Source organism: Rattus norvegicus, chromosome X (genome assembly GCF_036323735.1).
Source record: "Rattus norvegicus strain BN/NHsdMcwi chromosome X, GRCr8, whole genome shotgun sequence".
In the NCBI taxonomy this organism is placed as follows: Eukaryota; Metazoa; Chordata; class Mammalia; order Rodentia; family Muridae; genus Rattus; species Rattus norvegicus.
This window is the reverse complement of record NC_086039.1, coordinates 62,697,676-62,841,854: the sequence shown is the minus strand read 5'-3', so window position 1 is coordinate 62,841,854 and position 144,179 is coordinate 62,697,676. Positions and strand designations below refer to the sequence as shown.

At 42.2% G+C, this 144,179-nt stretch overlaps 3 protein-coding genes and 2 pseudogenes across 12 annotated transcripts in view; 4 read left to right on the top strand and 1 right to left on the bottom strand.

Annotated features, from left to right (window-relative positions):
* The window catches only part of Zfx (zinc finger protein X-linked), a 48,586-nt gene extending 5,214 nt beyond the window's left edge, over positions 1 to 43,372 (top strand). For 2 of the 10 annotated variants that reach the window (XM_006257030.5, XM_006257032.5), the window contains exons 2-9: positions 4,269 to 4,336; positions 17,456 to 17,545; positions 21,084 to 21,653; positions 35,648 to 35,797; positions 35,979 to 36,122; positions 36,466 to 36,615; positions 37,128 to 37,268; positions 38,016 to 43,372. In XM_006257030.5, the coding sequence (XP_006257092.1) occupies positions 17,485 to 17,545; positions 21,084 to 21,653; positions 35,648 to 35,797; positions 35,979 to 36,122; positions 36,466 to 36,615; positions 37,128 to 37,268; positions 38,016 to 39,199 (2,400 nt within the window). In that variant the 5' untranslated portion in view covers positions 4,269 to 4,336; positions 17,456 to 17,484 and the 3' untranslated portion in view covers positions 39,200 to 43,372. Of the gene's footprint in view, positions 1 to 4,268; positions 4,370 to 17,455; positions 17,546 to 21,083; positions 21,654 to 35,647; positions 35,798 to 35,978; positions 36,123 to 36,465; positions 36,616 to 37,127; positions 37,269 to 38,015 lie in introns of all 10 variants that reach the window. The other 8 variants (XM_039099945.2, XM_008773265.4, XM_063280179.1 and 5 more) reach the window with 6 other exon arrangements.
* A 45,720-nt stretch (positions 43,373 to 89,092) lies between these two features.
* Positions 89,093 to 139,544, bottom strand: Supt20hl1 (Supt20h like 1). Its single transcript, NM_001037211.1, has 4 exons — positions 139,458 to 139,544; positions 138,086 to 139,153; positions 94,648 to 94,714; positions 89,093 to 89,276 (listed from the first exon to the last, which is right to left on the bottom strand). Exons 2-3 carry the CDS (start codon positions 139,127 to 139,129, stop codon positions 94,694 to 94,696), a joined length of 1,065 nt encoding a protein of 354 aa, NP_001032288.1. The 5' UTR covers positions 139,130 to 139,153; positions 139,458 to 139,544; the 3' UTR covers positions 89,093 to 89,276; positions 94,648 to 94,693.
* On the top strand, positions 90,674 to 91,646 carry Snrpf-ps2 (small nuclear ribonucleoprotein polypeptide F, pseudogene 2; annotated as a pseudogene).
* On the top strand, positions 96,300 to 96,800 carry LOC134484109 (ubiquitin-conjugating enzyme E2 variant 1-like; annotated as a pseudogene).
* On the top strand, positions 98,048 to 102,338 carry LOC103690862 (14-3-3 protein sigma-like). The gene is made up of 2 exons (XM_008773315.3): positions 98,048 to 98,090; positions 101,865 to 102,338. Exons 1-2 carry the CDS (start codon positions 98,048 to 98,050, stop codon positions 102,236 to 102,238), a joined length of 417 nt encoding a protein of 138 aa, XP_008771537.3. The 3' UTR covers positions 102,239 to 102,338.
* Positions 139,545 to 144,179: the final 4,635 nt, after the last annotated feature.

Below are 144,179 nucleotides of genomic sequence, written 5' to 3'. Positions count from 1 at the left end.
CTTGCTAGGCAAGCGCTCTACCACTGAGCTAAATCCCCAACCCCCAAAACTTTGGTTTTTTTGCTCCGCAGGAAGTACACTTTAAAGAAACTAAATGGCCTTAATGTATATAGCTGTTTGTTTAAAGTTTTAATTATGAAGTTTTTCAGAATTGTTAAAGAGTAAATATTGAGTTGACAAATTTTAGTTTGTTGCGATGTTTGAAATGCTCTCACAGCTTACAACTTCAAGGATGCATCCCCTTTAGCCACATTCCTCTTTTCTACATGCAACCATTGTTCAATATGTATGTAACTAAAGTAATATCAGGTATTGCCTTATGCGTCTTAACTTTATTTATAGTGCATTGTTGTATATATTTAACATGCTTTGTTTGCTGGTTTGTTTGTTTATTTATGCATGCTTTTTGAGAGGGTTTATCTGTGTAGCCCTGGTTGTCCTGGAACTTGATCTGTGGACTAGGCTGGCCTCAAATTCAGAGATCTGCCTGCTTCTGCCTCCCGAGTGCTGGGATTAAAAGGGATGTGCCATCACCTCCTGAGAGTACCAAACATAGTTTTAAAGATCCAATTTATTGGTTTCCAATGTGCTACAGGGATTCTTCCAGGTCCCTAATGGTCTTAGAGGAGGCTGATGAGGTCAGAATTAGCTTCATAATGCTGTCACTTGCCCTTTTTATCCACATTCACCTGTATATTATTCAGGCATTAGAGAGTACATGATTTATGATGTCATAATTGAGTAAGTGCAGAAACAGTTGGAATTTATCTTTCCTCTGTGAAGTGAGTCATTAGATTTGCAGAAATAAAACAAGTTTCAATTTTAAAAAACTTAACATAGTAAAATGTTATTCATGCTTAAAATTTTTAATGAATTAATATTTTTAAATGTTTAAAAACAAAAGACAAGATCTTGCCCCAGTTCCAGAGGGGCCTGAAACTTGGTAATCAAGCTTTTAACCTCTCAAGTCCTGAGGTGGCAGGCATGTGCCATTATACTGTACTCTTAGTTTAAATTTCTCTGAGTGACATAAAAAACATCTTATGGTTCTGTCATTTTGAAAGCTTAAGAGTCCTGAAACCAAAAAGTTTGAAAACTACTGTTGTAGTTCATTCATACTTTTGGGGGACAAGCAGTACTGGGTATCAGAGCAAGGTCCTTTTGGGTGCTAAGGAAGCTCTTACTAATACTGTATTTCAATATATAAAAATGCCGATCTATTTATTTTTATGGGGGACACATTAGGCTGTTGGCAGTTTTGAGCAATTTCCAGCAGTGCTGTCGTGAGCATCCTCAAACAGTTGTTCCCCTTGTAGTAGAAGTGCAGTTGCTGTATTGAGGAAGTCTGTGCATTGTCAGTTTTACTGGGAATTGCCAAAACACCAAATTGCATTTCATTTGACACTCTCACCAGCTGTTTCTGAGCTTAGTTCACCAGAACATTGCCAAAAGATTAGATTTTGCTGTTTTCCTAATCTGTTGGGTATAAATGCGATCTCCTTGCTAAAAGATTAGATTTTGCTGTTTTCCTAATCTGTTGGGTATAAATGCGATCTCCTTGCTGTGTTTATTTTCCATTTCTTTGGTTACTATTAGAGTTGGCTGAATTGCTTCTCCAGATTTACTGGCCATTTGAGTTTTCTGGGAATTGTTTATGCATACGTCCTTGATCAACTTTTGTGTTGGACTGTTGCCTTTTTCTTATGGTTTATGGATATTTTTATATTGTGGATCTTAAAGATTTGTGATTATATATGCTAAAAGTATCTTCCTACTCTGTGGCTTTTCTCGTAGCTTTGTTTACTTTTTGTGTTGGAGTTCTTAATGTGAAGGTAGCTGGTTTTTGGGCTGTGCGCTCTCTCTCTCTCTCTCTCTCTCTCTCTCTCTCTCTCTCTGTGTGTGTGTGTGTGTGTGTGTGTGTGTGTGTGCGTGTGGTATTCTAGAAATTCTTAAAGGTAATCATACCTTGCTCTCCTTTTCTTTTTGTTTTTTTCTTGAGACAGGTTTTCTCTGTGCAGCTCTGGCTGTCCTGGAATTCACTCTGTAGACCAGGCTGGCCTAGAACTCAGAGATCTGTCTGCCTCTGCCTCTCAAGTTCTGGGATTAACAATGTGTGCTACCACTGCCTGGCTGTGTGCTTTTTCATATACAGTTTATCTGGAAAATTTTCTCTGGTGATGATGCAGGGATCTCATTTATTTTTGCATTTCTCAGTTCAGTCTGTCTCCCCTGAGGTATTACTGCATTACATACATCTGTACATGTTTTCATTTAATTTTGTTTAAACTTTCATTGCATCATTTATTTCTGTGTATATTCGCGGGGCTGTGTCTGGAGGTTAGACGAGGACCTGCAGGGATCATTTCTCTCACCATGTGGGTCCTGGCGATTGAATTCAGGTCTCAGGCTTGATGGCAAGTGCCTTCTACCACTGAGCCACCTCATTGGCCCCACATCTGCTTTTAGTTTCTGTTTCTATTGACCTGTTGGGCTAGTTCTATCACTGCCACCTTGATTTCATGATGCTAGCTTTATAATTAAATCTTAACTTGTTCATTTTTTAAAGGATTATTTTATTGGATTTTTATTGTGTTTGCCTTTAACTCTATTGGAAACACTAATCTCAGTTTGTTATCTTTGTTGCCATTGTAAACCCAGTTTTCTTTTCATTTGTTCTCTGTCCCTCCACCCTGAACCTGCTTTGGTGCTGTCAGGGATTAAATTTAGTGATTAACACATGCTAGACCAGCGTTCTTCCGCCAAGCTGTCTGTCTCTTTACTCTCTCCCTCCTTTTCTCCCCTTCATGTGTCCTAGGCTGTTGCCAAACTAGCTGTATATAACCAAGAATAACTCTTGCCTTCTGATCCTCCAGCCTCTGTATCCAGAATGCTAAGATTATAGACATATTCCGTTATGCCAAGTTCTTTGATAGTCTTAGATAGCACTATGGATGTGATACTTGGGATCGAACCTAGGACTTCATATGTGCTAGGCCAACAAATTGACTACATCTATCCTCAGCCTCTTCAGTCCTTATTTTAAAAGATTATTTATTATATATGAGTATACTGTAGCTGTCTTCAGACACACCAGTATAGGGCATTGGATCCCATTACAGATGGTTTTGAGCTACCATGTGGTTGCTGGGAATTGAGCTCAGGACCTCTGGAAGAACAGTGAGTCCTCTTAACCACCAAGCCATCTCCAGCCCCCAGTCCTGGTTTTTTAATTGCTAATTTTTTTCCACATAGTTGCCCATGTTGGCCTTGAATTCACTCTAGCCCAGACTGTCCGAGATTTTGAGATTCTTCTTCCTTCAGCCTCTGCAATTGTAAGCCAATTGGGTGCTACCAGCCACCTCTCCCGCAAATGGTGCTGAGGACTGAATGCACAACCTTGTGCATGCTAGCCAGACAAGCGCTCTGCAGCTGTATAAAAGACCTATACCAATCTTTAAATTTCTATTTTATCTTTTATAAACAGCATGGTGCATTCATTTTACAACATTGCTAAGCTCTTGTGATCATATGTTATAGATTCTGAAATATACTTCCTACATTTTAACATCTTTGAAATAGAGCCCCAATTGATAGTATCATATAATTACTTTCCCAGGCAGGTGCTATTATATAGTTACAATTTTTTTAAGGGGGTTTCTCTGTTAATTTGGCTATCCTGAAATTGACTCTGTAGACCAGGCCGGCCTAGAATTCACAGAGATCTGCCTGCCTCTGCCTCCTAAGTGCTAGGATTAAGAATGCGTGCCACCACTGCCTGGCACATAACTATATTTTGCTATCACTTTAAAGAATATGTGCACTGTTGCATGTTATTTCTTGCCAAACAGTGCAACAGAACACAGAATTGCTAAATGGTTATCTGCCTTGAAAGAATGCTATAGATAATAGTAAAGCTTACTAAGAAATGCTACAATATAAGCACTTGCTGACAAAATAGTTTTGTTAGAAACAGTTGACCAGGTTTGAGTTAGAAGAGCAACTTACAGTGGAACCCTGAATGTAAATTGGGAATACCTACCCTACTAGTTCTTTTACACATATGCGTGCGTGTGTGCGTGCGTGCTTGAGTGTGTGCGTGAGTGTGTGCGTGTGTGTGTGTGTGTGTGTGTGCGCGTGCGCATAACACTATAAAAACCCTACCCAAAATAATTCCAAAAGTTATTTTGCTAAGTCTAAATGAAAGTTCAAGATAATGACATAGGATATCCTATTAATTGGGTTTTTTTTCTCTTTCTGTCTTTCTACAGGTGCGTATAACTGTGCCCAGCTAACCTTGTAAGATGAATTGGGGAGCATTCCCTCTTTTTTGAAACAGGTCTGTTGCATAGAGGTATCTGATCACTGAAAGGTAGACAGACTCCATTTGTAAAACTGTACTTGGTTTCTTCTTTTTTTGTAGATTGTGGATTTGAATTACTAATAGCCCCCTTTCTCCTGTGGTTATATCCATTTTGCTTTTGAGGTTTTTTTTTTGGGGGGGGATAATTTATACAAAATAAAGTATAAATTTTCAAATATTATGATATAATACAGTTTCCTTGATGATTAAAAAATTAACTTTAATTTCCATTTTTATTATGCATTGTCAATAACTAGCCTGTGCTAATCAGATTTTTCAAACTGTTCATTTTACGGATGTTTTGTGTTTCTATTCTTGGCACTATTATTCCTTTCTATTTTGTTTCTGTATGATTTGACATTTAAAAAGAGCTAAGTTGGAGGCTGCTTACTAGTACTTAACCGATTTTTAAACTACATGGATTGAAATTTGGAATTTTTCCTCTGATAACTGGATCTTATGATTTTGATACTTTATTTTTATTATTAAGTGGTTCTGAATGCATTGTGCTTTTCATAATTTTTCTGTTAAAGACAGGGTCTCATGTAGCACTAGCTGGCCTCAAACTCACTGCTAGCCATAATTCTTGATCCTTTTGCCTCTGTCTCCCATGTGCTGGGTTTACAGACATGTACACTGTGCCTGTGTTCTGACTTTTCTTTTCCAACTTTATTGTATCATGGTTGGAGAACATTGACTACTAAACAAAACTCAGTTGTAGTTATACCAACAGCAAGCAACTTGAAAATCAAATTTAGGAACAAGGATAATTTATAATAAGATCAAACAGCATATATTTTAGTAAATCCAAAACATACTGTAACTTTTATTTTGGTTTTTGCTTTGTTTTGGTTTGTTTTTCCAAGACAGAGTTTTTCTGTGTATCCCTGGCTATCTTGGAACTTGCTCTGTAGAACAGACTGGCCTTGAACATTTATCCCGCCTCCCAAGTCCTGGGATAAAAGGCAAGCTCCACTGCACTTGGCCTTCTTCCCGTTTTGAATGATTAGTCTTAACCATTGTCTGGCTCCTTCCTTTAACACTGTGGTGATTATGTTGTGTTAATGTCTCTCTGTATGTGGAGATAGAGTCCCACTAGGTAGCTCTGGCTGTCCTGCAACTCACTGTGCAGACCAGGCTGGCTTTGAACTGAGAAATCACCTGCCTCTTCCTACCCAGTGCTGAGGTTAAAGGCGTGCACCATCAAGCACAGCACTATTATTCTTTTTACATGATGGGTCTTATTTACAAATATTTGACTTGAAGTTCAAAATAGCCAAGTTTCTATTTTGGTTAAATTGCTTCATGGTTTTGTTTTAAATGGGGAATTTTATTTGATAAAGCTTTGTGTTCTGGCATAGTTTATTCCAGTTTGGAAAAAATGTGATTTTTTTTATTTGAATTTTAGATTTATTTATTTTATGTATGTGAGTACACTGTGGCTGTCTTCAGACACACCAGAAGAGGGTATCGGATTCCTTTACAGATGGTCATGAGCCACCATGTGGTTGCTGGGAATTGAACTCAGGACCTCTGGAAGAGCAGTCAGTGCTCTTAACCACTGAGCCACCTCTCCAGCCTGTGATTTTTTTTGAAAGGGTTATATCTAACAATTTTGTTTTTTTAAAAATTTTGTCGTAATTAGATTAATTTTTCCTTCCTCTTCCTCCTTTCTTTTTTCCCCAATATTAGGGATTGAGTATTAGGTACTAGGGTCCTACACATGATAGGCAAGCACATTACCATAGAGCTGCCCCTCTGTGTATAACAAAGTGCTGGTAATTTACATGTTCCTCATTGATTTACAGTTTTCTTAGAAGTTTTCCCCCCTTTTTTGTATCAGTTCTCCATATTTCAATTATATTTTTTATATCTTATTTAATTATATTTTTATGTTAGTAGTTATTGTCTTCATACTTCTTAGGGAAAAAAACCCTTAGATAATTCCCTCCTTAAAATAGTTGATTAGTTTAAAAGCACTTGTTGATAGTCAGCTTGGAGTATGTTTATTGCTGGTCTTGTATGCCAAATCCAGCCCGTTCTTTTGTTTGATGACTCAAGGATTTATTAAATTATATATGCAAAGCCTATTGCTATTAATACAACATCAGTATAGAAACACACTCTACAGTTCTGCAACTGCCAATTAGAAAATGTTGTTCTAGTTATACAAAGGCCCAATATTATATTCTTACCAATGTTTATGATGCATGGAGACCATTACTGGTGTTAGTATAATGTATTTAGGAATAGCAGTAATAGAAATCTTATGTTTATGTAGGTTAGGAATAGCGTGGAGTCACTATTAGTTACTTTTATTTAGTATTAGTGGGTAGGACGGTGATATTAACAGTGTTTATAGTTAGTTTGACACGATGGCACATGACTTTAACCTTAGCACTAGAGAGGCAGAAGCAGGTAGATCTCTAGTTCAAGGCCAATCTGGTCTATATAGTAGTTCTAGAACAATTAGGACCAATAGAGATATTGTTTCTCAAAAATTCAATTAAAAATAATAGATAGAAACATAAATGAATGTTCATAGTTTATATTTGTGATATCTGGTGTAGAACCCAGTTTCAAACAAGCCAGGCAATCACTCTACCACTGAACTATACCCCTAACTCTTCATAGTTATAAATATCTTGAATGTTTTAAAAATATCTTGAATGTTTTAAAAAGTACAAAGTGATAATATATGAATTTAAAAACTAGTTACCAGACAATTAAGAAAAGAATTAGTTTGAATAAAGTAATTGAAAGTTAGACCACATTAAACTAAAGGTGTAGGGCAATTACAGTAGTTAGCACTTGTAATTTCAGTACACAGGAAGCCAAGACAGGAGGATTGCTGTTAGTTCAAGGGCAGCTTAGGCTTTTGAATTGTTAGACCCTATTTCAAAAAGTCAAAACCCAGCAGTGGTAAATGACTTGTCTGGTGAGGGTGGCTGCTGCTAGGCTAGACTACCTGGGTTCAGTTCCTGGAGATCACATGGTACAAATAGAGGGTTAACTCATAGGCTGTGCTCTGACTTTCACAAGAATGTGGGTCTTGAATGCACACTCACATGCATGTACTCATAAACACTAAATAAATAATTGTAATGAAAAATTTAAAAAACAAAACCAACAAACAACTCAAAGTCCTTTTAAGTTTTAATGTATTAGAAAGAGTTTTGTTTTGAGAAAGAGGTCCTGGCTGTCCTTGAACTCTCTCTGTAGACCAAACTCACAGAGATCCTCCTACGTCTGCCTCTCTAGTGGTAAGTTTAAAGGCATGTACTATCACCCAGCTTAAGTTGTTATTGTTGGTTTCTTTCTGTTTGTTTTTTCGAGACAGTTTCTTTGTATAGCCCTTACTGTCCAAGTTGGCTTCAAACTCACAGAGCTCTGCCTGCCTCTTCCTCCTCGTTGGGATTAAAGACAGTTTACACCACTACTAGGCTTTTTTTTTTTTTAAATGCCAGGGTATATGTCACTCATTGAGAAAAAGAAGAGAAAAAAAAAACATATCGAGAAAGGGAATCCATAAGAAAGGTACCCAACAACTACTAAAATGACTAGGCCAGAGATAAATTAAATACTTAGTTTGGGAAGCTCGATTGGCAGAAATTATAGGAACAAAACAAATGTGTAAGGGAACCCTTTTTAAATAACACAAGGGGTTGGGGATTTAGCTCAGTGGTAGAGCAGCAAGGCCCTGGGTTCCGTCCTCAGCTCCAAAAAAAAAACAAAAAAAACAAAAAAACCAAAAAACAAAAAAAGAGAAAACCAAATATTTCTTTACCCTGCATTGTATTTGATGGAAATCGACTTCTTAAAAATTTCACCTGTAATGGTTGTATTTTGCATATTCTTGTCTAATGTAATGTAAATTAATCTCCACTCTATATTATGTTTACATACTGTCTTTATCCTAGTTTTACACACTCCACTCTAGTACACCTACAGCTAAAAACAGGATACATTCAGGAGACATGTGAGTAGGATTTCTGTTGAAAATTCCAGCAAAAGTTACAAAGCAACTTATAATTAGTCACTATGAAGTCAAAAAGGGGGAAACAAAGAGTCGTTATATTCATCCCATCATGATAAACAGTAGAATGTTATGGTAAGTGGATTGGTCAACTACTGCATGCCTTTAAAGGGTAATGCTTTTATAAAGGGGGCTCTATTGCTCTACATATGTGAAAACAAGTGCCAAGCCTGTACTGTTCCTACCATCAGGCTAATCTTAAAAGCATTTAACATAGTGTGCTATTGTTAGCTTACAAATATAGCTAAATTCAGAGGATATTTTTGGCAGTTCTTAATCTGAGCAGGAATAGGGGCTTTGGAAAAATAAGGGTTTTAGGTTTTTCGTTTTAGGGCCAATTTTTAATAGATTGTGAAAGTTCAGGCTCTTTAAGCAAACAGAACCTTGCAATTACCAATTGGCACAGGATGATTTTATGGAAAAGCTAGTCTGTAACAAAAACTTGGACTTAATTCGTGAGTGAAGCGTGCAAAGGTTCCAAGTGGGGCAGGGCAAGGAAGGAGGACAAGGTTCTTCCATTCACAACTGCAGGCATTTTCTCTTCCCTTTGACAGAGGAGGTGAACAGGATTGTTTGAAAGTAAAGTAATCTGGTATAATCTGTTCTAATGGACTAGGGTTTGAATTGATTGGTTACTTATGTCTAAGAATATTTGTTCTGTTAAGTGTTGTTTATAATGTGTTACTAGTGATTCATTTTTTAAAAATTTTTGTCTCATGGATATTTTGTTTTATTTACACATTTCCAGGCTATTTTCTATGGTACGTTAAAAATCATGACTTTAAATTTAACGTAGAATAAATATCAAATACCTTTGCTCTTTTTTCCTCCAAAATCATGTTGAGGAAAAGAAGTAAAAATCCAGAGCCGAGGAACCTTGAAACATACTTTTCATAAGAATACTTTGTCCTTGTATAAATCAATTTAGAATCTGTCAGGGGAAAAAAACAAGAGAGTTAGTGAATCTGTGGTCATATACCAGAAACTGGCATCCTATAAATACACTAATGTCCAAAGCAAAAAGGTCCTAGGAGAAAGAACAAAGTCATGGCCATAGTCAAGTGATTAAAGCTGAGCCAGTTCTCTGTCCATGTAGGTAGGTCTACCTCTGGTGGTCTTGCAGCAGGAAGTGCATTAAGTTAGCTGAGTTATACATGGATTTATAAAATGGGTGCCCTGGCAAGAAAAGTTGGGGAGTGTTTGTTTAATTTTGTGATACTGTAGATTGAATGTAAGATCTTCTGCATGCTAGTCGAAGTACTCCACTTCTAAGCTATTTTCCAAGACCTCTTTTTATTTTGTTTTATTTCATCTTGGTTTTTTTTTCCAGGTAGTGTTTTCCTGTGTAGCCCAGGCTGTCCTGGAACTCACTCTGTAGACCAGGCTAGCCTCAAACTCACAGAGATCCATTTGACTCTGCCTCCTGGGTGCTGGGATTAAAGATGTGCATCACCCTCTTCGTGTTTTCATTTTTTGAGGCTGGATTTGCTTTGTAGTGTAGTCAGGCCTCAATGTCCCAAGTAGGTAGGATTAGGCTTGTGGCACCAGACCTAGCTAAGGGATAGTGTTTTAATTGGCTTATAGTAATTCTACAGGCTATGAGACTTGGCCTGGAAAGTGTAATACTTTTCTACCATTAAAGGAAAGCCTGACTGATTATATATTTTGTCTTCTGTACGCATATAAAGGATGCTTGTGACTGGTAGAATACAACTTCACTCCTTGGCAAAGCAGAGATTTTTCACTGGGACTGAGGAAAGTTTCCCAGTTGTCAGTGTAACTAATTTAGCAACTTGTCTGTAAATGTGGACAACCAAAAGGAACAATGCTTTTGAGGAAAAGCAGCAGTTTAGAAGAGGCATCCAAAGCATCCAACTGAGAAATGAAACACTAGGGAAGACAGTGTAATGTTTGCTATAGGATAACCATTGGGATTTCAGAAGTGTCTGGGAAAACATTTTCGTCCACCACATAATTGAAAGATGGCTATGGAAAAACCCTCAGTTATTTAGGAACCAAAACAGGATCTCTCGCTGGGTGTGATGTCCTGTGCCTTTAATGTAGGTGGATCTCTAGTTCGAGGACAGTCAGAGAGCATAATAGAGAGAGACCTCGTCTCCAAAACAAAAGAAAAGATCTGGTTTGTGATGATCAAGTTAGCCAGTATAGAAGTTAGTAGAAAGGTAAATAGAATAAGAGGGAAGTCGGGTTGGAGAGATAGCTCAATGGTTAAGAACACATATGACTGACAGGACTGGAATTGAGTTCCCACGTTAGGCAGATCATTACCACCTGTAAGTTCAGCTCCAGAAGATCTCACAGCTGGCCTCAGTGGGTATCTGCACTCATGTGCTCATACCTACATATGTAAATACATAATTAAAAGCAAGTAAGAGGAAAGTTACTGATAATAGAGGACAGATTTAGGAGTACTTACCCTGTAATAGAAATTCTAATGAGTGATAGAGAAGCCAGCAGAGTGCACTTAGGAGTTTGAGGCAGGGGGCTGGGGATTTAGCTCAGTGGTAGAGCGCTTACCTAGGAAGCGCAAGGCCCTGGGTTCGGTCCCCAGCTCCGGAAAAAAAAGAACCAAAAAAAAAAAAAAGAGTTTGAGGCAGGAGAATTGTCACCAGTTTGAGGCCAGCCTGGCCTGTATGAGTTACAAGCCAGCCCTGTCTCAAAGCCAAAAAAAGATGAACTACAGAAAATAGAAGGAGCTGGAGTCTAAGCACTTAACCGTTCATGGACTAGGTCTAGCTAGAATCAGTTTAGTTTTGAAAAAATAAAGTACATTAGGAATATCTGTGTCTGGAGGTAAGAAAATCCCTAAGTTGAAAGAACTTAGCTGGACCTTATGACATGGATATGTGTCTTAGGTTTTACTGCTGTGAACAGACACCATGAGCAAGGCAACTCTTATAAGGACAACATTTAACTGGGGCTGGCTTACAGGTTCAGAGGTTCAGTCCATTATCATCAAGGTGGGAACATGGCAGCATCCAGGCAGGCACAGAGCAGGAAGAGCTGAGAGTTCTACAGCTTCATCTGAGGGCTGCTAGTAGAAGACTGGCTTCCAGGCATCTAGGATGAGTCTTAAAGCCTACACCCACAGTGACACACCTACTCCAATAGGGCTGCACCTTCTAATAGTGCCACTCCCTGGGCCAAGCATATACAAACCATCACGATACATAATCCCAGCAACTAGGAAGACTGAGAGGCAAGAGGATAGAAAGTTAAAGGCCTGCTTGGCATGATAGGGTACGTTAAAGGCCAGTTTGAACAACTTAGTGAAATTGCTTCAAAAGTGAAAGAATGACTGAGATTCAATCAGTGGTAGATAGAACATATTTGCTCTCTGTTGAAGGCCCTTGAAGTTTCTTGTGCCAAAAATCCTCCAAGAAAATGTTCATTGTTTAAGCAAAATTTGATTGAAGGGCCGACTAAGTGTACATATGATTTGAAAAGTGCTTGTTAGAGTGATCACAATGAAAACAAATACAAAACTAATGACAACTGACAGTAAAAACTGATGATTACTGGTGAGTAAAAACTCAGTGAGAGCAGTGAAAATAAATTAAAAACGGACACAGTTTTAATCTCAGCACTCAGGAGGCAGAGGCAGGCGAGTTTGAGGCCAGCCTGGTCTACAGAGTTCCAGGACAACCAGGGCTATATATAGTTCACTGTCTTAAAAAATAAAAAGAATAGCTGACTTGAAGGGTTAACCTAATAGAAGTGAGAATACTTGGAGAAATGATGGCTAGCATTGAACAGCACGGCAACATTTGGGAACAAAGTCTAACTAAAGAGGGATATTAATTATTATTAATTAATAATGTTAATTACATTTTAATAGCTGCAAATTTTCACCAGTTTCAATTTCTGAAAAAAATTCTAGATAGGTTTGCTCTTCATGAAGTTTGAAACATTTCCTCTAACATATATAATACAATTTAGTTCTCAGGGTGTGGCAGGGAAAAGACTGGTCAGCCATAATATTTTATTACATCAAGGTTTTTGGAGGACCACAAGCAAAAAGTGATTTTGCATATTAGTAATGTGAATATTTAAGAATCCTGTTAATTTGTCCAAGAGTAGACAGGGAGGTGTGTAGGTATACGAAAATAGAACACAGCCATGTGTTTGAGTCTAGCCTGGACTGTATTGCAAGACCCTGTCTTTCTCTCTTTCCAGGGAGAAAATTAAAGAAATATAAAATAAGTAAATTATCTCACATTCCTAATCTAAGAGATGGTACCAGTGCATTTCCTATTGACTTAGTGGGGGTATTTATGTTGCTGTGTTTTAAAGGTTGGAAGAAAAGAAGTTTGGGTTTGATATTCAATATTTCCCTTAATACTTAATTTTTCCATTCTGAATTGTTTCAGAATCATGACTTTTGTATTGGGAGGGGATATTTTTCCAAATTGGGTTGACAGTCTCAGAGGTGTTTCAGAAAAGCAGTAGCAGTGATACTTTTCCTCTGTATTTCATTGTGGTGCTCTGATGCATTCTGTTTGCCTAGTTTTTTTGGGGGGGGGTGTTGGTTCCTGCTCCCCAGTGCACACACTTCTGTGTCATTGTTGGCCTGGCCCTTTTCTTGATCACATTTTCTAAGTAGTTTCCATTCTAACAGCACAGTTTCCTTGTTATTGTCAGAGGGAATTAACAAGTCTAACCTCAGAAGGGTTACAAAGCCCTAGGTATATATATTCTTTCTACTCGTAAGTACAAATTTTGTTTTTTCCAAACTTGATTGAGCTTTGTAATGACTTCTTCCATGTTTGCTAGAATATGTTAGATTATGATAAGAAGATGAAAATAACAACAGATAATTCTGTCATGGCATATTGGGTTCATATTGTAGAGCCTCTGAGTGTTGGAGAGCTGCTGAAGTATTCTGACCCCAGGGGAGTGCCCTGATCAAAGCAGTGGTTGGAGGATTAGTTTCCCACAGATATACATAGCTGTAATACCTCAGACCTTGGCACTAACTCTTGTTCAGGGTTCCTAGTCATTTGTTATGGGAGTGGCAAAAAGAGCAAGGCCACTTAAGAGGCTATTTTCATGCCTCAGGGATCAGGAAGTTTAAAGGACAATAAGACTGGAGATAATAAAGGACTGAGATGGATTAACTGCTGAGGAGTCCTGTGGAGAAGTAGTTGACAAGATATGAGTATGAGTGGGGAAGAAGGAAGAGAGGAGAGTGGCCAAAAGAGTCCTAAGTCTGTCGGAAGCATAGCATGGTGCTCTGAGCATGTAGATTTTGGTGGTCTGTACCAGGGGAGTAGAGAGAAAACAGTAAGAGGAAGGAGTAAGTGTACCACACTGAGGTCTGGCTCTGTTGTAATGTGAGGGGAATCAGGGTAGCTACTGTACCGAGAAGGGGGAAGGGAGCTAAGGTGGCACTTTGAAAAAATAGGCTGCAATGAACTTCAGAATCAGTGGAATTGCTTATCTGTCAGAGTGTCGTAGAAAAGCCAAGGAAGATTAGAGCTGAGTTAAGTAGTTGCTTTACAGGTTGAGGAGTTTTAGAATTGATGGGAATTAGTCTTATATAGAGAGACTTGGCAGATGTACCTTAATGCATGTATCCCTTTTTTAAATCTTAGTTGGCTTAATTTCACCTAACATTTTATTATGCTTAGAAGGTTAACATACATTTATCACTTTGCAGTTGCATTTTTTTTTAGAAAGCAAAAAGAATTATACCCAAAGGTGACTTTAAGGTGTATGTAGTAGTGACAGCTTAGAACATATACACCTTGATTTTCATGGTTAAACCATTTTTTGTTTATTAATCTAGCCATCATTTGTTTTCATTTCAAATAGTTCTTACCACAAACATAGCTATTTCTTGAAAATGATAGAACCATTTATTATGTACGTTTTGGGTTTCTCATGATATTTATGTGGAATTTAACATATAAAAATAAGATATATAGGGGCCAGATTCTTGGTAAGATGACTCTTTGCATAAGCATGAGGACCTGAATTTGGATTCTCAACACTGCCATAAAATCTGGTATGAGGTGGTGACAGACCCGGCACTGGACTTCATTATTAGCCAGCCAGCCTAGCCAAGCCAGGAAAGGTTCAGTAAGAAACCTTGCCTCAAAAAATAAGGTCGGGGTTGGGGATTTGGCTCAGTGGCAGAGTGCTTGCCTAGGAAGCACAAGGCCCTGGGTTCGGTCCCCAGCTCCGAAAAAAAGAACCAAAAAAAAAAAAATAAGGTGATGTATGGGTCCTAGAATCATATCTTAACAGTTCTGTGTATAACCTGAAGTAACCATAGAAGCCAAGGTAGTAGACAACTGATGGGAAATTGGAAACTTTAGCTGCACATGGGGGAAGAGGGGGCTGGGGGTAAATACAGAAAGGATATTTGTAAAAGCCTTGGGGAAACCTAAAGAATTTAGAAAACAAAAGCAAGGTGGAGAGTAATCAAGAAAGACTATGGAGATGACCTCTGTATGCATACCAAAGCCCACCTACGTATATGACCATGCATGAATTCAGTACCTACAAGTACAATTCAATACATTAAGCTAGACATAAAATAGCCATGGTTAAAAAGGATACTAAGAAAGAAAACATGCTGTGGAAGTTCTGGTAGGGAGGGTACATTTCTAGTATATTATGTATTTGTTGGAGTTGTAGGGGAGAACATTTGCAAGGAAAGAGGTCTACAGAGGTTAGGTCTGTGTTTTTGTTTGTTTGTTTGTTTGTTTGTTTTTCTAACAGTCTTCCTGTATAGCCAGGTTAGTTTAGACTTTGGCAATCCTCCTGTCTGTCTCTGAGTACTAGAATTACCGAGGGGCCCTAGTGTACTGGGGAAGGGATGTTCTGGCATTTTTATTTTTTGGAGAGTGTATGCATGTGTGAGAGGTACTTGGGATAAAGTTGGGAGAGCCAGTGATGGAAAGGTAATTTGGAGTTAGCATTTAAGATAGTATGGGCTTGAATCTTCTTTGAGTAGAGAAACGATGCTTTAGAGAAATTACATTTGTGTTAAAATTTTCACAAGCATATAGTATTTACTAATAAAGAATTAAAAGCCAGGGCTGGAGAGATGGTTCAGTGGTTAAGAGCACTGACTGCTCCTCCAGAGGTCCTGAGTTCAAGCCCCAGCAACCACATGGTGGCTCACAACCATCTGTAATGGGATCTGATACCCTCTTCTGGTGTGTCTGAAGACAGCTACAATGTACTCATATAAATAAAGTAAATAAATGCTTCTTTAAAAAAATTACAAGCCAAAGAAAGATGTGTCTAATAGTTCCATTTAGTTTGGATTAGAAAGTAGAGACTAGGAAACCAATGAGGAAGTTTCTGCAGTATTTAGAACATGGGCAAATAAAATCTGTGATGTCTGATCTTTTGAAATAGTAATCAAGTAATATTAGTTGATATGTTAAGGGTTGGTTTGTTTTTGGCTAAAGTAGAAAAAGGAGAATTAAGGTCATTGGGATGTCTTATAAGATCCCAAGGGAGTAGGATAAAGTGGGTCCTTAGGAAGTTCTGTATTCAGGATCCAAAAATCTGTTGGTAAGCCACCTCTTCCTGCTTTATCTATTTTCTCAGGACATTAAATTGATTGTTTTTGTTTGTTTGTAAACTTTATTTTACTGGTCTAAGCCAGAGTGGGAAAATGACCTTCCTCAGTTCCGTGTTAGCGGCCTAGACTGAGAGATGCAGGCGGGCAGAGAGTGGAAGAAAGGGCTACATGAAAGGAGCAGATAACTGATTTCTGCTCACAGTTTTAGGTTTTTGGGGGTAGAAATTTTATTTTATTGGGCTAAAGTGGACTTAACTGTTTTTTTAAACCATTTCATAGCTAGTGCTAATCACTTTTGGCCAAAATAGTTAAATACACTGTGAAAATTGTATGTGCATAAATCAGGAGGTTAAGAAAGGTGCTTCTACAGTTGTGTTTACTATAATTATGTACTTTGTGATTCTATGATTATTCAATATAGTGTTTGAAACACTGCATAAGTTTAGAGAAGTAATGAAAAAACTTTTGTGCAGAAATTTTCCATGACAGAATGCATTTAGTTGAACCTTTAAAAAGTCAGTTGCTGCTGAGCAGTGGTCACTTATCCCTTTAATCTCAGCACTAGAAAGGTAGAGCAAGTGGATCTCTGAGTTCAAGGCTGGCCTGATCTACAGAGTGCGTTCCAGGATAACCAGAGCTACATAAATAACAACAACAACGAAACAAAAAAGTAGTTAAGTAATCCTGTGAGAGGATGATGTCACTTAGTCAGATGATAGTGCTAGGGTTCTGAAAATACTCTTTATCTTGGTTCTAGGTGGTGCTAAAGGCTTTGGGGGAAGGGGAGGGAAACACATAAAATCCTGTTAAGTAGCCCAGTTTGGCCTTGGATATTTAGGAATCCTCCTGAATTCTGGGATGAAGGTTTTCCGTATATGTGAACATTTACCAATATGTGTTTATTTAGATCTGGAGCAGTGACTCAGTAAAGATTATTGATTATTTTTTCTTTTTTTTTTTTTTTCGGAGCTGGGGACCGAACCCAGGGCCTTGCGCTTCCTAGGTACCACTGAGCTAAATCCCCAGCCCCGATTATTTTTTCAAGACAGGGTTTCTTTAATTAGCCCTGACTATCTTAGAACTCAACTTTGTAGACCAGGCTGGCCTCGAATGCAGAAATCTGCCTACCTCTGCCTGCAGAGCACTAGGTTTAAAGTACCATCACTATCTAGCCCTGAATTTATTTTTTATTTTATTTATTTAAGATAGGGCCTCACTGGACATGGTCTTATCATATAGCTGAGACTGATTTGGAACCCTCTGTGTAGCCCATATTGGTCTTGAACTTGTGAGTCTCCTGCCTCGCCTCCTGAATACCATGATTATAGGTGTGTACTTGGCATGTGTCTCAATTTATAATGAGCCTGGATAAAGGTGACCCTCTAGATTTATATGTTTATGTCAGATGTTCATCTGTTGTATAACTTGAGTCCTTCAGAAATGAAAATGTGACATTAAAAAAGGATACTAAAATTAATACTGGTGTCTCTTGATTTAGGTGTTCTGGCTGATGAGAATTTAAAGGCCATGGATGAAGATGGACTTGAATTACAACCACAAGCACCAAACTCATTTTTTGATGCAACAGGTATAGTGACTTGGATTGCTGCTGTACTTTTCATCTGCCAAACTGGGAGGTTGTTATGGCTCATTGCTAAACTCTCACATCGTTAGTTATGTTTGGATTTCAGAATCTACAAATAAAAAAATGAGCACATTATCATCCCTTTCTTAAAAATTGGGCCTTTTCATAAGGAGCTTTAATATTCTTGTCAGTATAAGTTGAGTATCCTTAATCTGAAAATCCCAAATGCTCCAAAACCCCAAACTTAAGAGTACTGCCATGACAACACAAGTCGTGTCATGGGTTAAGTAAAGGTACATGCATATGAACAAGCATTGTAGAAAATGACCCCTGGGCTATTTATGTAAAGCGTGTATGAAAGAAATAAATTTTACATTTCTACTCGGATCTCTACCAATGATACATTGTGTATGTATGACTATTTTAAAAGGTGAAAAGTCTGCTATGCTAAGCACCCCTGTTCTCAAGCATTTTGTTTTAGTTTTTTGAGATAGTCTCTAAAATCCAGGTTGAGCCTTGAATTCTTTATCCTTCTACCTTAGCCTCCTGAGTTCTAAGACTGCAGGTGTGTGCCACTTTCCCAGCCTGGCCTGGTCTCAAGAGCAAACTGTCTCTTGGACAACAGTAATATCAGCCTCTTAGTGTTTCTTTAGTTACTATCTTCTTGCTCAGTTATCCACTGAATTCTGTTCTTTGTCCCTTTGAAAAAATATTCCTTGACTACATCCACACCACTGTCACATAGTCTCTTGTGTTGTTCTTAGTTGACAGTGACATTTATTCCTTACCCTGAATTTATTTAATCCATCCCACTAGTCAGAATACATACCACAACTGTAGATTATATGATCTACGTGCTTTCTATCACCCAACCGGTAAAGTACAAACCAAGGTCTTCCACATCCAGACACTGGCCCACTTTCACAGCCTTCTCATAGGTTCCCTCAAAGACTCTTCCTTCAGGAAGACAGTTTTGCTTCACTACCCAGGGTACAGAAGGGGAATTTATAACATTGAAGTGGGTACAACTGAGTTGTCTTTATTAGAAAATTAACTAATTTTTCATTGGTTTCTCAATGATCAGGTTGTAATATATTAAATAACAAGTTGATCAGAAGGTTAAATATTTAATAAGGGAGGATATCATTTTTCATAGAATAATCATTCAAGTTTGGTGATTTCCTTTTGATAATGATAACTACATAGTTTATTAGAACATGAAGCATAATTATTGTTTTTGGAAGAGAAACTGAGGAAAATAAAGTGTGTATTTGCTCTTACTTGTGACAAGGAAACCTAGCTAATGCCCTGAGTGGTAGAGTGAAAGACTGTTTCATTGTGGTCCTGATTAACACTTAAGCAAACTCTTTGCAAGTCACTAAATCTGTCAGGGCCTCCGTTTCTATGTCATGATAATAATGAAACGTCTCATTACGTTTTTCAGAACATTTCCCATATACTCTGATTTGATGGTCACAATCTTGTGACGTATGCAGGGCACATACTATTCTCATTTCCCTGATGAGGCAATGGAAACTCAAGTTCAGTGACTTGCTCAAAGTCATAAAATTATTAAGTTTTGTCTAATCCTCATCTGTGAATTACATTTCTTGCTTGTTTGGTTGGTTTTGGTTTTTTGAGACAGGGTTTCTTTTTGTGTTCTAGGATAGTTTTGGCCACAGATCCACCTGCCTCTGCCTCTTGAGTGCTGGTAATAAAGGTGTGGGCCTCCTTTGCAGCCAGGCTAGTTTTGTTTGTTGATTTTTCTTGCTGTTTTGTTTTGTTATAGAGTGTTTGAGTAGGGATATAGTGATTGAATTAGGTACCTACTTGGATCTAACTTGTTCTGAAAACCAAACAGAAGCATTGATCTATTGAAGAGGTTGTTTTTGTTTGTTTTTTGAGACTTGTAAAACTTTCTTTGTTGTTCTCTGGACTGGCAGCCAAGATACTAGATTTGTTTTATTTTATTTTGTATTTCTCATAAAGATGTATAATTTGCTCCATTTGCAGCATTTGTTGCTAGCAATATTAATTGCACACCATATACTATGCAAGCGATGATCTTGGTTAAATCATTAATCTCTTTACATAACAATTGATTTTTATCTCCTATCACTCTTTCAACTAAGATGTACTCAAGTAGAGTTTCTTGTACTGTGAGGAGCTGCTTTGGGGAGTGAGGGCAGGGAAGCAGCTAGAAAGAATCCAGTGCTCTGGGGGTTGGGAATTTAGCTCAGTGGTAGAGCGCTTGCCTAGGAAGCGCAAGGCCCTGGGTTCGGGTTCGGTCCCCAGCTCTGAAAAAAAGAACCCAAAAAAAAGAATCCAGTGCTCTGCTGAAGTGGGGAGGTTCCTTCTGTTGCCACTTTCCTTTATCCCACTGTCTCCTGCAGAGACAGGCCAAACTTTCTGAGCCTTCTTTTTGTTTATGCCCTTGTCTTTTTTTTTTTTTGGTTCCCCCCCCACCCCACCCGGAGCTGGGGACCGAACCCAGGGCCTTGCGCTTCCTAGGTAAGCGCTTTACCACTGAGCTAAATCCCCAGCCCCTGCCCTTGTCTTTTTATGTCCCAGAATAGAAGTCAAATTCTAAAATTCTATAGTCCTAGGTAGAGGATGTTTGTGATACCAGAGCAAAAGAAGGAAGTGAAGGAGGAAAAAAAAGGAGTCATGGGAAAGATAGAAATAAGAAAAAATTAAGTTCAAGGAAGGAAGGTAGAACAAGGAGGAAAAATGCATGAAAAACACATATAATAAAGAAAACTGACCCATCTGCCTGCCACCTATAGGTACATTATTTTTTATAGCAATGCCTTAAGTAACTGAGTTTTAGCATGCCTAGAGTTTTACTGTCGAGAAAATTTTTCTTTGTCTCAACTGTATTATTATCATAGTTTTTCCTTACTTATTGATTTGGGATAGATACGTAAGAGTGTCCTAAAAAGTGTCTTTCTAATTTTATTTAAAAATAGGTTCAGGGGAATCTAAGAGAAAACTGAGAAGCTAACTGTAGTATCTTGGGAGAAATTGAATGATAATTTTGCTGGTTGGAATATTTATTTAGTGCTCAAATTCATGATTTTGTTTACTTACTGTCTTAGCTACTGTTTTGTTGCTGGGAAGAGACATCATGACCAAGGCAGCTCTTATAAGAGAAAGCATTTAAATTGGGGACTTACTGATAGTTACAGAGGTTCAGTCTGTTCTCATCATGGTGACAGGTATGGAAGTAGAACCAAGAGCTACATCCTGATCCGTAGGCAGAGACCTTTACATTTTGATCTACAGGCCAGAAGGTTAGGCAGGAGAGAGACACACACACATGTGCACACACGAGTGCACACTAGGCCTGGCACTTGGCATGGGCTTTTGAAACCTCAGAGACCACCCCTAGTGACACACACCCTCCAACAAGTCTACAACCTCTTAATCCTTATAATCTGTTCAAACACTTCCTGGTGACTAAACATTCAAATATATGAGCTTATAGAGGCCATTCTTATTCAAACTACCACACTTATTTATGAGTTCATTTATTTTTTAGGAGCTGGTGCTACACACATGGATGGAAATCAAATTGTTGTGGAAGTACAAGAAACGGTTTATGTGTCAGATGTTGTGGATTCAGACATAACCGTTCATAACTACGTTCCCGATGACCCAGACTCAGTTGTAATCCAAGATGTTATTGAGGATGTTGTTATAGAAGATGTCCAATGTACAGATATCATGGACGAAGCAGATGTGTCCGAAACAGTCATCATCCCTGAACAAGTCCTGGATTCAGATGTAACCGAAGAAGTTTCTTTAACGCATTGCACAGTTCCAGATGATGTTTTAGCTTCCGATATTACTTCAGCCTCAATATCTATGCCTGAACATGTCTTGACAAGTGAATCTATACATGTGTCTGACGTTAGTCACGTTGAACATGTGGTTCATGATAGTGTAGTAGAAGCAGAAATCGTCACAGATCCTCTGACCGCTGATGTTGTTTCGGAAGAAGTGCTGGTAGCAGACTGTGCCTCTGAAGCAGTCATAGATGCCAACGGGGTCCCTGTGAACCAGCAGGATGAAGACAAAGCCAACTGTGAGGACTACCTTATGATCTCTTGTAAGTCTGGGGTAGAGTGTTTCTCACAGGTACTTCTGAAGGCTCTTTATCTATCTTACTCCAGGGGTGAAACTTTCTTAACTAAATGTCCATCACACAAAGTGTATAAAGATACCTTGTCTAGGTGTGGTGGTGCACACCTTTAATCCATCACTTGGGAAGCAGAGGCAGGCAGATCTTTGAGTTTGAGGCCAGCCCGGCTTATATAGTGAATTCCAGGACAGCTAAAGCTACACATAGTGAGACCCTGTCTCAGACAAAACAACATGACCAAACCAGTCATATTCTTGTATGCTTATAGGTACAGGAAACAAACATGGTCAGAGAAAGCCTGAAGTATGAACTTATGTTCTTGAGTGTACATTAATACTTAATGTACTTCGTATGAAACGTATTGTTTATGGAACAGAATGGGAAAGAACATAGTACTGCAACATGATTTCAAGCATGATGGATTTATTAGAGCACTGAAGCAAACTAAGGTGTTTTGGGGACATACCTCCAAATGCTTTAAGTTGGCATCTGGGAGAATAGCTGTCTTCTTGGTGCTACTTTCAGATGTCAAGTTATCAAGTTCTAGGTTTGGTAGACTAGAGTTCTAACCCAGTATATATTCTTACTCCTTAAGGCACTAAACTCCCATAAATAAGGACTGGTAAATTATTTATAAACTTGCCTGGTTTTTATACATGAAATTGGTATGCCATATAAAGGAGTCCACCCGCATTTTATAGTAAACCATCTTTTTAAAGCTATTGAGATATTCTCACCCTGGAGTGGTGGTACATGTGTACCTGTAGTCTCAGCACTCAACAGGCTGAGGAAAGAGGACTTCTGTATGTTTGAAGTAAGCCTGGGCTACAAAATAAAATTCCATCTCAGTAAGTTATGATAGAACTTTTGAAACGAATGGTCTTTGTAAAAAGGAAACCTTCATTCTGCAAGTATTTATAGGACTTGTATGTGTTTACATTGTTGTAGGTGCTACAGTTATTGATAAGTCCTAAATAAATAAAGTACAGAAAGCCATTGATTCTAGGGGGAAAGGCTTATAATCTACTGTAGGAGGGAGCTGACAGAGTGATGTAGAGTTGTGACTGAATTCTTGTGGAGAGTGGAGTAGCCCACCTGGTTTACAAAGGGTTGGGGACGGTTAAAGGGATGGCTCATTGGATTAATGTTTGCCATTTAAGTGTGGGGAATGGAGTTTGGAGCCTCAGGACCATGTAAAATCCAGGCAAGCATAGTGGCCAACAGTGATCTTAGACAAGAGGCAAAGAAGCAGGTTCCTTAGGGGCAAGCTGGCTTGGTAGAGTAGTGGGAATGAATAAGCTCCAGGTTCAGCAAGACCCCTCCTCAGTAAAGTAGACAGCAATCAGAGGAACATACCTGATACCAACTTTGGGTCTCCACGTGCATGTGCATATCCATCTGCACGCACACACATGGCACAGACACATACACGCTCACATACATGCACTTATGTACATCACATGCATTATAAAAAAGGTAGCTATGTTTCTTTGTGTGCCTGTGTTTGTTCATGTGTGGTTTCTATCTTGGCCTTTCCTAGAAACTTAAGATGTGCTGACATCTCTGTGCTTTATTCCTTGTAATGAATTTTCAAAAATAGAATGACTGGGTTACAAGGTATACACATTTAGGACCAGTGAGATGGCTCAGCAGGCAAAAGTATTCGTGTGTTGCTGTATAATCCTGACGGTGAACTGAGTTTAGTCCCTGGAACCCACAGTGGAAGGAGAGAACTGAGTTCCCAAAATTTTCCTGTCTTCCACACGTGTGCTCCCTACACATAAATACACAGACATACATACAATAATAAAAATTTAAAAAAAATTATCCATACTTACAAGTTTGATTATATTACCTCAATGTTTTGTTTAAATAAGTTCTCCTGTGTTATGAGATTATTATTTTTTTATATTCTAACCAATACAAGGTAGTTTTCTGTTTAAGTTTTTGCTGATCTTCAAGGGAGTATGTGATGTGGCTTATTTCAATTTTAAATTTATTTTGTAAGATAATCCTTGTAGCAGTAGAGATTAAGAATACAAGAACAAGAGGCTGGGGATAAACAGTAGTTGAAGTGGTTCATGTATAAGAAAGAGTACTTCAAGTTGGGGAGTGGTAGTGTAGTTCTGTAATTCCAGCACTGAGGAAGATTGAGTTCCAGGGCCAGGAAGACCTCCTTTCTCAACAAAACAATATATCCCAAAGACCTTGATAGTAAAGAAGATCGAGGAGAGCTGAACTCGAGATTAGAAAAGAAAACGGATGAGATTTAGCCTCAGATGAGGTAGGTGGGACTGGTGGATGGAGAAAGATAATACAAAGGTAACTGGTTTTTAACCCTAAGATTTCTAGCTTGGAAGATTGGGTCATAATAATTATTCAAGAAAAGGGAGTAAGTTTGGTGAGTAAGAATGATTTAGGATTTGCTAAAAATATGAGGTGCTTCCTTGTTGGAGACAGTTTCCTGCTTGTTTTCTTGGCAGTTGAAAATATAAATTTGACATTTTGGAGAGAGGAGAAATGGGTGAGGTAACAGAAAGATAGGAAGTATCTCATGGAAGTGGTTGGTGGTTTCCAGAGAGTTCTTGCAGAAAAAGTATTAAAGTATGTAATGAAGTTACTATGGATTTGTGAGTGTGTGTGTGTGTGTGTGTGTGTGTGTGTGTGTGTGTGTGTGTGTGCGTGAGAGAGAGAGAGAGAGAGAGAGAGAGAGAGAGAGAGAGAGAGAGAGAGAGATGTGTGTGTAATGTTTATATTCATTCATTCATTCCTGGGTATCTACCTGAAGGAAGGACTTTTGAGTCAGTGTACCACAGAAACCTACAGGCAAAGTTTACTGCTACACCACAGTAGCTAAGAAATAAAACCAGCTAGATGTCCACCAGCAGATGAGTGGATTAAAAAAATGGTAGATACATAGTGATAGATACTCAGCTGAGAGAAAAGTAAAAGAATTGCGGGGAAATGTGTGGAACTAGAGATTATCTTGTTAAGAGAACTATGTCAGAGTCAGAGAAGTAACTACATGTTTTCTCTCATGCTGACATTACAGATTGAAGTTGTGTATGGAGTAGGTTGTAAGTCATAAAAGTAGAAAGGGAAAGGGCTGGAGAGATGGCTCAGTGGTTAAGAGCACTGGTTGCTCTTCCAGAGGTCCTGAGTTCAAATCCCAGCAACCACTTGGTGGCTCACAACCATCTGTAATGGGATCTGATGCCCTCTTCTGGCATGCAGGTGTACATGCAGACAGAGCACTCCTCAATAAAAAAGTAGAAAGGGACCGTGAGAAGGGAGGAAGAACTTTTTGTGTGCTGTTCTGAAGCTGAAACTGTTCAGAATGGACTTAAACTCAGAGATCTGCCTCTGCCTCTTAAGTGCCTGAATGAACCTCCACACTGACGGGGAGGAAGAACACCTTTTTAAAAAAAGATTTATGTGTATGAATGTTTTTTCCTACATGCATGCATATATGTGTAACACATGTCCATAGAAGTCAGAAGAAGGTATATTGGCTCAGATGATTGTGAGCCACTGTGTGGTTGCTGAGAATAGAACTTGGTTCTACTTTAAGAACATCCAGTGCTCTTCTCTTAACTGGTGACCCATCTTTCCGGCCCCAAGGAAGAATTCTTTAGGGAAGGGGAAAGGAGAGAAAAAACGGAATACATGTGACATGAATGCAGAAATGGGGGCTAGACTACTTGGTGAGAGGAAGGCAACTAGCAATAGTGGGTCATGAGGGAGTGGGGCGAGTAACAGTATTATACACATGTATTTCCATGCTATAAGGAAACCCATTAGTTTATGTGCTAACTGAAAACAAAGTGTCAGAATAGATCTTTTGGGTAAAATGATGTGGGCATTTGAAATTAGCTTAGGCTGCAAGGTGAGACGAGGTCTCATTAGAAGGAAGAGGAGAGGTGAAATGAAAATTGAAGGTTTGCAGGAGACAAGGTAACAGTCTTTTCAACCCTTTTGAGGGATACAGAGAATGCCTTAAATGTGTCGCCACTGAGAAGAAAGACTCTTGGTGGGCAATAAGGATGAATGGATAAAAATGGATTAGTTTCAATAAAACATGAGTGAATGGATAGGAGATAGAAGAATTGAACTACAATGGGTTGAGAAATCAGTGAAAATAATATAGGGGGAAACACTTTGTATAAGACATTATGGTTAGTCAAGGGACAGGAGGCTATAGTATGGCTTTTGCTGGTTAGCAAAATGGTGAATATATCTCAGACATGCTTATGGGTAGAGGGACAAACCAATGGACAGGGCCAGTTTGACAATAGAGAAAGGAAGGCAAATAGGTGGAATAAGATGTGCAAAGAGGAAGGGACTGGTGTTTAGGGTCACAGTAGATAGCTGTTAGTTGTGTCTTAGGCAGAGAGATAAAATGTTAGGAGGAATGAGAATCTTCTCTGAAGACAGAAGATTAGAGGAAATGTTTGAATGTCACATGTTTTCTCTGTGGAGGAGCATCATCTACTGTCTTAGGTTTTACTGCTGTAAGCAGACACATGACCAAGGCAACTCTTATAAGGACAGCATTTAATAGGGACTGCCTTACAGGTTCAGAGGTTCTGTCCATTTTCATCAAGGCAGGAACATGGCAGCACCTAGGCAGCTATGGTGCAGGAGGAGCTGAGAGTTCTACATCTTCGTCTGAAGGCTGCTAGAATCCTGACTTCCAGGCAGCTAGGAAGAGGGTCTTAAAGTCCACGCCCACAGTGACACACCTACTCCAACAAGGCCACACCTTCTAATAGTGCCGCTCCCTGGGCTGAGCATATATAAACCATCACATCTACCAATACAGAATAAGAAAAAGCACAAGGTTGGGTGGATAGCCAAAGGCTAGTGGTAAAAGGTTGATGGACATGGGCTAGTTTAAGAAGCTCAGATAAATGTCTAAGATGGATGGAAGTGAATTGAGCAGCCTGCTGAGGACTGAAGACTTAAGTTCATTAAGAAGATATCTTAGTACAAAAATAATGTTATTTTATTTAAAAAGTTTAGATTTATTTTTATTTTATGAGTATTTTGCCTGCGTGTACATATACCTATGCCAGGTGTGTGCTTGGTACCGGCTTCGGGTCAGAAGAAGGTATCAGTCTTCTGGAGCTGGGGCTATAGGTGACTGTTAGTATGCTGAGAGCTGAACATGAATTCTCTTGAGAGCAAGAAGTACTCTCTCCAGCCCCTTTATTTTAGCTTTTTTGTTTTGTTTTATTTTTTAAAGATTTTATTTATGTATGTGAGTACATTGAAGCTGTCTTCAGACACACCAGAAGAAGGTATTAGATCCCGGTTACAGATGGTTGTGAGCCACCATGTGGTTGCTGGGGCTTGAACTCAGGACCTCTGGAAGAGCAGTCAGTGCTCTTAACCCCTGAGCCATCTCTCCAGCCCTTATTTTAGTTTTAAAAATACATTTTATTTGTGTGTGTATGTGTGTGTGTGTGTGTGTGTGTGTGTGTGTGTGTGTGTGTGTGTGTGTGTGCGCGCGTGCCATGGCATCTGTGTAGAGGTCAGAGGACATCTTGTGGAAGTCTGTTCTTTTTTGTAAGAGTATCTTTTCAATTTTTTTTTTTTCGGAGCTGAGGACCAAACCCAGGGCCTTCCAGCGCTCTACCACTGAGCTAAATCCCCAACCCCGTAAGAGTATCTTTTATTTGGCTGGTTTATTTGTCATCTGGGAGGCTTACTGCTTCTGTCGGCTAACCTAGTCCTGAAAGCTCCTGGCCTCCATACATTATCTAGGCCTAGAATGTTTTCAGCCTCTGAGACTCACCCTTTCTAGTTCTTCCTGAGCTCTAGCTGGTTAGTCAACTCAGCTGTTGTGGCTCAAACTCCTTTCTAAGCTGATTCAGTCGGGCCTCCCTCTCTTGTCCTGAATGGCTCCAGTCAGCCTCATACTAACTTTAGCAGTATGTTCTAATCTTCTGGCTCTTCATGCTCTGGTTCGTTCCATTTTTTTACCTGTGTCTAGCTTGTTCTTTTTTCAGACTGTCTCTGTAAAACTCTCCAGTAAAACTGCCTCCCTCTTCCTCTCTGGCCTGCTCTACTCTTCAACTATTCTCCATGAACTCTACTGTATTCTCCGAACTATTCCTTCCTGTACTGTCCATCTCTCTCTTAAATAGCTTCTCTTTCCTTTCTCTTTTCTTGAGTGTGGGGCATATCCTATTCTGTCAAATCTTTCTCTGATTTGTAGCTTTTTCTGTCACTCAAGTATAGACATTGTTTTTAAACATGGGTGCTTCCTTCTATAAACTAACTTTACCTTCAGTGTTTGGGATTAAAGTGTGTATTAAGGGTGTGTCTGTATTCCAGACAGAGGGATTTAAAGGTGTGTGCTAAGGGCTGAGCCACATCCTAACAAGAAACAGGTTCAAATATCCTGTAACAACTCCTATTGTGCAGGTTCCAAGCATAGAACGTGGATTGTTAGCCTTGATAGTGGCCTTTGCCCACTAAGCCATCTTAGCCCAAGACACTGTTTTAAAATACCAATGCCAGATTTTCTATAACAAGACTAGACAACCCAGTACCAAGGTTAGAGGAAATAGTTGGCTTTCTCCCAGATTGTGAAGGAGACAGCACTCTGCCTTCCTTCTGCTTTCTGCCCTTCTGGCTTTCACCCTTCTAGTCTTCTAAGGGTTTACTAAGGAGTAAGGATTGACCTTTATTGCTCTTTCAGAAGAACATCTTTAGAAGACAAATTTTAAAATAGATAAGTTTACTAGTGATTGAGACCAACATACCAAGTGTAGTATTGCAGAATCCAGACTTTTAAAAAATGTTATTTATATTTACTTGTCTTTTAGGTCCTAGGATTCTGATTGAAGTCAGTATTGATGGTTCTGAAAAAGGCAGAAATAAACTTGTTTTAGTCTATTTTGGCATATTTTAATTTGTTATGTATATTAAATATATTTAATATTGTATTCACTCTATTCTTGTTAAAAGATACAAGTTCAAAGAAAGCAAAGGTACATTTAATTTAAACAGGTATCTAGGCTCATGTTCCTGTCCTATTGCTATAATGGTAGTTAGGTTGTTTTAAATTAGATTTAGAGATAGTGGCTTTGGTTGTATCTTTTGTGTTTTCTATTGTACAGGCAATTTTGAACTTTTGTCCCCTCTTCTCATCATCATCTCTTCTCTTCAAAGTAAAGAAAGATAAACTCAATCCACTTTTGGAACCAAACCATTATAATGTCTTGGGAATTGTTAGTTTTTTTTTTTCTTGGTTTCTACCTTATAGCAAAGATTAAAGCTGGATTGTAACATAAAATCTATCTTGACTTAAGACCTTTAAGAATGGCAAAGGTTTTGTAGTGAGTGACTAGAGGAACTTCGGGGGGTTGCATTGAACAGTAAAGTTGCATTGCTCTTCATAGTTATTTTCTTTGTCTTGATAAAAAAAATCTATTTCTTTAGTGATTTTCAAGTATACAGAACATTGTTATTATAATCACCTTAAACGTTCATCTTTAAAGCTTGTTCAGATATTTTTTTCCTCTATTCAAAATTGTTTTTATAGGTGAAATTCACGGGTAGAGTTGGTCCTAAGTTGCATCTCTATAAAGAAATAGACACACATTCATTTTCTTTCTCTTTCTGAGAAGGAGGGAGGGGGAATATTGTTGTGTAAGCATTCTAAATTAGGCATTCACAATAAATTAATGGGTTACAGACCTTAGATGCCACAGTATCCACTGTTATTGCGAGTGATCATTTCCTAGTTTTCAATCTTCAGATGGGTTTACTGAGGCTTCCTTGGACCTGTATAAAGCATGGTTATACTTGCTAGAGTTTTGTTATTAGTAATGAGATTGTTCACCAAAATTTCTTTTCAGTTTTTGGGTCAAATGCTGGGCAAAATGGGAAGATGATTTGCTAGATTCAGTTTTTTTTTTCTTTTTTTCGGAGCTGGGGACCGAACCCAGGGCCTTGCGCTTGCTAGGCAAGCGCTCTACCACTGAGCTAAAATCCCCAACCCCAGATTCAGTTTTTAGAATAGAAAAAAAAATACAAAAAATAAAGTGAGAGAATTCCTGGGTGGCTTGGGATTATTGATCATTTTTTTAAATACTGAGTTTCAGACAAACTAAACATTTTTCTGTAACTACTAGGAAATGAAAATAAAGGCCTGAGTTTGAAAGACAGGCATGTTCCTGCACTTTCCTCAATCTTTCTCTAGCTAACTGACTTGACCAGTTATAGACCATCTCAGAGCCTTTGTTTCTTTCTCTGGAAAATGAAGCAAAAAACTTCATAGAAACATGAAAGAAATAGCAAGATGCAATGCAAATGGTAGTTATTATTAGAAGTAATGTTAATTTAAAAAATTATGCACTTCTATTTTGGAGAAGCCTTATTCTGAAGTACTAGTTCTCATGACTGGTAAAGAAGACAGGCAGAAATCAGACACAGGATGACTCAACTTCATTGAAGCTTTCTTTGTTTTTAGAAATTTCATTTTTAATAGTAGCTTTAGAATTACAGTGAAATTCTTTTTTTTTTTTTTTTTTTTTTTTTTTTTTTTTGGTTCTTTTTTTCGGAGCTGGGGACCGAACCCAGGGCCTTGCGCTTCCTAGGTAAGCGCTCTACCACTGAGCTAAATCCCCAGCTACAGTGAAATTCTTAACAGGATCATCAGTGTTCTTTAAAAAACTGAATATTTTATATTCAGAAGAATTTCACAGGTTGAGTAGGTAGGGCGATTTCTCAAGGTGAAAATCTGAAGGTAAATTTTACTTTTGTATAAGAATAGAAATTGCCGTTATCAGGGAAGTCAGTGTATTTGAAATGCATCTTCCCATCTTTCCTGAAAGCAAACAAATTTTTTAAACTCTGAATTATAAGTGAACATTTTGCATGTTCTAAGATGATTGAAGGTTTTATAAGGGTCCTGACAGACAAGCTAACATGTCAAAACAGCAAGTCCAGCCTTGCTCTTTGGAACCAGAAGGACATCTGACGTTTTAGTACCAGTTAAAATTAGGTGGGATTTTTGTTATTACTTGTTTTTTTATTGACTTTATTTAACTTTTCAAAATGTGTGTATGTCTGGGTGCATGTTACCTATGTGCTCAGAGGATAGAAGAGAGTGTTGGATCCTCTGGAGCTAGAGTTACAGGCAGTTGTGAGCTAGCTGATGTAGGTGCTAGGAATCGAACTTGTCTCTTGTGGAAGAGCTGCAATCACTCTTAACTACTGGGCTGTTTCTCCAGCCAATTTTTTTGTTGTTTTGATTTTCATTTTTGAGACAGTTTTGCATTACGTAGTTTCAGCTTTTTGAGTGCCTTGCCTAGTATTGGTTTTTGAAACTTTGCTCAAAGTTTAGGTCAACTTCATCAATCTTGAACTGTTTAAAGTAAGTGCCCTGTATTCTGGACTCCTCTACACAGATTGGTGAGATTTCTGGGGCTACCACTGTTTGAAAGTTGAAAATGACCATTGGTTCAGTTATCTAGATTGTGAGAATATTTAAAATCCTCTCTCTCTCCCTCCCCTCCCTCCCTACCTCCCTCCCCCTCCCACCCCCCTCTCTCTGCTTGTTTTTTTTTTTTTTCCTCGTTTTGAGACAAGAGTTTCTCCGGTAGCTCCTCGAAGTTGTCCTCTGACTCACTCTGTAGACCAGGCTGGGCTCATACTCAGAGACCTATCTGCCTCTGCCTCCCAAGTGCTGAGATTAAAGGTGTCTACCACCACCCTGCAAGACTATTTAAATTCCTACTACTTTAAAGGAATTACACTATTCATTGTTGAGTATGTTGGCACATGTTTTTATTGACTTTTTAAAATTCTATTTCTTTGTGTGTGATTGGGTCTGGGTGCGTGTGTATATCATGTACCACAATATGAGGACAACTTGCAGGAGTTGGTTTTCTCCTTCCAGGGATCAAAATCAGGCTTGGTGACAAGCACCTTTACCTGCTGAGCCATCTTAATAGCCTAGCACAGGACTTTTAATGCCAGTACTACATTTTGAGGATGAGGCAGGAGGGATGCCTCAAATTCAAGGCCAGCTTGGGCCATATCGAGATTTCCATACCTGGCTGGACTACAGAGTAAGAACCTGTCTTAAACAAATAAATAAAAGAGAGGTCCTCCCTTTTCTTCTTTTCTGTTATATTCTCACCTACTTATAATCAAACCCCTGACTTGGTTCCTTTTGTTCTTCTTGAAGTAGCGTACTAGACAAATCCCCAAGTCCTGTGTATCCCAAGTTGGTGTCCAACCTAGCCTTCTTTCTTCTTCCTACCATTTGTTGTTTTTATTGAAGGCCTTGTCTGTCATCTACTATAGTAGACTTATAAGTGCTCTCCCTGCTTTGTGTCTTAATGGAGTTTAGCCCATCCATGTTTTCAAGGCCAGCAAGATGATATAGCAATAGGCCTCTGCTCTCATTGCTTAAAGATTCCTCATCACTTAACAGCAGATGCTCCCACCCCTCTGGACAGGATTAGGGCTTTAGGGTCCTTCTAAATCAATCTCCCCCCTTTTCACTTTCTAGGCCCCATGTTCCCTACATTTAGATTATATAGAGTTGCTTGGCTAGAGACTCATCTTTGCCCTCAAGTTTCCCAAGAGATTTTGATGTCTGACCTGATTGAAAAACTTCCAGCTTTCCAGGATCAAGTCTGAGCCTCTCTGTCTGCCATGTGCAGGAGACCCTTTGTGATCTGACTTCAGTTTAGCAGTTGGTTGTGTTCCCCACCATGCCTTTGCCCTCGGTCCTTCCCTACCATTTCTTGTCTTTGTACCTGTGTTCATAGTTTGTCCTTTACCTGAATGAAGTGCCCTTCTCATTCTTCCAGTCTGAGTGAGATATCCTTCCTTTGTCTACATAGCACCTCTTAGTGTACAGGGAAGCACTATCATTTTGGATGCCGATCCTCTTTCATGTTCTATATGAACTTCTTAGTAAAGGTTGCATCAGAGAGCTTAGTGCCTGTTTCCTCCTATAGTGTGAGTTAACAGGTGGTTTGCCTTTTCTCTGTAAGGTACCTTCATTTTCAGTTACTTTAAATGACACAAGGAAAAGCAAAATAATTATCAACAAAAAAGATACACGTAAACATGTATTTTAGTCATTTTTGAGACAGAATCTCACATATAACTCTGGCTGTCTTTGATTTTCTTTTAAAGGTAGTTTTTCTTTGTGTAGCCTTGGCTGTCCTGGATCTAGCTTTGTAGACCAGGCTGGCACTTGCCTCTGCCTCTGCTTCCTGAGTACTGGGACTCAAGTAAAAGCATGCGCCAACATGCCAGGCCTTTGTATTTGGTTTTGTTAAAGAGATCATTTTAAAGTATTTTTTTTAAATTGGTCTTAATTCTAGGTAAGTCAGAAATCAGGTTGACAAAGTTGTCAGTATATTGCCTTTTTAAAAAAATTTTTTTGCTGTTTTGTTGTGTGTGTCTGTTTATAAGAACTTTGTTTAGGTAAATGCAGGTTTTGAGAACATGACAGGACTTTATGGCACCACAGTCATGAGCTGTGTCTTGCTTTAATTAATATTGGTTGTAAACAACTAAAAGATGATCCTGGGGGTTGGGGATTTAGCTCAGTGGTAGAGCGCTTGCCTAGGAAGCGCAAGGCCCTGGGTTCGGTCCCCAGCTCCGAAAAAAAGAACCAAAAAAAAAAAAAAAAAAAAAGATGATCCTGAATTTAAAGTGTTACAAGTGATCAGAACCAGTGCCATTTAGCCTTGCTTGCAATACCAACTGCCCAAAGAGTCATAAATATGTAAATCTCATTTCTGGTGAAAGCCATCTTTAGGTATTTACATCATTCACTAGTTTTTGATATAATGTAATTCTTTTGCCCGTATCCATCTCAAACTCTAGAGACCAAAAGTTAACAGACACAGACCATGACTCATGTGGTTTGAGATTTAAATTCTGTGTAACTACAAATGGTCAACCTTTCTGGACTTTGTTTGCTCTGTTGTAAAATGTCAACAGTACTTTATCTGCTTCACAAGGTTGTTGTAAGTAGTACTTAGTCAGTAAACAGTAGTTACATTTATTATTGCTCCAGTTAAAATAGTCGTCTGACTACTTGTCTGCTCTCCCACTGGAGTGCAGTCTTACTCTGTTGTATTAGTATTTCCCAATACCTATCCTAAGGTCTTAATAATATACAATTACAATTCCCCATTTGATGAATTGAGTAAAACATAAATGTCCAGCCAGAAAGAAAACAAATATATGTGGGAGATCATCAGGAAGAGAACTAAAAAGAGAAAGGAAAAGACTTGTTGGTACCAGAAAAGTCTCTGTTTCTAGGCCTTGGACCATTTTAAGGCAACTAGGCCACTAGTGCTAGCAGAAAGAACGGTGTTCTCTCTCTCTCTCTCTCTCTCTCTCTCTCTCTCTCTCCCTCTCCCTCTCTCCCTCTCTCCCTCTCTCCCTCTCTCCCTCTCTCCCTCTCTCCCTCTCTCCCTCTCTCCATCTTTCTCCCTCCTTCCCTCCCTCCTTCCCTCCCCTCCCCTCCCTCCCTCCTTCCTTCTTTTTTTTTTTCTTTTTGTGAGACAGGGTTTCTCTGTACAGCCCCTTGGCTGTCCTGGAACTTGCTCTGGATCATGTTGGCCTTGAACTCACAGAGTCTCTGTCTCTGTCTCCCAAGTACTGGGATTAAAGGCTTGTGCCACCACATCCAAGTCATGACTTAACATTGATAAGTCTAACTTTTTAGGATAAGTTGTCCTAGGTGCTGAGTTTTTATTAACCTTTACCACACTTTCTGTGTTGCCAGAGATGCCCCTAAATAATGTGTGTGATAAAAGGCTACTTAAAATGGCAATTACATTTTTGGTCTTTTTTTTTTTTTTTTTTTTTTGAGATCTAGAGTCTGTTTGACATCATTTTTCTTGTGTTTTATTTTCCAAATCATACATAACACTGATTTCTTTTGGTGACTTCTATAAAGCCTTTAAAAGCGTAGTTTGCTGTTTAAGACTTTCCTATCTTTTACCTTCTTTTGTTTTGTTTCTCTTCTTTTTCTTTTCTTTTTTTTTTTTTTTTTGGTTCTTTTTTTCGGAGCTGGGGATCGAACCCAGGGCCTTGCGCTTCCTAGGCAAGCGCTCTACCACTGAGCTAAATCCCCAACCCCTCTCTTCTTTTTCTTATGGCCCCTCTTATTTTGTCTTTCAAGAGGGCAGATAGGTATATCAGAGTGTGTTTGAATTTATACATTGCAGTATTTACTACCAAGGACTTTGACTTAAAGTCATAAGTTAAAGTTGTATATATGTGTTACTTAACATAAAAGATGTGTTACAAGGTTTTTGCTTGTTTAGGTTTTTGTTTTGTTTTTTGTTTTTGTTTTCTTTTGGGGGACAAGGTTTCCCTGTGCAGACCAAGTTGGCCTTGGAACTCATAGAGATCTGCCTGCCTTTGACTCCTGAATGCTAGGGTTAAAGGCATGTGTCATTGAGCCCAGCATTTTATAAGTTTTAAGTAGATTGAATTAGAATTTCCATTCTCCAGCCTTTCTGCCAGTCATGATTACTTTATTTTTAAACATATTATTCTGGTGAAAATAGATAACATCAAATAATATTTAAGAATAGTAACCATAAAGTAGAGTTTATGAAATATTCATATGAAGACCATGCTTTTTCATTTTACTACTAGAATATTATTTAAAGGTTTTCATCTTAAATATTAAAAGATGTGTTTAGCAAAGGCTAAATACATCCTTTTACTTATAGTTTTTAGGCTCCCAGGCATTTTTTTCTGTAATACTTTTTTTAATATCTGATCTCAGTTTTAAAAGTCTTTAGAAAGGCATTTTATTGAACCTTCTACTTGTCTAGATTAAAATCATCCAATTTTATGTAACTCAAGTGAAAGAGAATGTTTGTTAGCAGAACTCAAACAGTAACTTTCTGTTTAAGCATTTTCTATTATTACTTGAGATGTATTTTCTGCTTGCTTAGTGGATGATGCTGGTAAAATAGAACATGATGGTTCATCTGGACTGACTATGGACAACGAAACAGAAATTGATCCTTGTAAAGTGGATGGCACTTGCCCTGAAGTCATCAAGGTGTACATTTTTAAAGCTGATCCTGGAGAAGATGACTTAGGTGAGCAGTGCTGAGCAGTGCTTCAGTCTAATTATTTTTGGGTTATTTAGACTGAGAAAATACGAAGTCTTTTCTGAAGATAAATAAGTTTAGTATAGTATCAGAGAAATGTGTTTGAAAAAGGAAGACGTGGAAATGAAATTTTAAAATAAATTCTTAGAGCTGCTGTTTTCCTTGATAGGTGGAACCGTAGACATTGTGGAAAGCGAGCCTGAGAACGAGCATGGGGTTGAACTGCTTGATCCAAACAACAGTATGCGTGTTCCCAGAGAAAAGATGGTTTATATGGCTGTTAATGACACTCAGCAAGAAGAGGAAGAATTGAGTAAGTAGACGGTCTTTCTGGGGAGAAAATGTGTTTTTAAGTGTTTACTCTCTTTAATGGTCAGTATTTGAAGGAAATAAGTAGCGTCACTTTAGAAATTATTACGCTGTCATGTTCTCAGGGAGGCATTGACGCGTATGTTTACAATGTTTGCTACTTTAAAACTAAATTATGGTGAAAACCAAGGAAAGAGTCATTGAGCAAGCGTTTATTTTACAAAAGCTGTATTCCAGGTGATGTTTAGATTTCTTCCCATTTGCATATTAGCTGAATTCAAATAAAAGTATCTTTCCTATGAGCTCTGAGAACCTGATCAGAAAAGTTCATACAATTTTCTACTTAGATGTTGCTGAAATTGCTGATGAAGTTTATATGGAAGTGATTGTTGGAGAGGAGGATGCTGCAGCCGCAGCTGCAGCCGCAGTGCATGAACAGCAAGTGGAGGACAACGAAATGAAAACCTTCATGCCGATTGCGTGGGCAGCTGCTTACGGTAAGTCATAGAGCCGCTCTTTGGACATAAATTTGTGATTGAAAAATAGCTTTTGTGGTTTTAGTTTTTAGAAATCTAAAATGTTAATACTATTGTATAAGGATTATTTGATTGAAACAACAGTAGGGGGGAGGATTATAAAGCCTGTTTTTTGTCCTGACTTTAAACAGGCATTTCCTCCTGTCTACATGATATAGAAAGAATATACCGTATGAAGTATACAGGCTTCCAAGCTGGAATGTTTCAGCTTAACTGTATCAGGTCCATGGCTTTAAAATTTTAGGACATAGCCTGGGACCCTTGGGGGAAAATTCTGACACATGTTTTAGTTTTGGAAGGTAGGCATTTTCAGTGGTCTTACTATAATGAGTGTGCTCATAAAACTCTAGAGTGGGGTATATCTGTCATTCATGAGTATCATGGCTTTTCATTGTTGTAGTTAATAAACAATTCCTAATTCTTTATAATTTATAATACTGTATGATTTTGTTTTTTTTAATACACATTGTTAGGTAATAATTCTGATGGAATTGAAAACCGGAATGGCACTGCAAGTGCCCTCTTGCACATAGATGAGTCTGCTGGCCTCGGCAGACTGGCTAAACAAAAACCAAAGAAAAGGAGAAGACCTGATTCCAGGCAGTACCAAACAGGTGAGGGCGCGCGTTCACGGTGCAGCGTGCTCGCTCCGCAAGCTCTCAGGAAGTGCTAGTGTGCATCCACAGGGGGATCGCGATGGCATTTTAGTGGCTAGACCATATGTTGCTTTTGTGTATTGAATTTCAGAATTCAGTGATATTCATGAATGATTTTATTGACTAAAAAGGAGTGGGAATGGATCAAACAAGGATGAAAAATGTACAAAACTTGAATTATATGAAAATGAAAAGGAGTCCTTTCATCCATGTTGGCAGTTCAGTTTTGAAAAAATAAAGAATGATTATTTAATATGGAATGGGCCTAATTGATATAGCAACATAAGTATGTGAGTTTGTATGATGTTGCTTACTTCTTATATACCAGTTTGCGTATTAAGACTTATTGGTATATTTAACTTTTATTATTAAGTTGACATAGATTAATGTTTTCTAATAAAGCAGGAATTATAACTAAAAAACTTTATATGAATAATTCCCACAGGTTTCTAAATTACGGCTTACTCACTTTGCAATAGAAATTACATATTTATTAATTTTGTTAAAGCGGCAAAGGCTAGTTGTGTAGTCCAAGTTCTTAGGGCCAGGTTGTTGTGTATCTTAGATTGAAAATGAGAGAAGAATGTATAGCATGTAGGCAGATGAGGAGCCCTTGACAGTAGTGTTCAGAGCACGCATGCATTCAGACTTTTGAAGAAAGTAAATCAGCATGTTTTGATCACTTATGCTCCTTTCCTTTCTTAGCAATAATTATTGGCCCAGATGGACATCCTCTCACTGTCTACCCTTGCATGATTTGTGGCAAGAAGTTTAAATCGAGAGGTTTCTTAAAAAGACACATGAAAAACCATCCTGAACACCTTGCCAAGAAAAAGTACCGCTGTACTGACTGTGATTACACTACCAACAAGAAGATAAGTTTACACAATCACCTGGAGAGCCACAAGCTAACCAGCAAGGCAGAGAAAGCCATAGAATGCGATGAGTGTGGAAAGCATTTCTCTCATGCTGGGGCTTTGTTTACTCATAAAATGGTGCATAAGGAAAAAGGAGCCAACAAGATGCACAAGTGTAAGTTCTGTGAATATGAAACAGCTGAACAAGGCCTATTGAATCGCCACCTTTTGGCAGTCCACAGCAAGAATTTTCCTCATATTTGTGTAGAGTGTGGCAAAGGTTTCCGTCATCCATCAGAGCTCAAAAAGCACATGCGAATCCATACTGGAGAAAAGCCCTATGAATGCCAGTACTGCGAATACAGGTCCGCAGATTCTTCTAACTTGAAAACACATGTAAAAACTAAGCATAGTAAAGAGATGCCATTCAAGTGTGACATTTGTCTTCTGACTTTCTCAGATACCAAAGAGGTGCAACAACATGCTCTTATCCATCAAGAGAGCAAAACTCACCAGTGTTTGCATTGTGACCACAAGAGTTCAAACTCAAGTGATTTGAAGCGACACATAATTTCAGTTCATACTAAGGACTATCCTCATAAGTGTGACATGTGCGATAAAGGCTTTCACAGGCCTTCAGAACTCAAGAAACATGTGGCTGCCCACAAGGGTAAAAAAATGCACCAGTGTAGACATTGTGACTTTAAGATTGCAGATCCGTTTGTACTAAGTCGCCATATTCTCTCGGTTCATACAAAGGACCTTCCATTTAGGTGTAAGAGATGTAGAAAGGGATTTCGGCAACAAAGTGAGCTTAAAAAGCATATGAAGACCCACAGTGGCCGGAAGGTATATCAGTGTGAGTACTGTGAATATAGCACTACAGATGCGTCAGGCTTTAAGCGGCACGTTATCTCCATTCATACGAAAGACTATCCTCACCGCTGTGAGTACTGCAAGAAAGGATTCCGAAGACCCTCGGAAAAGAACCAGCACATAATGCGACATCATAAAGAAGTTGGCCTGCCCTAACCGTACTCTTCACAGCTGTTTGTAGAGAAACTGGCCTTGAAACAGAAAATTCATTTAAAAGCCAATCAGTCTTGTTCACTTACAATACTGTATATTGATTTATGCTGTGTACAAATAGGATTATTGCTTCTAGTTGACTTTGTTTTTACGTTTTGTTCAATAGTGTGTTCTGAATTCTATTCAGTTTGTTTAATACATGGGAAAAAGCAGCAACAAGTTAGTTGCTTTTACTAAAGTAATCCCTGATTCTATACTGAAGTTTTCTATCTTAGAAGTTTTATATTTATTTTAAAATATTTACCTTGCTTACCTTGATGGTACTCTTGTAAGACCAGTTAACTCATGGTAACTCTGCAGTGGTAACTGAAAGGATTCATGTGGACTTTTTGTCTCACAAATTTCTCACAATTAAATCGTCAGAGACATCTAATGGAATGGGAGATTTTTGTATGGTGAGGTCTCATGATAGTAACATGGAAGTCATTTATTTGTCTTGTTTAGTATTGTAGACTGTATGACAATGAAAGTTTTCATATGAACTTTTGTGTCCCCAGCATCGCTGCGTAAAAGAGCAGTGGCTGGGTTTGTGTTTACTTTTCTTTTTGATTTTTTTTTTCCTTTTTAGTGGAGAAAATATACTTTTTTTTTCCTTTAGACTCTTTACATCTTTTGTCAGTGTAGTAAACTTTTAGAAAACCTTGTTGGAAATTTTTGCTTGATCTTGTTGTATTTTGATTATTTTATCTGTGCTGCTTTGTCTTGGAATGGTTGTGTGCTCCAAATGAAATTTAACTGAAGACTGCATTTTGGAATCTCCTAGGGGTAACTTGTGGCTCATAGGATCTTTTGCAACTTTATATATGTAAATGTACCCTGAATTATATATATCTATCTATATATACACATATATATGTAACATGTATCTGTGTGTATTGCTTATTTTACATACTTATACACACAACCCCCAGTAGTAGTTCTTTAAAATCTATAATGAAAAGTATTAAATTTACAGAAACGTGAAAGATCCAGGGATGCATGAGAGAGCATTTTGTAAGTCTTGCTCTTCAGAGAGACTACTCAGGTGAAGAATTAGAAGGAAAATAAGGACACTAGTATTTTTAAAGAGTAAAGGTATTTTCTTTTAAATATCTTTGGTAATTGAAAAATAATTGAAAAATAGAGGTTAAGATGTTTATAGATACAATGTTTTCATACAGTTTCAACTCCATGCCTTTATATTTTTCTGAAAAGCTAATGGGTATCCAGACATGAATCCCCCAGTTCTCTCTGATAAGCCGGAGAGAGAGCTCTTGTCTGACCAAGCGAGGGAGACAGAAAGGGAGTGATGGCTCCATGGACCAGAGAACGGGTGCTAATAAGGACTTAGACTTGGCTAATTGAGCCTGCTCTGTTAGTTCTTAGTTAACTTGAAAAACTTAACACTCGCTTGTCTTGGATTACATGATAGAGGTGTAGTCCAAGTGTGTGAACAGTCTGAGGCCTCACTCGGATCCTCACTAAGTCTTTCACAGTTTTGCTTTTGAGAGCTGGCAATTCGTAACATACAGGTCTGATCGCTGATGAAATTTGTAAAAATAAGTTGGACATTAAGAGTTTTGTTAAGATGTCTTTTTGGAAAACAGTTTCTAGAGTCCCTGGAATTGGCTGTTGGCACACGGGTCTGGCACATCACGGGAAACTTAGAAGTTTCTTCCCACTCGATAGCTGCCTTGCTGCCTCATTATGGTGCTCCATCCCTTTCGTGCCGTTAGTTTTTACCTTCCACCCTTCTCTTTGTCATCAAGATTTGTATTCAAAAGTTATATTTTTGGGGTTAGATGTCTTGAGTATTTGGTGTTTGGCAAACCTCTGAAGTGCTAGATTGATTTAGTCTAGTTCTAAATCAAATTCTTAAGGCTGGTATGAACTCCATTCTCAATGCCAGTCAATGCCAAGGCATGGATTCCCTAGACTTTCCATCTGATAAGGGAATCATTTTGCCTTTGTAGCCTCCGCAATGTGCTTTAAAAAATACATCATAACTATGATTTGTTTTATTGCCCTGTTATTCTTGAAAGCTGTCCTTTTTTTGTGAGAACTTTTAAAATCTACTTTATTATTTTCCCCAGAAGTAACGTAAAACACCTAACATTGAAATTTATGAAATTTAAAAATCATCTACAATCAGTACAGAACAAATGATTGGACTATTTAACATATATTTTTTTAAATAAACTGAAAAATAAGGAACACAACACTTTACATACTTTATATTTCTCTTTACATAATCTGGAACCACACGCAGTTCTTTTCTTTTTAAAGCACAATATTGAAGCCTTTAAAAGGTATTTAAGGGTTTGGTCAAGTGAATAGAAAATGTGTCTGTATAAAAAGAAAATGAAGTAGTCACTGTTATGTACTGACATTAGTTACAACCTAGTTTTAATTCTTAAAACAATTTTGATTAGCAAAGCTAAAAAAGGATGTTTCAGTTAAATGTTTTAAAGAGGTACAGATTTTTACAAGGACATAATATAAGTTATTGTTCTGTAGAAATATCCTATTAAATATTGTATGTCCCTCCCTCTGTATACTTTGTAAAAAAAGTAAAATACATAAAAAGGAAATCATATAGGGGATGTGTGACATTATTGTAATTGTGTACTTGAGAATAACGTGCAAAAATAAAAATCAGAATATTTTCCTGTTAACGAATGTTCAGTCTATTTGATACCAGTACTAAGTTAAAGCTTTTTCTTAAGAAAGAAAATGTACAGTTTTTGTAAACCTAATAAACATCAAAAGCAGTGGATTATTTTCATCCCCTATTTCTTAATTCCTTTTATGCAGCAGTGGAATGCAAAGTGCTTGGTTGCTTTGAATTTTGTGACTTGGATGCAAATACTGATATTTCAGTCCTGTGAATTTGCAAGTAACATTGAGAAGTTAAGAGGTGATTGGTGAGTCCTTTGATGAGCATGTCCTTGAAATTCATTTTTTCCTTTATCTCTGTAAATGGTTCGTTTTATTAGCATCTGATTCCTGTTATAAATTGCCCATCCATAAAGTGGGTTTTGAAAGCACTTAAGATTTGTTTTATTATCAATTCATAACAAATTTAGTCTGAGGTCCTACCTTAAGTTCCCCATTTGTGCCCAGGTTAGATGCCTCTAGTAGACTCAAATCTTGGAGGATGGTCACTGTGGTAGTGAAAGTCAGGAATCCTGAGAGATGTGCAGCACTTCGATTTTAACAATGAGATTCTGTAATCCAGAAACTAGTGTTGGTCTAAGAGAGCTGAGATGACAAGTAGCCAAAACTTGAGGTACATGTCTATGAGAATGTGGTGGACGTCAGTCAAGTCAGTCAGTCACGAGTCTGAGAAAACCTGATCTCACTCATTCTGCTAAAATGTGCTGCCCTATTGTCGCTGGGGATCTCTGTATTAATTTCCTGCAAAATCTTACGTTTGTGTAAGGAAACGCAAGATCAGTCAGCATCTTAAAGAGAATCCATGACAGAATAATGCCTGTCAGCAAGGTAGTCTGCCCTCTTAGTCCAGTCCTCAGGGAAGTGGGACAAGGCATGAGCCCCGGCAGCCTTTAATTCTGCTGCCTGCTCAACTTCAGTGATAGTGATCTTAGAGCACTTGAGGAGCCTAAAGATTACTTAGGTGATGGTTCGTGTAGTAGTCAAGAAGCTCACCAAAAGCAGCTAGTGATGGCACAGTGAGAGTAAGTTAGAATCCAGAGACTTTTTGGCTTTACCGTTTTTGTAAAAGTCTTGAGTCCTATCAGTCACTAAGTACATCCTTCAGTGCACATCTGAACAGCTTGTACCTCCTACTCTTACGTAGCCCCCAATGTTGCATTCCTCAAACACAGGAAGACTTGATAAGTAAAGAGAAGGACTGAAAATTGTGTGTTCTCGTGTGTGTTTAATTGGCCCAGAGTTACTAAGGTAATTCATATTAAAAAGGACATTTTGCTGCATTTTACAACTTTTTAGGAGGTCAAAGTTAAGTTTGCCCTATGAATTTTGTTTTTATCTTTTGTTTCATGTATATATTGTTTGCCTTTTTCATAAAAATAATTCTTGGATTTGTTATATATTGTTCCTGTTATTTTTGACATCTTTGCTATTGTAAATAAATTCCTATTTTGTTTTAAGTTACCCTAGTGGAGTGTTGGCTATAGACAAGGCATACGTGAACACTTGAGCACAAATCACATACATGCACACAGAAATGACTTGGGTCACAAACCAATCCCTACCCTCTTACAAGCCCGGTGTGCTGTGACCCCTTCAGTTCAGCACTTCTCACCGTCAAGGGGACCACTGATGCCTTAGGTACAGGACCTGTACCGACTTGCATTTTATTTGGCTAGATTGACTGGCCAGCAAACCCCAGGGATGCTCCTGACTCCGCCTCTCCCATACTGACATCACAAGCATGTGGCATTGTGGGATTTTTACATAGGTGCTGGTGATTGGGCGCCTGGCTTCACAAGCGCACAGCAGCACTTTACTGGCGGCCCTCTCCCCATCCATATTTGGGTTTTAAAATAGTTTTCAGACCTCTGATGGAAATATTTGGTCAAATTGAGGGTACAAATCAAGAATTATTTTCTTTTGCTTGGTTTTCCCTTCCTATTTTATTTGTCTTGCTGGTTTTGGAAAAGACCAAGGATTTGCCACTAATGACCTTCTGAGACTGTAAGGCCACTAGGGTTCCTTTGTTCCCAAGACCCTTTGCATGAGTTCTAGAAGACATAGAGCTATGTGGCTTCCACAGAAATCTCTGAACTTTGGCAAAGATTACACAGTAGTGTGGTACTAGGCTTGTGTGAATTCACTTTCTAGAAGGAGGCAGTTTCATTGCTTCATGTTTGACTTAATGCAGAGCCCATTTCTTTTACCTGAGGTTCTTGGTAATAGAGATCTATGTTGAGGTTTTGGAAGTTCTGTTACATCTGTCCTCCCTTCTTAAGTTCTAATTGTGTTGGGAACATGCACAAGAAATCACATGTTGGGGCTGGAGAACGGGATGCAGTGGTTAAGCACACTAGGAGTGCTTTAGATGACCTGAGTTCAGGTCCCCATGTCCAGCAGCTGTAACTGGCTCCCAGGGATCTGATACCTGTTTCTGGCCTCCAAGGGCTCTTAACACATACATTACATCTACTCACACAGATATACATACATATACATACATAAAAATAAAAGATACAGTGTAGTGATGCTGAGTTGGGAGACTCAGAGCTTTTCTACCCATTGGAAACCCTAATTTCGGCCAGTCACTTGGAGGCATGGAACCCACCCTCCACACTGAGTCAAAGACTGGCTGTCACCTCCTGTAGAAACAGCATGCTCTAGCCACCTTGACTAAGACAGAAAGATGGAGAGGGTTCCCTTGTGCCATCCCAATATTCTAGTTCTTCCCCTGGCATTAGCATATGAATAGCTGCAGGGTTTTCCCTTTTGGCCAACTGTGTTTGTGTCTACTCTTAGTGGTTGTGGTGGGTTAAAAGGTTTAGTTCCTATTTCTTGTAAGCAGCATATTTTGATAGTTCATCAGATATTTTGTTTTTTTAATCATTGACAGAGGGATTTATATAATATATCACGTAGGTTGGCTTCAATTTAAATACAAACTTATTTCGTTTTATTGGTGGCCATGTATGTGCATAACACGTTGTATATGTGGAGATCATATACTTTTAGGAATTGGCTCTTTCACACCTGGTAGGTCCTAGGGATCAAACTCAACGTCAGATCTAGCAGCAAATGCCTTATCCATTGAGCCCAAGGTTGGCTTCAAATTTAAGAACACATTGTCTCTGCTTGCTAAGCACTGGGATTACAGACATACAGTTGGCAGAAAAATAACCACAAAGAGCAAATTTAGGGCTGGGGACTTATCCTAGCAGTAAAACACACACACACACACACACACACACACACACACACACACACACACACACACACACTCGTGCATAAAATAAGACAGACCTAAATGTTCACACCTTTAACATTTGGAGGCTGGAGTAGGATTGCCTGAGTTAAGGCCAGCCTGGTCTACATAGCCAGTGTATATTCTCCCCCCTCTTCCTCCTTCCCCTCTCTCCCCGTCTCTTAAGACTGGTCTCAGATTCATTCACTGTCCAGTTGAGGATGACACTGAATTGATTCACCTGTCTCTACTCCCTGAGTGCTGAAATTACTGATATGGACCACTGTAACTTTTCTTGTAACCCACCACCCTCCAGAGATAGAAAAGATACGGAGAAGTGGACCTGTTTTAAAAGGTTCTTTAGAACACTTATGTCTGCTTTGTCTTGAAATCATCAGTTCAGTTCATAGGTTAGCGGCAGCGGCAGCTCGATCCACTCACAAACGCTTCATGGACACACTAGCAGTTCAGTTTGATAGAGTCGGGGTTAGCAACAGTGGTGACATGACCTAGCAGACACAGCCCGGCCTCAGCCTCAGTTCAAATCAATAAGAGAGACTAACAACACCAGGCAAACTTCTCAGCTCTGCCTCTGCCAGGAAGGTGAAGATCAACAAAGGACTCAAAACAAGCCAAACACCATCTCTGTGAGGTCTTATTTATACCCTCCACACGTCGCATGTCCTCCACGTGCCTTGCCGCAGCACGTGTCTTGTCTCAGCACATGTATCCAGTCAGTCTGAGAAAGTGACAACAAGCTATAGTGCACCAGCAAAAGCCTCTTGGTATGTTTTTCTCTGTAGTGTCCTGACAAGTGTAATACAACCACATAATATAAGGCACACCAATACATGCTTGTCAGTAACAGAATCTTTCATCATGTGTCCTTTCACATGAAGCTGTATCTGCTTCAGCCAAACCTTCCTTAGCCTTTCATGTCTGTGTCTACCTTAACGAAATGTTCCTTCAGGTGTTTGCCACAGCAAAACACCATCCAACTGACTTTCCAAAAAAACCCTCCAGTTTCCACTTCAGACCACCACTTCCAGCTTTATGCAGTGCTGGGGGTCAAACAGAGCTCCATTTCCACACGTGCTAAGCAAATATTCTCCTGTCTAGACCTGTCAGCCCAGCCACCTTCCCATCTTAGACCGTGACATAAATCTCCTGTCCAACTTCTCATGACAGCCTTGGTTCTGTTTTATGTTCAGGAACTTCTTCCCTTCCCCCTTCCTGTTTTTCCCTTTCCTTCTTTTCTCTTCCCCTCCCTTCTCCCCTCCCGTTTTTCCTTTCCTTCATCCCCTCCCCTTCGTTTCCTCTTCCCTTCCCCCCTTTTCATGCCCCCTTTCCCCTTCCCATCCCTGCTTCCTTATTTTCTGAGGTGGGGATTGAATTTAAGGCCTCAAACTTATGGTCCTCCACCACCACTACCACCACCACAGTTTGTTTAACCATGTGAGCCTGAGCATAATGGCTGACTCCTTATTTTTCTGTTTTGACCTTCAAGCACTTGCCATGAGCTGAGGGTCTTGCCCATGCTCACTGAAAGTGCCATCACTGAATTACATCCTTAAGATCTTGAACCCAGACTAGCCTTCAAACCACTGTAGTTCAAACTTGCCTCAAACTCGACCCTAAAGTGGGCGGTGACAGCACATGCCTTCAGTTCCAGCACTTGAGAGTCAGAGACAGATGGATCTCTTGAGTTCAAGGCCAGCCCGGTCCACAGAGCAAATACAGGGCAGACAGAGCTACACAGAGAAACCCTGTCTTGAAAAACCAAACAACAACAGAAACCTCCTCATTCTCACCTCAGTCCCCCAAATGTCGGGATTATGCACTAGTGTGACCTTTCCTGACTCAGTGATTTTTTTTTCATCAAACATTGTCTTTCTACAACCATTGATTGCCTTTAGACACTTACAAAATGCACATACTTTTGGAGAAAATATGGAAAATAACAGAAGGGTGCAACAACACAACAGAACAACAACAACTTTGTCCCCTCAGTGCCAGTTCCACCGAGAACACAATTGTCCTTTACGAAGTCTCTGTTGTTCTGGGCAGATGGCTCAGCAGGTAAAAGCACATGCTGTGTAAACCTAGCAGCCTGAGTTTGACCCCCTGGACCCACATTTTGAAAATCTGGACACAGTGACATGTACCTGTAATCCCAGCTCTTAAAGCAAAATGAGAATGGAGACAGGAGAAACCCTTACACACATGGTGAAGCCTGTGGGCCCGCTAGCCCGGAGTACGGACACAGGGCAGCAGAAACATTAGAGGCTCAGTACGGTGGAAGGGTGGAAAGGGAGAACTACCAAAAAGCTTGCCCTCTGAGCTCCAAATGCATGCCATGGTGTCATGTCCACCCCCAGCCCCCACAGAGAGAACTCCACTTTAATCCATGGAGAGAAAGGCAGGAGGATCAGGAGTCCAAGGTCATTCTTGGCTACATGGGGAGTTTAAGGCCAGCCCAAGTTGCATGGGGCCTTTCCAAAAGAATGTTTAAATGTTATTGGAACAATTATTACACAATACAGAACAAGTATTAAAAATAGCTTAATGATCTTACTCCTATGCCCCCAGCAAACTGATTTCCTTGAACAATGTATTTTATTCCCTCTCTTCTGAACCCTTCCCTACTCTCCTGCCACAATTCTTGTGTTGTTGTTACCCCCACAATTTCTTGTGTTGTTGTTACTATTACTATTACTTACTATTATTAATTATTATTTAATTATTATTAGGGGTTTTTGAGACAAAGCCTTCTTGCTATGTAGCTGTGGCTGGATTTGCTATGAAGACCAGTCTGGCCATGAATTCATAGAGATTCAGCCTTTGTCTCCTGAATGCAGAGATTAAAAGTGTGTGCCACTGTGCTTGGCTCTTTTTCTTTAAACTCACGGAGTCCACTTAGTGCTGCCAGTATGTTCATAAGTGCAGGGCAATCGCTAAAGCCTGGGCAACCTCTCAGGGACCTGGAAAAACTTTATTCTCCCTCTCCCCCAAACCATGGAGGTCAGGAGCTAGGACCTTGGGAGCTCCTTCCGCATCCATCCTGGGGTTTTGTCTGGCACAGGTCTTTCTTAGCTTGTATTCACATCTGCTGAGTTCCTGTTGGTTTTAAGGTTTACTGAATTTGTTTAGACAGTCTTGCTTTGTAGACCTTGAACTGACATACCACTGCACCCAGTTAGTTCAAGGGTTTGCTTTTTGACAAAAATGGTTAGAAATTATGCATCTTTACATATTATTTAACATATTGGGTCCACTCTTTCTGGGGTATTGGGTCAGGCTTAACTTCATTAACAGCTGAGGAACTTCATACATGGAGTCGACCAGAATTTAATCAAGCAGATCCTCTTTGATAGACATTTGTCTTCAGTTTGTCCCCCTTGAGTTGTGGAGATGTCTCAGTAGGTAACAGCATTTGCTGTGAAAGCAAGAGTACCCGAGTTCAGGTTCAGAGTACCCAGGAAAGTCTGGACATGGACACGTGCCTGTAATCGCAGCACCAGGGAAGCAAAAATAGGCGGGTCCTGGTAGCTCACTGGCCATACCGACTTGAAAAAAATAAGGTGGTGGGTGATAAAGATACTTGATATCCTCCTCTGGCCTTTCCATACATGTGCATGAGTGTGAGCATCCACACATGCGAGCAAGGGTGATGAAAAACTACCCTTGTGTATACGAACTGTGCATTCTTGAGCACTTCCCCCAAGATGGGGCTGCCAGATGTTACTAGATATTGCCAAACTATTTTCTTCCAGAAGGTAAAAATGAATACGGAGATGTGTGTTGTTTTGATTGTTTCTGTTCACATAGGATAGAGCAGTGGAGAGAAGGGGCTGGAAATCTGTTAGCTGAAGTTTCCAGGCTTAGAGCAGTTCACCCTGCCATGGCCATGTATAGGAGAGCCTGTTTCCTTTAATCTTAGAGAATACTGTAGCCAATCAGTAAGCCAGCAAACTGCCCTTTGGTGTGACTGCATAGAATTTAATACCTTCACATATCTGATTATCTTTTGCATTGTCTCTCTGATAAACTGCCTGTTTAAATCCCGAGTCTCATTTTCTATTTGGGATCTTGAGTATCCTTTATATGGCCTATTGATTTTCTAATGTATTTGTTGTACATTGTTTCTTTTTAAGAAACTGGACATGGTGCCTCCTCATACCTTTAATCTCAATACTTGGGAAGCAGGGGCAAGTGAGATTACTCTGAGTTCAAAGCTGGCTTGGTTTACAATGTGAATCCCAGGATAGCCAGGGCTACATAGTGAGACCATATCCGAAAACTTTTTATTACATTTCCTTATTTGTGTGTGTTTGTGTACATGTGTACAGGGGTGTGTGTGTGTGTGTGTGTGTGTGTGTGTGTGTGTGTGTGTGTGTGTCAGAGGACAGCTTTTGGAAGTGGGTTCTCTTCTTCTATCAGGTGGGTCCTAGACATCAAAGTCAATAGCATCAGGCTCAGCAGGGAGTCCCTTTACACACTGAGCCATCTCACTGGTCTCCCCTTGTTGCACATTTTTATTGTCTAGTTTATCTTGTTTCTATTCTATAGAAACACATTGTATTCACATTGTAAGCCAGGTCAGCATATATATCAAATAGAAACAAGATACACACACACACACACACACACACACACACACACACACACTCTACTTGTGTCTTCAACTATATTTATGGTTTTCTTTTATGATTCCTTTGTCCTGCTTTAAAAGGTTCTTTTCTGTTTTCAAAGTTCTACAAATATATCCTTAGATTTTCTTCTTCTTTTACTCTATTTCTAGTTTGTTTTAGACTGGGTCTTGTGCTTCTCTGTTTCCGACTCACCACTGGAGTGTCAGAAGGTCACGCAGAGGCATTGGGTTACATTCCATTCTCCCTGTTGGGGTGACTGGTTCGTTGGATGCTGACACCCGCTCAGGGAAGATAATATGCAGCCTATGATAGGGGCCCAGCCCGTGTTTCTCTGAGTGAGAAAGGGTGGGGGCTGGGATGGAGGCTGTGCCTCTCAAACTCCTGGGAACCCAGATGTTGCTAGGAACCTTGGAAGAGTTGAGGATGGGGACTGAGGGCCTGGGAGGAGCCTGGGCTGGGGGAATCTGGCTTAGCTCAGACCGAGTGCCAGGAGTGCCTTCTGCCAGAGACTTAGCTGAGGATCTGTCTGATAAAGGCTTCCCTTCACGAGGAAGGAGGAAGGAGACAGTCCTTGCTTATCCCAACTGTTTTTTTTTTTCTTTTTTGGGGGGTGAGAACTGAACCCAGGGCCTTGCGCTTGCTAGGCAACTGCTCTACCACTGAGCTAAATCCCCAACCCCCCAACTGTTTATTCATGGTGGAAAAGGATGCATAGGATTTACTCAGGGTGGACAAAAGATTAAATACCTTTTGTAGGAAAGAATGCTGGGGAAGCGAAGCTTATTGGCTAAACCCTCAGGGCCCATCTAGATACCTCATTAGTATGGAGAACTCTGGGTTGCTATGCTATGTGATCAGTTGTCATGGTCCTCTTAGTGGGCTGTCATGATCGTGTGCTCCAGGACAGGAACATGGTCAGGAGTAGATTGAAATGCTTTCCTTTTCAATGATGAGAATTGCTGGGGTTCCTTAATCTGCTCAACCTTACCAGGTTTTCTGTCTGGTGATATGGTTCACCCTTGCCACACCGGGTCTCATACTCCAGGGGTGGCCTGAAATTTTAGCCAGAAATAACCTTGAACTCCATGACTCTCCTCTCTAGGATATACCACCATGCCTGGCTTTTAATATTTTTTTATTATTTTAACTTAATATAAAGTTATTGTGATTTTTTAAAATTATATGTATTGTCTGTGTGTGGCTGTGTATGCATAAATGCTGATGCCCACAGAAGCCAGAAGAGTGCATTGGTTGCCCTGGGGCTGGAGTTACAGCTGGCTGTGAGTTACCCAGAATGGGTGCTAGGAAGGGAACTGTAGTCCATTGCAAAAACAGTATAATTGATTAACCACTAAGTCATCTCTCCAGCTTCATTTATTTGTACCCCACCCCTTACCCCCACCATAGAGGTCTTGTCTCTTTTTTGACAAAGAGCTGACCATTACAATGCTGTGCGAGAGTAAGCCATTCCTTACCCATGAGTTGAAACAACACTCTTGTGAGTCCATATACAAACTTGTATTTTTTAATACTTATTTTTCTGATTGATTTTTCATTTTTCTTTTTCTTAGTATAGAATAGAGCTTATTTAGGGCATGGGGAGGGGAGTTAGGAAGTTAATAAAGAAATGAGGAGGAGGAAGAAGAAGAGGAAGAGGAGGAGGAAGAAGAGGAGGAGGAGGAGGGGGAGGAGGAGGAGGAGGAGGAGGAGGAGGAAGAGACCAGCCATGAGCAGAAGTTGGGGGGAATGGGTAGAGAAGGGACAAAGGGGAAAGAGAGAGCAAGAGGAAGCAGGAGCAAGAGTCTGATTGTTTTTCTATGTTTATGTCATAGTGCTTTACCCTCGGTACTTTATGGTGGATTGGCACGTCTAGAAGACAACCACCTTCAGTTCTATCATTTCTTTCATCATTTTCTTGACATTCTTCCAAAGGAACATTAAAATAGTTTAACTGGTTCCCTTAAAAGGCCATTGGGAATTTTTAGTATTAAATCGAGCCTGACATGTTCATCATATTGTCCTCACATCTGCTTCTCCATTTAGTTCAGTTCAGTTTTATTTCATAAAATATTAATGCTTAGTTGTGTAGATCATATCCTCCTCACAAGTTCATGATAACTTTTAGAGCTATCTACTGCTAGAGTATAGAGAAAAGCTACTGCTATATCATATATATATATCATATATATATTACATTTATTTGGTACATGTGAATGTGTGCCACAGCATGCATGTGGAGGTCAGAGGACAGCTTATGGGAGTCAGTCCCCTCCCCATCATGTGGGTCCTGGGAATCAAACTCAGTTTGTCAACCTTGGCTGCAAGTATTTACCATCTGAACCATTTCACCAGCCCTGATTTATATGTAATTTCATATTTTCACATACCTACTTATTTTTACCATAGTATCTTATTAATTTCAATTGTGCCTTTAGACTAGAAGCCTTTTGAATTTCAGTGTGGATATGAGTTAGGGAGAACTGTTCAGTTTTCAAGAGCACTTCCTGCTCCTCCAGAGGGAGGACCAAGGTGCAGTTTCCAGCACCCATGTCTTGCGGCTCTACCATGTGTAACATAAGCAAGATCTAGGGCATCCAAAGCCTCTGGCCTCCTCCTGGACCTGCGTTCATGTGCACATTACTCACCCCGCCCCAATAATTGGAAACATTAAATGTTAAAGGGGCTGGAGAGATGGCCCACTGGTTAGAAGCACTTGCTACTTCTCTTCCAGAGGACTTGAATTCAATAGTCAGCACCAACATGGAGCTATTAGCTTCCGGTAACTCTACTTCCGGGGAATCTTCTTCTGGCCTCCATTGGCACAGCATATACTCAGTGCACAGACATATATTCAGGCAAAACACTGATACACAGTAAATCAAGATAAATAAATCTTAAAAATGTTAAAATAGGATATTTTCACCCCCCTTTTTGTCCGGAAACAATGTTGACTGACAAACATTTCTGTGTTACTGATGATCTTGTTCTGTTTTCTACATTTTTTTGAGACAGGGTCTCAGTAAGTACCCCCCCCACCCCCCAAAAAAAACATTTTGAGAAAGGGTCTCATTGTTACCCTGACTGGTCTAGGAACTTGTTATGTAGACCAGACCCGCTCCAAACTCACAGAGACCCACCTGCTTCTGTTTCCCTGCTGCTGGGATTAAAGGCATGGAGCCACCAAACCTGGCCAAGTTTTTAATATTTGAAAATAAAAAAAGAAAATATTTGCTACCATAACAAGCCCAGTTCTTGGCACCATTTTTCTGTTTTTAGCCTGTTTTTCACTGCTGCAACAGAATAGCAGACTAGGTCGTTTATAAACAATAGGCCTTTATTTGACTTGTCCTCGGAAGTACAAGATAGAGGGGCCACACTTGCTGTTATAATGTGGAGAGTATCACGTGAAAGAGAGTCGGAGACAGAGAGAGAAAAGGAGGAGGGGCAGGGTAAAGGGGAAGAGGGGGGAGTAAAAGTGAGTGAGAGAGACAGAATCCTGAAGCTCAGATTCACAAGAACTAACCAATCTACTTCTGTGCTATCAGGACTTTCTCTGGATATTCTAAAGACAGAGCCCTCGTGATGTAACCACCCCTCAAAGGCCCCACTCCTTAATATGGTTATGAAAGCAATTCAGTTCAACATGAATTTTGGAGGGAACATCAGACCACAGCACCTCCCAGTCCCTTTGAGACCATTGGAATCACTGCACAGTTCCTGTGTATGAGTCACCACCGTCTCCTAAGCTCCCAGCTTCTCAGCTGCATTTTAACATCCACTAAATGGAGAGAAAAGCAGCAGCAGATTCAGGTCCCATCTTGGCTCTCACAGCTTCTTTGGATTGATAGCCTGCTTCATACTCCTCGAGACATTTTAAAACACTTGCTTGGCTGTTTGTTCTGGTTGTGCTTAGCAGGAGAGCTGGTATGCAAGAATTCAGTTCACTCTTGCAGCAAATAGAAAAAGCAACGTTTCGGGTTGTTTTGTTTTGTTTTGTTTTTCTTGTTGCATTTCTTGCTGTGGTCCTAATTTCCACAGTCGTATGGTGGGAGTTCTAAATTTATATGGGTAAAATGTTCATCCCTGGTCACTGCAACTTTTGTTTGTTTGTTTCATTTTTTTGGCTCCTTATTGTGATTCAATATTTGGTTGGGTGGATTTTGCTCACAAAGCTCCCCCTACCCCCCTTCTCGTTCTCCTGTTCCAACCATCTTGATATCTTTCCAAGTTCCTCTCTGCAGCTGCTCTCCTTGAATTCTTGTTTCCTGGTTGCACGGACTGTTTCTGTACTGTTACACCTTTCTCTTTCTAGGTTACATGTCCCATCACATTCTGGAGCAGATCCTTTAAATTCCTGAAAAGGGTTTGGGGAGGTAAATTTTAATCCCTTTCATGTCTGAAAATGTCTTTACATGTTCCAACCCTTGATACATTATCCCAGTTCTCCTACAGCATTTGGAAATACTGAGGGAAAATCTATGGATAATTTTCTTCTTTTGAAACAATTAATGTGTTTTTCTTCTTCGGATACTTGATTGTTCTTTATTTTTGGCATTCTGATGGTCAACTTATGTAGGTTCAAGTATTTATATATTTTTTAATTGGATGTTTTCTTTATTTACATTTCAAATGTTATCCTCTTTCCCGATTTCCCCTCTGCAAACCCCCTATCCCATTCCTCCTTCCCCTGCTTCTTTTTGTTTTTTTGTTTTTTTGTTTTTTTGGTTCTTTTTTTCGGAGTTGGGGACCGAACCCAGGGCCTTGTGCTTCCTAGGCAAGCACTCTACCGCTGAGCTAAATCCCCAACCCCTCCCCTGCTTCTTTGAGGGTGCTGCCTTCCCCACCTACCCATTCTTTCCTGCCTCCCCACCCTGGCAGTCCCCTACATTGGGGCATCGGGCCTTCACAGGACCAAGGACCTCTCCTCCCATTGATGCCAGACAAGGCCCCTTCAGCTCCTTTAGTTTTTCCCCTAACTCCTCCATTGGGGTCCCTGTGTTCAGTCTGATGGTTGGTTGGCTTTGAGCGTCTGTATCTGTATTGGTCAGGATTGGGCAGAGCCTCTCAGGAGACAGCTGTATCAGGCTCCTGTCAGCAAGCACTTCTTGGCATCAGCAACAGTGTCTGGGTTTGGTGTCTGCATATGGGATGGATGTGGGGCAGTCTCTTGATAGTCTTTCCCTTCAGTCTCTGCTCCACTCTTTGTCCCTGTATTTCCTTTAGACAGGAGCAATTCTGGGTTAAAATTTTGGAGATGAATGGGTGGTCTCATCCCTCAAATGGGGGTGGGGCATGCCTAACCTCTGGATATGGTCTAAATGGGTTGTCCCTTCCCTATTTGGGATATTTCAGCTAATCTCATCCCCATGGGATCCTGGGAGGCTCTTGCTTTCCTGACATCTGGGACTTTCTGGTTGCTAACCCCAGTTCCCCATGCCCCATTCCTATATACCTCTGTTCAATTTCCTAACTCTCTGTACATCTCCTCCATCTCCTCCCACACCTAATCCTGCCCCTCTTTTCACCTCCCCCTATTCTATTCCCCCAAGTCCCTCCCACCCTTTGCTTCCCTTGATTATTTTCTTCCCCCTTCTAAGTAGGACTGAAGCATCCACTCTTTGGTCTTCTATCCTCTTGAGCTTCATGTTGTCTGTGAGTTGTGTCATGGGTATTCATATTCAGAATTCAGAGTTCATCTTGGTGGATTTTTCCTTTGATGAATATGAAGTGTCCTTCCTTATCTTTTTTGATAACTTTTGGTTGAAAGTCGATTTTATTCGTTATTAGAATGGCCACTCCAGCTTGCTTCTTCAGACCATTTGCTTGGAAAAGTTGTTTTCCAGCCTTTCACTCTGAGGTAGTGTCTGTCTTTGTCTCTGAGGTGTGTTTCCTGTAGGCAGCAGAATGCAGGGTCCTCGTTGCTTATCCAGTTTGTTAATCTATGTCTTTTTATTGGGGAGTTGAGTCCATTGATGTTGAGAGATATTAAGGAATAGTGATTATTGCTTCCTGTTATATTCATACTTGGATGTGAGGTTATGTTTGTGTGCTTTTCTTCTCTTTGTTTTGTTGCCAAGACGATTAGTTTCTTGCTTCTTCTAGGGTATAGCTTGCCTCCTTATGTTGGGCTTTACTATTTATTATCCTTTGTAGCGCTGGATTTGTAGAAAGATATTGTGTAAATTTGGTTTTGTCATGGAATATCTTGTTTTCTCCATCTATGTTAATTGAGAGTTTTGCAGGATACAGTAACCTGAGCCAGCATTTGTGTTCTCTTAGGGTCTGTATGACATCTGTCCAGGATCTTCTGGCTTTCATAGTCTGTGGTGAGAAGTCTGGTGTGATTCTGATAGGTCTGCCTTTATATGTCACTTGACCTTTTTCCCTTACTGCTTTTAATATTCCTTCTTTGTTTTGTGCATTTGGTGTTTTGACTATTATGTGATGGGAGGAATTTCTTTTCTGGTCCAATCTATTTGGAGTTCTGTAGGCTTCTTGTATGTTTATGGTCATCTCTTTCTTTAGGTTAGGGAAGTTTTCTTCTATGATTTTGTTGAAGATATTTACTGGTCCTTTGAGCTGGGAGCCTTCACTCTCTTCTCTACTTATTATCCTTACGTTTGCTCTTCTCATTGAGTCCTGGATTTCCTGTATGTTTTGAGTTAGGAGCTTTTTGCATTTTGCTTTTTCTTTGACTGTTGTGTCAATGTTTTCCATGGTATCTTCTGCCCCTGAGATTCTCTCTTCTACCTCTTGTATTCTGTTGGTAATATTTATGCCTATGACTCCTGATCTCTTTCCTAGGTTTTCTATCTTCAGGATTGTCTCCTTTTGTGCTTTCTTTATTGTTTCTATTTCCATTTTTAAATCCTGGATGTTTTTCTTCAATTCCTTCACCTGTTTGGTTATGTTTTCCTGTAATTCTTTAAGGGATTTTTGTGTTTCCTCGTCAAGGACTTCTACCTATTTACCTGTGTTGTCCTGTATTTCTTTTTAAAGATTTATTTATTTATTATATGTAAGTACACTGTAGCTGTCTTCAGACACACCAGAAGAGGGCATCAGATCTCATTACAGATGGTTGTGAGCCACCATGTGGTTGCTGGGATTTGAACTCAGGACCTCTGGAAGAGCAGTCAGTGCTCTTAACCACTGAGCCACCTCTCCAGCCCCATCCTGTATTTCTTTTTTTTTTTTATTCTTTTTTTTCGGAGTTGGGGACTGAACCCAGGGCCTTGTGCTTGCTAGACAAGTGCTCTACCACTGAGCTAAATCCCCAACCCCCCGTCCTGTATTTCTTTAAGGGAGTTATTTATGTCCTTCTTAAAGTCCTCTTATTATCGTTATGAGATATGATTTCAAATCAGAATCTTGCTTTTCCGGTGTGTTGGAGTACCCAGAGCTTACTGTTGTAGGGGAACTGGGTTCTGATGATGTCAAATGGCCTTGGTTTCTGTTGCTTAGGTTTTTGCACTTGCCTCTCACCATCAGGTTGTCTCTGGTGTTAGCTGGTCTTGCTGTCTCTTGACAGTGGCTTGACCCTCTTGTAAGACTGTGTGTCAGCACTCCTGGGAGACCAGTTCTCTCCTAGTGGGATCTTGGTACAGAGGGCTGTGACCCAGGGTCAGCTCAAGGATCCTGTCCCAGACTGCTCCTCGGTTCCTGTGTCCTGAGGGCTCCTCTTGGACCAGAAATGTGAGCAGAAGTGGTGATTTCACCTGTGCTCTTAAGCGTGCTAGCACTCCTGGAAGCCCAGCTCTCTCCTGGTGGCATTTGAATATGGATTGCTGTGGCACAGGGTCAGCTCCAGGCGCAGATGGAAACTGGAAGCACGTATTTATATTTTTAAGTTTTAAAATTTACTATCGTGTGTATGGGTAATGTATGTGTGTGTGGGGCACATGCCTTACCTACATGTATTTGTTAAGAGAACAGCTTTTTGGACTTAGTTCTCTTCTGCTGCTTTTATGCAGGTTCTGGGAATCAAACTAATGTCATCGGGCTTGCTCAGCAAGCATTTTACCCAATGAGCCATCTCATTGGCCCTATATTTTAATCCTTGAATTAGACTTTTACTTTTATAGACGTATTCTGTGAGTTTGTGTGTGTTGACTGACTTTTAAAGATTTACACACTCTCTCTCTCTGTCTCTCTCTGTGTGTGTGTGTGTGTGTGTGTGTGTGTGTGTGTACAGGTACCCAATGAGGCTAGAAGAGGGCATCAGATATCCCACAGTTGACTGTGACCAGACATGGGTGCTGGGAACCAAACCTGAGTCTTACACAAGAGTAAAAATCACTCTTACCTGCTGAACATTTGTCTGCCTAGCACCCCTGAGTGACTCCAGAATAGGAAAATTGGTGTATGTTTGTTCATGTCACTTAAACATTATTTTCCCCTTTATTTTCTCTAGCTTTGCTGGAAGTAGCATTAGTGAGGTCTGGCAGGCTCTGCTTGCTCCCTCAACTTTTCTCTAACGTCTGAATCCCCTTGTTTCCTGTTTGCATGATGTTCCAAGAAAGTGACTCAGAAAAACTCTTCCTCAACTAGAGTTTGTGATAATCAAAACTTTATTTTCTGTCTTAATAGGTTTGTCCTTAACAGTTAATTCCTGCTTTGTGGACGAGATAGCCTCTCTAATCTTTCTCCAGATCTTAGTTATAATTAATTCTAACTCATCTTTTACTTGCTACATCTACTCTTTAGAACATTCATATAAGTCGGGACCTTATGTGTTTCATTTATTGCAAGGCATTCAGCCAAAGAAATCTAGGTCAGCGGCTAAAATTCTTAACAGGTCTTTCTAGCTTTATTTTAATCTCTTGAGAAGAACCAAGGAAGAAATGCATTTTTTAATTCCCACCTAATTTTTCCAGTGTCCCTTCCCTCCCCTGCCACCTCTCAAAAGTCTCATACCACTGATACTCTCTCTTTTTCTCTCTCTGAAAAGTCTCTCCCACATTCATTACTTTGGAACCCTCCTGAAGGCCCCTCAGAAATCTCATCTGCGCAGCAACCCCACCCCGGCCCCCTCATCCATTTCCTTCCAATTGGAATCTGCAGAGATTTTTTTTTTAACTCTCCTCTTTGGTCGATTTTCCTGTGTATTCTCTACAATAAAGGAAACCCAGGAGCTGTAGCAGGAAGAATGTTTTTCCTTTAGAAACTGAATGCCATGAGGGAGAAGGCCGTGACCATTCATAATAGATTTCCCTCACTTACACTTTTCCAAGGAAGTTTTTGAAAGTCTAAGTACAATTCCAGTATTCCATAGCGGCACCCAGAAGGTTCTTCATCTCCAGTTGAGTCCTCATCTTGTTTTCTCTGGGGTGAGCTTAAAGATTTGTTTATTTATTTTTCTATCCTGGAGTTCCTGCTGAGCCTGACTGAATTTACCATGAGTTCTTCTTGCCTTAAGCTTTAGAGCCAGGAAGTAGCAGACATTCCACACTTCCCGCCCTGTACCCTGTGTCTCACCAAATTTACAAGTTTGCAGGCACTGGTCAGATGACCTTTTTTGTTTTTAAAAGTTATTTTTATTTATCCTTATTAGAGTCAGTTTCTCTCTCTCTCTCTCTCTCTCTCTCTCTCTCTCTCTCTCTCTCTCTCTCTAGCTGACTGTCCGTGTATGACCGTGCACACTGCCAGCCGCCATTTGCATGTGGAGGTCAGAGGACAACTTTATTTTTTTTTTCCAGAGCTGGGGACCGAACCCAGGGCCTTGGACTTGCTAGGCAAGCGCTCTACCACTGAGCTAAATCCCCAACCCCAGAGGACAACTTTTAATAGTTGGTTCTCTCCTTCTGCCTGGGTCATGGGGCTCAAACTCAAGCTTTTTGGCTATATTCCCCAGGCCTTTTTCTGTTTCTGTTTGTTTTCTTTTGACACAATGGTCTCAGCGTACACCCTGGGCTGGCCTATAGTTAACACTGTTCTGTTTCTGCCTCCTGGAGGGCTGTTTACAAGAGCAGGCCATCATCATGTCCTGCTCAAGTGACCTTTCCTGACAACTTGAAGCAAGTCCAGGAACTAGAGAACTGCTTAGTGCTTGGAAACAGTGTTTTAGGTTTCGTTTCATGTTTATCTGGGTTTTTCCAACTGAGCTCTTTGGAGGCAGGGAGCATCTTAGTTGTTTCCTGTCGCCGTGATAAAGACCATGACCAAAGGCAACATGGAGGAGAGGGTTTATTCAGCTTACCCTTCCACATCACTGTTCCTCATCAAAGGAAGTCAGGACAGGAGCTCAAACAGGGCAGGAACCTGGAGGCAGGAGCTGATGCAGAGGGCATGGAGGGCTGCTGCTTACTGGCTTGCTCTCCATAGCTTACTCAGCCTACTTTCTTCTGGAACCCAGGGCCACCAGCCCTGGGGTGGGATGGGAGCTGGGCCCTTCCACATCAATTATAAAATCAAGAAAATGGGGGTTGGGGATTTAGCTCAGTGGTAGAGCGCTTGCCTAGCAAGCGCAAGGCCCTGGGTTCAGTCCCCAGCTCCGGAAAAAAAAAAAAAAAGAAAAAAAATCAAGAAAATGACCCTCAGGAACTAGAAAGCTAGCTCAGCATTTAAGAGCTGCGTCTCAAGGACTCAGGTTCAATTGCCAGGACCCTCCTGATGGCTCACCACCATCTGTAAGACCTCTGGTGGACTCTGAGGGCAGCAAGCATTCAAGTGGTGCACAGACAGACATGTGGGCAGAACATTCATACACAAAATAAGATAAAAAAATTTTTAAAAAGAAAAGGACTCTCAGACTTACCCGTAGGCTAATCCAATGGAGGCATTGTCACAATTGAGTTTCCCTCTTCCCAGATGACTTTAGTTTGTGTAAGGGTGACAAAGACAGAAACCCAAACAAAACAACAACAAAGCCAACTGGTACACATGGATCCTGGTTTCATACTGCGCTTATCCAAACTGCTTCGACATTGCTCGTCAGCTTCGGTTTTGAGATTGGGTCTCATTAAGTAGTCCAGGCTGGCCTGAAACACACCACCCTCCTCCCTTGGCCTCCTAGACACTGGGACTTATGAGCACGCGTTAGCAGGCGGCTTTGTTCCGGGTTGTGCTTTGGATTGGTCTTTTACGATCGATACCAGAGTGATGTCTGAGCTTTCAGTATTGCATCTTGCTTTTGGAGAAAACAACTGGGGAGCTGAATGAGATCTAAAATAAATGAATAATCCTGACTACAAACCAGGGTTCCAGGTCTGTAATCCACAGTAGAGGCTCTTAAATCTAGGTACATGGCAGACTCCCCAGGGGTCATTTGAAAAGTCTCTCCTTGCAGGAGTCATATCAAGCCACTAGAATGTGACTCTCTAGGACACAGGCACAGGCACTAATATTATTTATAAAGCTCCCCAGACGGTTGAAAAACTAGTGTTCAAATGGTGATGGTCTTACACAACATTGGGGGTGGGGTGGAGACCAAGTTCCGGGTTGGCGCTCTGGCCCTCCTCACTGGTGCCCCCCAGTGGATGATGCCAGCTAAGAGCTGTTGCAGTCTGCACCAATAGGGGGTGTCCTCTGTTCTTTCCACAGACACACTGCTAAACTGGCACATGGATTGCAGCCATCTTCCGAGCTGCTATTCTCTCCAAGGGTATGAGGAGGTTCGAAGACCTACTTTTGCTGACCTAGGGGTATCGGAAAAACTCTCCCATGAGAGTCAATGTAAGCCCCATTCTCTGGGCTTCTACCCTGTACTATTTCATTGGCATCTCTAGCCACAGAGTGAAGTCTTTTGACCTGATGCTTTAAGAGTTGTTTCTTACACACCATTTATGTTTCTGGTAAGCCCATATTGTCACAAACCTCACACAATCTGCAGAACCCTGACAGCCTAGAAAGGTCCTGAGCAAAAGCAAACGTCAGTCACATATTTCTTGTCTCCACCCAGGGACAAGTTCACCGTATAAAGAAATTGGACAGGGTTGGGGATTTAGCTCAGTGGTAGAGCGCTTGCCTAGCAAGCGCAAGGCCCTGGGTTCGGTCCCCAGCTCTGGGAAAAAAAAGAAATTGGACATAGGTGGAGTACAAGTTAGGTTTCCCCCCTCTCCATGGTCTCACTGCAGCTCTCTCTGTCTGTCCTGGAACTAGGTGTGGAAACCAGGCTGGCCTTAAACAACCCAGCAGACCTGCCTGGCTCTAGTTGCTGGGATTAAACGCATGAAGCACAACAGTCAGCCTCTCCTTTTGTCTTTTACTTGGGAAAAAGAAGTTCTGTGGAAATTCAGAGAGGGAAAAGATGCAGCATGCGCACCACTCTTCTGCCTACCTAGCAAATATGCAGGTGAGAGAGAGAGAGAAAGAGAGAGAGAGAGAGAGAGAGAGAGAGAGAGAGAGTGTGTGTGTGTGTGTGTGTGTGTGTGTGTGTGTGTGTGTGTGTAAAACTGCTCTTCCCAGAGTCTCCTGACTCAGCTTTCCAACTGCTGGGAGCCACTGTGCTGGCTCGTTTTATGTCAACTTGACTGCTGGCTCGTTTTATGTCAACTTGACACAAGCTATAGTCATTGAAATGAGTGAACCTCAATTGAGAAAGTGCTTTTTGTAAGACTGAGCTATAGGTAGGCCTGTAGAGCATTTTTAAAAGTTCAGATTTATTTATTATTGATTTTATGTATGAGTGCTCTGTCTGCATGTACACCTGCATGCCAGAAGAGGGCATCAGATCTCATTACAGATGGTTGTGAGCCACCATGTGGTTGCTGGGAATTGAACTCAGGCCCTCTGGAAGAGCAGTCAGTGCTCTTAACCCCTGAGCCACCTCTCCAGTCCACACTAATTTTTTAAATTAGTGATTGATGTGGGAGGGCCCAGTACCCTCTGGGCAGTACCACCCTGGGCTGATTGTTCTCAGTTCTGTAAGAAAGCAAGCGAACCAAACCAGGGTGCAACAGCCCTCTGCTGCCTTCCTGTCCCGACTTCTCCCACTGATGAACAATGATATGGAAGTGGAAATCAATGAATCCTTTCCTTCCCAAGTTGCTTCCTGTCATGGTGTTTCGTCACAGCAATAGCAACTCTTACTAAGAGAGCCACTGTGGCTGGCTTAGTGTCATTTTTGCATTCCAAGGTCTTTTTACCTTCTATGGGCTTCAATATTCATGTCTTATCATATGTCACAGGCTGCCACTTATAGTATATGCTTTTTGGTTCCCCTCATGTAGGGAAGTGAAGCAGAAGAAACATCGGGAGATATTTGGGCCAATTAGGCCTAAGGATTTCGAGGGTTCTTTTCATCTTTTAGTTCCATTTTCCTGTGAGTTTTGAGACAAGGTATCATTCTGTAGACAAAGCTGGCTAGAGATTCCTGTGTAGTGCAGGCTCCTCTCACACTCAGTTTTCCTGCCTCAGCCTCCCAAGTATTGCGTTAACAAGTATGCACCATCATATCAGCTTATTTTGTTTTTAGTGCTGGGGGTGGAGATTTGGGGGAACCCTCTCTGATAATATCAGCCTTGAGCCGGGGCAAGTTCACTCACCATGGGCTGCAACATAAATACAAACACACATTGTTTTCCTTCCTTAAGCTGCAATTGCACTGCTGGAATTTCTTGTGTTGATTGAGCTTGGGGCCTGTCTAACGGCCATGAGTGGCCTTAGATCTTCCTTCCGTTTCTCCCGTGTGTTCCCATTGGTATTTGAGGGCTCTTGCTTGTGTGCTAGTGGGTGCTGTCTGGGTGTAGGAGGACTTCTTTCAAGGGTTATAGGGCTGGAGTGGAAGATGTTGAGAGCTTGTGGAAGTTTTAGGTAGAGAGTAACTGTGCTGTCCACTGATGGGAGAGAGAGGGAAGATGGGAGGGAGGGAGAGAGGGGGGCAGAGATGTAGACATTTGCATCTCGTCTTCCGTTTACTACCTAATAGACTGCTCATGATTCCCCGTGCTCTGTGTCGTCATAGCTTTCAGATTTTGTCAGCTCCCCTCTTTCTTCCTATCTTGTATGTGTGGCTCTCACTTAGTAATTTTCTCTTTAAGAGTGCTTCAACATGTCTGCTTTGCAACATTTTGCTTTCTAGTGGTGGTGCGCACAATTTATTTTGTCCTGTTATGTCAGGCTTTTGGAAAGACGTAGGTGTGTCAGACCAGTTTGCAATTTTTATTGGAATGCCAGGAGGCTGCCTCAAAAGGAAATGAGCTCCCTGCCAATACAAACTTTTATGGTTGTGTGTGTGTGTGTGTGTGTGTGTAGAATATTCAAGTATGCGGTAGGGAATTACAGTGCATCAATGGACTTCACACACTTTTGACTGTGACCTATCAGAACAACTGAAGTTCATCATGAACACATATTCTATGCACACATTCAAATACATATAACGGAAAAGAACTTCATTAATGTTTATCCTGAGTGGCCAACTGAGAATTTTCCATTGGGTTTCATTAAGTCACCTGTTTGTTTCAATGTGACACAAAAAAACCCAGGGAAGAAAGAAGAAATAGGTAAACCGGACTGAATAGAACTGAACGCTTATTGTGAAAAGGACACCATGAAGACTGAAAGGTCGGTGCTGTACAGCTCAGTTGGTAGAGTGTTTTCCTAACATATGCGCATCCCTGGGTTCAACCCCTATCTTCCCAGGTTCAGAAGTTCAAAGTCATTCTATGACACTGAAAGTTTGAGGTCAGACTGACTGTATCAGAGAGAGAGAGAGAGAGAGAGAGAGAGAGAGAGAGAGAGAGAGAGAGAGAGAACTTCACAAAATGAGAAAAATATTTGTAAATCATAGATCTGCTGAGAATTAACATACAGGATATAGAAAGAACTCAACTCTTAGATCCTCTCCATCCTCCCTAATCCATGATCTGAGAGGAGTTGGGGGATGCGAAACTGTGATCAGAATATAGTGCATGAAAAATTTTTCTTGAATAAAAAAAGAAGGAACAAAAGTAAGAATTCAATGACAAACAAGTCCAATTTAAAAACCGGCAAAGACTTAAATGGACATTTTCTAAAGGTGATATATAAATGGCCAACAGGCACATGGACAGATGCACAATATTGTCAGTCATTAAAAAATGCAAATCAAAAGCACAATGAGACCCCACTTTATACTCTTCAGGATGACCATCATCCCGAGCATGGGAGATAACAAGTGTTTGGAAGGAGGTGGAGAAATTAGAACCCCCAGGCACTGCTGGTAAGAATGTAAAACAGAGCAGCTGCTGTGGAAAGCAGTTACACGGCTCTAAAAAGTTAAACATAGAATTGCCACATGATCCAGTGATTCTATTGGTAGATAGAGAATGCCAAAGAATTGTAGCCGGGGCCCAAATAGATATTTGCACATTAACGTTGATGACAACATTACTCACAATAGCGTTTCTACATATTTCAACATAATTCAAATGTTGAAAAAATAGAATGGATTAAAAAATGGGATCTTTCCTTATGGTGGAATATTATTAATAATGAGCTCCTGGTATATTTTTCAACACAAATTAACCTTGAAAAGTTCTGCTGAGTGAAATAAGCCAGATGTGAGAAAGGACAAATAGCATTGTTCTAATTACATGAAACGGAGACAGAAAATAGATTAGCGATCACCAGGGGCAAGTCATGGTGGTGGGGCACACCTAGGGTTACAGTGCTGCGAAGCCTGAGCAAGAGGATTGCAAGGAGTTAAAGGCCAACTTGGACCACACGGAAATTTAGCCCTAGGGTATAGAGTAAAACCCTATCATAACAGAACCTCACAATAACAACCCCCCCCCCCCAAAAGGAGGATATTCCAGGCTAGGGCCAGGAGGAAGGGATAACAGGAAGTTTTTGCTTAAGCCACAGTTTCTGTTTGGGAGAATGAGAATGCTCTGAAAACAGTAATAGTGATGGCGAAGTACACTTAAAATATGCAGAATGATTAAAGAACAGTTGGAATATACATAATGCCATTGAATTGTGACTTAAAATGGTACATTTGCAATTATTTATATTTATTATATATATAATTTCAGTGTGATATAAAACCTATAGCACAACCTACCAAACTGATTTCCTGGCCCACTAATGTGTCACATTCTTTATGAAAAAGGACCTTTAGATGGTGTTTGATATTTATAACTGCTTAGATATTTTAATTTACAATAGGAAGAAAGGGTTAAAAGTTGGCAGCTGAGACATTGTGAATGGTCCACCCATGGCGGGGAACTATAGCATTGTCTTAGGGTTTTACTGCTGTGAATGGACACCATGACCAAGGAAACTCATATAAAAACAACATTTAATTGGGGCTGGCTTACAGGTTCAGAGGTTCAGCCCATTATCATCAAGGCAGGAACATGGCTGCACCTAGGCAGGCATGGTGCAGGAGGAGCTGAGAGTTCTACATCTTCATCTGAAGGCTGCTAGCAGAACACTAACTTCCAGGCAGCTAGGACAAGGGTCTTAAAGTCCACACCCACAGTGACTCACCTACTCCAACAAGGCCACACCTCCTAATAGGTCCACTCCCTGGGCCAAGCATATACAAACCTTCACAAGTATTTTATTACAATATTTTTTTAAAAGATTTTATTTATTTACTTTATGTATATAAGTACACTGTAGCTGTCTTCAGACACACCAGAAGAGGGCATCAGATCTCATCACAGATGGTTGTGAGCCACCATGTGGTTGCTGGGATTTGAACTCAGGACTCTGGAAGAGCAGTGAGTGCTCTTAACCACTGAGCCATCTCTCCAGCCCACAATATTTTTTTTTTATTAACTTGAGTATTTCTTATATACATTTCGAGTGTTATTCCCTTTCCCGGTTTCTGGGCAAACATCCCCCTAATCCCTCCCCCTCCCCTTCCTTATGGGTGTTCCCCTCCCCACCCTCCCCCATTGCCGCCCTCCCCCCAACAATCACGTTCACTGGGGGTTCAGTCTTGGCAGGACCCAGGGCTTCCCCTTCCACTGGTGCTCTTACTAGGATATTCAATGCTACCTATGAGGTCAGAGTCCAGGGTCAGTCCATGTATAGTCTTTAGGTAGTGGCTTAGTCCCTGGAAGCTCTGGTTGCTTGGCATTGTTGTACATATGGGGTCTCGAGCCCCTTCAAGCTCTTCCAGTTCTTTCTCTGATTCCTTCAACGGGGGTCCTGTTCTCAGTTCAGTGGTTTGCTGCTGGCATTCGCCTCTGTATTTGCTGTATTCTGGCTGTGTCTCTCAGGAGAGATCTACATCCGGCTCCTGTCGGCCTGCACTTCTTTGCTTCATCCATCTTGTCTAATTGGGTGGCTGTATATGTATGGGCCACATGTGGGGCAGGCTCTGAATGGGTGTTCCTTCTGTGTCTGTTTTAATCTTTGCCTCTCTATTCCCTGCCAAGGGTATTCTTGTTCCCCTTTTAAAGAAGGAGTGAAGCATTCACATTTTGATCATCAGTCTTGAGTTTCATTTGTTCTAGGCATCTAGGGTAATTCAAGCATTTGGGCTAATAGCCACTTATCAATGAGTGCATACCATGTGTGTTTTTCTGTGATTGGGTTACCTCACTCAGGATGATATTTTCCAGTCCCAACCATTTGCCTACGAATTTCATAAAGTCATTGTTTTTGATAGCAGAGTAATATTCCATTGTGTAGATGTACCACATTTTCTGTATCCATTCCTCTGTTGAAGGGCATCTGGGTTCTTTCCAGCTTCTGGCTATTATAAATAAGGCTGCGATGAACATAGTGGAGCATGTGTCTTTTTTATATGTTGGGGCATCTTTTGGGTATATGCCCAAGAGAGGTATAGCTGGATCCTCAGGCAGTTCAATGTCCAATTTTCTGAGGAACCTCCAGACTGATTTCCAGAATGGTTGTACCAGTCTGCAATCCCACCAACAATGGAGGAGTGTTCCTCTTTCTCCGCATCCTCGCCAGCATCTGCTGTCACCTGAGTTTTTGATCTTAGCCACTCTCGGTGGTGTGAGGTGAAATCTCAGGGTTGTTTTGATTTGCATTTCCCTTATGACTAAAGATGTTGAACATTTCTTTAGGTGTTTCTCAGCCATTCGACATTCCTCAGCTGTGAATTCTTTGTTTAGCTCTGAACCCCATTTTTTTAAAGATTTATTTATTTATTATATATAAGTACACTGTAGCTGTCTTCAGATACACCAGAAGAGGGCATCGGATCTCTTTACAGATGGTTGTGAGCCACCATGTGGTTGCTGGGAATTGAACTCATGACCTCTGGAAGAGCAGTCGGGTGCTCTTAACCGCTGAGCCATCTCTCCAGCCCCTGAACCCCATTTTTAAGAGGGTTATTTGTCTCCCTGCGGTCTAACTTCTTGAGTTCTTTGTATATTTTGGATATAAGGCCTCTATCTGTTGTAGGATTGGTAAAGATCTTTTCCCAATCTGTTGGTTGCCGTTTTGTCCTAACCACAGTGTCCTTTGCCTTACAGAAGCTTTGCAGTTTTATGAGATCCCATTTGTCGATTCTTGATCTTAGAGCATAAGCCATTGGTGTTTTGTTCAGGAAATTTTTTCCAGTGCCCATGTGTTCCAGATGCTTCCCTAGTTTTTCTTCTATTAGTTTGAGTGTATCTGGTTTGATGTGGAGGTCCTTGATCCACTTGGACTTAAGCTTCGTACCGGGTGATAAGCATGGATCGATCTGCATTCTTCTACATGTTGACCTCCAGTTGAACTAGCACCATTTGCTGAAAATGCTATCTTTTTTCCATTTGATAGTTTTGGCTCATTTGCCAAAAATCAAGTGCCCATAGGTGTGTGGGTTCATTTCTGGGTCTTCAATTCTGTTCCATTGGTCTATCTGTCTGTCTCTGTACCAATACCATGCAGTTTTTATCACTATTGCTCTGTAATACTGCTTGAGTTCAGGGATAGTGATTCCCCCTGAAGTCCTTTTATTGTTGAGGATAGTTTTAGCTATCCTGGGTTTTTTGTTATTCCAGATGAATTTGCAAATTGTTCTGTCTAACTCTTTGAAGAATTGGATTGGTATTTTGATGGGGATTGCATTGAATCTGTAGATCGCTTTTGGTAAAATGGCCATTTTTACTATCCTGCCAATCCATGAGCATGGGAGATCTTTCCATCTTCTGAGGTCTTCTTCAATTTCTTTCTTCAGAGTCTTGAAGTTCTTATTGTACAGATCTTTTACTTGCTTGGTTAAAGTCACACCGAGGTACTTTATATTATTTGGGTCTATTATGAAGGGTGTCGTTTCCCTAATTTCTTTCTCGGCTTGTTTCTCTTTTGTGTAGAGGAAGGCTACTGATTTATTTGAGTTAATTTTATACCCAGCCACTTTACTGAAGTTGTTTATCAGCTTTAGTAGTTCTCTGGTGGAACTTTTGGGATCACTTAAATATACTATCATATCAGCTGCAAATAGTGATATTTTGACTTCTTCGTTTCCAATCTGTATCCCCTTGACCTCCTTTTGTTGTCTGATTGCTCTGGCTAGAACTTCAAGGCAGCCCACAATATTTTTTAATATATCAATGGTGATGTTGCCTGAGAGAGCTTTTCCTTTAAAATTACTGCTCTCTTGGTAATACAGGATTGTGCAAAATATGTACATGTTATTATGATATAATTTGTCACTATGTCCAAATCAATGACTATTTAGAAAAGAAAATCATACAAGCCACTCAGAATGGCAGTGGAAGTGTATCTTTTTTGCAAATTAATCATCAGCACTGAATCTGGTAATTCCCATTGACTCGAATGTTTAGTGCTGGGTGATTTTATACTCAGGGCCCTGCTGCTTCTGAAGAGACAGCTATTAGCTCACAAGGAGGATGCCTTCTGGGGGATTAACTAGTATTTTCTCTAGCAGCACCAGGAATTCTCTTTCGGGTGCTTTTGGGTGCTACTGTTTCCACTATTCATAGGCCATTCCCTTCTCCCCATCCCACAGGCTCTATTTTAGCAGTATAAGCAGAGAGTATAGCATTCTCAACTGGCAAGAAGTTTCTCAACTGAATTCCAGTGATCTCTGTAAGGCCTGCAGTGTAAACTAGACTAGTAACTTGCTTCTAAGGAACCACAACATGATAAAAGTCATGTGACATCCTTTCTGAGGTTTGATTACAACAAAAATGTGAGGACTTTGGTCTGGCTCATGAATTGTTCCTTGCTTGCTTGTTTTGAGTGGGGTTTGCTGCCCCATTGCCACCTACATTGTGGAGCTCTCCATGGCTGAGAATGGCCAGATCTGCTCATCAATCCATGAGAAACTGAGGCTTTTGGGGAACTAAGGCCCTGAGTCCAGTGGCTTCTGAGAAACACTATCCAGCCACTATCCAACTCTATGAGTGCACTTGGAACTTTCCCCCATGATGCCTTTGGATGAGACTGTAGGCCTTGCCAATACCATGCAGTGAGAGATCTTGATACTTGAGTCACAGAAACTGAGAATATTGTATTGTTTTGTTCCATTACATTTTAGAATTATGTCTTGTGCAGTTAATATGAATAGCTAATCCAGGGATGACTATCAGATCACTTACTTAGACAAAAAATTTCAAGCCCTCCAGGAGTTTCCCATTTGAATTTGACTTCATAAACATCAGGAAAGATTTTTTCATTGCATTTGCATATTTAAGGGAACTTGTTGGACTTAGCCTTTCAAGAGGACAAATTCTAGAAGCTTCTGGTGCCATTCACAGTCCGTGTCCCTGTGAAGAGTCTATTACAGAAGGTAAGCCTAGCTAACCTGGTAGTACATGCCTAAAATACAAGGACGTGGGAGGCTGAGACAGGAGGGCTTGTGAGTTTGAGACCATATTAGTTTGTGAGAGCTTGTGAGTTTAAGCTATATTAGCGAGTGCTAGGCCAATCGGAGCTAATTACTCTCTCTCAAAACACTTTCTAAATAATCAGCCTAGTTCTGAAGAGATGGCTCAGTGATTAAGAGCACTGACTACTCTTCCAGAGGTCCTGAGTTCAAATCCCAACAACCACATGGTGGCTCACAACCATCTGTAATGGGATCCCATACCCTCTTCTGGTGTATCTGAAGACAGCTACTGTGTACTCCCCTACATAAAATAAATGAATAAATTTGAAAAAATAAACAGACTAATTATTATCATACATTGTGCGAATGAACATTTTCTGTTGAGCATGCTTTCCAGAGCAGCACACATTATTTTTAGATCAATTTGTACTTGTAAGAGTATAACACAAACACATTCTCTTTATGAAATAAGTGTGCTATAAATAGAGTCCTCTTTGACAGTAACCTGATCTAGGGCCCACTTCTTCCCACCTCTCTTGTCTGCTCTTATGAATTTGGAGTCAATCTTTCCACACCCAAAGCAAATGCATGTGTTTATTTTTGCAAATATGATCCCTTCTTGCCATAAGCTTCACGTTTTTCACTTGTTGCTCCCCCCCCCATTTAATCATCTCATCTGGTTTTGAACAGCGTATGACAGAAATCATGAGATGTCCATTTGGAGATTAGGTTACAAAACTCAGGGATTGCAAACATACTACTATCTTACTTTCGAGTGAGAACCGTACATGTTGTTTTCCTACTGGTGACCTTTAGGGTGTTTCTAGATTCTCCTCATTCTCCCCAATGCTTCAGTTGAACACATCTGACCTCTCTGTTCGTGTTTTCCTAGGGCAGACACCTTCAATCATAGAATATGTACATTTTAAAGTCTTACACATACTGTCAAGTTGCTCACCAAAATGGCCATAGCAAAAGTGCCTGATAGTTTTAAGCCTTGCTGGGATGTCAAAATTTTCCAGTCTAGTAGGTAAGATATGATTTCTTGTTTTTAGCTCACTATCCCCCTGGCGTGTCCTCTTCTTCTCTATAGGGCCCCTGTGAGAGGAGTTCAAGTGTGTCTGTGTGAGGGTGGGGAGCAGGGAGTGGGATTTCAACTACAGTGCCAAGTACTCAGGGAAGTCCCATGCCCATTCTGAGAACATCAGCTGCCTAGTGTTGATAGCGCTGGGACAGCTTGTGAGAACCTGAGCTTACACGCAGCTTGACTCTCCCTCTGGGGTGATGAAGAGCTAGCTGCTGGTTTCAGCCAGACCATTAATCCAACAGGAGTCACTGGGTTTATCTAGTAGGCCAGCAATTTGAGAGCACAAGGGCCAAGTAAAAGGTAGAGCCCTGTCGCTGGATGATGCAAAAATCTGTTGAGGATGGGGCTGGATGTCAGGGGTGGGGGTGAGGTGTCCATCTACTTGAAAAACTACGAGATGTTTGGCCAGACAGGACATGAAGGACATAGGCCTTCAGAGATGATTAGGGTTATTGACACCCCACATCTGCAAGTTAATAGAATTTAGGATTGGATCTTAGATAGCAAGCTACAAAAATAAAGGCTCTAGTTGAGCCTTAAAAATCCCTCAAATATGTATACTTTTGTGTTTAAAAAACCATTCTCATCATCTTGGCTCCCCTTCCTTGATATAGATAAAGATGGATAAACTCACTGCGTGGACTTTGGTTACAGCATTGTGATGGAATTAGGGGAACAGATCAGATCCAAACAGATCTTTATCTTGGAGCTAGATGTAGAAACTGGGGAAATGTTGAGAAACACATCTATTTTATGTTGCTAGGGGAAAAATCACATCACTTTAAACAACAGACTTCTTGGACATGTGTACATGATAAGACAGACTTGAAATGATAGAGTTTTGTGGGAGAAGGAGTTAGTGTTTAACATTCATTCATTCATTCATTCATTCATTCATTCATCCTTCCTAATAGGCAGGATAGCTTCTGGGCAGTTCCCAGGGTGTGTGCAGTCTCAGTGGAATGATAAATCCAGAATCTGGCAGAACTCCCACTACAGAAACCAAAGAGGCCCCTGAAGGCGCCATCTGGCAGATTCTTCCTCTAATCTCTGCAACAGAGCCAAGGTGCCAGCATGTTGCCTAAAGTATGTGAGGGTGACTCATTCTTCTGGAACTTTTAATCTTTTAATCCTAAACGGAGTGAAGCAAGTCTATTCATTCCCAAGGCAGTGCTGGGAGGGAGGAACTGTCCAGTTTTACCAGCTGCAGAGATTCTCTGGAGCGCCTTGGCTGGCTTTTCTTCCATTTCTTGAGCACATTGCAAGTTACCGACCTCTGGGGCTGTCGTCAATGCAGCTGCTATGAGTGTTCTTGCATTTTTCTTTTGGTGCAAATGTTAACACATTTCTCTTAGGTGTGTACCCAGGAGTAAGACTGCTGGTTTGTAGTGGTGAACTAGAGATTACAACGTGTATATTTGATTTCCTAAAGTCTAATGTTAACTGGCATCTTTGTGTGCTTTTCAGACAATCCAAGGACCCTACAGCATTCTATTTCTAACTCCTTCTCCCAACTATATACCTCTGTAGGCATGTGCACTCAACTCCATAGGATATTATTGTGTTATTACAGTGTTTTTCAGTAACCATGGGGCATTCGTTTCAGGGCCTCCTTGGATATTAAAACCCATGGATGTTTGAGTTCTGTATTAGTTTGCTTTCTATTTCTGCAATAAAACACCATTAGCTAAGCTACTTATAAGGAATTTGTTCAGGGGTATGATTCCAGGGAGTAGAGTCTATTATGGTAGGGAAGCTTGGCAGAAGCAGCAGCAGAGTGGCTGGAACAGAAGCTTACAGCTCACATTGTCAACCAGAAGCATGAAACACAGTATGAATTAAAATAGCTCAGGTGTTTATTACAATCTATTTTATTTATTATTTTTTAAAAACGTGTTTCTTTTTTAGATTTATTTATTTATTTTATGTATACAAATACACTGTAGCTGTCTTCAGACACACCAGAAGAGGGCATCGGATCCCATTACAGATGGTTGTGAGCCACCATGTGGTTGCTGGGAATTGAACTTAGGACCTCTGGAAGAGAGGTCAGTGCTCTTTTTTTTCATCTTTATTAAATTGGGTATTTCTTATTTACATTTCAAATGTTATTCCCTTTCCAGGTTTCCGGACCAACTTCCCCCTAACCCCTCTCCCTCCCCTTCTATATGGGTTTTCCCCTCCCCATCCTACCCCCATTACCGTCCTCCCCCCAAGAATCCTGTTCACTGGGGGTCCCGCCTTGGCAGGACCAAGGGCTTCCCCTTCCACTGGTGCTCTTACTAGGCTATTCATTGCTACCTATGCAGTTGGAGCCCAGAGTCAGTCCATGTATAATCTTTGGGTAGTGGCTTAGTCCCTGGAAGCTCTGATTGGTTGGCATTGTTGTTCATACGGGGTCTCGAGCCCCTTCAGCTCTTTCTGTCCTTTCTCTGATTCCTTCAACGGGGGTCCCGTTCTCAGTTCAGTGGTTTGCTGAAGCATTCGCCAATGTATTTGCCTAATTCCTGCTATGTCTCTTAAGAGAGATATACATCCTGTTCCTGTCGGCCTGCACTTCTTTGCTTCATCCATCTTATCTAGTTTGGTGGCTGTATATGTATGGGCCACATGTGGGGCAGGTTCTGAATGGGTGTTCCTTCTGCCTCTGTTTTAAACTTTGCCTCCCTATTCCCTGCCAAGGGTATTCTTGTTCCCCTTTTGAAGAAGGAGTGAAGCATTCACATTTTGGTCATCCCTCTTGAGTTTCAATGTGTTCTGTGCATCTAGGGCAATTCAAGCATTTGGGCTAATATCCACTTATCAATGAGTGCATACCATGTGTATTTTTCTGTGATTGGGTTACCTCACTCAGGATGATATTCTCCAGTTCCATCTATTTGCCTATGAATATCATAAAGTCATTGTTTTTGATAGCTGAGTAGTATTCCATTGTGTAGATGTACCATTTTCTGTATCCATTCCTCTGTTGAAGAGCATTTGGGTTCTTTCCAGCTTTTGGCTATTATAAATAAGGCTGCTATGAGCGTAGTGGAGCATGTGTCTTTGTTGTATGTTGGGGCATCTTTTGGGTATAAGCCCAAGAGAGGTATAGCTGGGTCCTCAGGCAGTTCAATGTCCAATTTTCTGAGGAACCTCCAGACTGATTTCCAGAATGGTTGTACCAATCTGCAATCCCACCAACAATGGAGGAGTGTTCCTCTTTCTCCACATCCTTACCAGCATCTGCTGTCACCTGAGTTTTTTAGTATATGTGCTGCCGAAGCGAGCACGTCACCTGAGTTTTTGATCTTAGCCATTCTGACTGGTGTGAGGTGGAATCTCAGGGTTGTTTTGATTTGCATTTTCCTATGACTAAAGATGTTGAACATTTCTTTAGATGTTTCTCAGCCATTCGGCATTCCTCAGCTGTGAATTCTTTGTTTAGCTCTGAACCCCATTTTTTAATCGGGTTATTTGTCTCTCTGCAGTCTAACTTCATGAGTTCTTTGTATATTTTGGATATTAGCCTTCTATCAGTTGTAGGATTGGTAAAGATCTTATGAGATCCCATTTGTCGATTCTTTTTTTTTTCTTTTTTTGGGTTCTTTTTTTCGGAGCTGGGGACGGAACCCAGGGCCTTACGCTTCCTAGGCAAGCGCTCTACCACTGAGCTAAATCCCCAACCCCTCCATTTGTCGATTCTTGATCTTAGAGCATAAGCCATTGATGTTTTGTTCAGGAAATTTTCTCCAGTGCCCATGTGTTCGAGATGCTTCCCCAATTTTTCTTCTATTAGTTTGAATGTATCTGGTTTGATGTGGAGGTCCTTGATCCACTTGGACTTAAGCTTTGTACAGGGTGATAAGCATGGATCGATCTGCATTCTTCTACATGTTGACCTCCAGTTGAACCAGCACCATTTGCTGAAAATGCTATCTTTTTTCCATTGGATGGTTTTGGCTCATTTGTCAAAAATCAAGTGACCATAGGTGTGTGGGTTCATTTCTGGGTCTTCAATTCTGTTCCATTGGTCTATCTGTCTGTCTCTGTACCAATACCATGCAGTTTTTATCACTATTGCTCTGTAATACTGCTTGAGTTCAGGGATAGTGATTCCCCTGGAAGTCCTTTTATTGTTGAGGATAGTTTTAGCTATCCTGGGTTTTTTGTTATTCCAGATGAATTTGCAAATTGTTCTGTCTAACTCTCTGAAGAATTGGATTGGTATTTTGATGGGGATTTCATTGAATCTGTAGATCGCTTTTGGTAAAATGGCCATTTTTACTATATTAATCCTGCCAATCCATGAGCATGGGAGATCTTTCCATCTTCTGAGGTCTTCTTCAATTTCTTTCTTCAGTGTCTTGAAGTTCTTATTGTACAGATCTTTTACTTGCTTGGTTAAAGTCACACCGAGGTACTTTATATTATTTGGGTCTATTATGAAGGGTGTCGTTTCCCTAATTTCTTTCTCGGCTTGTTTCTCTTTTGTATAGAGGAAGGCAACTGATTTATTTGAGTTAATTTTATACCCAGCCACTTTGCTGAAGTTGTTTATCAGCTTTAGTAGTTCTCTGGTGGAACTTTTGGGATCACTTAAATATACTATCATATCATCTGCAAATAGTGATATTTTGACTTCTTCTTTTCCGATCTGTATCCCCTTGACCTCCTTTTGTTGTCTGATTGCTCTGGCTAGAACTTCAAGAACTATATTGAATAAGTAGGGAGAGAGTGGGCAGCCTTGTCTAGTCCCTGATTTTAGTGGGATTGCTTCAAGTTTCTCTCCATTTAGTTTAATGTTAGCGACTGGTTTGCTGTATATGGCTTTTACTATGTTTAGGTATGGGCCTTGAATTCCTATTCTTTCCAGGACTTTTATCATGAAGGGGTGTTGAATTTTGTCAAATGCTGTCTCAGCATCTAATGAGATGATCATGTGGTTTTTATCTTTCAGTTTGTTTATATAATGGATCACGTTGATGGTTTTCCGTATATTAAACCATCCCTGCATGCCTGGGATGAAGCCTACCTGATCATGGTGGATGATTGTTTTGATGTGCTCTTGGATTCGGTTTGCCAGAATTTTATTGAGTATTTTTGCGTCGATATTCATAAGGGAAATTGGTCTGAAGTTCTCTTTCTTTGTTGTGTCTTTGTGTGGTTTAGGTATAAGAGTAATTGTGGCTTCGTAGAAGGAATTCGGTAGTGCTCCATCTGTTTCAATTTTGTGGAATAGTTTGGATAATATTGGTATGAGGTCTTCTATGAAGGTCTGATAGAATTCTGCACTAAACCCGTCTGGACCTGGGCTCTTTTTGGTTGGGAGACTTGTAATGGCAGTTAGTGCTCTTAATCGCTGAGCCATCTCTGCAGGCCCATTTATTAATTTTTTTTTTTGAGACAAGGTTTCTTTGTGTATTTCTTGGCTGCCCTGGAACTCACTACTTAGACCAGGCTGGCCTCAGACTCACAGAGATCCATCTGCATGTGCCTCCTGAGTGCTGGGATTAAAGGTGTGCACAACCATGGGTGGCCAGCTCAAGTGTTTAAATTCTCAAAAGTCCACTCTCAAAGTCCACCTCCAGTGTCATGTTCTACCCAACAAGGACACAATTCCTAAGCTCCCCCTTCTCTCTATATATACATTATTATATATATATAATATTATATATATATTGTATTTATATAAAATGTATACGATGTTCTGCCTGAATGTATGCTTGCACACCACAAGAAGGCACCATATCTCATTATAGATGTTTATGATTACAAGCCAATATTATCATTTAGTCTATGGAGTGCTAGAAATTGTTCTTAGGGCTTTATGCTTGCTAGACAAACATGTTACCAACCAAGCTACAGTCTATACACTCTTATAGATACTTTAAGTCATCTCTATATTTCTCAGAATACTTAATGCAATGCAAATGCTATGTAAATCTGTGTTATGCTATATTGTTTAGCTTATAGCATCAAGCCTATGCACATTTAATTCAGAGGCACCCTTTTGCAAAAGCTATTTTCTTTTTCTTTCTTTCTTTTTTTTTTTTTTTTTCGGAGCTGGGGACCGAACCCAGGGCCTTGCGCTTGCTAGGCAAGTGCTCTACCACTGAGCTAAATCCCCAACCCTTTTCTTTTTTTTTTTTAAGACTTTTTTTATTATGCATACAGTGTTCTGCTTACATGTATGTCTGCATGTCAGAAGAAGGCATCAGATCCCATTACAATTGGTTGTGAGTCACCACGTGGTTACTGGGAATTGAACTCAGGACCTTTGGAAGAGCTGCCAGTGCTCTTAACCTCTGAGCTATCTCTCCAGTCCTTGCAAAAGCTATTTTCAACCTGCAGTTGCTTGTAGCTCATATCAGACATCAATAAGTGCTGGATTCTAGTAACATACCCTCCTTCATTTGTCTCCTTGACCATAAGGGTGGCAGCAGCTTCCTGCTGTATTTAATTTCTGGGATGCCTTACCATCTAAGCTTCTCTATCACCTGTGTACTAAGTTCCTTGTCTAAATTTGCACTTGTTATCCGTGTATGGTTGGCTTATGCCTTTAATCCCAGCATTCCAGAAGCAGAAGTAAGCAGATCTCAGTGAGTTTGAGGCCAACTTGGTTTATATAGCAAGTTCCAAACAATCATGGCTACAAGAAGTGATCTGTTTTAATCCCTTCTCCCTCCAAAAATTAAACCAAGAAACATGAAAAAAAACCCACAAAAACTCCACACACATTTTTTGGGCTCTTACTGGATATGTCTAGAGTGATGTTTCTTTTGTAGAATCTAAAAATAATCTAGTAACTTTAAACATTTTTTCCAAATTGGGGCTGGAGAGATGCCTCAGTGGTTAAAAGCTCTTACTCCTCTTGCAGAAGACTCAGGTTTAGTTCCCAGCACCCACGTGGTGGCTCACATCTATCTGTAACTCCAGTTACATGGGAGACAACTCCCTCTTCTGACCTCTGTGGGCATCATACATGTTCATGGCACACAGATATATATGTAAGCAAAGACATACATAAAACAAAAATAAGTAATTATGACATTCTAAGCTTTTCTCCTATTCTTAAACCATAACAACCTGATTTGATTTGTTAATTTTTAAGGTATATTTATTTATTTATTGTATGTATATGAGGCTCTATCTGCGTGTATACCTGTATGCCAAAAGACAGCATCAGATCAGATGGTTGTGAGCCACCATGTGGCTGCTGGGAATTGAGCTCAGAACCTTTAGAAGAGCAGTCAGTGCTTTTTTTTTTTTTTTTTTTTTTGGTTCTTTTTTTCGGAGCTGGGGACCGAACCCAGGGCCTTGCGCTTCCTAGGTAAGCGCTCTACCACTGAGCTAAATCCCCAGCCCCTGCAGTCAGTGCTCTTAACCACTCCACCATCTTTCCACTCCCCGAGTTTGTTAATTTTTAATGCACTTGTTTTAAATCTTTTTCTACAATGCTCTATCATTCTAAGTTTCTTTTATATAAATTCTTATACATGTTGGGTTCATTGCCTTTCTTTGGTTGTGGTCAGTTTCACCGAGGCCTTTGTAACTTGCTGAGTGTTCATTTAACATAAGAAGCCTGCTCCACTCCTCCCTTCCTCCCTCCCTCCCTTTCTCATTTCCTTCCTCTCCGGAAAGTAGTTTGTTGTTTTAAGAAACAAAAATCCAGTCTTCAAGCCTAACAGGAGTATCATTAATAGTGTCAGGGACTGGTGCTTGCCCATGGGATGAGTCTCAAGTTGGGCCAGTTATTGGTTGAACGTTCTCTCCCGTCTCTGCATTTCTTGTAGACAGGATAAGTTTTGGGTCAAAATTTTGTTGGTGGGTTAGGGCCACTATTGCTCCACTGGGGTTCCTGCCTGGCTACATGAAGTGGCCTTTTCATATCTCCAGTGCTGTGAGTCACAGCTAAGGACAGCCCCATTGATTCTGTCTCTTCCTGGAGATGCCTCCACTCCATCAGTTGCAGATTTCCATTCATTCTCATGGCCATCCAGCCATCTCCTCTGCCCCTCCCCATACCCCACTCTGAACCCCCCCCCACTCCCCTCCGGATCCTGTCTTGCACCCACTTCCCTCCCTCCATCTGCCTTCACGGCCATTCCATTCCCATTTCCAAGTGAAACTCAAGCATCCTTCCTCGTTCCCTCCTTCCTGTCCAGCCTTCTTGGGTCTGTGGAGTGCAGCATGGGTATCCTGTATTTTGTGGCTAATATACACTTATCAGTGAGTACATACTATGCGTCTTCTTTTACGACTGGGTTACCTCACTCAGGATGATAGTCCCAAGTTCTATTCTCTTGCCTGTAAAATTTGTGATGTCTTTGCTTTTAATAGCTGAATAGTATTCCATTGTGTAGATGTACCACATTTTCTTTATCCATTCTTTAGTTGAGGGATATCTAGGTTATCTCTGGCTATTGGATACTACAAAAAAAGCTGCTATAAGCGTAGCTGAGCCAGTGTCTTTGTGGAATGGTGGAGCATCTTTTGGGTGTATGGCTAGAAGTGGTTTCCTGGGACAGGAATCTAGCATGGCTGTCCTCTGAGAGGGTCCACTCACCATCTGACTCAGACCAATGCAGACAACCACAGCCAAATAGTGGATAGAGCTTGGGGACCCTTGTGGAAGAGTAAGATAAAGGACTGTAGCCCGGAAGGGGATAAGAACTCCACAGGAAGTCCAACAGAATCGCCTAATTTGGACCCTTTTGGCTCTCAGAGACTGAACCACCAATCAAAGAGCATACACAGGCTGGACCTAGGCCTCCCCACACATATGTAGCAGATGTGCAGCTTGGTTTTCACATGGATCCAGAACTAGAGTAGGGGCTATCCCCAAAGCTGTTGCCTATATGGGGGATGTGTTCTAGCTGGGCTGCCTTGTCTGGCCTCAGTAGGAGATGAAGTGTCTAGTGTCACAGAGACTTGATGTGCCAGGTTGCGGGGATACCCAGGAAGCCCCTACCTGCTCAGAGGAGAAGGGGAAGGGGGATGGGGAAATTGGGGGAGGGGCTGACCAGGAAGGGGGCAGTGAGCCGGATACAAAATGAATAAGTAAAAAAAAAATAATAAAAATGATAAACAAACAAACAATCCAGAAATCCCAGCCATTCAATTTCACTAATGAAGACTCAGGAGCCAGACACTGTGGCGAAAGCCTGCTAGCTCAGAGAGGCAGAGAAAACACCCAGCTGACCTACCTACTCCACTGGTGTCCTAGAAGGGAAAAAAACTCCTCTTTCTCCATGCTGTCTTAAATACACTTTAACTCAAAGACCCCCCTTTCTGCTGAACTATGTTCATCCCCTGTCAGCTTAGTTGCTTGCTCCACCTCTTAACGTTGACTTTATTTAGCTCTTGGATTAAAAGGATATGCTAGGGCCGAGCCATCCTACAAACACTTGTTTGCAATACATAGAAAGCTCTTGGATAAGAGGTGTGTACTAGGCCTGAGCCTCACCACAACAAGGCTTTTTTTTTTTTTTTTAGTAAATAACACAGTGTTAGGGTTCATAGTATGATCAAATATCCTGAACCATTGGTTATGCTTCAACCCAGGACATCCCTGGACATCGCTATGCCCAGGACAAATTTCAGTGGCTCAGGGGAACATCATAATTTGGGACCAGGAGCTCATATGAAATGTATTTCTGGTGGTTGCTTTGCCAACATCTCTCTTTTCCTTTGTCACACGTGTGAGGTTTGTTTCTGGCTGGAGAACCTTCCAGCCTGTTATACAAGAGCTTAGCAGGTAGAACATTAACTCACTGTGTCAGGGGCTGTGAATCAGAGTGCTGGCTTCTTATTCCTCCATTGGAATTTCCCCTATGTGTCTGAAATTCTAGACTTCATTATCTCCTGGGTCCTGGTCTCTATGGTCTATAACTTTAGTTTTTTAAAAAATCTATTTTTTTTCGGAGCTGGGGACCGAACCCAGGGCCTTGTGCTTGCTAGGCAAGCGCTCTACCACTGAGCTAAATCCCCAGCCCCTAAAAATCTATTTTTAAAAGATTTGTTTATTTAATGTATGTGAGTACATTCTAGCTGTCTTCAGACACACCAGAAGAGGGCATCTGATTCTGTTACATTCAGTTGTGAGCCACCATGTGGTTGCTGGGATTTGAACTCAGGACCTCTGGAAGAGCAGTCAGTGCTCTTAACCACTGAGCCATCTCTCCAGCCCCTAAAAAACCTATTTTTCTTCTTCTTCTTTTTTTTTTCTTCAAAAAACCTATTTTTTTTTTCGGAGCTGGGGACCAAACCCAGGGCCTTGCACTTCCTAGGTAAGCGCTCTACCACTGAGCCAAATCCCCAGCCCCCAAAAAACCTATTTTTAATGATGGTTCTTAAATGCTTTAACCTCCCTTCTAGCCTATCATCCACCAGAGGTAGTGGAAAAGAAAGTTTATGGGGGAAGTGGACCTGTTTAGAAATGGTTCTTTGGAACAACGCCTGTCTGTGCTGTCTGGAAATCAGCGGTTCAGTCACAGGTTAGCAGCGGAAGACGCAAGACCAACAAACATTGCACAAGCACTGCTCTATAAGCAAGCTTAGCCCAGTCCCTGTCACTGCCTGTTGAGTCCTGTTTATACCCTTCAAACATCATGTGTCCTCCACATGTCATGCGTCAGCAGTGTGTCTGTCTCAGCTGACATCACTCTGCTAATCAGCCCAAGTCTATGGAAATAGCAAGAAACTGCAGCACACCGCCAGAAGTTTTGTTTTTGTTTTTGTTTTTGTTTTTTGTTTTTGTTTTTGTTTTTGTTTGGTGCATTTCTCTCTATGGAGTCCTGACAAATGCAGCTCAACTATGCAATGTAAGGCAGACCACTACATGTGTGTACATGTGTGTTGTTAGCAAAGAATCCTCCATCACATGTCCTTTCACGTGCTGTCTTTAGCAGAACAACCTTTCTCTTGTGTCTGCTTCAGCACAATGTTCCTTCATGAATCTTTTACCTCTGTCCACTTTAACGAAACCTTCCTTCATGTGTTTGCCCCAGCAAAACACCTTCCAAGTTGACTTTCCAAAGAAACCTTAAGATTTCCACTTCAATGGTCCCATGCACTAAGTGTCTTCCTATAACCAGGAATTTCCTCTTTGTTTCTTTCTAGTTCTTGGTTTTTGTTATGCTTAAAATTTTAAAATTTATTTATCTTTTTTTTTGAGACAGGCTCTCACTATGTATCCCTGGCTGTTCTGGAACTTACTCTGTAGTTCATGCTGGCCTCAAACTCAGAGATCTGCACCAGCCTCTCTGCCTGCTGTGTGCTGGAATTAAAGACAAGAAGCACTGGGCTAGTTTTTGGTTTTTGTTTTTGTTTTATCTTTCTTTTCTTTTTTTCCTTTTGGTTTTTCAAGGCAGGCTATCTCTGGGTAGCTGTAGCTGTCCTGGAACTTGCTCTGTAGACCAGGCTAGCCTGGAACTTACAGAGATCTGCCTGCCTCTGCCTCCTAAGTCCTGAGATTAAAAATGTGTACCACTACTGCCTGGCTATTTTTAAAACATTAAAAAAAAAGATTATACACACACACACACACACACACACACACACACACACACACACACTATCTGCATGTACACGTGCATGCCAGAAGAGGGCGTCAGATCCCATTATAGATGCTTGTGAGCCACCATGTGGTTGCTGGGAATTGAGACTTCTGGAAGAACAGCCAGTGCTCTTAACTGCTGGGCCATCTCTCCAGACCTCTCGTTCCTTTTTTTTTTTTTTTTTTAATGCATCCTGAGTGTCTTCTGAAGAAATATCATTATAGTTTTGAAACAGAACTAGGGACCTTTAACATTACATTCACCTTGAATCAGGCCAATATTTAACAACAGTGTTCTCTAAAATCTTGTGGCTCATACTATGGGGGGTGGGGATCTGTGGAGGTCTCCTTTTAAACTAACTTTTCGAAATATTCAGATGTTTCTTTTCTTTTCTTAAAATTATTTATTTTATTATTTATTATTAAAAGGTATGCATATGGGTGTTTTGTCTGCATGTATGGGTGTACATCTGCACACCAGAAAAGGGCATCAGACCCCATGAGACTACAGTTAAAGACAATTGTGAACCACCACGGGAACTGAAGCAGGACCTGTGGCAGAGCACCTAGTATTTTTAACTGCTAAGCTGTCTCATTAGCCCCTCAGATGTTTATTTCTTAAATGACTTTATGTGTATGGATATTTTGCCTGCATGTATACAGGGAACTAAACCTAGGTCCTTGGTAAGAACAGTATGAACTCTTAACCATTGAGCTATCTTTCTATCCCTGGCTTTGAATATTAACACACACACACACACACACACACACACACACACACAGATTTAGCCACCTGCCAGATCAAATATAGACTATTCCTAACCTTCCAGAACGTCTTTGTGCCTTTTTCCTGTCAGTATCCATTTCCTCATCTCATTAGAAGTGACAACATCCTCTGATTTCTATTGCTACTGATTGGCTTCCTGTTTTTGATATTACGCACATGGAATTACACGGTATGTGTCTGGCTCCCTTTGTTGAATGTAATGGTTATTGCTTTTTTCCTTCTGGGTATGTAAACAATCATTTTATGTTAAAGTGTAGCATGCTACTGGATGATTAGATCACACTTAGCTTATAGGTCTATTTTATTTTCTTTTTGTTTTTTTTTATTTTTTATTCTCTTTTTTTCTGAGACAGGGTCTCACTCTGTACACCTGGCTGTCCTGGACTCTGTAGACCATGCTGACCTCAAACTCACAGAGATCTACTTGCCTCTGCCCCCTGAATTCTGGGATTAAAGGTATGCGTCAGTATGCTGGGCTCCATTTTCTTTTCCTTTTTCAAATTTTATTTTTTATTTTATATGCATCACTGTTTTGCCTGTATGTATGTCTGTGTGAGGGTGTCAGATCTTGGATTACAGACAGTTGTGAGCTGCCATGGGGGTGCTAGGAATTGAACCTGGGTCCTCAGGAAGAATTAGTCAGTGCTCTTAAACGATGAGCTATCTTTCCAGCCCCTAGATCCATTTTCTTATTGACAGACATTTCAAAATATTTTTAGGGCTGCATAGTGGTGGCACATATCTTTTATCCTAGCACTTAGGAGACAGAGGCAGGTGGATCTCTGTGAGTTTGAGGCTAGCCTGGTCTACAGAACTTGTTCCAAGACAGCCAGGGCTGTTACAAAGAGAAACCCAGTCTCAAAAAACCAAATATACAAACACATATATTTATTATTATATATTATATACATATGTAAAAATTCTTTGTGAATTTCATTGGTACAATGTACTTTGATCATATTCACCTCTCCACCATCCTCTGCAAGTCTGCCTTGTTCTACAACACCCCCTTTTCAAACTTTGTTTGCCCTTATAAAACAACCCATTGAGTCCAATTTGTGCTGCTTATGTACATATAGGTATGGGGCAATTTACTGGATTGTGGTCAACCTATCAGGGGCTACATCCTTAAAGAAAACTGATCTTTCCTTTCCCAGAAGTTCATAGAGTCTCAGGGGTGGGAGCTCCTGACCCCCTCCCACTCCCTGCTACAATGTAAACTGGTTTGGGGTTGTATAGGCTTTGTGCAGCAATCTTGTGGTACCCAGAGAACACTGCTTTGTTTTGGCCTTCCTTGACCTCTGGCTTTTAAAAGTCTTTCAGCCCCTTCTGAGATGGACCTTTAACAGAAAATGTCATCATCCAGTTTTTAATTATTCAAAAAGACTTTCTGCACCGTCTCTTGTATGTCTTTTGAGGTGCATGTTCATTCATGTCTCTCAGGAGGAAACCTAGGCGGGTGTTGAGTCATCTGAGTGTACGCTCTATCGGAGCAGTTATTTTTCCTAGAGTGAGTGTACCAACATGCATTCTCGCCTTTAGGCATTCTGGTGGTTTTGTAGTGCTGTCTAGTGGTTTTAATTTGCATTTTCCTGATGGATAGTGATGTTGATCACAGAGACATATTGGATTTTCAAATGTTGAGAACATCTTATTGCACACAGTCTTACAACCTAACTTTGATATTCATCCCACTGAGAGGTAGAGTCCATGTTCCCTCTCTGAATTTTGTGATTATGGCAGAAATGATGACATGTTGCTTTTGAGATCAGGTCTTAAAAAGCATTTTCCTCCTCCTCCTCTTCCTCCTCCTCTTCCTCCTCCTCCTCTTCATCTTCTTCCTCCTCCTCTTCCTCCTCCTCCTCTTTGACATCTTCTTGGAGATCTGAGCATCCACATGAGCAGTTATAGTAACTTGAGGTCACCGGGTAGGTCATACAAGAAGGACATGCAATAATCCGAATGGTGGCTTACACTTGGAAGGGCTCTGTGAGTTCTAGGCTAGCCTGGTCTACCTAGCGAGTTCCAGGACATAGAGAGACCCTGTCTCAGAAAACAAGACAAAACAGAACAAAGGACATGTGGAGAGCTCTTGAGACTAAGTTAAGTAGGGAAATAATACCAGCCATTCCCCTGCTGCCCTGTCTTCCTCAGGCCCATCTCTAAGCACTATTTCATGAAATTAGGGAATAGGTTTACGCATGACCCAAGACTTGATCATTTTAAGCTAGTGGATCTCAGCTTGGGAAGGCCTTAGCCTCATGGTACATTTCACAATATCTGGAAACATTATTTTTGGTTGTTATACCTTGGGATGGGGAATGCTGCTGGTGTCTAGTGGACAGAAACTAGGGACACTGGTAAATGACCCACATGGCACAGGACAGTCCCACACAACAGGAAATTATCTGGGTCCTAGGGGCTGGAGTGATGGTTCAGTAGTTAAGAGCACTGGACAGTCTTAAGGAGGACCTATGTTCAATTTCCAGCACTCACATGGCATCTCACAAACCTCTGTAACCCGCAGGATCTCACACCTTCACACAGACACACATGCACTTAAAACACTAGTGCACATAAAATAAAAATAAATTATTTTAAAAAAGATAAATCATTGATCTCAAATGTCTGTTGCACGAATGTTGAGAAAATCTAGTTTAATTCACATAACCCACTAAATTTGTTACATAGCAACAGTAGGAGGAGCAAACACACAGGCAGAGATGGAGTTATGAAAAAATGTAAATAGTTCAAAGGCATCTGGGAAGGTCAGGATGCTAGGCTAAAGGGCTGAGTACTCAGCTAACAGGGATGCTCTAACCATGCTACTGCATTATTCACGAATTCCACCAGGTACTGGACACAGACCCACGATGTGAACCTGTGATGCTGAGGACCAGATCTGGAGCTCTGAATGGCAGATGCCAATGCTACCCTTGCTAGAAAGTGCATTCCATGCATTTCCTGCTCCTTTCTGTTGCTCACTCTCGAGTCAGATGTTCAGTGGATGAGCCCTAGATTGTATGTGACATCTGCAAGTGAAACAAAGAGGGCCTTCTGACTTCTAGCAGGGAGGTAAGACTCAAAAGGGGTGTTCTGAAGATACACAGAAGCTAGGATCTTTAGCAGAATCCCATGACGGAGTAACAGGTGTGACTGGCTTTATAGCAGTTTACTAGCTCTTTCATGAATACATTCAGATTATGTTTAGTTGTTTTCTTTAAACTTAAGCAAACTGGTAGAGTACTTGCCTAGCGTGCACAGGACTGTTCCATGCCCAGCATCACAAAACCAGTGTCTTCGTTACTGTTCTGTTGCTTTGATAAAACACTGTGACCAAGGTAACTTAAAGAAGAGAGTTTATTTGGGGCTTATAGTTTCAGAGGGTTGCAGTAGAATTCCCATCTTGATCAACAAGTACAAGGGGGTGGGGAGAGAGAGAAAGAGAGGGAGAGACAGAACTATGACTTTTGAGACCTTAAAGCCCACTTACAGTGACACACCTCCTCCAAAGGGTGAACCTCCTTATCCTTCCCAACTGGGAAGTTAGTTCCACTAATTGGGGATCAATTTTCAAGTACTCGAACTTATGGGGACCATTCTCATTCAAACCATCACAGCTGGGAATGGTAATGCATGCCTGTAACTGGGGCATTCAGGGCAAAAAGATCAGAAATGCAAGGCCTTCTTGGCTACTGTGCGGGCCAGTCTTTTTTTTTTTTTTCTTTTCTTTTTTTCGGAGTTGGGGACAGAACCCAGGGCCTTGCGCTTGCTAGGCAAGTGCTCTACCACTGAGCTAAATCCCCAACCCCCACGGGCTAGTCTTAATGTCAACCTGACACATGAATTAGAGTCATCTGACAGGAAAGAACCTCAACTGAGAAAATGCCTCCACAAGATCTGGCTGTAAGGCATTTAAAAAAATTACTGAGCAGTGGAGCATGGGCCCAGCCCATGGTGGGTAGTGCCACCACTTGGCTGGTGGTCCTGGATTCTGCACACCGAGTAAACCATGGAGAGCAAGCCAGTAAGCAGCACTCCTCCATGACCTCTGCATCCTGACTTCTTCAATGATGACCAGGGATGGGGGAGGTGTAAGCCAAATAAACCCTTTCCTCTCCAGCTTGCTTTGGTCATGGTGTTTTGCCACAGAAAATTTGAGGCCAGCCTACCAGACAGGGTCTAATACAAAATAGAAAACCTTTGACAAAATGATGCTGCTGTTATATATCTAGTGCCAGAGGCATTTACCTTAAGTGTGCTAGTATGTGCTTGCAATTCCGGCTACTCAGAAAGCTCAGAAAGGAACACTGAGTGTGAGGCCACACTGGGTTGCATAGTGAGACACTGTTATCTTTTTATTTTTTAAAGACAGGGTCTCACTATGTATACCTGGCTATCCTAGAACTATGTGGAACAGGCTGGCCTTGAATTCACAGACACTTTCCTGCCTCTGCCTTCTGAGTTTCAGGATTAAAGGAATGAGCCACCATGCCCAGCTCTTGTCACTTAACCAAAAAAAAAAATACAGTTTAAAAAGAAACTTTAGGACTGGCAAGGTTAAGAGCCCTGGCTGGACACACACACACACACACACACACACACACACACACACACACACACACACACACACACACACACACACACACACACGAGGCAAAAAAAAAAGAGCACTGGCTGTTCTTTCAGAGGACCCGGGTTCAAATCTCAGCACCGGCCGCTTCATGGGTTCTATCGCCCTCTGCTGGCCTTGGCAGGCACTGCATGCACATGACACGCACACAGGCAAAAACCACTCATACACAATAAAACAGATAAACCTTTAAATAAGAGAAAAAGGATTTTAGTTTGGAGATTATAACCCAAGAGAAATAACTACCACAGTTTATCACACATAAATATTCACTGTGCTGATATGTTATTAATTCCGAATATTGGCACTGTCTGCTTCAACAGCCTAAGAACCTGACAACCTGAATCTAAGTCCTGTGACCCAGATTTCAGAAAGTTGTTTTCTGATACACAAGCACGTATCAGACACACACACACACACACACACACAAATATTTAAAAAGCTCCAATTATAGTGCTTACAACAGTGTAAAATTAGTATTTGCAGTCAAAAGCTTGTAAATTTTCTTTTTGGTTTGGTTTGTAAAGTTTTTTTAGACGAGAAAAATGCAAGGAACTTAGTTTCTCTTTGTCTTTAATAGGCTTCATTTATCTCACAGCATGTGGAAGAGCTTGTCCAATAGGTGGCAGTACGGGATAAGAGCAGATGGAAAGTTAGCCAGGCGGCGCCTTCAAGCCCTGCTTCTTCACAAACATTCGCCTGAATTGCAGTGATTTTGCTAAAGCGCGGTCCGTTGGGCCCTGCATTGAGAGTTTTTGAGTTAGTAAGTGTCTTAGTCTGTTTGTGCTGCTATAACAAAATACCTGATAGTGGGTAATTCAAAGAGAAGAGAAGAAAAAACAAGGCCTAGTAAATGAACTGAGCAAAGGTCATAAGAACTCACAGAGACTAAAGCAGCAAGCACAGGGCCTACATGGGTCTGCACCAGGACCTCTGTCTATATATTATGGCTTCCAGGGTTTTGGAAATTCCTAAGTGTGTGACTGAGTGGGGTTGGTATGTGTGTGCGTGGGGGGGGGGGGCGGAGCATGCATGTTGGAGGTCAGAAGACAACTTTATGGAATTGATTCTCCTCTATCACCTTTATGTGGGTTCTGGAGACTAAACTCAGGTTGCCAGCAAGTGCTTTTACCAATTTCCCTGCCACCCCCATCCCCTTTTTGAGACAGGATCGTGAACTTGTGATCTCCTTGCCTCAGCCTCCCAAGTGGTGAAATTATAGGCGCACACCACCATGCCTGGCCTTAATGTGAGTTTTCAAAGGAGCATATTCAAATCTTAACAGTAGGTTTGGGGGCAGACCAGTTTCCCAGGTGAAACTGATGTCATGAGGTGGGGGCACCCTTGAGAGGCACACTCCATAGAGAACATAAGATGTCTCACTTTTCTCATTGAACCACCATGCATACTGCCGTACTTACCCCGAGTTTCTTTGGTTTGGAGACAGGATCTCTCTACATGGTCCTGGCTATCCCGGAACTCACTATATAGACCAGGCTGGCCTCCAATTTAGAGGTCTGTCTGCCTCTGCCTCCTGAGTGCTAGGATTAAAGGCACAAACCACCATGTCTGACATACCGCTCTGGCTGGTTCTGTGTGTCAACTTGACACAAGTTAGAACCATCAGAGAAGAGCGAGCCTCAGTTGAGGAAATGCCTCTATGAGACCCGACTGTTAGGCATTTTCTCAATTATTGATCAATGAGGGAGGGCCCAGTCTGGTGGGTGGTGCCTACCCGGGCTGGTGGTCTTGGATTCTATAAGAAAGCAGGCTGAGCAAGCCATGAGGAGCAAGCCAGTTAGTAGCACCCCTCTGTGACCTGTGCAACAGCTCCTGCCTCCAGGTTCCTGCCCTATTTGAGTTCCTGTTCTGACTTCCTTCAGTGATCAACAGTGATGTGGAAATGTAAGTCAGATAAACCCTTTCCTTTCCAACTTGCTTTTTGGTCATGGTGTTTTGTCACAGAAATAGAGACCCTAAGACACATACTCATCCTGTTTTGATAGAGCAGCTAGAATAGCCATAAGAGATTGGGGCACTGTTAAGGTTCGAATCTGAGCTGTTCCTTCAAAGCCTCACATTTGAACACTTGCTCCTCAGTGGATGGCACTGTTTTGGAATTCTATGGACACTTCAGAGGTAGGACCCAGCTGGCAGGGTCTTTAGAGGTGGGACTTTGCAGGTCATAGTCTTTCCCGGTTCTGTCCTGTGCTCTTGGCTACCTGGTCCTGGCCATGAAAACACCTTCTGTGACAGGCTTTTGCAATCATGTTGTAGTGGTTTGACTAAGAGTGTCCCTCACAGGTTCTTGTATTTGAATACTTTGTTACCAGTTGAGGGCACTGTTTGGGGGACATGGCATGTTATCAGGGCAGGCTTTGGGGATAAAAATCCTCACCTATTTCTAGTTTGCTTCCTCTGCTTCATTTTTAAAAAAAGATTTATTTATTAAATAAATGACTATTCATTTACGGTATATGAGTACACTGTAGCTGTCTTCAGACACACCAGAAGAGGGCATCGGATCTCTTTACAGATGGTTGTGAGCCACCATGTGGTTGCTGGGAATCGAACTCAGAACCCCTGGAAGAGCAGTCAGTGCTTCTAACTGCTTAGCCATCTCTCCAGCCCATTCTTGAGGTTCAAATTGTAAGCCCTCACTCAGCATTCAGTTCCTGTCACCATGCCTGCTGCTTTTTTCCGTACTTTCCCACCATGATATACTCCTAACTTCTGGAACCCTAAGTTCAAATAAACTCTTTCCTCCATAAGGTGCTTTAAGAGTCATGAGAGGAGGGTAGTGGTGGGGTCATTGGCTAATGGGGTGCAGTGCTTGCTGGTGTTTGTGTTGTTTACCTCTCAATCCCAAGCCTTTTCTCAATAGACTGACGACAGGAAAGCCAGTGATGGTGAAACTGAAGTGGGGCATGGAGTACAAGGGCTACGTGGTCTCCGTCGATGGCTACATGAACATGCAGCTCACAAGACAGAAGAATATATAGATGGGGCGTTGTCTGGATATCTGGGTGATGTTCTAATAAGGTGTAATAATGTCCTCTATATCAGAGGTGTTTGAAGAGAAGGAGTAAGATGAGGAAATGAGAGAATAGCATCTTGGGGATTATATATGTATGTTTATAAATTATATATTATAAACATATCAAGGTATAAAATAGTATTATATAATATATTATAATATAATATAGAAATATACATTTATAAATATATATAGATTTCTATACAATAAAGATTTGTTTTTTCAGAGTCATGATGTTTTATCACAGCCACAGAAAAGTAATTAAAACATCCCTCCTCACCACAATAGACTGAATCTCTTGGAAACCATGAACCTAAATAACCCTCTCTCGTCTGTCAGATATTTTGGTCATAGCAACACAAAAATCAGTAACGCGGACACTCTACATACAAATGTTTCTTCTAGCAATTTGATTGTCCATATCCTCTTGCATTTGAAGGAAGCAAATGAACAAGATGGAGGACAGTCCCTTTTTCGCTCCTGCTTCCTGGAGGCACCCACAGGCCTCACAATGACGCCCACTGCTGGGGAACATGGCCAATTACTTGTATCCTGCTGTCTCTGTTCCTTGCTGTATACTTCTTCTCTTACTGCAAACATATGGGGGGCTGGTCTGCCTTCCCCTCCTTTTAGGGGGGGCACATGGATTTTACTGGGAACTGGGGGAAGCCTTTAATAAATGCAGGCAAATCTCAGCAGTTTGTTTTCTCTCTGTCCTCTCAAATGTCCCACGTTTCCTCTCCTACCTGCATTCTTTCAGCTCACCTTGCCCCTGTTCCTACTTAACAGAGGTGAATGACGTTTATGCTCTGACCAGGAAGAGCACGTAGTACTTGCGTGCTAAATCCCATCCTCTCTCAAGAACCAGGTTCTGGCAATCTCCCCTTTCTCCTGAATCACTGCTGTGCTCCTGTTTACTGGACCATTTCCGTCAGCTCATGGGGCTGTTTGCTATTGCTTCTGTGTTTAACAGTATGATCCTTTCTTTTGTTCACCATCTCTGATTTTTCTGTTTTTACTCTGCCATGAGCCCTCATTAGGTTTTGCCCTGACTCCTCTGTCATAACTGCCCTAAACCACAGAAGACTCTCATAGGTCTCTCACAGTCCATCCATACATCTGTCAGCAATTTTGGCTCCATCTTATCTTCAAGCTATAAACAGACTTTGCCTTCTTACCAGGATATTCCTCTCTTCCTGTGCTTATCCAAGCCGTGATCACCTCTCACCTGGATCTCTGAAATACACTTCATTCCTCCAAATTGTCTTGACTACCTGCAGTTCATTCTCTTAGAATTTCCTTTACTTTTATTTGTGTGCACATGTATGTGTGCATCGGTGAGAGAATGTGTAAGCCACAGTGCATGTGTGGAAGCCAGAGAACAATGCCCCAGGATTGAATTCAGGTCATCATTCTTGGTGGCAAGTGCCTTTACTCATGGAGCCATCTTGAAGGCTCCTGAAGTCCCTTTTCCATATAGTGGACAATAATTTTGTAAAAATGTAAGCCAAGGGGTTGGGGATTTAGCTCAGTAGTAGAGCGCTTGCCTAGCAAGTGCAAGGCCCTGGGTTCGGTCCCCAGCTCCAAAAAAAAAAAAAAAAAAAAGAAAAAAAAAGTAAGCCAAATAAGTCATGCCATTTCCTTATTTAAACTCTTCCCCAATTCATTCAGAATAACACTCCAGTCCTTAAGATCAGTACTAGGGAGGCTGAGTTCAAGACCGCAAGACCCTACAAACAAGCAAACTCACACCTATAAGGGCTGTTGCTCAGTGGTACAGGGCTTGCTTGCCCAGTATAGGCAATGCCTTGGGTTTTAGCCTCAGCATCAGTACGGGAAACATCCTCAGAATGAAGTAAAGCCCTGTGCCATTGCCCCCTGGAGTGTTACCTATCTTAGCAAGGTGTCTGGCTTGTCTTCAACTCAAGGGCTGTCTCTGCTGGGATCTCCCCTTCGTGTGTTTATGTGGCTCTTGCTTGCTTTCTGAGAACTGCTTTCTCCAAACAGCACCTTTTCTGCCGACTTGGAGCACAATTACTCAAGGGGCTCGAGGACAAAGACACTGAGATACTCACAAGAAGGGATTCTGCTGGAGTGTCTCCAGATTTCAGCAGCAAGTTAGGAGAGACTGCCCAGCCTACCTCGCTTCAGGTTTCAGGCTAGCCACTGCCCTCCCTGCCCCCATGCACATCACATAAGCCCTTCTCGCTCATCTTTTCTCTTCGCCCCCACCCCCAATCTGTCATCCTATCCTCCTTCCTTCCTCTTCTCTTCCTCTGCTTCTCCATTGGTGGTATCTCTCTGAAAACAAACAAACAAACAAACAAACAAACAAACAAACCACCTTGAGTAACTCAGATTTGCCTGACCTGGAAGTGTAATGCCCTTGGAGTGTTTGATAGAAAACAGCCTTTACTGAAAGCATTTTATTCTAGATATGATGGAATATTATAGAATATTCTAGACATGATGGAATGTTAAAGATGTGGCAGCAGTCCAGATCTCAGAGGACTGTGGAGATTGCTCAGTGGTTAGGCTTCCACCACCATGCCCACCCATGTACTTACACTCCTGTGCCCACACACATGCAAACACTGCACACACTGGAAAATGGAAAAAGTAAAATAACCTCCCCCCAAAGACCCAGATAATTATCAGTATCTGTAGTGTCCAGGAGGTACCTTGTGTAAAGACGTGGTCCAGGGCTACTTGGTGAGCTCGTCTGTGTGCAGGGAAGTTTGCTTTTAGAGAATACCCTGGGCTGCTAACCGCAAACCCAAGTCGGGAATAAAGTCTAAATAACAGTAGGCCTACGTTGACCCCAGTGTCCATACTTTGTGACATCTGTCTACTTTTCTGTTTTTAGTCTTGGGGATATCAATGTTTTGAGTGTGTGTGTGTGTGTGTGTGTGTGTGTGTGTGTGTGTGTGTGTGTGAGAGAGAGAGAGAGAGAGAGAGAGAGAGAGAGGGCTCATGTCTCCTAAAGACAACAGGGAGGTCTAACTCTGTCACAGATTCTCTAACTCCGTCACAGATTTTTGAAAAACTTTTAGATTGTCTTCTCTGAAACCTACCAGGTTGTCTCCTCTGACTCTTAGGCACAAGACTGCCTGCTCTGCCTTAGCCTTTGAGGCCTGGGTCCTGGATGGAACGGAGAAAGGACAGACACATAAACACTCGTTCAATGAAGCTGGGATCAGGTCAGGTTCTCTAACTGCTAAGGCTACCCGGAGTCTCAGCCTCTTTATTAGATACAGCACATGGGGAGGGTTAGCAAATCTTGGTAGGGTGTCTTTATAGGGGAGCAGTCTCAGACTCTAGACATGGCCAGGAGGAAACTAGGGTTGCTAGTCTTTGTATCACTGGTCAATGTTTATAAACTCTCACACTCGGACCTCCACCAAAAGCTTTGCCCTCGCTCTCCAGCCTGGTTATATGTGCAGCAGTTTTGCCAATTTACCATAGGCCAGTTGGTCTTGGAGTCCTCAACATGCTGTGCTTATGTCAAAATATATATTTGCTCAGGACTTCACCCACTCAGGGTTTCCCTACCTTGCCCTGTTTTCAGGATTTTCTCCAATAGAACTTAGGAGGCTGAAGCAGTGGTGGGTTCAAGGCCAGCCTGCATGCAGAGACTTTGGCAAAAAAGAAAGGAAGATGAGAAGAGAAGAAGAGAAAGACATAGCTGTTCCAAAGCACTGCATGTTTATTTATACCACATTGATCCCTGCCCCCTTTTTCTGGAATTATCTTTCCTGAGGTGGCTGGAGGTAACTGGATAATAGAGTCTAAAGCCCACATTTACCCTTTGACAAAACACTGCTCTGTGTGTGTGTGTGTGTGTGTGTGTGTGTGTGTGTGTGTGTGCATTTCATGTACATGTGCCTTTACCTGCTGAGCCATCTCATCAGCCTGTCAGTACGCTTTAAATTTAAATCACAAAGTATGCTTCCCTAAACTAAGCCCAATTAGCATTGTTGGCTCTTGGAGGTAATTTTTACATAATAAAAATATTGGGGGCTGGGGATTTAGCTCAGTGGTAGAGCGCTTACCTAGGAAGCGCAAGGCCCTGGGTTCGGTCCCCAGCTCCGAAAAAAAGAACCAAAAAAAAAAAATATTGGAGTTCAGCACATAACTTAATCTGCCCTTAACCTTGCATTCTCCTGCCACAGGCTCTGAGATTTGATTATACACATGCATACACCATGCCCAGCTGCACTGTATATGTTTAAAAATCATTCATGTGTGTCTAAGTTTGTCATCCTCGGGGACAATGTCTTTTTGAAGGCAATACCTCACTGGCCGGTGGAGCTCTGCAGTCAGACTGGACAGGCTGGCAGTGAAGCTCAGGGATTGTTCTCTCTGCCACTTCAGAACTGGGATTCCAAGTGTGAGAGTATGCCCAGAAGATTTATTGCTATTATTTTAAAAAATTTAATGTATATGAATACACTGTAGCTGTCTTCAGACACACCAGAGGAGGGCATCAGATCTCATTACAGTTGGTTGTGAGCCACCATGTGGTTGCTGGGATTTGAACTCAGGACCTTTGGAAGAGCAGTCAGTGCTCTCAACCACTGAGCCATCTCTCCGCTCCAGTCTTTTTTTTTTTTTTTAATGTGGGTTCTGAGGACCTATGGACTGACCTGCCTCTCAGTCACTTGCAGTATATTTTTAAAAGGGCAATTCTATAAGCTAACTTACCTGTAATTTCTAGAAAATCAAGATGGCAGCCACCACAAGCTCGGGAGTAAAAGTCCCTCGAAATTTCCAACTATTGGAAGAGCTGAAAGAGGGCCAGAAAGGAGTAGGCGACAGCAGAGTTAGCTGGGGTCTGGAGGACGATGAGGACATGACACTGGTTGGACAGGCATGATAATTGGGCCTCCATGAACAATTTATGAAACCTGAACATACAGCCTTAAAATAGAATGTGGACCTAAGTACCCAGAAGCACCCCTCCCCCATCCCCACCCCTCATCCTCCCACCCTCCTCTGCCCCAACCCCTCCATCGTCCTACCCCACCCCACCCCCTTGTGTAAGATTTGTAACAGGAGTCAATATGAGCGGTGTGAGCAGTTCTGATGGAGTGGTGATCCAAGAACCACAGCAGTGCTGGCACAGTGTCAGAATTCCCACAGCATTGAGGTCATCCTGCAGGAACTGCGATGCTTGATGATGTCAAAAGAGAGCATGAAGGTGCCACAGACACCAGGACAGTGTTAACAACAATTAGTCACAAAGGCCCTGCCCCCCCCCCCATCCAACCCAAGTCTTCATTTTCCACAGTAGTGAATTTTCTAGATCCATCTGTAGACTTCAAAGTACTAGAGAGGAAGCCCCACTCAGACTTCACCCTGAGACACTGCTCTAATACTAACTTCTTCTTCTTTTTTTTTTTTTTTCCTTTTTTTTTCGGAGCTGGGGACCGAACCCAGGCCTTGCGGTTGCTAGACAAGCGCTCTACCACTGAGCTAAATCCCCAACCCCTGATAACTTCTTGTCCATTTGAAATACCTATGTTGTGCTGTGTAACATCATCTGTTGAGTTTAATAACTGCTGTCTGCCTGGTTGAACTTCCGGGATCAAGAAGGTGTGTTGAAATGGGTTTCCTTTGGGAGAGGTAGGCACAGCTAATGTATCTGTGAACAGAAACGTTACACAATCACCTGCTGCTGGCACTTGGCCTCGGTATGCCTTTGCCGGCCCACCCTGCCCTCCGCCTCGGCTGTGTGGTAGCCCTTAGAATAGATGGGGAGGCTTCAGGTAGCAGCCGTGGGACTGACCACCGCTGGGCTTGGGGCTCTTTGGCTGCACCCCTGATTTCTTGTCTTAAGTGATGCCCTATCCAAGCCATGGTCCCCACTTCTCCACTCCCTCCCTTGGCCAAAGCTTAAATTGTAACCTTCCCTCCCTCTGAAATTGGCAGTGGGTGAGGAATTCAGGGCTTCGCATCTCTCCACCGTTATCAAGGGGTGCTACTTTCCCCCTCAAGTCCCTTGTTGTCACATCACCACCCAACACTTGCTGTGGCCAGAAGCCACCAGATGAGGTTGGAAGAGCCTGGCCTCCCTCACTTAGCTCCAGACCACGCTTGTTCACTTGCCAGCAGCCTGGAAAGGGAGCGCTGGGTCCTCGGCCCTGCCACCACCATTAGCCCTTGAGCTTTGAGCTCAGGTCTAGAAGTGAACAGAGCAGTCACTGGGCGACTCAGACCAGCCAGTGCTCAGGGTCCTTGGTGGATATATACCTAGAGAAAGGCCATGCGGAGAGTCCTCAGTGCACACGATTCTGAGTTGGTTCCTTTTCCCATAATTGCTTTGCTTTTACACACTGCAGAGGTTTGAACAGGGCTCTCAGTCACCCTGGCCACACATCGGGTCTGTTGTGGAGCCTGACAGCTGGAACACGAGGCCCGGACCCTGCAGACTCAGATTTCAGTGTTGCTTCTCAGACCCTTGGCAGGGACCCAATGGGACGCTGTGTCACCACGTTTGCAGATTGTTTGCAGATTGGTAGGCCTGGCCTCCTGGCTCATTGCCACGTTCCCCACTCTGTTCAGGACCACTACATGTTGAAATGTGGATGCATATAGAAATAAAGGTAATCCGTTGTGTTGCAACAAAAATCAAGTGATTAATATCCTTTTAAGGGAGTATGTTTCAGAGAAAATTTCTTTTTTTTTAAAGATTTATTTATTTATAAGTACACTGTAGCTGTCTTCAGACATATCAGAAGAGGGCATCAGATCTCATTACAGTTGATTATGACACATCATGTGGTTGCTGGGATTTGAACTCAGGACCTTTGGAAGAGCAGTCAGTGCTCTTAACCGCTGAGCAATCTTTCACAGCCCCCAGAGACAATTTCAAAACAAATGTGTGAGAGACTATGAAAGTGTCTAGATGGGCTCCAACTCCTGCGCTTGTCTGTCCCTCATCCATCTTGCCAAATGTCTGTGGCATCCTCCCTGCATCCCCCATGTTCCAAATTCGCCCTTGACTCACCCGTGGGCTGTTATCCAGGTTCACAGAAGCTATATTCCATCCACTGACCACCACCCTTATATCCCCTTAGGTGGCCTTGACCTCACAACTCCTTCAGTCTGCAGATGGCACTCTCGGGAAGCTAGTCACCTGCAGGGAATGCCAGGAGAGTCTGACTAATTCTAGGAAGAGTAAAGAAAGGCACTCTGGAACTCCAGTCAGCAAATGAAAGCCACAGTTCCTCTCTTTGGACCCTGGGAGCAAAGACAAGAAAACAAAGTCACTGCAGAGAGCTAAGTGCTTGTGACTGGAGCAGTTCCCCAGTAGTCAGCATTAATCAGGGTAAAGGTTAGAGTGGAATAATGTGGGATTCAATAGAAGTGTACATTATATCCACCGGGAGTCAGATGACTTCATCACAGCTCATGTTATTACAATGGATACAAAGGAATTAATGATTCACCAGTTCGTTCCTTTCCTCCCTTCCCCCAACACCTTTTCTTCAGCCTTAACAAACTGGTCTGGAGCCAACTGCGACATCAGTTTAGTAATGACTTTAAGCACCATTTCTGCTGCTATCATGGCAATTTAAATTGTCACTTTCTATTAAAAGGTCTACCTCAGAATGGTTTTAAGTGAAAGCGTTCCACACTGACAGTGCAATTAAACAAGAAAAAAAATTCCTTTCTTGGGATGTCACTGCAAACACATTTTAAATAAGGGTTCAGCAGCGCCTTGCTAATTTAAACTACAGTATTGCTTTCTATTAAAGAATAGAAACTGAGTTGAGATTTCTCCCCATTTTCCTACTTCGTGACACTTTGAATTGGCACCATGTCCCAGTCAAAGTCATGATGTGCCTATGGGGTACCTGAGTCTAAAGTGTATCTCTCCTGAGGCAGGCACTAGACAGAAATGATTTTCCCCATGTGAAGGGGGCAGACGGCACCTTGTCCAGGCATTTGCTTTTAAAATCGCCCTTTTCTGATCCAGCACAGCCTCTCCCACCTGCTCTCACTGGCTAATCAGGGTGAGAAGTTTGAGTTGCAAGGTGGACTGCTTTACTAAGGTGATAACTCTTGGCTGTTTTTTTTTTAAAGGACAATTAGAAAGTTTAGTGTGGAAAATCATTCTGAGTTAGAGGTGTGCGAGTCTTTCTGTCTTCTCCCTCTCTCCCCTAAGTTTCGATCTTCAGGCGGCTTGTCCATTTCCCCAACCTCTTCTTCAATTGAGCCAAGCGAAGACACTTCAGACACTTTAGTCTTTGAATGCATTTTAACACATAAATGGAAACAGAGCCCAAATGTTGAACGAGCCAGTACAAAATAACACGTTTCGCCCACCTCATTTGTCTTCTGGACTCCTGTAGCCCCAATAGTCCGTAATTCCTAGGCATTTGGCTTAGATAGATTCCAGCTATCAGAGAGAATAACACAATTACATTCTTAGGTGTTGGTGCCTTAAATTAGAAGCTGAGGAATATTTGAACAGCAGGGATGGCGGGCATTTTATTTTAATGGTCTTGAAGTGTTTCCAGTCTTTCTGACAGAACTTTATGTCATGAGCAATAGCCCTGCTCTCAAGCACATTAGGCCAGAAGTAAACGAGGCATAACACTTAAGTTGCTTCTGTTACGTTCTCAATTGGTATCGTTATTGCTCTGAAGGACACCGAGATAGCATCTTGAGAAAAGTGTCCCGATGATGGGTATCGAGACGCAATTTTTTATGTCTACACAATTACATTTCTCACTCCGCCATATTCCACACTTGACTGCCAGGAAAAAAAAGATGATCGATGTAAACCCAGTCCTCACGAGAATAATACATAAGCTGCTGGAATCGAAACTCATTTTATTTTACAAATTAGGCAAACTTTCTTGCGGTTCCATTCTCATTTTTTTTTCTTTTCTGTTAACATAACAGGCATTTGTATTTAACCCGAGGGCAGGTGGAAACAGAAAAAAAATGGCCCTGTTGATTTGGGGACTGATGGGTGTCAGGAAAGGGTCACCTCAAAAGAAGTATTACCTCTTGAAAGGTAGAGGTGGAGGGGAGAAGAGAGGCCACAGAAACTTTCTTTGCAATGAAGAACATGGAAAATGGAGAAATCAATAAAAATGTGGAGGACGACATATGAAAAAGTACACACAAGGGACCAAGGACAGCGTTTGCCTTTGCTTTTGTTAGTTGGCTCCAAAGGATAGGAATCTCTTCTGTTGCATTGCATGGTGGGAGGGCAGGTGTTACAGGGCTGGGAACTTCAAAAGAGTCCTTGCTCGACCTTTTTAACTTCCTGGTGGCCAACAGGACTGGAATCTCTCACTCTCCTTAGCTTCTGGCTACAGCCCTCCAACTGTGGTTTCTGTGTCTACATAGCCTCCTTTGTGTCCTATGCTCGCATGTGTAGGCCCCCTGCTTCTCTTTTTCATTTTATTTCCAGTGCTGGGAATCTTTTGCATTCCCAGCCTCAGGCTAAAGGAATTTTCCTTCTCTTCCCTTCCTCCTCCTCCCCCCTTTCTCCTTCCGTGTTCTCTCCCCTTCCCCATTCTTTGCTTCCTCCCTCCCTCCCTCCCCCTCTGTCCCATGCCACCACAAATGGAGTGTAGTTTTGTTCACGTGGCATGGACTGCACCTCTGAAGACTTGCTAGATAGGAGCCATTTTTAAACTTCTTGCTTATGCTTCCTGACGGGTAGACATAATTACCAATATTACTCTGAAACTCAGAGCTACTTGGCTGACCCTCTAGATGTGTTCTACAGTTCCTTTCCCAAGCACTGAGGAAACGGAACAGCAAGCTGGTAAAATGAAAATTAACCTGTTAAGGCTCGATGCTTGTGTAGAGGAATTTTTTGAAAGTAATCTCTTTGGAAATAATTTAGTAAAAGTTTCATTTTTACTTTTTGGCATTAAATCTGTTTTCTCTTGTTAAGTTTAGAAGCTTAATGGAGTCCATCAAAATCTATCGCATTTATTGAATTTATCTAAGAAAGTGCTATTATGTATTAGAATATTCAAAAGGCCAGCTTTAGGCTAGGTGTGGCGGCGTATGCCTGTAATCTCAGCACTGAGGAGGAGCAGACAGAAGGATGCTTAGCTTGTAACCACACAGTGCTGTACAGTGAGATAGTCTCAGGACAACACGAAATGAATGAACAACAAGCCAGGCAGACAGCTTCTGTTTCCGAGTGTCCCAAATACGAGTAATTTTTTTTTTTTTTTGAGCTGGGGACCGAACCCAGGGCCTTGCGCTTGCTAGGCAAGCACTCTACCGCTGAGCTAAATCCCCAACCCCCATCGAGTAATTTTTTACTGCTACCTAGCTGAGGTGGCCACTGGTGATGACAAGAAGCGCATCATCGATTCTGCCCGGTCAGCCTACCAGGAGGCCATGGACATCAGCAAGAAGGAGATGCTGCCCACCAACCCCATACGCCTGGGCCTGGCCCTGAACTTTTCCGTCTTCCACTACGAGATAGCCAACAGCCCCGAGGAGGCCATCTCACTTGCCAAGACCACCTTCGACGAGGCCGTGGCCGATCTGCACACCCTCAGTGAGGACTCCTACAAGGACAGCGCCCTCATCATGCAGCTGCTGAGAGACAACCTGACGCTGTGGACAGCCGACAATGCTGGGGAAGAGGGTGGTGAAGCTCCAGAGGAGCCCCAGAGCTGAAGCAGCCTACATCCTCCCTGTCCCGCCTTGCCCTCCAGTCCCCAGCCTGCAGAGAGGACTTAAACGGAGTGGGACTCTGCCCCTCCCAAACCCTGAATGTTTTGCCACACTTGGAAGTCTCCTTGGACGGGGTGCAGCAAGGTGAGGCCACCAGGGCTGGGGAATCTCACTCTTCGTGCAGCTGTGCGGTGGGTGTTCCCAACCCTGGCCACCCCTGCTCTCTGCACCCCTACTTCCTACAACCACTCCTGAGCCTGTCCTCCCCCGTGCCTTCCTCGGGCACCTGTTGCTTCTGGATCCCTAGGAGTCAAGGAGGCTCCCCACCCCTGTGGCTGAGAACTGGACTGTGGCAAGGGCTGGGTGTGTGTGCGTGAATGAGAGGGAACACGTTTACTGGGTGTGACCATGTTACCACTCAATAAAGTTGCCCTGTGACACTAAAAAAAATGGCTGAATTTATTGCTTCGTCATTGACATGTTCATCCTCTTTAAATCCATCCGTATTACTGTGTGCCATCATCACCACCCATCTGGACACTTGGTCTTGTGAAAAAGCCACTCAGTACTTTAAATAATGGCCCATTCCATCTGCCCTGGAAGACACCTCCTTCGTTTCTTTTTAAAAACTTTTAACTTATTTGTCCATGTGTATACATACATGCATGCAGGTGCCACGGGGCATGTGTGATGGTCAGAGTACAACTTGGTGGAGTCAGATGTCTTCTCATACTCTGTAGGACCTGGGGACTGAGCTCATGTTATGATACTCTGCAGCAAGCACCCTTTCCTGCTGAGCCACCCCAGGCTTTGTCCTTCTACTTTCTTCTCTAGAGCCCTCTATTGGATTGGCTGCTCTCAATTAAACATTGTAATCATCTGAGTTTGCTGTGTTAGCAACAGAGTGAGATTGATCAGGTCACAAAAGAACCTCCTGGTGGCTGAGTCATTTGGTTTGAAAAGGCAACAACTTCAAACAACCCATTAAACTTTCAGGACTAATAAATATAAGCTGCTTCCTCCTCCTCCTCCCCCCCTCCCCCTCTTCCTCCTCCACTTCTCCTCCTCCTCCTCTTCCTCTTCCTCCTCCTGAAACAGGGTCTTAGTTTGTAGTTTGGCCACCCTGGAACTCATTATGCAGAGTATGGTCTTGAACTCACAAAGATCCTCCATTTTCTACTTCCCAATAGCTCTAGGATCGGAGGCATGCCCCACCATATCCAGAAATGTGTGCTTATTCTTTATGCGATTCTCCTTTTAGAAAAAAATGCATCATGTTTGATGCTTAAAATATACTTATTCTTTCTTTGAACACATTCAAATACTCTTCCTTTTCTCTTCTTTCTCTTCTATAGGACCAATTTAACACCTTACATTTCCCAAGACTTCTCAATTCAGCTCCAAGCCTAAGGCATCCAGGAGGACCCGAGAATCAGAATCTATTAGAAAACATGGGCAGCAGAGATGTAACAGCTCAGAATCATGTGCCTGTGTGTGTGTGTGTGTGTGTGTGTGTGTGTGTGTATGTGTGTGTGCGCGCGCGCGCGCGCGCGCGCGTGTGCACGCACACTGGGGGGACAACAAGAGAGTAAAAAACTGATCTATAGGAAAGGAAATTGCTGAACAGAGGACAGAGTACATAAGTCTCTTCTATACAGTAAGGAATTCTTGTTTGGGGTAACTTTGTTCATTTACTGATACAAATGTTTGTTGTCAGCTGGAGATCTAGCTCAGCTGACCTCCCTCTCTTAGTATTCATGGCTGTGAAGAGACACTACATCCAAGGCAGCTCTTATGAAGGAAAGCATTTAATTGGGGGCTCGCTTAGAGTTTCAAAGACTTAGTCTATTACCATCATGTCGAGGAGCATGGTGGCAGGACGGAAAAATAGCTGAGAGCTTCACATCCTGTTCATCAGGGAGCAGGCAGGAGGCTTGTGGGTGGAGACAGAGACACAGACAGACAGACAAACAGACAGACACAGAGACTGGGCCTGGCAACACACTTGCTCCAACACGCCTACTCCAACAACACCATACCTTCTAATCCTTCATGGACAGCTTCTCAACTGGGGTCTAAGCATGCAAATATATGAGCTTGTGGGCGCCATTCTCATTCAAACCACAACAGCATACAATGAAACATCAGATAGATCATGTTTTACTACCATGTGTTAGGTATGCTCTTAATGGCTATGAATACAACGATAAATAAGGTGAAAGTCTTTCCTCCATGGAATTTCAAATCTAGCAGAGGGAGACAGAATACAAATAAGTGAAGGTTCTGGCTATGTAAAGTACCAGAGAAGAGGGTATTTCAGGCTGAGAAAGCATCCCCGAGTGGGGCAGCTTGCTCAAGACAGGAACAGCCAGCCAGTCCCTGGGAGCGGCAGAAAGAGAGGTTTGGGCAATGCATGGTTTTGATACAAGCCACAACAACCAGGGAGGCCTTTTTAGGTCATAGTTAGCACTTGGGTTTTATTACATGGAACATGAGAAACTATTGAAAGGCGTTCAAGAGAAAAGTGGTCCATAATCCACTTCTTTACAGGGCCCTCCAGCACATCTGGAACCTCAGCCTTAGGGAGGCAGGGGTCAGGAGAATTAAGTTCACTCAGTGAGAAATTGTTTTGAGCAAAACAAAAAGACACAAAAAATTTAAATGTTGAAGTGGCTCAAATGTAGCAAGGACAGAAGTGAGGTCAATGGCCATATTAAGGTGGGAGGCAAGAAGAACATAGATAGAGTAGATAGACCGCCTTGGATATAGGGAGAAGCCGGGAATGAAAGCTGTGAATTACAGATTGGATGGATGAACAGTGGGGAAGCAAGAGCCTAGCTGTGTGGTGTCAAGAAAAGAAATCAAGGCTGTGGCCATTATTAGCTTAGTCAGAGTATAGATCTGCCGGCCATTTTGTGATGCTGGGCTATTGGGAGTTTCCATTTAAGGCTCATATTTTCTGTGGGGCTGAGGGAGATAAGCAGGACTGTAATTTACTTAAACAGATGAACATGTTTTGGTTTAAGAAGTTACTGTTTTGGGCTAGTCTGATCTACCTTCGGTGGACTTTGATCTTGAAGAGATGGTGTAGGCTGAACATTAGGTTTACATCTCCAGAGGGTAGGTGGGGAGACTTGGAGTGTGGAAGGAAGAGGAGGGGAGGAGAGAGGGGGCAGAGGGAGGGGAGGAGAAGGAGACTCCCTGTGCAGAAGTGACCATGAAGCTTGCCAAAGATGGTTTGTAATGGGCTAAGCCTCTCCAACAGAAGGGACTAAAATTCAACTTAAAAGGCAACTACAAAACATGAGCTGATCTCCAGCAGGTACCCATAACACTGTGCGTGCCCCACACATTACATGTTGGTTTCAAGGCTTGTCTGTGGCTATGATTTTCATAAGGCAGTGACTCTGATCCAGGTTGCACATTGAAAACCCCTTCCTAGGCTTCATTGGACAGCTGGAACAAAACATGTGGCACTGGATTGTGTCACTAGTGGGCTCCCCCCCTCCAAAGCTCTCTTTAGATGACCCCCCTGGAGAGCTGTGGTGAGACAGCCAGTGGTCCAAAAGCAATTTAAGCACAGCTCATGACATTTAATAATGACTGTTTTGATTAGCTGTTAGCCTTGAAGCAATGATTCTACACTAAGCAATAGCTCGCGTCCAGAAAAGGACACTTTGTCTTTATTTTCTTGAGTGCTTTTTCATACCTCAAGGTATTAAATGTGTCCATCACTCAATGCCAAGTTTTCATAAGGAAAGCTCCCTAAAGCAAAACTCACCAGCCAATTCATACCCAAACGAGCAATGACACTTAAATGTCTGACTTTTCAACAGATGGGGCCTACTGGAGCTGCGGGCACCACAGGACTGTCACAATTGTTTGTGCTTTCCTCACCACTGTGTCAAATGGCAACCCCCCCACCAAGGCTGGCTCATCTGGACCCCCCTCAGTGGCTTGTGAAGTTCGGTTTAGGTCAGAAACTAAAGGGGAACCCAGTGGCTGTTGGAGTATGGACTTTGTTGATTAAGGAAAAGGGAGGAAGTAAGTCATTAACTAGCACCTACAGAGCTCCTGGCCTGTTCTTTCTCTTTGTTGCTTTAAATTTCCTTTTTCTTCAAGAAAATGAAAAGCAGAAGATGCTGCCAGCCATTCCAGGTCTCTGAAAGAAGACGCCAGATCCAAGGACGAGCATTCAACAGCTGTTTTGGAGCCGATTGTGGGAACAAACAAAAGGCACAGTTACACAGTGCAGGCAGCTCTGCGGTTCGTACACAGTGTACAGCAGGCGAGCAGCGCCAAGGAGAGCTGGCCAAGAAAAGACAATATGAAAGGCAGTGACGGGGGTGGGGTGGGGGGAAATCATCGTTATGGTTGCGATTCAAATTAAATGTAAACTCGAGAAGAGATTTGCTTCACTCTGTAAGAAAGCCAAGGGAAGTCTGTAGTAAGTAGCCCAGGAGCTGTTGCTGAAGTTTACTTCCTACCCAGAGACCTTCAAAATGTAGCCTATTGTTAGTGAAGCACAGTAAAATAAAAACATATTCTTTTGATGAGCTGGTATGAGTGTTTCTCCTAGAAGTTCCTAATTCCTTTCTTTTCCTCCTGTATTCTTCCAATTCTTTTGCCTCTGCCTCTCCTCTCCCCAGTGGTCCCTTTTCTCTTTCTTCCCTCACATTCTTCCTCCCTTGATCTCTTTCCTCTGTTGCCTCTCTCTCCTCCTTCCCTCCCCTTCTCCCTTCCTCTTCTTCCCCTCCTTTCTCCTACCTCCCCCCTCTCTCCTTCAGGCCTGTTCAGAGTAAAAAGTGAGATAGACCTGGCTAGGGGGGATGGCGATAGTGGTAGATAACTATGAACAGAACTTAGCATGAGACAAAGACAGAATTCATGCTTTATGCCAGGGTGGGAGAGAAAAGGAAAAATTGAATGAGAAGCGAATGGAGGGAGTAGGCTGTGGGGAGAATGTAGGTATACTATGTAAATCCCAGAACCTTAGCAAAATACTCAACACCATGTACTCACACTGAAAAGAGGGTTAGGGAAATGTTGCACAACTGGGAACTGGCCTGATTTTTGGCAAGGAAAGAAATCAAGACCACATGGAAGATGACAAATTGCAATCACAAAGTAGCATTAGTAATTTGTAGAAATTGGAGAGAGGGCTGGGAGTCCTCATTGTGACAGTTGGGGTTTCCGCCAAATTTACCTAACAACTCTCTGAAGACCAGAGAAGCTTCATCTGGGATTTATTTGCAAGGATTTGTGAAACATTTTGTTGTTGTTTTGGTTTTTAAATTTAAGCTATGTGACTGTGAAACAATGAAGTGTCCTGTGTCACCCCACCTCCAATGCTTTGGGATAGCATTTCACTATATGGCCTAGTCTGGTCTCCTGGCCCACTTCCTACCCCAGCCCCCTCAGTGCTGGGAGTACAGGTATGCAGTGCTGTGCCCATTCCTGCACTGTTTTTCACTGAGGGCTGTGCACTGTAGTTTTGAGTCCTACCTGGAATGATGATCAAGTTTCTATAGTTCCATGAGTCCTTAATGCATACTTCCCAATTCTGGCCTACTTCAAGTGTCCATCTCCCAGGTTAGATAAATCCTTCATCCTAGCGGCCACCAACAGTCCACCCAGCCATTGATTCAGCAAGCCCACTGAGCACTTTCTATGTTTAAGACATCATTAAGACATAGTATTCCAGGCACTTGCGGTAAGTAATAGTCAAAACAATCTCAATCTCAAGGGTCTCAGTCTGATGATGACTATATGTGTTGAATCATTTTCTAGCTTTACTCCCACCCCCAAACCTAAGATACATCTAAGACCTAGTTCCTGATACTGATGGAATGCTAGAGTGAGAGTATTTCAGATTTAGGGTGGGCTGTCAATCCAATGATAATGTCCTTTTAAGAGACAGAAAGGGAGAAGACAGGGAAACAATGGCCAAGTGAAGACGGACGTAGAGAAATGTATGCGGGAACAAGCGAATGGCAGCCACCACCAGAATCGAGGAGAGAGGCATGGTACTGGTTTTCCTTCAGTGCTTTGACAAGTCAGGACAGGAGATGAAGCAAAAGAGGAAGCAATTAGAGAAGGTTTTGTGTTGGGGCAAAAAAAAATTATGAATTTTGACATTCAGCTATGGTAGGCCTAGAGACGTAGCTCATGCAGGCAAGAGTACTTAGCACAGGGGAGGCTGTAACTTCAAGCCTTAGGTCTGAAAGAGTAAAATGAAAACTTGTAGCAGAGGCAATCAGAGTCTGCAATAAATTGGTTACATGGGTCCAGTCACCTCAGGATGTACATCAAATAGAATGTGGGTCTGGCTACCAAGGTAGGGAATAGCACCCTCTTCTGGAAATATAAAACGGTGTTAATTGAATCTTTCTCCTTTGGTTGCTTCTTGTGAGTCTCTCGCTGTGTGCAGTACAGACTGGTCTCAAGCTCATGATCCTACGCCTCAGTGTCCCATGCGCTGGGGTAACAAACATGTACCACCATACTTGTCTCATTAAGCAGTTTAAAAGGGATTTATTTTTATTCCAGAAATCTATTGGCAGAGGCAGGAAAAATCTTTGTGAGTTTGAGGCCATCCTGGTTTGCTTGAATTCCAGTTCAGTCAGAGTTTCATATTGAGACCCCGTCTCAAAAACAAAAACAAAAAAGGATTTATTCAACTTATATTTATATGAAGCTAAAACTTAAGGTATCTTTGGAAAGGTGGTTGGATGGTGTTCTGCTAACGCAAGCATGTGAAAGCACACGTGATGAAAGATTCTTTGCTAACGACACACATTTATTTGTATATTGATCTGCCTTACATTGGGTAGGTGAGCTACATTACAGGACACTACAGAAAGAAATGCATCAAAAAACTTCTGATGGAGCCCTACAGTGTGTTGCCTTCTCCAGAGGACTCAGGCTGATTAGATACACATGCTGAGGCACATGAAGGATATGTAATGTTTGGAGGGTGTGATGGTTTGCATGTGCTTGGCACAGAGAGCAGCACTATTAGAAGGTGTGGCCGTGTTGGAGTAGGTGTGTCACTGTGGGCTTTAAGACTCTCATCCTAGGGGCTGGGGATTTGACTCAGTGGTAGAGCGCTTGCCTAGCAAGCGCAAGGCCCTGGGTTCGGTCCCCAGCTCCGAAAAAAACAAAAAAACAAAAAAAAAAAAAAACAAAAAAAAAAAAGAAAAGAAAAGAAAGAAAAAAAAAGACTCTCATTCTAGCTGCCTGGACTCAGGATCCTAGCAGCCCTCAGATGAAGCTGTAGAACTCTCAGCTCTTCCTGCTCTGTGCCTGCCTGGATGCTGCCATGTTCCCACCTTGATGATAATGGACTGAACCTCTGAACCTGTATGCCAGCCCCAATTAAATGTTGTCCTTATAAGAGTTGCCTTGGGGCTTTTTTTGGACTGGGAGAGCTTGGGGGACAACATGTCTCAAAATAGAGGAATTAGTTAAAATTGATTGTACAGCCATAATCTCATTTGGTAGAAATCCTTATAATTGTTACTAAGTTGAAGTTATAATTTCTCACATTGGTACAGAATTTGTTTTGATGCAGAATCAGGCTTTTCATTGGCATAAATTTCCTCTATTGTTACAAAACTTTTAAAAATACAAGGCTTGGACCCAGTCCTTCTATAACTGCCATTACAAACTGATCTGAGGTGATTAAGCATAGGAGTCAAGGGCCAGAGAGCAAATTCATGGTTCTGAGTTTACAGTTAGGGTGTTTTCAAGACATTTTATTAGAAATAGCTGAGAGTAGTTAACAGACAACAATCCAGATTACTTTACATAGATAGATAGTTTTCAGAACCGTCAGAAATCTGCAGAATGTGATATTTAATGTTATTTATCATTTGTTGAGACATAGCTGTTTCTAACAGCTCCCCTTTCATGGATTCAAAGAACGAACTGAGCATCTCTGCCTCTAGGTGGCTAGGTGACTGCTGGGCAGAAATTGCCTATTTGTCCTACAGACCTGTACTGTTCTTGAGAGGACACAGGTTACAAGTTAGGATCGCTTAGTTCTGCTGAGACAGAATAAGCTAGTCTTTAATAATTCCTGTTTATCAAGGTCTGTCAGATGATCCTAGGCCAGAAGGCTGAAGACTGATGCTCCAACTTCCTGACATACTGGGGCTGTATGGATAAGCAGCTGTCTCTACAACTTGTCTCAGTTCTAGAAGCTGTGTTAGGCTTCATATATTTTCACATAATATTGATCATCTCAGATTTCTGACAGGGTTGAAAGACTAATTATAGTCTCATAGCCAACGCAGGCTACTTAGCATTGAGAGGATATATTAAGAGGATAGTTTTCAGATAGTATACAAGCTAACCAGGACATAACATGTAGATTTTAAGCCTGTTAAGTTAGGATAGATACAGAACGTTCTATTTAATTAACAAAAATGATGGACTGGATGTTAGGTGTATTTTGTACTTTGTAAATTACAGAATGGTAATAGTTGTGCTCAGCTTATATTTGAGAGAAAAGTTCTTTAATTAGAAAGGGTGAAATGTGGCAGAACCTTCCCCTAATGAATAAATATTTCAGGGAACCAATCACTGGGTGAGGAATAGGTGGGACTTCTGGGTCAGAGAGGGGAAAAGAGGAGGCAGGAAAAGGTGACTTGCTTTTTTGGACTGGGAGAGGTTGGGGGACAACACATGGTGAAATAGAGTCCTCCTGTTTAGATGGCAGATTTGCCACCAGAGGGTTTAATTTAGAATGGCTTACAAATTAGGATGTTAGTTCCTGCACCCAGCGATTGAGTTACCTGTTGATTTTAAACTAAAAACAAACAAACAAACAAAAAAAGAGTTGCCCTGGATATGTCTGTTCACAGCAATAAAGCCCTAAGACAGAGGGTATAAATAGGACTTGGCAGAGTGACAGAGACAGAGCTTGGCTTGCTGGTACAGCTAGCTGTGCAATGCTTGTGGATCTCCTACCTTCACTGATCTTCACTTCCCTGCGAGAGGCACAGCTGAGAACGTCTCCTGATGTCCCTCCTGGTTTATCCTGCTGAGTGGAGCTGAGGCTGAGGCCTGGCTGTCTCTGCTAAGTTGTTTCTCCTCTGTGTTATCCAAACTCTACCTAACTGGACTGCTGGTGTATCTGTGAGGTGTTTGCGAGTGAGTCAGGCTGCCACTGCCTGCTAACCTGTAAACCAAACTGCTGATTCCCAGACAACAGCTACTCCAAAAAACCCCTTTTAAACAGGCCCACTTCCCCTGTACCCTTTCTTTTCCACACTACCTCTGTGGGTGGTGGGCTACAAAAAAGATGAAAATGTTTAAAAACCATCATGAAAAATAAAATTTAAGAAAATTAAAATTACATTTCTATGTACATGGGGTGTGTGTGTGTGTGTGTGTGTGTGTGTGTGTGTCCCCATCCATGCTATCTACATGTGTGCAGGAGCCCGAGGAAGGCATATAAGGATATCAGATCCTCTGGAACTTGAGTTTTAGGCAGGTATGATGTGGGTTTTGGAAACCAAACTCTGTCCTCCAGAAGAACAGCAAGTGCTCTTAACTGTTGAACCCTCTCTGCAGCCTATCACAAAACAATTCGAAAATAATTCTGTTAAGATCCACTTGACATACTTAGAACTGCACATAGGAATGTCTATAATTTGATGAGTTTGCTTGCACACATGCCAACATCCTCAACACCATCATTACTATGATAAGGTAATAGACATAACACCTCTCAAAGTTTCCCTGTGCCCCTTTGTTTTTGTCTGCTTTGTTTTATATATGGCAAAAGTATGTACCACAGAACCTACTCTAACAGAATCTCTTGAGTGTAGAAAGCCATATCGCTAAGCACGGGCATTAATTAGGTTGTACAGCAGCTCTTTAGAGTTTATCCATTTAGTTGTAACAGTAGCCATCCCTTTGGCAGAAGCTCCCCATTTCCCTTGCTTCCAGAGCTCTCCATGCACATTTATTAATTGTGCCAGCTCTATTCTGTGTGATCTGCCAAAGAAAATTATTAGAGAGTTGTGGCATTTACCTGTCTCTGTCTGGTACCTTGCTATTTCCATACAAGTTAGTGAATTGGGGTGTTGGAGAAACGGCTCCGTGGCTAAGAGCATTGGCTGCTCTTCAAGAGAATCGGGATTTGATTCCTAGCACCCATGTGGTCACTAACAATGCCTGAAACTGCAGTTGCAGGGGTTATGACGCACTCTGCTGGCCACTGCAGGCAGCACATGCATATGGCGCACTGATACACACAGGCAAAAGACCTGTACACTTAAAACAAAAACAAATTTGAGAACAAGTTGGTGATTGGCTCTCCAGGAAGTCTCTAGCATTTATCATCAAACTGAGTGGCTTGAAACATTTTATTCTATCATATTTTTGGAGACCAGAAGCCCAAAGTCAAAGTGTCGCAGGATTGGTTCTGACAGAAAATGGGTATCATGCTTCTCTCTAGCTTCTGGTAATGTCTCACAACCCTGCCTAGTGCCAAGTGGTGCAGGAGGGGCAGAAAAGATCCAGAGGTCTGGGTGCCCCTAAGATGAGCAAAACAGTGGGGGAGAGCTGCAAGAGAAAGAGAAGTGTAATGGTGTTTGCACTGTGGAGAGGCGGAAGTGGAAACGGGAGGATGGAGACGAAGAGCCTGACGTGAGGAACCTGTGCTGCTCTCTGCGGCCACAGTGAGGTCCTGGCCTGCTGCTGCTGCTGAATATCATGTTGGGCTCTGGGTCAACGTCTGTGGCCCATGTTGCCACCAAAGTTCATGCGGACATCCCTGGTCTGGGCTGCCACCCTGTGTCATTGATGTCTGAGGGCTGTGCAAAACTGGCTCCACCCTTCACCAGCTGCAGCACTTTGGGAGAGTGGGCCCCAAAATTTGCCTAGGAACTAAGGCAGAGCTGGTTTAGTAATATGGCCCTGCGGGGTTGTGAGTGTGGGAAAGCTAGCTGGCTGACCAACTCGGCTCCCCCCGGGGCCCAGATGCAAGTATGAGTCACCTTGTCTACGTAAGTATGGTATTTTTCAAGGGCTTATCTATGCCACAGCACAAGCCAGAACCACCTGTCCCCTTTGGCTTTTCAAGATAGGATTTCTCTGTAACAGACCTGGCTGTACTGGAATTCTGCAGATCAGGCTGATCTCGAAATCACAGAGATCATATTTCTCTGCCTCCCGAATGCTGGAATTAAGGGTGTGGGCCACTGTTGGGCCAGAACCTTACTTTTAAATGGTAGTCTTGTGTTCCATTACCTGGCTCTACCACTTAAAAACCCATTTTTTAGTTGCTGGAAACTTGGGTTGCTTTGAGTTTTGAAGTCCCGGGGATAATGCTGCTATAAATGTTTATGACAAGATTTCCTGTGAACATGGTTTTCAGTCTTCTTGGGTATACACCTGAGTATCAAATTGCAGGATCATGTGACAATTCTGTGTTTAACTTTTCATTGCTGGAGATTGAACCCAGATCTTTGCTAGGTGAATCTCTCCCTAAATTGTCTTAGTTTCCTTGTTTTAATTTGTGCCATTGTACACTTCTGTAGTACATGAATGGGCTAGTTTATTTATGTTCTCACAGAAAGAAAAAGTTTAAAAACCCTGTTTCTTCTTTCCTCCCTCCCTTTGTCCCTAAGCGTGTGCTTTATTCCTGTGTCTCAGGTCCCAGGCCTGTCTCTGTGCATTTAAAGAGAATGCTGCTACTGGCTTCATACTGTAGGAATCCTTAGTCAGGCAAGGAAGCAGTATATTTAGCTTCTTACATGACCCAGCTGTAAGGCATTTTCTCAATTAGTGATCAAAGGTGAAAGGACCCAGCACATTGTGGGTGGTGCCATCCCTGGGCTGGTGGTCTTGGGTTCTATAAGAGAGCAAGCTGAGCAAGCCAGGTAAGCAGGCCAGTAAGAAAAATCCCTCCATGACTTCTGCATCAGCTCCTGCTTCCTGACCTGCTTGAGTTCCAGTCCTGACTTCCTTTGGTGGTGAACAGCAACTAGGAAGTGTGAGCTGAATAAACCCTTTCCTCCCCAGCTTGCTTCTTGGTCATGATGTTTGTGCAGGAATAGAAACCCTAAGACACATCCTTACATGTCACTTCTTGTAAAACACAAATTGCAAAAAAGCCATGCCAATGTTTAGTTTGATCCCCTTAAAAGGAGCCAGGCTTGGTGTTACATCCCTGCAATCTCAGTACTCAGAAGCAGGAGGATCTAGAATTTGAGACCAGCCTTGGCTACACAGAGACTGTGATGCATGGGACCAGCCTGGGATGCATGAGACCTGTCTCAAAAAAGTAAAAGAAAAAAATCCAAACTGATCAAATAAACAGGTAGACAATCTCTCTCTCTCTCTCTCTCTCTCTCTCTCTCTCTCTCTCTCACACACACACACACACACACACACACACACACACACACACAGATACACACACAGAGAGCATATATAAAAAGAAAGATTAGATAGATTGTTTTTTTTAAATTTAAAATATCATTTATTTATGAATATGAGTACCTGGTACCCACAGAAGTCAGGAGAGGGCATCAGATCCTCTGGAACTGGAATTATGGGTGGCTGTGAGCCACTGTGTGGATACTAGGAATCAAACCTGGGTTCCCTGCTAGAGCATCGAGCGCTGTACACTGAGCCATCTCTCCTGCCCCAGTGAAGAAATTTTGTATGTCAATAGCTATGAAGGCTTGGGGTCAGAGGTACTCAGAATACTGGATGGGTTCACAGTGTTATTTTATTTTCTTTTTAGGGCTGGGGTAAACATTTAAGTAACAAATTGAAGGGAACTTGGGGAAGGAGGCAAGAGGGGTGAAGCAAGCAGAAGAAGGCAGCAGAGAAAACATTACATGTCCGTTGTGGGGAAAAGAAAAACAGACGTGCATGTGGTATATGTGAGCTTTCTCCCTCAGGGTGTCCAGATGTCACTGCACACCTGGCTAGAAGAATGAAGTGGAGTCCAGATAAGAACCTTTCCCGTGAGCTTCAAGTTACAGCAGATCAGGGAAGACTTGGTGGGCTGTGCGGATCTTAACTTCTAATTCCACATACGGGTTTTATTAGGAATTTTTATATGTACATAGTTATATGGGAGTGAGTGTGGGCAGAGGTCAGGATATTACTTACACTGGGGCCTATGAGATGGGACAAAAAGGGGTTTTAAGGGAGGTGGTGGGTGATAAAAAAAACCTGTGAAATGAAAATGGAAATGGGATACTGGAGGTAAAAGGGGACAACTGGGGACAAAGGGGGCAGAGTTATGGGAGTATAAGAAGGCCATAAGGAAATAAAAAATAAAAAAATTAAATTTTACAAAGGCAACTTATTTTCTGGGTTTTGAATGACAGAACTCACATTTTCATTTAGGATTTTTTTAGATTTATTCATTTCATTTTATGTGTATGATTATTTTGCCTGGATGTTATGTATGTGCACCATGGCTTTGCCTGCTGCCTCTGGCAGTCAGATTCCCCTGGCACTGCAATTGCGGATGGTTATGGGTGCTAGGGATTGAACCCAGGTCTTCTGCAAGAGCAAAAATGCTGACCTAGCTCTCTACCTCCAACACGTTTTCATGTTTCACTGAGCTCAATAAATCGAGTAGCTGGCTTCACATGTCATATGGGAGGGAGTACTACATACACATTTACATGGAGAACATTATGTGTACAGAAACGGAAAGGGAACTGGGTCTTGGATCTAATTTAGCACTTAATGCATTGCATTCTGTAGACCAGAGCAGCAGGAGGGACTGGAGACTTACAACTCTCCCATCTTCAAAGTTTCTTTTTGAGAGTGATAAAGCATGCTACTGAATGCAGGGAGAAAAAGTTGACTTATGACCTTCTTTTAACAGCGTTTAAATAAGATCTAATTTGGAGTTGATTGCTGCTTTATTTCTTCAAACCCTGGAAAATCTTAGCTGATCTCATACACTGCTGACTTCATTAAAAGTGTTGTTTTGCTAAGGAGTCCCTAAATTACGGTGGTTAGATAGTCCTCTAAAGTGCAGGGATGGGAGAAAGCAGGAGAAGAGCTAAAGCCAGCCAGAGACAGTTGTGTGTCTGACTTGGTATCTTATGAATTTTTTCCTGCAGACAAAACCTGCCACTATATCTTCTTTTTGTTTCTTGATCCACTGTCCATCCTGTGTGTCACAAACAGGCTCAACTTTGGGAAAAGATGAAGGGCTATGCTTAGTCACTTGTCTAAGGTCTATCAATTAGATGACCCAAGACTAGGATCTAGTTTCCTTTGTGCTTAAATTAAAATGAGTTGCACTGCACTTAGAGATTCTAGTCATTTCTTTGCAAATATCATTTGGGGGCTATGTATGCACACACACACACACACACACACACACACACACACACACACACTTTTCATTTTATTGAGATTTAAACCTCTGTCTGGCCAAAAAAGTTTGGTTTGCACAAAATTATTACCACAGATAGTTTTTTAAGACTTTGAAAAAGTTCTTCGTTGGCAATTCTATTAACCATTAGACAAGAAATTAGAGAAACAAACAAACTGTCTGCTTAATTCAGCTCTTCAATAGAGTTTCACTTAGGAATATGTGTTTCCATCCCAGAAATGATTAGTGGATGGTTAAATTACAAGAGGAAGAAGAATTAACATTTTGAATGAAAGCGTATATAATGAGGGAGCTTGAAGTGGGAGAAAATTACTCCCAAACAGAATAGAATTTTGAACAAGAGAAAAACTGGTCCAGCTATTTATGTACATTACCCATTTCAATCATTACACTTTTGAGTTCTTTTTTAGTTTCGGCTGGTCTTTTATTAATTTTCTTTCAAGACAAGGTTTCATGATGCAGTCCAGGCTGGCCTGCAACTCCTGGTCTTCCTGCCCCTAGCTTTCCCACTGTTGGGATGACAGCTGTGGGCCACCTCACAAGGCTGCTCGAACAATTTAGCTTTTCTATCCAGGGGTCTGCTGGTGCTTTACTGCACAAATAAAGCAGATTCTTCATCTAGAGCCTCAGAAGAGCGTGCAGATTGCTCGATGGCATAGAGATAAAGCTGGTCTCACTTCCTTCTCATCTACTATCTCCACCACCTAAAGAAATACACAAGAGCTGGACCAAAAAAAAAAAAAAAAAAGAAAACAAAACAAAAAACAAAAAACAAAAAACAAAAAACAAAAAAACCAAAAAAACCAAGGAGGAATTTTAAAAACATTTAAGTGTATGAGTGTGTGTGTGTGTGTGTGTGTGTGTGTGTGTGTGTGTGTGTCCCGACATGGATATGTGCCTTCATGTGCTATGCCATGCATGTAGAGGTCAGGGAACAACTTTTGGAGTCAGGCCTCCTCCTCCATTTTTATATGCGTTCTGGGGATTGAGCTCAAGTAATCATTTAGGCTTGTATGGCATCTCAATGGCCCCATCATAACCATTTTTGTTTGTTTGTTTTTGACTTTTGCAATTTTTTCTTTTTTCTTTTCCATTTTTTATTAAATTGGGTATTTCTTATTTACATTTCAAATGTTATGCCCTTTCCCGGTTTCCTGTCCATCAGCCTCCTAACCCCTCCCCCTCCCCATTTTTTAAAGCTACACAGTTCAGTAGCATAAAGTACACTGTCATTGTTGTGCAAGTGATTTTCAGACCATTTCTATTCTGCAAGTGGCAACTCTGTATCTATTAAAGACTAATTTCAGGGTTGGGGATTTAGCTCAGCGGTAGAGCGCTTGCCTAGCAAGCACAAGGCCCTGGGTTCGGTCCCCAGGTCTGAAAAAAAAAAAAAAAGAAAAAAAAAGTTAAAGACTAATTTCTCCCTGTCCTTCTCCCAAGCTCTTAGCCACCTTTATATCTTCTCTTTCTGTGATTTTAAATTTTTTTCTTTTTATTATTTTATTATGTTGTGGGTGTTCGCATAAGAATGGATGCCGTAGGCTCATATATTTGAATCCCCCCCACACACACACAGTTGGTGGAACCATTTGGGAAGGATGAGGAGGTGTAGCCTTGTTCTGAGAGGTGTGTCACTCGGGGTTACGGGTTGAGACTTCAAAAGGCCAATCATTCCTAGTAGCTCTCTCTGCCTGGTGCTTGTGGATTGAGATGTGAGTCCTGAGCTGCAGCATGATGCCTGCCTTCAGGCTGCAATGATACCTGCTATGATGCCACCCATGCTCTAACCCTCTGGAACCCTGAGCCCCCAATTAACTACTTTCTCTTCCAAGTTGTCTAGTGCCTATGGAAGTCAGAAGAGGGAATTAGATCCCCTGGAACTGTAGCTACAGATGAGCTGCCATGTGTCCGCTGGGAATCAAACCCTGGTCCTCAGGAAGAATACCCAGTGCTTTTAACCACTGAGTCGTGTGGAGGATTTTGTTCTTTTGTTTGTTTAGTTGTTTTTCTTTTCTTTTCTTTTTTTTTTTTTTTGAGAAAGGGTCTTATATTTTTGGTTGTGAGCCTAGCCTTTAGCCTAGCCTTTAATGACTGAGCTATCTCTCCAATCCCACTTGGGAGGGAGAAGAAATCAGAGGGCACAGAGAGGGAGGGAACTGGATGGGAGAAGGGAGGAGGAAGGGCAGGGGAAAAGGAGAACATGATTAGGTATTGGGTGGGGACAGAACAGGAATGAGACCCCGAGGGCCAGCAGAATAAATAAAAAATATACAACTTCAGGAGGTGGTAGTTAGGGGACCCTCTAGAATGTACCAGAAACCTGGGAGGTGAGAGAATCTCAGGACTCAAAGTGGGGGAACCTTAGATGAAATCCCCAACAGTGGGGAGAGGGAACTTATAGATTCTACCTCTAGTAGAAAGACAGGACATCAAGTAAAGGAATGGGATTGCCATCCCACAGTCAAAAATTCTGACCCATAATTGTTCCTGTCTAAAAGAACTGCAGGATCAAAAATGGAGAAGAGCCTGAGGGAAAGGAGGTTCAGGGATGGGCCCAAATTGGGATCCATCTCAAGAGAAGGCTCCAAGACCTGACACTATTACGGATTCTATGTTGTGCATACAGACAGGAGCCTAGCATGGATGTTCTCTGAGAGGCCCAACAAGCAGCTGACTGAGACAGATGCAGATACTTATATCCAGCCATTAAAGTGAAGTCAGGGACCCCTGTGGATAAATTAGGGAAAAGCTGGAGGAAGCTAAGGAGGAGGACAACCCTGTAGGAGGACCAGCAGTCTCAATTAACCTGGACCCCCGAGATCCCTCAGACACTGGATCACCAACCAGGCAGCATACACCAGCTGAGATGAGGCCTCCAATACATATACAGCAGAGGACTCTCAGGCCTGGGTTCAGTCAGAGAAGATGCACCTAACTTTTGAGAGACTTGAGGCCTCAGGGAATGAGGAGGTCTGGTGGGGTGTGGGGGTGTGGGAACATCCTCTTGGAAATGGGGGAATGGGGGAGGAGGAATGGGATTCGGAACAGTTGGAAGGAAGAATGGGAGGGGGATAACGACTAGACTGTAAAAAGAGACTAAAGATAATAATGAGAGAGGGAGAGAGAGAGAGAGAGAGAGAGAGAGAGAGAGAGAGAGAGAGAGAGAGAGAGACTTTCTAATTAACCTAGGCTGGTCTAGAATTCTCAATCCTTCTGCCTCTCCAGTTCTGGAATTATAGACCTATTTCATCACAACTCTTTCTATGATTTTGATACTTTTAGATACTTCACATGAATGGAATCATACTGTGCTCATCCTTTTGTTCACTTCTTTTGCTTAGCATAGTACGGGACAGGAGCTCTTAATTTTTTAAATTTCTCTTCAATCTCTGTATTACAGGGCTGTGAATGGCTCTGGTCAGGGGGCATGCATTGTTGAAGGTTTTCTCCACAAGGACGGAGGGCATTCATGCTCTCCAGCTGTAAAGAGACTAGCAGAGCTTAGCTAATCATTCACAGAAGGTCTAGGAGGTGAGAGTTTTGACTAGGGTAAGGCACAGGTGGCAAGCCACACACCTGAGAGCTATTGTTATATCAGTATGAGATAGCATCTTTATGATTCACTCCTGCTAATGAGATGGCCAGAGAAGTCACCGAGAAGCTCTCAAGGGCAGAAGGCTGTAACATTTCTGCATTTGCCTATTCACTCTTGAATACTGCCGAGATATTTCCTATCTACAGTACAGTTGAACCACATTAACTTTAGTGGATGTGTCTTACAGTTAACTAGTTATATACAAACCATCTGTTTGTACACATGACTATCTTCTCAGCTAAGTAACTTTCACCTTCAGGAGTTCAGCTGTGTCCTCTTGCCAAAGGATTATCCCTGCCGGGCTTGATGACTGTTTCGTTCCCTCCTGGAGTGGAGGTAGGGGGTCACAAGACCCTCACTTGTGTATCCACCTCTAGCATTCAAATCTGCCTTAATAGGCTTTGGGAGGGGTTACAGACTGGAGAGGTATAGAGGAAGGGATGCTTAAAATATGCAGCTATGGGTAAGCTGTTATTTCTGATAGGTAAAGACGGTCTGGTGAGGCCTTTTGGGAGTGGGGAGTACTAACAACCCTGTAGGTAACCCTTCACCTAAGCTCTGTAAGGAAGCCCAGAGAGACCTTTAGTGGGATAGGGCCACGATTTGCCATTGGACTTTGGGAGAAGGGGTGGTTGTTGGAATTTTAGCAACAGTTTAAACTCAGAGGGAATGAAGCTAAGACTAAGTGTTCACATCTCTTCAGAAATCCTGGCTGACAGAAAAGGCATAGCTGAAATGCAAGTGCTGTCAACGAACACTGGCAATTCTGAAGTAGAAACTCCATGTTTCAAACATGTCAGAGTGGACTTCCAGGATCCCCTAGAGCACTCATCTGTGACAAACTAAAGTTAGTCCCTTGGAGACTGTTACAGCTGTTCAAGAATAGAGTCCTGACTCATATGGCCGGAACCCCTCAGCATAAAGTCCTTCAGGCTCAGCTGACTACCGGTTGTCCATGGGTAAGAAAGTGAAACTCAGCCCTGCTGGGAGTGAGGCCACGATGCTTTCAGGTACACACACAAAAGCACTCAGGGGAAATAATGTCCCAAGAAGGCCACCTGTTTGGAACTGGACAGAAAAAAAGGCCACTCTTGAACGGGGCCAGCTCTTTTAACACTGACAATTTGAGCTCTGTCTTAATTCTCCTGACCTGTGAAACACAAGATTGCAAACTATCTGTGTCCTGACGACATGGAACCCAGGACATACTAACACTTTCTTAAAGTTTCCTCTGAATTCCTTCACATCCGCCTATCCAGCTCTAATCCTGATTCCCTCTTATATTGGAGGAAACATCTCCCGGGACCCCTGAAGCAATGATTTGCTGGCAATGTTTAGCAACACAAAGCTAATTTGGTATGGTCTACAGGTGAGTTCCTTGTGAGTTTCTGCCCACGCCTCTTTGTTGCCAGCTACTTAGCATCAGAATTGTGAAAGAAAACTGAATAGGCACTGGTTTCAAACCTTGGCATTTTCTTCTTTTCTTTTCTTTTTTTTTTTTTTTTTTGGTTCTTTTTTTCAGAGCTGGGGACCGAACCCAGGGCCTTGTGCTTCCTAGGCAAGCGCTCTACCACTGAGCTAAATCCCCAACCCCATTTTCTTCTTTTCTTTCTCCTGTCTCAAACATAGTCTCATACCCCACATCCCTCTTTTTAAAATGGCCGCTATTTTATGGGAAACTGTTTAGCAAGTTACAGTTTGTGGAAATTAAACAGAATATAACACTGTGCTGAGCAATGTCAGTGTAACTAGGGCCTCCTCGGTCATTAGATGCTATGGGTTTATGATTGATATAGCTTGATGACAGGAGAGGGTACATCAGGCTCCGTTTGAATAGGGACTAAGGGAACCTGACTGCCAGGGCAGGAGCTTGGGACTAAGGTGAAATTAAGTTAGCCACTAGTGTAAAAATTTAATGTAGTGCTAAATGTTTTTTAAAACCCTTAAAGGCAAAAATATCATCAGTTACCAGTATTTTGAAAAATTGTTTGAGCAAAAGAATCTGAGATGAATGCAAATTTTTTTCTTTTTTCTTTTCTTTTTCTTTTTTTTTCGGAGCTGGGAACCAAACCCAGGGCCTTGCGCTTGCTAAGCAAGCGCTCTACCACTGAGCTAAATCCCCAACCCCGCAAATTTTTTTAAAAAACAAAGAAAGCCAAGTTGTGTGGCTCCTAGAAGGCAGAAGCAGACAGATTTGGAGGCCAGCCTGATCTACACAGTGATTTCTAGGCCAGCCAGGACTACATAGTGATTTCCATATTCAGACCCTGCAGCAAATAACCCATATATATTTTAAAAGATTTATGTTGGGCTGGAGAGATGGCTTGGGGGTTGAGAGCACTGACTGCTTTTCCATAGGATCTGGGTTCAATTCCCAGCATCGACATGTCAGCTCATCACTGTTTGTAACTCCAAGATCTGACACCTTCACAGAGACATGGATGCAGGCAAAACACCCATGCACATAAAAATAAATACATAAATAAACAAGTAAATAAATAACCATTTATGTCTACAGTTGTATAACCCTTGAGAGTGAGTATCTTACCTACCGTCATCCTAGTCCCATCTCTAGAAGGACAATGGCTAGCCATATGGGGCTATTGGTTTTCTCACTAGTCTAGATTTCGGCCTCATTGGGAATTACTAATCCCAAATGGAGAAGGAGTTCAAGTACACTTTGGTCAAGGGATGCTTGACTGGAAGGAAAATGCTTTTCATGATTTGTGGTTCGATATTAAGTGGAGCTGAAATTTCAGGGCTTGGATCTGGCTCAAGGAGATAACATGATAATATGTGACTACGCTACTGTCCCTAAAGAGCTATTCTCTGGAGGTAACAGAGTTGGGTGACTCTTAGAGAGTAATCTTAGGGTTTCAAGTGGACAGATACTTGTGAACCAGAAATAACACAGGACATTGCTATTCCAATCTGGGTGACTAGAGCATCCCTGCCATGGAAAGAACCAAGACTGAAGATGTGTTACTTGTATGAAAAACATGTGAGACAAACTAGAACCCCCAAGAAGGCAGAAGGCAGAAGGCAGAAGGCAGGCATGTGGAAATCGTATTTTGGTATATTCTACTGGGAATGGAGTCATCTAGAGAGATGTATTTCTCTCTCCTTTTCTTTATTGGATAGATTATGTATTTACATTTCAAATGTTATCACCTTTCCAGGTTCCCCCCTCTCCCATTCTCCCCTCCCTCCCCTGCCTCCACAAAGGTGCTCCCCCCACCCAGCCACTCCCACCACAACACCCTGGCATTCCCCTACACAGGACCAAGGGCCTCCTCTCCTACTGATGCCAGACAATGCCATCCTCTGCTACATATGTGGTTGGAGCCATTTGGTTGGTGGTTTAGTCCTTGGGAGCTCTGGGAGGTCTGGTTGGTTGATATTGTTGTTCTTCCTCTGGGGTTGCAAATCTCCTTCAGCTCCTTCAGTCCTCTCCCTAACTCCTCTGTTGGGGTCCCTGTGCTCAACCCAGTGGTTGGCTGCAAACATCCTCATCTGTATCAGAAAGGCTCTGGCAGAGCCCCTCAGGAGACACCCATATCAGGCTCCTGTCAGCAAGCACTTCTTGGCATCAGCAATAGTGACTGGGTTTGGTGACTACATATGGAATGGATCCCCAGGTGAGGCAGTCTCTGGATGGCCTTTCCTTTAGTCTTTCTGTTGTTGTTTTTTGAGACAGGGTTTCTTTGTATAGCCCTAGCTGTCCTACTTGTTCTGTAGACCAGACTGGCCTCAAACTCAGAGAACCACCCACTTCTGTCTCTGGAGTGCTGGGACTAAAGGCGTGCACCCCCACCACCGGGCTGAGATGTAGTTTTCTGATAGTTTTAAGCACTATCAGAAGAACTAGGCTAGGTGGTCTATGTAAAAATCAGGTTCTCAGCATAAATGGAAGGAAAAGATCGTGTTTCTAGAAAAAATATTTTTTAAAGAAATGTAAAAGTAATGTTTACTCTCCTGCATTAATTGTCATCTCTGAGGCTTACTGCCTCTACCTGCTAATCTAGGCCTAGTCCTGGAAGCTTCTAGCCTCCACACATTCTTATCTGGGCCTAAGCTCACCCCTTTCTCCTTTCTGAACTCTGGCTGGCTGCTTCAACTCAGCTGCTCTGGCTCAAACTCCTCCCCATGCACACTGATTCAGTCTGGCTTCTCTGAGCTTCTCCTGGGTTGCTCTGCTTGGTCTCTAGCTATCTGTTCTCATCTTCTAGCTCTTTCTCATTCTCAGGCTCACTCTGTTTTCACTTGTGTCTAGCTTGTTCTCTGTCTCTCTGTCTCTGTCTCTGTCTCTGTCTCTGTCTGTCTCTGTCTCTGTCTCTCTCTCTCTCTGAAGCCTCTCTTTCTATAATTGTCCTGGTAAAGTTGTCTTCTCTCTCCCTCTCCCTCTCTCCCTCTCCCTCTTCCTCTTTCCCCCTTCCCCCTTCCCCCTTCTCCCGCCCTCCCTTAAGTAGCTTCTCTTTCCTCTGTTTTCTCTTGAGTGGTGTGTGCTAAGGGCACAGCTATACCACAACTAGAAAAAGCTTTTTTCAGTAATTAACACAACTTCAGGGTTCACAGTGTGATCAAATATTCCAAAACAGAGAAATAACATAACGGTTGTAGAGAAGCTTTTAAAGTCTTAGTAATATTTTTTCTTTCATCTTTTTGTGGCTCTAGGAACTGAACCTAGGACCTTATGCATGTGAGGCGAGTGTGTCACTGAGATTTATCTACAGTGTTCTTAGTGTTCTGTGATTTTTTTTCTTTTTCTCTTTTTTTCAGAGCTGGGGACCGAACCCAGGGCCTTGCGCTTGCTAGGCAAGTGCTCTACCACTGAGCTAAATCCCCAACCCCGTTCTGTGATGTTTTTATTAGCAAAGTATCACATCCCCGAATTGTCTATGTAGGATCTGAAACCCTAAACTGCTTTTAGCTTACTTAATCCATGTCTTAGTTACTGTTCTACTGATGTGACAAGACATCATGACCAAGGCAACTGAACCCAAAATATATGACACTTTTATCAGGATTAAGATATGAACTCAGAGCTGGTCATGGTGACAGGCACACCTGTAATCTTGGCACGAGGATCAAGGATATAAGTTCAGCTTGGGAAAATAGTGAGATCTTGTTTCCAAGAAAGAAAGAAAGGAAAAAGGAAGGAGGGAAAGAAATACAGATAGATAGACCTGGACTATAAGCCTCAGGATTCAATCCCTGATACTGAAATAAATAATAAGCAAATATTTTTTTTATTAACTTGAGTATTTCTTATATACATTTCGAGTGTTATTCCCTTTCCCGGTTTCCGGGCAAACATCTCCCTAATCCCTCCCCCTCCCATTCTTTATGGGTGTTCCCCTCCCCATCCTCCCCCCATTACTGCCCTCCCCCCAACAATCTAGTTCACTGGGGGTTCAGTCTTAGCAGGACCAAAGGCTTCCCCTTCCACTGGTGCTCTTACTAGGATATTCATTGCTACCTATGAGGTCAGAGTCCAGGGTCAGTCCATGTATAGTCTTTAGGTAGTGGCTTAGTCCCTGGAAGCTCTGGTTGCTTGGCATTGTTGTACATACGGGGTCTTGAGCCCCTTCAAGCTCTTCCAGTTCTTTCTCTGATTCCTTCAACGGGGGTCCTATTCTCAGTTCAGTGGTTTGCTGCTGGCATTCGCCTCTGTACTATAAGCAAATAATTAATAAAAGTAATTAAGTGCTTGGTTTTCCTAATGATGTTCTTAGTAGAAACATTGGGCTAAGTTCTGTTGAGGGTAAAATGTCTACATAGTGAGGCCTAAAACAGGAAGCATTCTGAATTAAATACTTAAGCAGACAAATGGTGGCTGGTTGATTCCAGTGGCCAGCCAAGACAGAATTCATGAGACAAGTGGCTAATATAGAGCTTCCTGTGTTAACAGAGATATTTTATAGCTGTGCTATTAAAAAGAGTAGCCATTAGCAGCACGAGGCTCCTGAGCACTGAAATGTGGCTAGTGTAATTTAATTTTTAATCCTAATTAAAAATTTTGGTTTTGGGTATTGGAGATTGATGTTCCATATATTGAAAATCAGTGTTAATACTTTTTAGGCGAGGTCCTAGAAAGTATACACATGAGACACAGGAAAGGATGGCTAAAGAGAAGGAGACACAAACTGCACCACTAGTTTTAGGTGACAGGTACATGAGACACAGCCTCAGCCTTTAAGCAATTTAAATTTAATGTGAAAAATCTCATGTCACTCCTAGCTATCAGTGCAACAGTGTAGTTAGTACTGTCCAGATCTCGGCTGGGAGCAGGCCGGTGGAGGGGAGAATAGAGTAAAGCTGCCGAGGGCCAGACCTCATCCTACTGGGGCAGGCATGGGATTCTGAATTCTTTGTCACTTGCCAGATTTTCCAGAGCAGTGCCTCTCAGACTCCATGAAGGGGTCTTGTCAAAGTGCTCATTCCAACTTAGAGGTTCTGGGGTATCGGAAGATAGCTTGCAAGTCTGTCTCTCTCTGTCTCTTCTCTCTTCCTTCTTTCCCCTTCCCTAAACAGGATGGTCTTGAACTCACTATAAAGCCAGAAAGACTTTGAATTTCTGATATTCCTTTATCGACCTCCCAAGGGCCAGGATTATAGGCATATATTATCCTAGCCTGTTTCTTTTTTCTAATTTTAAAATTTGAAAAAAAATTTTTTTTGTTTGAGACATAGTTCTGTCGATCCTGGAACTCATTATGTAGGCCAGATCTCAAATACCTGTCTCTGGCTCCCGAGGGCTAGGTTTAAAGGCATCTGTCACCACACCTGGCACCACTGCACCTTGTTAATGTACTGCTGAGTGAACTCAGGGCTTTCTGCATGTTAGAGAAGCGGTCTACCAACTGAGTGGCCTCCCTGGCCTGAAAGCTTTCATATCTCTCTCTCTCTCTCTCTCTCTCTCTCTCTCTCTCTCTCTCTCTCTCTCTCTCTCTCTCTCTCTCCCTCCCTCCCCCCGCCCCCCAATCAGTGTTTTACCTGCATGCCTGATACTCATGGAGGTCAGAAGAAGATGTTAGTTCTGTGGAACTGGAGTTGTGGGAGGAAATAAGCCACCATGTGGGTGTTGGAAACTTTGTAAGAGCAACAAGTGCTCTTAACTGCTGAGCTGTATCTCCAGCTTGGAAGCCTGAATTTCTTTAAAAAAAAAAAAAAAGTATTCACACAGAGTGCGGATGGGTGTTTTGTCTGCATGTATGTCTGTGTAGCTTCTGTGTGTGATGCCTGTGGAGGCCAGAAATATGTGTGTTGGTTCTTCCGGGTCTGAAGTTACAAACACTTGTGAGCTGCCATGTGGGTACTGGGAATTGAACTCTGGTCCTCTGCGAGAGCCACCAATACTCCCCCCCCCTTTTTTTTAAATATTTAATCTCTTTTTACAGTCTAGTTGTTATCCCCCTCCCGTTCTGTCCTCTGACAGTTCCTTATCCCATTCTTCCTCGCCCCACCAACAAGAGGATTTCCTCCTCCCCCAACCCCACCAGGCCTCCGCATTCCCTGGGGCCTCAAGTTAGGTGCATCTTCTCTCACTGAGGGCAGACAGGCATTCCTCTGCTGTATTATGTGTTGGGGCTTCAGAATAGCTAGTGTATGCTGACTGGTTGAATTAGGGAAAGGCCGGAAGAAGCTGAGGAGGAGGTCGATCCCACAGGAAGACCAGCAGTCTCAACTGACTTGGACCCCCGAGATCTCTCAGACACTAAGCCATCAATACTTTTAACCTTTGAACCATCTCTCCATTCCCCAGGAGAGGGCCAGCATTTTTAATGAGCTCCCAGAGATGGCAGTGCTGATCATCTTAGGACCACACTTGGTACATGGTGCTTTATTTGGGTTGTATTACTTTTCTTTTTTGGCCAAGAGAATTCGTGAGTGACATGAATGCTGTTAGCTACTTTCAAATATCTTACTCAATAAAATAGTACAATTAACCAGGAAAGGTTGCTGGGGGCATCAACCTTATCGTTAATCTTGTTTCATTTCAAATGAGGACAGCTGCATTTTAGCCTCTAGCTCCAATTCCTTTCATACCCTTTAATTAAAAGCATCAGGAAAACCTGGAACAGGGAGGGACAGAAACTTAAGAGACATTGAAATCACCATGCATTTTGTTAGGCGCAATTTTTCTTTCAGAAAAAAATGCTGCCTGTTTCAGAAAACAAGTCATGCATTCGGACGTGCATGTGGTGTGGACGTGCGCGCGCAGTGTGGACGTGCGTGCGTAAGGGGTGGTGCAGACGTGCGTGCGTAAGCGCTTCCGGTGCAGACGTGTGTGCGTAAGCGCTTCCGGTGCAGATGTGCGTGCACGTGGACGTGCATGTGTGCGTGAGGTGTGGTGCTGACGTGCGTGTGTGCGTGTGCGTGTGTGTGTGTGTGTGTGTGTGTGTGTGTGCGCGCGCGCACGCGCACTCGAGCGCCTGCGCCTGCGTGCAGTGTGGACAAGTGTGTGGTGGGGATGTGCGTGCGTGCGTGCGTGCGTGCGTGCGTGTGTGTGTGGTGCGGATGTGCGTACGTGCGTGCATCTTTTAGTGGGTGAGGGAAAAGTCAGTATATAAAGTCACAGAACAGGGACTTGCATTTGCCAATATTAAACAGTTGTAATTCCTGTAGATATTAGGGAGATTCTCCAAAATTATCATCACAATTTTACAGTAAGAACAGATTCTTGATTGGGCCATAGAAAGGACTTGTGTCGGGTAGGAATTGTCTTAAGATAGGCAGACATTTTAAGCCTGAGAATGTTAAATGGATCTCTTAATGGGAAATAATGGGCACACTCTTGTTATTTCCACATTCTAGTGTGTTCCACAATGTCACCCATACATTGGGCAGCTGTTCTTTTCTTAACCACACTCCAAGCCTACAAAATTCCCATTTAGAAAAAAGAATCCCATTCAGCACTGTGCATCTCAATTACAATCTGTTTCAAATTGCAGATGTTGGAGAACAGCAAAAGCCCACTGCAGCAAAACTCCCCACAAGCAAGAGAATCATTACCTAGGGCCTGTCCTTTCTGACCAGAGCTGGGCCGGATTGGGAACTCAGTATGAGCTCTGTTGCTGGTGGGGTGGGGTAAGCGGAGGTGTCTTTTGTGGGTATGAGAATTTTATGACCATTTCCAGCTCTTTTTATATTTTTCACATGTATGTGGTCTGCATGTGTATGTGTGTAAGTTTGCGCATTCACATGTGTTACACAGGTATGTGGAGACCGGAGGTTGAGTATTATCCTCGGTCTCTCTTCCAAACCTCATTCATCGAGGCAGGGTCTCTCAATCAAACCCAAAGCTTTTTGGTATGGCTAGCCAGCTACTTTGTTCTGACAGTCTGGTTTTGTAGGAATTGCAGGTGGGCTGCCACACCCACCTGCATGTATCTGGGTTTGGGTTCTGTGGATCTTTTGATCTCTGGTCCTCAGGTTTGCAAAGCAAGTGTTTTAACCATGGGAGTTTCTCCACCTCCCGCCCCTCCCCCATCCGTCTATTTGTCACTCTTTTTTCCAGCATATATTCTTCCTGACCTGTAAAAGTGGACATTTTCAAAGACTAGATCCCAGATTTTCTTCTTTATAATTTCTATATAGTTAGCTATGTTATTAAAGGCACGTTTATGATAAAATCCTTTCTTTAAACTGTGCCTCTCTGACAATCATTTGAGCTGTTGGGGAATCAAAATTCATGTGAGCTAGTCAGGTGCCCTTTTATTTTCGTTTTTATCTTATAATTTTTAAAGGCAAGATTGCACATAGCACAGATAGGCCTTGAACTCCTGATCCTCCAGCCTCCAATATTGGGATTATAGACCTGTGCTACCACACTTGGTCCCCTCTATCATTGTTTTGCATGTATGTGCTGGTATGTGTGCTTATGTGCACATATGCATGTGGAGGCCAGGGCATGAGTTTAATTAAGTGCCATTCCTCTAGAGCAGTAGTGTTCAGCCTTCCTACTGCTGCTGATCCTTTAATACAGTTCCTCATGTTGTGCTGACCCCCAACCACAAAATTATTTTCTTTGCTACTGTTATGAATTATAATGTAAATATTTTTGGAGATAAGAGGCTTCCCAAGAGTCAGAACGCATGACTCAAGTTTGAGAACTGCTGCTGAAGAGACATCTATTTCACTTTTTGACAAGATCTCTCACTGGCCCAGAGCTTTCCAAGTAGGCTTGACTGGCTGGCCATGGAGCCCCAGGGGTGTTCATGTCTTTACCTCCACAGTGCCAGGATCAGCAGTGTATATCAAGAAGCCTGTTTTTGTATTTGTTTTTTTAAATGTGGATTCTGGGGACTGAACTCAGGTTCTAATGTCTGCAAGGCAAGCACATTACCATGTGAGCTGTCTCCCCAGACCCCCCTGATATTTTTGCTTGGCTTTTAGCACTAGAAATCTTACTCAGGGATTCATACAAGTTAAGGGAGTGCTCTGCCCCAGTCCCTCCATCATTCTTTTGAAAAATTATATTTTAATATTCCTTAGTTTTCTCTCTCTCCCCCCTTTCCCCCTCTCTCTGTGTATCTGTATGTAGGTGCATGTGTTGGGGGTGACCACAGAATCCAGAAGACAAATATTCTTGTTCCCTGTGTATGAATGTTTGCCTATATCATGTATGTATGTATGTATGTATGTATGTATGTATGTATGTATGTACACCATATACCTATCTGGTTCCAAAGTAGACCTGAAGGAAATACCAGCACTGAGCTATCTCTAGGCCTCTAAACCCACTTTCTTAGATGTTTGCATAGTGGAAAGCCTTAGGAGATAGAGGATATGCTCTTATAGGCAAAAACACTTCTCTCAAGAGCAGGATGGGCCATTTTGCAATTTTTTAAAACTCCACCGTTTCCTGGGACTAGAGGGACAGTCCAGTGGTTAAAAGAACTTGCTGCTTTTGAAGAGGGCCTGGGGTTCAGTTCCCAGCACCCACATAGGGGCTCCCAATTATCCACAACTTTCGTTCCAAGGGATCGATCGGATGCTACCTTCTAACCTCTGCAGGCACACATGTGGTACAGATATGCATGCCAGCAGATGCTCAAACATGCAAAACAAATAAATCTGAAAAATAATGAAACATTGCTATTGCCTATGCTTGTTTTCCTCAGCTGTGACACATTTTCACTACATGTACAACACTTACCTGGGTCCATGTTGCCTTCATGGGACTTAAGGGAGAAAGGAATGAATGCAAACCTGTATCTCATGCTGCTTACCACATTGTACTTAATAAAGTCCTTTGTATTGACTAGATATTCCTGTGTTTTCTTCTAGCATCCATGAAATGATAGCAGGCTAACTTGTCTTACGAACAGGATAAAAATCTTAAGGACCTTCATAGATCTGTTTTATGGAGCAGTGTTGGGACTGGGCTTCACTTTGTAGCCCAGGCCCAGCCTTGAACTACAGACAATCAATCCTCCTACCTCACACCTCAGACTCCTGAAACGTTGGAGTTTTAGTGTTCCATTTTTATTGATAGGTGCTTCCATTGATGCACAAGAAACTCAAAATAATAAAATTGATGTTATAAAGGATGTACCAATAGATTTGCTTACATTTGCGACATTAAGTCACACAGGTAGACTTCAGCTAAAGGAACACAAAAGACCCTAAAGAAAAAAGTAGTTTACTAACCGTGCCTGTTATAATCAAAATTTATGGTGCCAAAATGGAAATGTTGATTCACCAGGACTGACCAGCCATTAGGCCTATCCCCAAAGAACATGCCACTAACAGGCAACTCAAGAGGGCAGAGCAAGGTGATAACCATCATTAAGATTTGGTCTGCCACTAATACCTTATACTCTCACCAGGAAATGCAAGAATCTATAGGTGAGCAGGACGAGCTCCAGTAACAACTATTTGAAAAGAACAGCTCTTATGTACTTGAAGTCATTCTGGCAATAGCTTTGCTGTGTAAATCTGCCCAAGTGGCTAGTCTGCCATTAGTGAGGCAGTGAGATGGCATGGGAAAGAATGCAAATCTGGGCTCTGGGCCTTCTTAGCTGGGTAACTCTGAGCACATGATTTAGGCCGCCACCTTGCTTCCTTTAAAACAACAACAGCAACAAACCCCACCTGTATGGGGTTCTTCTTTCTTTTTTATTAATCATTTTATTCATTTACATTTCAAATGATAATCGCTCTTCCTGGTTACCCCTCTAACCCCCCATTCCATCCCCTTTCCCCCATTCCTTTTGCCTCTGTGAGGGTGCTCTCCTTTCAAGGACTAGATGAAAAAAAATCATAAACAGAACTGTACCTTTCACATACTGAGAATGGGCAAAGGGTGTATGTATTCTATATTTTATGGCCTAGGTGTTTCAAGCAGTTGAGTATATTTTCTTTCAGATGATATATGAACATCCTGGATATGAAGGACTATTGTATTCAATTTTACCAAAAATGGATATTTATTTTAAACACCACTACAGGACTGGTAAGGTGGCTCAGCACTAAACTTGGTTTAGTTGCTGTTAAACTTGGTGATCTGAGTTCGACCTTTGGGACACGAAGGTGGGGGGATAAAACTTGACTCCCATATGTTGTCCTCTGACTGATCCATGTTCAGTGTGGCTGGTATACATGCACATGCATGAGTCTGTGTGTGCACGTGTGCGCACACGCATGCATACACACACTATAATTAAAAAAACACTATTAACAATAAGATCTCAACTCTATACAAAAAACTATAGGTATTTAAGGAATGCTGACAGTGAGGGAAATAGTCTTCCCTGGGGAAGAGCACACTAATTAGTGACCCATGAGCAAATGGTCAGCCCCAAAAACATACATACAAGTGTCATTTAGGGATATATATGCATATACACACATGTACTAATGATTAATGAAAAAGGAGGCCACGAATTTGAAAGAACGCAAGGAGGGGTATATGGAGCAGGGGCTAAGTGGGGGAAAGGCAAGGGGAAATGATAAAATTGTATTATAACCTCAAAATAAAAAGACTGCAAAAACCATTGTGTTCCTTACCAGTAAGACTCATCTTTCTCTAACCAACAGGATGGTCTGGTGGCATTTCAGTGATGCCTGTTTCATTCAACAAAGACAAAGATTGCTGTCAGTTGGGGGATGAGAAATATGGGAACAGGACCCTGGATAGAGTCAAACTGTCACCACAATGGAGACCACTGGAGGGGAAATAAACAGATGCCACTAAACGGTAACTGGAAACAAAGGTGAATTTATTTGTCTGTCTGAAAAGGAAGGGTACATCACTGGAGCCAACCATTCTGCTTATTGTACCTGAATGGACCACTTACAGAGCTAAAGGAGGAAGGACAGCAAAACTGGCAGCGCACTGAGGTCAGATCTGCTTGACTCTGAAGGCTGAGCTTAAGTTCTTTGCAACTGCTCACTGGACCAGTTCACTGCTTCCAAGGACAGGCACCTGCTCCCAGCAATGTCCAGGATGCTCCCGCCAGCTTGATCTCTCTCTGGTGGCCAATGTGACCAGCGTGCTCGAAGGTGGTCAGATCTTTGTTGAAGAGCACAGGCAGGACCTCAGTAAGGGTTTATGCCGGTGACGATCACAGTCACCTGTCCCTTTGCTAACCTCTTTCAGAACTGACAGACCAAGTTTCCATTTCTTCTTAGAGAAAAAGGCAAACAAACATACACGTGCACTTGCTTACAGAGGCAAATTTCATGTAGGCAGGTTATCCTTCAGAGTTACAAAAGAACAAGACCCAAGCAGTAAAATAGCGCCTGTCCATGACTGAGGCAGCACCACCACCCACAACAGCCAAAAGGCAGCAACAGCCCAGACATGGAGAAACAGATCAGGCCATATACAGACAAGGGACTGAGGATGGAAGTTCTACACAGTACAGCATGAATGAACATTAAGCCCTTCCAGGCAAAAAGGCAGACACAAAAGGTACAAAGTTGTATATCTAAAACACTGTAAAATTCAACTAATATATATATATATAAATATATATATATATATAAACACTGGGAATAATTCAATTCATAGGGACACAAAGCAAATCGGTGGTTGCCAGTGGCTGGCGGAGGGGGAAGGGGGGAGGGGACGGGGGAGGGGAGGATGGCTTCCTGCTTAGTGCTTAATGGGTCCAGGACTTCTTTGAAGTGCCGAGCATGTTTTGGAAACACACAGAGGGCTGGCTGCACAGCATTGCCAATGTCACGAATGCTAAGGAACTGCACCTTCATGTGGACAGATGTTTGTTACAGAACTGATAAACCTCAACCCTCTAAGGGCAGAGCAGCCCAGTCCACTGAAACAAGGACACTGAGATGGGGTGAGCAGGCAGGGAGTGTGGAACAATTGATGAGGAGTAAACGGGGTGGGGATGGGGGCAGAAGAGGAGGACGGCCCACTTAACAGCCTCAGACAGCTGTGGGCACTGAAGAACCAGTCTGCAAGACCAAGTTCTAAGTGCTTGCTTATATCCTCTGTGCCATTGACCTAGAATGTTCTAAAACATGTAAGTGGCTTCACAAGGAGAGCCACAGCGAGCCAGCCCAGATGGCCTTTTCCAGGCCAGTGGTAGGGCCTGGAGGGGAGCTGGGGTCTGCCAGAGCACTGGCTGCAGGGCAAACCTTCCGAGGGCTGGGATGCTCATCAGACAAGGCTGCCATGGGCTCCCTTGCACAGGACTGCAGGCCTCGGCTGTCCTCAATTTCAGTGTGACAACCCTAATCGGGCCAGGTGGTGGTTCACACCTTTACCATCAGCACTCCGGAGACAGAGGCAGGTGGACATCTGTGAGTTTTGGGCCACCCTGGTCTACACAGTGAGTTCATGACAACCAGAGCTACCTAGAAAAACCCTGTCTCCAAAAGTTAAAAAAAAAGTCATTAAGGATATACTCGGGTTGGGGATTTAGCTCAGTGGTAGAGCGCTTGCCTAGCAAGCGCAAGGCCCTGGGTTCGGTCCCCAGCTCCGAAAAGAAAAAAAGAAAAAAAAGAAAAAAGAAAGGATATACTCCTCCTTCAAAAAACTGTTAAAACAGCAAAATGCATGTTTGTTAAATCACCATTTACAAATAAGCCTTAATTTATTAACTTAAAAATCAAAAGATATACTGAGTTTATTTTATGTGCTTTGGAGTTTGTCTGTGGGTATGTGCACCATATGGGTACCTGGTGCCCACACAAATCAAAAGAAGGTGTCAGATCCCCTCAAAATGTATTTAAAAGATGTTTGGGGTGTTTGGTGGGCCTCCTGTTCTTCTATCACTGGATTCACCAGGTGGGTGATGAAAATTAAACCTGGTTCCTGTACAAGAGCCACAAATGCTCTTAACCACTAAGCTATATCTGCAGTTCCTATTTTATTTTTAAATTATATGTGTGTGGGAGGGGTGCATGCATGTCAGTCCTCAAAGAGGCCAGACACATGTCAGATTTTCTGGAGCTGGATTTACAGACAGGCTGCGAGCAAGCTGCCTGACATGGGTGCTAGGAACCAAACTCCAGTCCTTGAAAGAGCAAGTGCTCTTAAGTGCTGGGCCATTTAGTCAGCCTCATATTACTGCAGTTTTAATATTTATCTAATGACAATCTGGAAGGGTCTAAACATTGGGACACAACAATAAACAGGGCTATATTGAAAGCAATTTCTATGTAAAACTTGGGTATTGTAGGGTTTTATTTTTGCATTTTAAACTGTAATATTCAAACTGCCAGTGATGAAGTAAAAACTGAGAACTGATTTAGCTCAATGTTGGTGCATTTTAAAGAGAATTAGGACTTAGGATTTTGGGGTGTTTGGTGGGCCTCCTGTTCTTCTATCACTGGGTTCACCAGCTGCATGCCCACAGTCAGAGCACTGAGTGCCTGGTCTGCCCACAGTTATTATGCGTGGTATGATTCTCAGCTGCACATTCTGACTCTGAGTCTGCCTCGGCTGTACTAGGGTAGTAGAGAGCGCCAAGTTCTGTGAATGAGCATTCTGCCTTCGAGTCTGCTGGGTGGAGCCTACCTGACACACCACAGATGTCTGGATTGGTTGAACCCCTCTGGCCCCACCAGTGTTAAGGAGACCAGTTTGCGCAGTACTAAGGCGACTAGTTTGCTGAGTTGGCAAGGACAACTGCTGATTATTAGACCCTTGAGAGGAAGCTGGTGGCACTGGCTGTGGGGGGACAGAAACCCTGGGTGTCTGCGGCTGTTTTGGAATCAATACATATATCTGCTGTGGCTGTCCCTGGGATGACTTCTGAGGCTCTGGGCGCAAAATGATAGAGCCTGGGGGAAGCTTTACAGTTAAGGGACTTGCCGTATTATTTATAATCAGTTGCATAGGTGACTTCACGGGACGCTGTGCTGGCTTAGGTGGCTGCTGTCTGGTTGGTAGAAGGCTATTTTGAGTGATTCCTTCAGCAGCCGGGACACTAGTGGGGCAGCCTATGACCTGGGCTGAATTACCCACCAAACTAGGTTTTTTTATAGACTTTACCAAATTGATCACATTTGTGCTAGTGGTGCAGGTAGGGTGCTGGACTTTTGGCTTGTTTTCTGATGACCTAGCATTAGATTGGAGAGCTGGAGGAAGGGTGCTAACTCTGCTCATGCCCACAATGGTTTGATGAACCACGGTGGTTTTCTTAGGAGCAGGTGGTGCCCCTTCACCACAGCTGACATTTGAGGAGCCCTGTTTAGAGACATGGGTAAGCGCAAGTGGTGGAGGAATTCTGCTTCCCTGCTCTAACACTGAGGATGACGTCAGACCCATTTTGGGCTTTGGCACCAGACCAGTTGCAGGCTTTGGCACCAGACCGGTCGCGGGCTTTGGCACCAGACCGGTCGCGGGCTTTGACACCAGACCGGTCGCGGGCTTTGACACCAGACCGGTCGCGGGCTTTGACACCAGACCGGTCGCGGGCTTTGACACCAGACCGGTCGCGGGCTTTGACACCAGACCGGTCGCGGGCTTTGGCACCAGACCGGTCTCGGGCTTTGACACCAGACCGGTCGCGGGCTTTGACACCAGACCGGTCGCGGGCTTTGGCACCAGACCGGTCTCGGGCTTTGACACCAGACCGGTCGCGGGCTTTGACACCAGACCGGTCTCGGGCTTTGACACCAGACCGGTCTCGGGCTTTGACACCAGACCGGTCTCGGGCTTTGACACCAGACCGGTCGCGGGCTTTGACACCAGACCGGTCGCGGGCTTTGACACCAGACCGGTCGCGGGCTTTGACACCAGACCGGTCGCGGGCTTTGACACCAGACCGGTCGCGGGCTTTGACACCAGACCGGTCGCGGGCTTTGACACCAGACCGGTCGCGGGCTTTGACACCAGACCGGTCTCGGGCTTTGACACCAGACCGGTCGCGGGCTTTGACACCAGACCGGTCGCGGGCTTTGACACCAGACCGGTCGCGGGCTTTGACACCAGACCGGTCGCGGGCTTTGACACCAGACCGGTCGCGGGCTTTGACACCAGACCGGTCGCGGGCTTTGACACCAGACCGGTCGCGGGCTTTGACACCAGACCGGTCTCGGGCTTTGGCACCAGACCGGTCGCGGGCTTTGCCTCCAGGGAGGGCTGAGGAAGACAGACTGAGCTACTAGACCCCTGTGTCATATTGGCTGAACACCTATCTTCGCTCTGGAAAGACCCTTGGCACACATCCACTGTCTCACTAGGCTCAGTGTCTACTTTAGCCATGAAATCATCTGAATAATCATCCAGGGACATGTGAGGGAAATACATGTGGCTATCAATTCTGTCCTCTGGAAGTGGCCCTATGTCAGCAGAGAAAAGTGGATCATTAAGGGACTTCATGATACTTGGATTCATTTCCCATAGCTGACTGTCATCCTCATAATCAAACATAAAGCCATATTTTACCTCAGGAACTTCCAGGACACTTGGTTCTTCATCATCAAAGAGCAGAGATGGCACCTCGTTCATATATGTCTCTGCTTCCATCTCGGAAGGCATGGTCAGTTCACTGGGTCCCTGCAGCCAGGCATCCATTTCAGTAGTCATCAAGTCATATGGGTCATCGGGCCCTATTTTTGCTTGTTTTTTGATAGGAGTCATTGTTGAAGTAAGGTCAGGGGGACATGTACACTCAGATGACACCTCCTCTTGATCCAGAGAAGAGGCTGCACGCCTCTTGAAGCATTGTCTCATAGAGTCAGTCATCTTCTGCTCATTAAACAGCAGTCTGTTGGCTGTGCAGGCAACAGCAACAGAGGGATCCAGACACAGTGGCTCTGCTGTAGCTAAAATCAGTTGACTCTCAAGCTCAAGTTTTTCTTCCTCAGTCCACTGACGGTTATCACTTGTAATGGACTCTACATCACTTACTAGACTCTGCATCGTGGGACGTAAGAGAATGTGTCGAGTTTGGTAAGCAGGAGTCGAGGAAGCAGAGGACACATCAGATGACACAGCAGGCTCTTCACCAATCTCCCCAGGGGGTTGGGTGTCACTGCATTGTCTGTAGTCTCTGATTTCTGCTATGACACACCCATGGTGAAAAACATTCACAGGAGACTTTTCCAGGACATCAATCAGAAAAGAAGGTAACTCTTCAGCATCCAAGTATTCAAGCAATTTCTCTATTTCATAAGGCAACTTAAAAGTCTCTGAAAATGACCCACTTTTGTCCTTCAGCATGAGAGAATAGCCTTGATTTTCTGGGTACAGATTGACCACTAAACATGGCAACGCCTCTCTCCTCAGAAGCTTCTCTAGCAAGTTGACATTGCTTTGAAGGCCCCCTGCCTCTGCCTCTCTTTCACATTCTTCAACATAAATGTCATACAGTTTTTCATGAAGAGACTTTTCCCCACTGGACGTGAGTCTTGAAGGAGGGGGCTGCTGCCGGACAGATTCAATAATATCATCCGCCCACTCAAAAGCCTCCTGTAAATTTCGTTCCATCGTACGCAATAAAAGAATCAGGACCTTTAAAGAAAAACAAAACGTGTTGGCGGAGAGAGGCCGAAATCATGGCAGTTCTAGTAACTGTCCTACAAAACTCTACAACTCTGCAGGGGAGCATACACCTGAATTTAATATGGACCCCAAGAAACCCACCTCCCCACTGGTGAGGCGGACGCCTCCAATTCCTGCACTGTACTTTTGGCGCTCAGCCGCCGCCAAAGCCCGTCTGGGCTGCACCGAGAGACCTCGACTTAACAGAAAAGACGAGTCAAAGCGAACCGAAAACTACCTCAAAATGTTTGCAAGTTTCTGAAAACACCCATACCTTCGGAGGTCACTGCCCGTGTGCAGGCCGGTAGCCCTCTGCGCTGGAAGTGGACACGCAGGGTTGTGGAGCTGCCGTGCTTGCGCGCGTCGTCCTCCGTACGCCACTCCTCCAGGCCTCATGCTCCTTAAGCCTTCTGGGTAGGAGGGTCCTTGCTCAAACTTCCTTTCCAGCGGTGTCCCCACTTCCGCTGGAGAAGGCGGGAAGACGTTGTGGGCGGTTCCTTGCTGTCCATCTAACTTGTAAGGCGATCAGGCGGAAGCTTGCGCAAGCAGTACTTTTTTATTACAGTTTGTCGCCACCATTTTACACTGGAGTTAAACCTGCAGGGCCATTGTGCACCATTTAAGTTGTTTGGCGGGTCCTTCAAGAACTGATCTACGGCAACCAGGGGCAGGCAGATCTCTGGGAGTTTCAGGGCCAGCCGGGCCTCCATAGCCAGTTTGAGGCCATATATAATCAGTTCAGGCCAGCCGGTGCTACATAGTGAGACTGTGTCTGGTTATTATTTTTGGGAGTGGGGGTGGGGGTTTGAGACAGGGATTCTCTGTGTAGCTCTGGCTCTCTTAGAACTCATTCTGTAGACCAGGCTGGCCGCGAACTCAGAGATCCACTTGCCTCAGCCTCTCGAATGCTGGGACTAATAGCTTGCACCACTACCAAGACTATCTGTTTTTTTGTTTTTTGTTTTTTTGTTTTTTTTTTTTTTAATGTGTTCCGAACTGCTTGTTTCTAATGATTTGGTGGTTCCACCACTAATTTAGCACACACCGTACCCTTTATACCTGTGGAGACACTCACTGTATGCTTGTGTGAGCATTACAGAAAGCACTCCATTCCATTCTCCGAGTATACCCCCGCTCCCACATCCCCACCCCCACCCTGCCGCCACCACCCCGCTCCATCCAGGTTTCTTACATAGTTAGACATGTGGCATTCTTTTTTTTTTTTTTTTTTTTTTTGGTTCTTTTTTTTCGGAGCTGGGACCGAACCCAGGGCCTTGTGCTTCCTAGGCAAGCGCTCTACCACTGAGCTAAATCCCCAACCCAGGGCATTCTTTTTTTTTTTTTTTTTTTTTTTTTGGTTCTTTTTTTCGGAGCTGGGGACTGAACCCAGGGCCTTGCGCTTCCTAGGTAAGCGCTCTAACCACTGAGCTAAATCCCCAGCCCCATCCCAGGGCATTCTTATTCATAACAACTTACCTTTTATTTCTGTGTGTTTCTAGTTTTTCTTTTTCTTTTTTAAATTTTTTTTTTTGGTTCTTTTTTTCGGAGCTGGGGACTGAACCCAGGGCCTTGCGCTTCCTAGGCAAGCGCTCTACCACTGAGCTAAATCCCCAACCCCTTAATTTTTTATTAGATATATTTCTTTACATTTCAAATGTTACTCCCTTTCCTGGTTTCCTGTCCATAAGCCCCTATCCCCTCCGCTCCCCCTCCCCCATATGGGTATTCCCCCCATACATCCCCCCTTACTGCCCCCCATATTCCCCTGCACTGGAGGTCCAACCTTGTCAGGTTCTTTTCTTTTTCTTTCTTATTATTTTGTGTGCATGGGTGTTTTGCTCACATGTATGGTTTTGTACCACGCAAGAGCAGTGCTCTCAGAGGCCAGAAGAAGGCATCAGATAGCGTGTGAGGAGCCCTGGAGATGCTTAAAATGGAACTCAGGTTCTTTGGAAGAGGAAGCACTGCTCTTGACTGCTAAGCCATCACTCCAGCCCTATTCTTTCCTCTAAAAAATAGATTTATTTTATTATTTGCCTATTTGCATGGATACACACATGCCTTCAGAGGACAGAGGGTGTCAGATGCTTTAGAGCTGGAGTGATAGGCAGTTGTGAGTTGCCTGACTTGGTGCTGGGGACTGAACCCCATTCCTCTAGAAGAATAGCCAGCGCTCTTAACCATTGTGTCATCTCTCCAGCCCTGACTTTCCTGTGATGATTTAGTGTATGGATTCTATTTATAGAATCTTGATAGAATCTTGTTTTCTAGTCCCATTGTTGCCTTAAAATTTGCCAGTCTCGGTTTTTTTTTTTTTTTTGACAGCTGTTTAGAAGATTCTCTAATGTTTAGATTTACATACAGCACTGACACACAATAATCACAATGATTACCTGTAATGACAAGAACCCAAGATTAAATCTGCAAAACCCCTGAAGTAGACACGTTTAAAATAAATGCTTTTTTCTTTTTCTGTTTTTGTTTGTTTTGTTTTTGAGACAGGGTCTCACTGTGTATCACCGGCTGCCCTGGAACTCACATGTAGATTAGACTGACCTCAAATACATACAGATCGCCTTACCTCTGCCTATGGACTGCTGGGCCACCAGGCTTTTAAAAAGGCTTTAAAAAAATCAATAGTAAGTGTGATTGTTACATGTCATCATAGATATTTTATATTTGGTTAGATTAGAAACTTTTTGCCTGAGTTTCTTTGAAATGACTGGTATTAAGCAACACATAGAAATGGGTTTTTAGTGCTGGATATATATTTCTTGATTTTACTTGACTAAGCATAGGCAAGGTCCTGGGTTCAACCCATAATATGGGAAAGCAAAAACAAATCAGCTCTCACCACCACCACCACCACCACCACCAAAAACCAGCCTATGAAAAAAAATAGAAAAAAAGAGAATGGTTTTCTAGTTCCCTGGTTATTATTTGGAAGATTATTCTGGAGAAGCAGAGGGCTTTCTTTGTTTCTTTCTGTTTTTGATATATATATATATACACACATATATACACATATATATACATACACATGTATATACACACATATACACATATATGTATATATACATATAATATACATACACACATATATGTATATATACATATAATATATATACATATAAATGTATATATACACATATAATATATATACATATAAATGTATATATACCTATAAATATGTATATATATTCTGCACTGTATGTGTATGTGCCTGCAGGTATGTGTACACATGTGTGTTCATAGATAAGGACAGAGGTCAACATTGGATGTCTCCCTGAATTGCTCACATTTCATCTTATCTTTTGAGACAGGCAGGGTCTCTTGGTGAATTCAGTGCTCACCATTGGTTAAAGTGGCTGGCCACTCAGCTTTAGGGGCCTGCCTGTATCTATTCTCCCAGGACTAGGGCTACAGTGCTAAGAGGCCTTTTTTAACATGGGCACTGGAGACCCAAACTTAGGCAGGTACTCTTCCAGTAGAGCTGTCTCCCCAGACTCTTATTTTCTTATTTTCAATATTTCTTTTTAAAACAATTTCCATATCTGAAATGAAGCTAACCAAAGGCTTGGATAGTTACATTGTATTTTGTTTTTCTGTAACCTCTGTTTTCCCCCCTTAATATCTTCTGGGTTTGCTTTTATTTTGGTGAGGGAGGAATAGATGAACAGAGAGCCACTTTATAGTTTCTTTGCTATTTATGGACATAGCTACAAATGCTACCCCATGGCTGCTATTCCAGGGTACATCTGCTTTAGCATAGGAGGGTTCCTGATGACTGTCGTCTCCAGGCTCTCTCATCTTCCTACCATCTTATCACTGTTCCCTCTTCCTCCCTGCAAATCCCTATTCTATAATTAACCATCCTTCTACTCCCACTCACCAGCCCTGAAGCTCACACAGCCTCCCTCCAGTCTCTTCCTCTTTCATATCCCAGGCTGCCTTTTGACTACGCGCCCCCCCCCCCCGTCCCCGGCCATACCCCTGATCTTCCTCACCTCTGTTTATTTCTCTCTTGTGTTCCTTTCCCATTTTTTAAGGCTTCACTTACCTTTACATGTTTGTGTATCCATTCAAACATCACAGACTAGGATTTTCATTAAGGGAGGACATGAAATTTTTGCCTTCCAGTCACCTTGATAAACACTATCCACTATCCAGTACATTCTGTTTTTCTTTACAACTGTACACAATGCCATTGTATAAGTTATCTATTCTGTGGTACCTCTGTTTCTACCTTTTTATTTTCTTCAAGGTCTGTCTCCTCTTTCTTTTCCTCCATTTGTCCATCATTTTGAGGGGGGGATGGAGAAATGGCTCAGCAGTTAAAAGAACTTGCTCCACTCGATGTTCTCACAGAGGTCTGGGACTGAAGTTTGGTTCCCAGTTCTCAGGTCAGGTTGCTCCCAACTACCTGTAACTCCAGTTTTAGGGGCTCTGATGTGCGTGTGTACACACACCCTCACCCACACCCCCCCCACAAAAACATATGAATAAAATTGAAAAAAAGATTTTTGTTCTACTTCTTGTGATAAATAACCGTACCCAAAGTCATAATTTCTTACTCTGCGTTACTGCCACTGACCTTGGGAGCCATTCTAGGCTTTGTGGGAGATTTCCAAGCATGCTTGGTTCCTACCCACTGGATGCCGGTAGCAGCCTCCCGCGGTTTATGACAGCCAAACATATTTGTTGACATTTTGAAATGTTCCCCGGGGGACCAAATCTGTGGCTGTAAATCAGCCTATAATAATTGTTTATTTCTGTTTTTATTCTAATTGTTCTTGCTAATGTTCTAAAACTTACCATTTTTCTTAATAGAATCTTTGGTCAGATGCAAAAAACCCACCACCAACTCTTTAGAAAGTATATTTTAAAAAATAGACTAGCTTAGTATTTTATTTGCTTTGGAAACCATCTATGATCATCCCCAAATTTTCTAGGTTTATTAAGTAACTGAGACCCTTTTGTTCATCTTAATACTTGT

Bases quoted from the DNA above. Each gene is read 5' to 3' on its own strand.
- LOC103690862 (XM_008773315.3), top strand. From the start codon at position 98,048: ATGGGACGCTGTGTCACCACGTTTGCAGATTGTTTGCAGATTG. The intron at 98,091-101,864 runs GTAGGCCTGGCC...ACCCCCATCGAG, and splicing joins TGCAGATTGTTTGCAGATTG to TAATTTTTTACTGCTACCTA.
- Supt20hl1 (NM_001037211.1), bottom strand. From the start codon at position 139,129: ATGGAACGAAATTTACAGGAGGCTTTTGAGTGGGCGGATGATATTATT. The intron at 94,715-138,085 runs GTAAAATATGGC...CGTTCCATCCAG, and splicing joins GTGTCCTGGAAGTTCCTGAG to GACCCAGGCCTCAAAGGCTA.